Raw genomic sequence first — 117,500 nt, 5'->3', positions numbered from 1 at the left:
CTTCTGAAGTGACGCCACTGTCGCCCGAGTCGATGCTGCGGTCCGAAATGGACGGCGTTGAGAAGGTCGAGGAGGACTTGTAAGTGCTTAAGGGCGGTGATAGAGACGCCAGGGGTGCGTTTAGAGCTCATAGGAGGTCCACATCCATCCCTGGTGATCTGCGTCTTCAATGTTTTTTATGCAACTTTTTGTACATTTTAAGGTTTCGTACAGTTCGTATAGGAAAAGTAAGCACCTATGCTTAGAATACGTACGTAACTGTGCGTATGAGCAAAGGCATTTACGGTATAAAGTTCGTATGGCAAGTGTATGTACATACGCAAAAGCTCGCACGCAAAAGCTTATAAGCAAATATTTGCATGGTGTAAAGTACGTATGAAAAATATTCGTATTGATGAAAGTTATGAGAACAAAAGCCCGCAAGGAAAAGGGCCCTTTGTATGGAGGACGTACGGGAATATTCGTAGGCAATTGTAGGTCGGCAAAGATTATTAACGGATCAAGTTTATGTCCCGAAAATGTGCACTCAAAAGTCCGTAGCCGTTTTTTATACAAGAACAAGTTTGGCAGGACTCCTTTGGGTAGCGTAAAGGGCAGATCAATCACAGAGTACCGAACCACACACCATCAGATCTCATGCTTCGCTGAAAGCTGACTTCGCTGAAAGCTGATTTTGCAGAATGATATAGGGCATGCGTGACAGTGTGTAATTTCCAGTTTTATGCGGCGTACAATTGGAAAGTGATAGCCTGGGGCAATATTCCACCGAGCTCGGGGCAAACAACATTTCGAATCAAAGCGGGTGCATCAAAGTGGGCGTAGTGGTCGTATCTTTTTATCTGAACTCCGGTCTGTCGTCGACGTCATCAGGATCAGGGATGAAAAGGAAACATAGCAAACACCGCGGGTGATCTGCGGTGGACACGTTTTCTTTTACCTTCCGTCCCGCCCATCGAGAGTCATTCCGCACTATTTCCATTTATTCGGGCTCACGTGCTGCCGTAGAGGGAGTTTGAGTTCACGTTGTGAAGAGTTAGGCGAGTTATAATATTTTACGTGACCGATGCAAGGGACTCTGCTCACCGCCATCCCCAACCCCCATCTCCCCTCCCCGGTCGACGGGATGTGGTGGTCCCCCCAGTGACAATTTATCCGACGCCAGGCACCAAGGATGGGGAATCTGCATTCCAACTTCTAATGGTCATCTGGATGCGATCTGCTGCGCATGCGTGATTCGCTAAACGAACTTAACTGTGACGAGCATCTGCGTACGAACATTCGTGGACGATATTTTGCCATACGAACTTCAGCGCGCACGAACATTTTCGCTAACATTTTCGTTTCGTTTTCACACAATTTCGTTCGCTATGATTTTCTCCGGCCAAAGATTTAGCATCCAAATTATACGATTCAGGAAGGTCTTATATTACAATTTTGGTGGCCCCTGGGTCTTATCCTAACTATCCTGACGAACTTTATGCATGCCAACTTTATCCTTCGACCAATGATCGACAAGCCTTTCGTTGCGTACTTCTAACCGCAACTCACATTCCATGCTCACAGCATGACAGCTTCGGATTGCGTTGATTGACCATCTTTGAGGATTTATGCTGCTCCATAATAAAATACTCCTGAACAAAAGATAGTAATGATTGTGAAAATGTGCCTCCTTGGTGGCTTAGTTTCCCTTTTCAAATAATTTCCAAGCATTGGCCTCCTTATTTCCACACGTATGGTTATTTTCCTTTGCGAATTAGAGCAAGCTTTGTCTGTGAATGACACTTTAAAGCTTTGCCCATCTCAGACAGGCCCCAAGCATCACGTGACCCGCACCCTCCGTTTCAGTTTCTGCATCGGATGTGTGTACGACCACATGTGCCGTGCGAGTTAGATCCGGAGAGAGGTAGCTGCAGCACATTTGGTAAACGCACTGGTGAAGAGCGTGACGTCGTTGGCACTAACAGCACTGCCGTTTCGTCCGTTCGATAAGTAACATCTGCGATTTCTTCCCACCACGGGTATGCTGTTCTCGGTCGGTGTTGTGATTTCGCGCACAGTCACGGGCTAGTGAGCTTAATGATTTCCAGTAAAGCGAAGAAAGTCGATGCGTCTGCCGATATAAATACCGTGTAAAGGCCTGTAAGATGGTGCTCGTCTACAAAGAAATACACGACACATGTTCATGTTTATTTGAGTGTGTTCTGCAAGCACGGCACAGTGCTAGGTACCAGTTGATATGAAGTATCCAGACTACAGTTAGCCGACTCCCATTTATAGTCCCATCGCACCATTAATATTAAGGTGTGAAATATGCTAATTTTACTTACAATTTTCATCTCTACGTTCTCAGCGAAGTGTAACGACAAAGATAAGCAGATTCTGGTTAGCACGCTGTACGCCGCGGACAACCAGTGCACGTGTCCTTTATTACCTTCGTAAATACGGCTACATCTGGTTCAACATGCACAACAACAGCCACAGCGCATGGGGTTAAAGTCGCGCATCACATGACAAAGCTACAGTTTATTGACAAAATGTAGTCTCCCAAACATCACGTGACAAAGCTAGACATTCATTGACAAAAGCTGGCCTCCCCAGCATGATGTGACAAAGCAGCAATTCATTGGCAAAAGCCAGGTTCCCCAGCATGACGTGATGGAGCTACAGCTCATTGACAAAAGCCAGCCTCCCCCAGGAAAGCCTCTTTCACTCCGTGTTCTTTCGTGCCCCTTTGGTGGGTGATGTCTTTGGTCTCTTTACTGTCTAACGTACGTCCACTGTGCTGCACATCGACACAAATGCGACCCAACCTCGTACAGCACCTTTCAACATCATCATCCCCTTTGCCTACCCCAGCACGTCACCACCGGTCAGTGTCTGAATCACGTCCCTCCTCAAGACTCACGACTCTGGAGGTCCGCTCTGACGATGCCGCATCACCCGCATCAGCTGCTCACTCGCGCAGTCCCTGCCGACGACACCGCCCGAGCGACATGGAAGCCCTTCCCACCGCACGGCGGTGTCGCCGGCACGCTCCGACAGCCCCGGTGCTGCGGCGTCACCACCACGGCGGTGTCGCCGGCACGCCCCAACAGCCCCGGTGCTGTGCCGTCACCACCACGGCGGTGTCGCCGGCACGCCCCGACAGCCCCGGTGCTGTGCCGTCACCACCACGGCGGTGTCGCCGGCACGCCCCGACAGCCCCGGTGCTGCGCCGTCACCGCCACGCGTTTCCTTGAGGACGTTCAACTGACTAACCCCAGGCCAGGACAACGCCCCTCGTCGGCGGGGAGCGGCCTGAGGCGGCCGGCGGGGGCCTAAGACGCCGCACCTCCCCCCCCCCCGTGTCGGCGGGGCTTAAGACGCTGCACCTCCCCACCCCCTGCCCGTGTCGCCGGGGTCTAAGACGGTGCACCTCCCCGCCCCCTGCCCGTGTCGCCGGGGCCTAAGACGCTGCACCCCTCCCCCCTGCCCGTGTCGCCGGGGCCTAAGACGCTGCACCCCCTTCCCCCCCTCCCCACCCCCTGCCCGCGTCGCCGGGGCCTAAGACGCTGCACTTCCCCGCACCCTGCCCGTGTCGCCGGGGCCTAAGACGCTGCACCTCCCCACCCCCTCTCTGCGTCGGCGCTTAGCCCAGCATCGAGATCACCTCGAACAGCTTGGCGACGCTGCCGCCCAAGCTGATGACCTTCTTGGCGGCATCGACGATGTCGCCGGTGTCCACGGTGCCGGTCAGGTCGATGTCAGCTGTCTCCCGGCTGACACAGTTCTCGTGCGACACCTGCGCGAGCTGCTCCGACCGCATCCCCAGATTTGGTAGGCGGCCCTTTACCTGGCGGTCACACGGCAGCGGCGTGAGGGGTGTAACGGACTCACCCGGCCCGGCAGACCCACTCGTCCCCCGCCGGCTGACACAGACGGGCGTCAAGGGTGTGATGACCTCATGGTCAGACCGGTTTCCTAGGTGCAGGCGATGGGCTAAAGGCTTCGTGCGTTGCAGTCACGTTGCCTGCTGCCTGGCTGGATAGTGAACATCAAAGTGAACAGGAGTAGCGAACATCGGTGCAACTCTGGGCTCATATGACGCGCAGACAAGACTTGGGAAACGGTGATGGAGACGAAAATCGCATCAACGCCATCTCCTCTCTCACGAAATGCATTGATCGCTTTGCCTTATGGTAACGACATGTATGATGCCCGTTGCGAATGTCCATAGACATGTATATATATATATATATATATATATATATATATATATATATATATATACCTGCACGGGGGAGTGCCAGACCAACATGTGCGCAAAACCCACCACCAAAAACTTTTACGCTCTGAACTGACTGAAAACACACTGATTCTAAAACCATTTCCGAACAAACGCCGTCTACAAGTTCTTGAAGTCATCCTCATCAGAGAATGAATGCCTGACTTAAACAAACAACTTAAGTCATGCATTACTTCGGACGTGTTCAGTCACCCAATGGCAGCGGGGTGATTCGATGTCTTTTCCTTTTCCATGTTGTTAAGCTGGCTGGAAAAGTAGTATACGCCTTTTGAATGTGCTTTGTAATTCAACTAGATATTCGAGTGTATAATATTTTGCCTGATGGTCCAACAATGATTATGCCTTGTCGAGTACGCCTCGTATTTTGCCATATTCAAATGTTTTCCGTCCGACCACCTCACATTGCTTTGAGAATGGAGAATGAGTGTCCTTGAAACGTTAGCTTGTTTACGCTTATATCTATGGCCAGGTTATATTATATATAGGCGAGCTGATTTATGACTCACCGAAAACGACGAAAGATTTAATTCGAGCAATGGAACAAACGCACAAGAAACTGATGACATGTACATTTGCCCTTCCGTAAAACAAAACTTCCCTTAACGAAAGCATACTACCTACGTGCACGAATATATATATATATATATATATATATATATATATATATCGGTAAAGTGAACAACAAAGGCGCCTGTGGATTTCACTGATGTTAATACGAGCGGCAACGTCTTGAAATGAATGCCTTTTTAATGGTGTTAGGTATCGATTTCTAAGACCAAAAAAAACATTCAAGATCCTTGTTTGTAACTTTTCTAACATTTCCCTGCATCTCAAAAGCAGTGCAGCAGCAAACTGCTGGATCACGAATTGCTCAAATAGGTAGAAGCCTCTTGCCAAAGCAGCCGTATTGACAGAAACGAACGGGGTTCGGACAAAAAGTCACTAAACCCCTAGTCCTAACCGGCATTGGCATAAACAACGAACTGCTGCACCCCCCTCACCCTCTCCTAAACGCGTTTCTCCCACCCAGCGCCTGGCCATGCGCCCCTGAGCGTGGACCGACAGTGGCGCTGTCGGCTCCGGCTGGCAAGTGGCGGACATAGCCCGCACCCCCGCACCTGCCGCACCGGCGGAGCGGAGCACGACCACAGCGGCGGCGCCGTCACACCAAGGGCGCGTCACGGGCTGCCGGCCGACCTCCCACCAAGGACGGCTTATTAACGTCGGCGTTATTGCAACGGCTGGGTGCGTGAGACACCAGCAGTGGGCCCGAACAGGTGTGCTCCGAGTCCGGGCGGACTCCGAGTGGATTCCGGACTTCTAACTTCTGGAGCAGGGTGATACTTGCCGAAAATAATTTGGATTCTACTAGTAATTCGGAACTTTTAAGGCCGTATTCTCCAGTGTAATGTAATGCTGAAATGATTGGCTCGGACTCAAGACACTAGCGGTCGTATTCAGACTACGACTTTTGGATTCGCATTTAATAAGAGCCCTAGATGCACTGAATACAAAGATAAGTGTCAAGGCAGCTCTGGAAGGTGTATGGAAAGTCGGGTAGGGTAAACTACAAAAAGGCGGATCCAGCCCAGCCCAGCACCGCGACAGCAGAGACGTGGTTCCCCCGGCGAAAGGGTTATGGTCATAGGCTGAACTTGAGACAGCATGAAAACTGCACCAGATAGGTGTACCTGAGCGATTGTAAATTTGGCCGTCAACGGGTCAAATCAGGTCATAGTGGTCAAACTTACCACTTTGTAGATTTATTTTCCCCCGATAAACACCTTCTGTTATTTCAATAACTAAGCATGGTACCACGATGCGGAAGGCGCTGTTAAATAGGTTTTGGAAAGCGTATCAAATGGGCACTAGTGAGCATCGATGCATATTAATTATGACAAAGCATGTCAGGTGAAAGGAAGGAAGGCTGTTGGTGCATTGGTATGTACGACTACATCAAAAACTGAACAGGACACATCGATGTGGAAGGCAGTTTTTGAAATGCCTTCCATAGCTGTAAAATTTGTGTCATTGGCCAGATAGAATGACATTAAAATGCAAAATGCGTGGAGAAATGTCGATGTTTGACCCAGCTTGACCTTGAACGACTTGGCAATGGTAAAGCCACCAGAACGTTGCTACTGCACATCGTTGATACAGACAAGGAAAACAGTCTAGGAAATATATTTGATGTGCATATTCTGCAACAACTAAGCCATGTTTTTAATTTGAAGCAAAATATCAGCGACACGAACTCGAAGACCGGTGGTAGGCTATGACCCCAGGGATTAAAAGCTTACAGCTTTCACAACGCGTGTAGAAAGGATGTAGCCAAGCTTCTCGAAATGTCAGTGCCGTGCCGTTTGTTCGGACGTTGTTCCGGAAAACTCGGGGGCCCTCGAGTCCTCTGCCGTTGAGCGAATGTTGAACACGCCGAGAACTAGGCCCCGGACGGCCCCGACTCGGCACCGGGAGATGCCGACGAGCTAGCAGGAATGCACGCCTGCTATGACGCTTGAGCTTCGTTCCGACAGTTCTGCTGCAGCCATCCGGTGCATTTATTCAATGGTTTGCTTACTAGATAGCACAGGACGTTGATCCGTATGTCCTTGGAGTGCATGCAACAATTGGTTTATGGTGTGAGTGACTCACTCAAGACTAACCGAAGTTCAGTTGCTGGGGTTATCTCTGGAAGAACAATTAAAATAGTTTTCTCACAAAACACTGCGGATAATGGGAACCCACTTCTGTTCAACATGCAGTTAAATGGAAAACAGCTGCCGCGTGTGTAGTCATCAGTCATCAGACGCCACGTGACACGTGCGGGAACGTCCGCAGACGAGCGTGATCCGGCTCCACAAACCGGAGCCACTCTTCTCCGGACCGAGAACACAACGTCTACAGACGAGCCCGATCCAATACCACAGCGTCTGCAGATGAGCCTAATCGGATTCCACAAAACGGATTCACTCTTCTCCGAACCGAGAATGCAACGTCTATAAACGAGCCTGATCCGATTCCACAACGTCTACAGACGAGCCTGACCCGACTCCACAAACCGGAGTCACTCTTCTCCGGGCCGAGAACACAACGTTTACAGACGAGCCTGACCCGACTCCACAAACCGGAGTCACTCTTCTCCGGGCCGAGAACACAACGTTTACAGACGAGCCTGACCCGACTCCACAAACCGGAGTCACTCTTCTCCGGACCGAGAACACAACGTCTACAGGCGAGCCTAATCGGACTCCACGAACTGGAGTCACTCTTCTCCGAACCGAGAACACAACAGCTGGCAGCCTGCATACCAACCACTAGTGATGCAGTAACCTGTCGAAATTGCCACGCGCAGCGCCAGTAATTTAGACGGGAATTAAGCCAAGTGACAGACTTGACGTCATCATCGTACCCATCTAGGCTAAACTCTTGCCACAGGCCCATGTGATATTTACTTTACCATTAAATGCCAAACAACCAAATACTCGCATTAGGCCTGTATTCAAGACTCGAGTGACCTTTCGATTTCAGATGACCCCGCTACGAACCCGAGACATGCCCTTCACATGGACACCCCACTCTCACAGCGCGCGCACGTGTTAACGCCTGGCCCCACTGACCTGGTCGAGCACCGCGCTCGAGATGGGCGTGCCGCCCTTGGAGAGCACGTAGATGGTGCGTCGGCTGCCCAGAGGGCCCAACTGCATGCAGTGTAGCACCACCAGGTAGGACTCGTAGTCCGTGTCCAATATCACGAATCGGCCGGAGATTTTGCCTGCGTGATCACAGTGCAGAACACGGTCAATCACAGCGCGGAACAAGGTCAGCCACAGTGTGGGGCACGGCCAGTCACCGCGCGCCATTGACAGTGTTCCACGGACACGGTCAGCCACGGCGAGGAGCGAAGGGGACTTGAGGTCACCATGGCCCAGATAACCGAAGAACTGCGTCAGACGTGTCCGGTAAGTGGCATGGATATTCAGATGCGAGGAACGCCGGGCCTTTGCGGGCGGAAATAATCGGAACGCTGTTTTTGCAGTGAAGCACGCAGGAAATTGCTTCATCTCTTCCTTACTCATGTGACATAATTTGGCAGCCGTTGGCCTTTCACCTTGCAGTGCATTCTGCACATTTGTGCTTTAGGTTACATGGGGTTGCCATACAAACATATCAAATTGTGATAGCACTCTGCTACGCCGTTGTGGCCTCAAACAAAGATCAAAGTGGCTTTTTCTGTTGATCTGTTCTCCATTTTTGTTGGGCAGGCTTATAAACTGCAAATTCTTCCCAGCCTAGAAAAATTGGACACAATACAAAAAAGAAAAAAATATAGATGTAAATAAAACAGACCAAATATTGCGGAAAGACGAACCAGCCAATTTAATTTAGCAGTTATGAACTGGATACGTCATGGACACGAACTGGCAATGCTAAGTTGTGGACTCCGTCGACACCATCGAGATCGGCTGGAAAGAAGTGGCACCATTGATACAGGACATGGAAGCCACGGTGTCCTCATACGCTCTTGTAGGAAAGATACGACTGCATTGAGCGAACAGGCGTTGCATGTAATGATGTGTTCCTGAACAACACAAAATTGAAATGAGCACGAAAAATGGTGTTCGCTCCAGCATGCGTATCGCACAAGGCGCGATGATGATCTCTTCTTAACGTCAGTTCATCTCAGTTTTGGACAGGACTAATTATATCATAAACGTAATGAATTGCACGCATGAGAACATACCTTTTGGTCGCCCACACAATGACAAACACGTATAAACCTGATAGGGGGGGGGGGGGGGGGGTGGAGGCGGGTGTACAAGCTGCAAGAGCCCGAATGTGCGCGACTCTGATGAAGCCAAGCCCTATTTCCCACCAGGACTGAATGCACACTGCATAGCGTCGGCGCGCATACCAACATGGCTGGGAGCAGCTCCAGTGAACCTGCGCAGTGTCGGTTGGCGCAGAAGCGGCAGAATGTTGCGGGCCGGGGTGAACGCCGGCGACATCGGCGCCATGACACACCGGATGCAGTCGCCGTGGGAACACAGAGCTGTTCATGGACCGGCAGTTCCGCGTCCCGCGGCAGCCGACGACCCCACCCGTCCGCCGCTCGGAGCCATGCCAAACACCAATCAGAGCGCGTTGCAAACACGCGGGTTTTTCGGCCTGCTGCTTCGTGGGATGCGAAAGACCTCAGGTGCCGCTCGCTACGGAGTCAGCTACAATTACCTGTTGTTGACAGCTACAGTGAACAAAAGGTAACAGTCAGGATCAGCCAGGGCTCTGCCAGTGACTGCCACGTGGCCGTCGTTTCAAGGCTCCTGTGTCAAGCCGGGGCCCTGAGTCGGTGGTTTTTTGGACTGGGTGGTGCACTAAATACGCGGCAGATGGCTCGCGTGGCACAGTCCGTGGCGCCTTCGCTGGATAGCGTAGCGAGTACGCCAGGCCTTAAGCGCCACTCACTCGTCGAGTAGGAGGCCTTGTAGAACCCTGGCGTTCCGGTGCGTGTCAGAGTGCCCACGGACCCGTACTTGATCTCCACCCCCGCCTTCTCGGAGGCGGACAACTCCTTGAACTCGTACACCTTGAACGCGTCGCCCTCCTCCTTGAACTCAAACTCCATGCAAGAGCTGGTGGTCTTGACCGCCCACTCGACCTTCCACATCCCCAGCACCTGGGGCACATGACGAGGCACCGAGGTCAGGTAGGGTGACAAACGCGCTTTCGGTGATGCAGAGCTCGGTGCTCGATCGGGCGGGCTATGGAGCTGGAGGGGATAACACAACGCCGGCAAGTCAGGCATACCAGCATGTTCAGCGTTGACCGTGAGTTCAGACAATAGGTCATCGGGGAAAGTTAATGTGATGACTGCAACAGTCATCAGATATAACTTTTATTGCGTTACTGCTATAGCACCGCAGCTGTGGCAGTTACATCCATCTCTACCTTATACGCGATGCCTTCACCATAATGTTGATTTATTTGCCAAAGGCACGCTACCAGAATTATGTTTCGGCGCGCTTGAACACGAACAGTCATTGCTTTGTAATGTCTAAACGCTAAACATTGCATGGGCTTTGTTTGAAGCCACAATGGATGCTAAGGGCCATGCTTGCCTTTCTTCGCACACTTGGTAGTATGAAGGTTTGACGACTGAGGATTAGATTATCAACCGCTGCTTCGAAGAGGCGCTGTCGTCGTTCCGCCGGTTACACTGGCCATTTGGTGTAAGATGAAGGCTATGCATACATATATATATATATATATATATATATATATATATATATATATATATATATATATATATATATATTGTGTGTGTGTGTGTGTGTGTGTGTGTGCGTGTGTGTGTGTGTGTGTGTGTGTGTGTGTGTGTGTGTGTGTGTATGTGTGTGTGTGTGTGTGTGTGTGTGTGTGTGTGTGTGTGTGTGTGTGTGTGCGTGTGTGTGTGTGTGTGTGTGTGTGTGTGTGTGTGTGTGTGTGTGTGTGTGTGTGTGTGTGTGTGTGTGTGTGTGTGTGTGTGTGTGTGTGTGTGTGTGTGTGTGTGTGTGTGTGTGTGTGTGTGTGTGTGTGTGTGTGTGTGTGTGTGTGTGTGTGTGTGTGTGTGTGTGTGTGTGTGTGTGTGTTGTGTGTGTGTATTCAAACAGCAATACATTGTAATTTACCGTCTAGAGGCGCTTGTTACAATGAGTTTAGCAGGTTCGCCATGCCTGCAATACTTGGTCAAATAGCCTTGTTTATGAATAGCCTTGTATAAATAGTTTGGCTCAAGTAGCCTTGGCTAAAAAACAATCCAATCGGTGGCAAATGTGACTGCATATTCAGGCAGCGTTTGATGGTAATCGGCCCTTCAGAGCACCAACCGCTGAATGACACAATATGCGGGTGGCGGGCGCCTCCTCCTGACGAACCTCATGGTTCGTCAGGACGAACCATGGAAACGCGACACATTAAGGCACACAAACGCCGACGACAGTCACGACGGTCCGCGGAGGCGTGACCTGCTACCATGGTCGTGACTCGCTATTTCGTGCGATTATTAAAGGAACTCGTGACCCTTCACTGTGGCTATCGCCGAATCAAGCTCATGACCGGCAAGTGTCATGTACTCACGTCATGGCCATTAGCAAATTCAAAGCAAAACCCGGTGATTTACAAGCCAATTTGCTATCATGTGTACGTTACAAGCCAGGCCTACACATGGTGTGCGCACCACACTTCACATGCCCTTTTGTCTCTGCATATATATATATATATATATATATATATATATATATATATATATACATGATACAGGACGTTTATGAATCCATGTAACGAGGCAGCAATAACTCCAAGCGCACCGTGCGAGGACGGATCTGCATAGGACCCGCCACACACATGCGGGACTCACCCGTGACTGATCGAAGCTCTCCACCGGTGTGGGGTTCGGGCACCTCTTCATGGCGTACAGATGGCCGGCCGCCAGTGGGCCGAGAGCTGAGGCCCACAGTATGACAGCGAGCAGGGCCATGTCTGCCGGCCGGGCGCGTCACTCGGTCAGACAGTCCGCACCACAGGGCTGAGGCCCACAGTATGACAGCGAGCAGGGCCATGTCTGCCGGCCGGGCGCGTCACACGGTCAAACAGTCCGCACCACAAGGCTGAGGCCCACCGTATGACAGCGAGCAGGGCCATGTCTGCAGGCCGGGCGCGTCGCTCGGTCAAACAGTCCGCACCGCAGGGCTGAGGCCCACCATATGAAAGCGGGCAGGGCCATGTCTGCCGGCCGGGCGCGTCACTCGGTCAGACAGTCCGCACCACAGGGCAGAGCGCCCACCGTATGAAAGCGACCAGAGCCATGTCTGCCGGCCGGGCGCGTCACTCGGTCAGACAGTCCGCACCACAGGGCTGAGGCCCACAGTATGACAGCGAGCAGAGCCATGTCTGCCGGCCCGACGCGTCACTCGGTCCGACAGTCCGCTCCGCAGGGCTGAGGCGCACAGTATGACAGCGAGCAGGGCCATGTCTGCCGGCCGGGCGCGTCACACGGTCAGACAGTCCGCACCACAGGGCAGAGCGCCCACCGTATGAAAGCGACCAGGGCCATGTCTGCCGGCCGGGCGCGTCACTCGGTCAGACAGTCCGCACCACAGGGCTGAGGCCCACAGTATGACAGCGAGCAGAGCCATGTCTGCCGGCCCGACGCGTCACTCGGTCCGACAGTCCGCTCCGCAGGGCTGAGGCGCACAGTATGACAGCGAGCAGGGCCATGTCTGCCGGCCGCGCGGGTCACTCGGTCAGACAGTCCGCACCGCAGGGCGGGGTCTTCAGAATACTCAAACTGTGGCACAAAAAGTATTTTGAATCACACTTAGGTTCACACCTCAGTATACTTGAAAAGACGTGCCGAGGGAGTGAATAATCTAAAGGGCTCTCGCTGCCGAGCGATCAGCCGAGCTTTCACATTAGATTTATCGAGAGCGACTATACACTGACTCAATTCAAAAAGCGGAGGAAATAAGCACATCAAACGTTCAGGTGCGATTACTCGAAACAGAAGGCCACTGCTAGTCATAACTAACGCGTCGACCTGCGTGCTGCGGGGAATCGAGCGGCGACGTCCATGTAATCCAGGAAACATCTCACGCCCCCCCCCCCCCCCCCCCCCCACCCTCTCCCCGATGCTGGAGGGAAGGGAATTTAACGGTTAAATGCACACACTAAGCAGTCGTGCCTTACGTGCGCTTTGGGAGTGGGAGTGAATCTTGCATACACCTATGTATGTACTAATGTAGTCGATTGAACTTGTTCAGTACTGGAGAGCCTGCGGGCAGCTTGATTTGTATCTTTGCCGCACACCACCACCGGTCGGATGCCAAAGTTACACAAATTTTCGGGTTTACCCGCTCTCTTCCTCCAGCAATAACGAGAGTACCTCTCACGTGCATGTGCGGGGGCATACTCGAAAACATTCAGCCACCGGTCCTGCATCGGGCGACGATCGTAAACTAGGCAAGACTGGTAGCTTACTGGAGAGAGGCACTGCAGGTCACGCCCGCTGATGAGGATCGACGCCCTGCCGGTGGGAGGGGCTACCCATGGGGAACCCGTTGCAATCGCGACCCGTCACAGCTAAACACGAGGACACCTCTTCCGACGCACCGCCCACTAAACCCTGTCAGGACTCAAGTGCGCCCGCCCCTTAAAAACACAAGGCGCATAGCGCAAAAGTTTGTCTACAAGATGGGCACCGTTCCCTAAAAACACATGCACAGTATCAACTGTCGAAATCAGGGCAGCCCTCGGAGCACACCCAGCAAGTACAGCGTCGGTTCCGACGAATCCAGCGGACTCCGAACAGCAGAGAGACGACGCGGTGGCGGCGAACGCCACGGGATCAAGCCAGCCCATTTGTTTGAACCAGCCCGTGCCAGGGCGCGACGCGTGTGAATAGTGACAACACAATGAGCGCGGAACGAGGGGAATGGAGACACATTCAGCACGCCTCGCTGCCGGTGGAGCACGCTGAATGCGTATGCGGCCTCGGCGCCGTAAGCTGCGGGTCAGGTAATGCCCGGGTGAAAGCGTCATGTCAACGTTTTGAAATATCTTTTTAAATGCAGGCTTATCTACAACACGAACAGGAAGTGTGGGCCAAGTGCCAAGCGAATATTTTGCATTAACACAACGATCCACGGTAAGCGCTCGCGCCCGCCGCCGCCGAGCCTCTCCAGATGGCAGCATGCACGCCCGTGCATTACAACCCGTTTTCAGGCGCACACACCGCTCCCCGAGCTCCTCAGCAGCTGCCGACAGTCTCTGGCAAACATAACCAAACCCACCGGCCGAGAGCCCTGGCCGGGCTGCACCTTACCGTCTGCGCTGGTGACCTGGGGTCGGCGTGCGTGCCCTCGCGGCGGAGCGTATCGGCAGAGGTGCGGAGCGCGTCGGCCTGCGGCGGCGGAGCGCGCGGCAGCAGTGGTGGCGCCAGCGGCAGCAGTGGTGGGGCCAGAGGCCGCGCCGCCTCTCATCCGTGCGGCCCGTATCCGTGGAACCGGACTAGGCGCGGCACCGGTGACTCACTGCCGCCGTGCCGCGCCAGCGACAGATAGACGCGTATGCGCAGCCGTGCGCGCGGCGGCACTGCTCGCCGCTCCGCGATGACGTCACAGAGGAGCCGGTTACCGGGAGTGTTCACTGCTGACTGAGGCTACAGATCGGAGCCTCACAGGGTACAGAGGCCGCCGATCAGGTCACCACCGAAGGCCACGGTCATCTGGTCGCGCCCTAGGTTCCCTGGTAGTTCGTGCTAGACGGCCGGCAATTAGGTGGGATACATAATGGACGTAACAGTTGTAAAGTTTGAAGGTAGGGGACCGCAGTAAATTGCTCCTAAAGGGTATAGATGTTTGAAATAGACTAACTAGTTTGATAATGATGACGCTTTCACATTAGCAAGGAGTAGGAACTGTTCCGATGAATCCAGCATCCGTAGTAACTTAGAGGCATTTGCTTAGTGCAGAAGAAAGCAATTTTCACTCCGTCTCTGAAATATTTAGAACAATCCAACCAGTAATCAATTAATAGACCAGGTTCCTCCCACCCAAAAGAATTGTGTTTGCAATGCCCTCGGGGTCGCTAATGATGTCACAGGAGTCAGGAGTCAAGTGATCTCGAGGCACTCACGATCGCGTATTCCATACAAGCTGTCTGAGTGCTCCCAAACGATGTTTACGCTCTTGTGACTGATGGCTGCGCCACGCAAACGGAATTGTTAAAGTTAATTGGCCTCAGGTCGCCGCAGACCTACACTGGCTCGTAGGGAAGCAGCTTCTACCACAGACTTACGCTGGCTCGTGGGGAAGCAACCACTACCGCAGACTTACGCTGGCTCGTAGGAAAGCAGCTAGTTCCGCAGACTTACGCTGGCTCGTAGGGAAGCGGCCACTACCGCAAACTTACGCTGGCTCGTAGGGAAGCGGCCACTACCGCAAACTTACGCTGGCTCGTGGGGAAGCAGCTACTACCGCAGACATACGCCGGCTCGTAGGGGAACAGCTACTACCGCAGACTTACGCTGGCTCGTAGGGAAGCAGCTAGTACCGCAGACTTACGCTGGCTCGTAAGAAAGCAGCTACTACCGCAGACTTACGCTGGCTCGTAGGGAAGTGGCCACTAGTTTTATTACACCAGCAGGGATTGCCAACAATTCTAACAAATCTTGTCCGGTCTAAGCCGTCGAATAGCTTGTTGACACAAAAGGGGGCGGAAACCTCATGCTCTCCAAATAAACCAGTTGGAACGTGGAACAAAAGATGAGAGTGCCCGGAGCGATGATAATTCGTACAATTCCTGGGGCGTTGTGTCTGGCCGAATAACTAGATGCGACAGCGACTGAGGTTTGGGGCAGGAGATGAATTAGTCCACTTACCTCATCCTAAACTCGGAAGCGAATCGGAAAGATAGCCGTGCTTTACATGTCGTAGCGAAGTCGGCGTGTGGTGTAATTGGAAATACGTGTCAGCTGCCCCAGCCCAGCCCACCAGTGGAGTGGCACTTGCAGCTCGTGAGGGTTGGACACATGTGGTGCCACGGCATGCAGCTACTCCACAACGTGTGTGCTAAAACACGCTTGGCGACAGTGGCTGACAATGAAAATGATTGAGAATCACGCTTATAGATTGGATGATTCCCTGCCAAGATTACTGTCAGCGCTGGTACATGTGGCCTGTAGTCAAGTGACTCGCTTCCTCTCCACTCGGCTGCGAGAGCCTGACACTCAGGTGACTTGTGGCCTGTAGTCGAGTGACTCGCTTCCTCTTCACTCGGCTGCGAGAGCCTGACACTCAGGTGACTTGTGGCCTGTAGTCGAGTGACCCGCTTCCTCTCCACTCGGCTGCGAGAGCCTGACACTCAGGTGACTTGTGGCATCCTGGCGTTTTTGCACCCGGCCAAGTGTTGCTTCCAGCCCCTGCTTAGTTTACTCTTATATGGACATTTGGAGGCCACGGCCCCATGAAACTCCACATAAGCCTTGTTACAAGTTAGTGGAAACAAAGCATTTCAGCAAAATAACCCATGCATCCCATCCCACTCCGCCACTCGTTGCTCAACAGCGTATTTTCACATGGCGTTTGTCCCTAGCTGCTCACAAGGTGCGCCAAGAAGCCACAAATGACGAAGCGTGACGTAAATGCCTAAAACTGGCTCGTAATAGACCTTCCTTCGGGTGTAAAAACTCATCAGGGACAGCAAAAAAAGGAATGTGGTGCCTCGCGCCGGTACCGTGCTGGAATGTGGTATCTCGCGCTGGTACCGTACTGGAATGTGATACCTCGCGCCGGTACCGTACTGCCCACGCAACAAACTTCGGTGGGCAGATGTCCGTTGATGACCGCGTTGACGACCGCACAAACTAAGGGACTAAGTTGTTTGGGTAGAAAAGGGTCATTTCTTAAACAAATTAGGATTACCTTTGAGGTGGATAAAAATCTTAATTAGAGAATACCGTTGTGAATGGGACATGTTTGTGTTCACACTTTCGTGCGCTAAAGTTAGACATTTGAAGGCTCTTTGTCGGTTTACCGCCTCTTGTGATAGTTAAAAGTTAAGTAAATTCAGCATTGTGGGCGGACTAGACGTTTGGAGTCAAGCAGACCGCTCTGAGATGAGTTCGGAAATTTTTGTACAATCTGATGGTGCACGTCGCAAAGTAACGCACATCGCACACAAATACTAATAGTGTCACATCGGGTACCTATGAAGACAAGTGGAAGGCCCTTAACCAGGGCCTATCAAGAAGATAGGACAATCAAGAAGGGCCTGGTCGAGAAGATAAAGAACAATTAAGAAAACTCTGGTCGGGGAGATCGAGGACAATCAAGAGACCCTGGTTCGAATCCCAGCAATTTCAAGGAGAGGATTTGGGTTGCGACGTATACATGGCTGATGGCTGCGACGTATACATGGCTGATGGATGCGACGTATACATGGAGAGTGATGCGGAGCTTGACTGGAATGAAACGGAATGAGAAACAGTGAGTGTGTGCTAACACACCAGACGGCGACGAAAGTCCCCAGTATTCCATTAGTGAAAAATAAGCCCTTTTCACAACGTTATGAGACGAGGAACTGATAGGGTCCCAATCTGAAAAGCACGAAAACAGCGATAAACGGGAGCGAGACCCAATGTGTCGTCAGGTCTATTAAAAAAGCCTTTGAACATTACTCCGGAACCGATGCAAAAGTTACACTCGTTGTTTCAAACAGTGGCGCAACTACATTACTGAATGTCAATCCACAAAAGGTCTGCGGGCCAGACCAGGTCATGGTCCGCCCCTCAGCCGGCCCGGGACGTCCCGGAGGTGATAGCGCTTGATGACTAGGCTCCAGTGAAGTCATGTGTTGCCGATACGGGCCTGCCTCTGCGGTGGCTGACGTCCGGCAGAGCACCGGTGTTTTGCAGCGGCGCGCCGTTACAAAACTTTTGCCGCCGCGGCAGCAGAAGTTAAGCAACAGAGGGCGCGGCTCTGCGCCTCGTGATACACTCCAAACACTGCGGTTGTCGTTTTGTTTTAATCTCAAAAGTGTCCATTGCGGTCTATTATTCGATTTGGAGAAAACGACAGCGCTTATTTTCAGACGCGATTATTTCCAGTAAGATATATCTAACCAGACATTTATCAGGCCCAATAATCAGACATCTTTGAACTAAAAAATGACATTTGTTTCGATGCTTATAAAGTGCTTACGAAACGGCGCTGTCCGACATTGTGGCGAGCAATGTTCGTTCAATCCATGGCCAATATGGTGGTCAAGTCGGACTTCACCGGGAAAGAGACGAAGCTTTACTATTTGGAAGATGAAAATTATTGGGCCGAAATATCTGAAAAGGGTTTAGTCCTAGAACACATCGCTACGAGCAAAATATGTTTATTTTCTTACCTGTGCCATTCTTTCCGCATCGATTTTTTCCATAAGTACGTTTCTCCTTATGATGCCCTTGAAGAGCTTCCCTCAACGCTGGCGGTGATTTTACGCTGGTGTTGCTGAACAGAGCTGAAATGCCTAAAAAGTCATCGTATATCGGTGTAAAACCCATGGAATGCTGTCAGGTATATCAAAATAGCCGGGAAATTTTACTCCGCAAACATTCTTGTTTACTATCCACGTAGTAATTAGTCATTTCATGTCTTTCCGGCATATGGTTTTGTGCCATGAGACCCAGACTCACAAATGTAAAATGACGGAAAGGTACATCATGACTAAAAAATACCACTTCCGCCACGAAATTCAACCGCCGTTGTGATCGGCTCGACAATCGCTGGGATTCACTTCTGTTTGTTTATCCTGGTTTTCGTGCATTTTAGACTTGGTACCAAATTCAGCTCCTGTCTAATAACGCTAGCCCCTATAAAGGGCTACGGGATACTACGCGGTATACAGGGGACGTGATGCTCAGTGATGTGCTCAGGTAACCGTGCTAACAGGTCAAGGATTTTTCATTGCTCCCTCAGCCCGATATTTCTTCATTCTGCCCGAATGCGTTTGGGCGGGGGGAGGGGAGGATGCATCAGAGAGGCAGTGGAGGGGTTCAAGTCAGTATTTCGGGAAGGGGATAAAAGTGTATAAAGTGACGCCTCTTTACCTATACCAAAGTAAATTTCGTCAGTGAATGTGTGTGGGACGATGCTGCCATTTCAAATTATGGAAATATTTTAGTGAAATTTGCATGCGCTGATGGCAACCTATCGCCGATGTATCGTAGCGATTTATTCAATGGCATTATCTTACTTACAAAGGTGCCCTAACGTCGGTGTAATTTTCAAGGATGGAGTGCTTGTCTCCATCGAGCTGTTGCACTCGCATCGGTTGAATTGTATAACACCAAACCCCTATTCATCCAGCTATCGAAACGAATCTTGAGTAGTTCGAACCAACTAGGTGCTCCCCGGACCATAACAAAGCGTGGTGTTTGCTACGCAGGCATTAATAATGCAGTTCGAGCAATTTCGACCCTTATGTACACCAGCCTTCCCGTATGTGTTATTTACCGTTTCCTGCATGAATATAAAGACCGGAAAAGGTTTCCTCCCGCCAAGTAACGCCATCGCGTAGATCATAGCATCCATCTGACCTCATTCGCCACCACAGACAGCAATACTCGCCCACCGCCTCCGAATGCCGCTGTCACTCAGAACGCGTGCAGCTGCATGGACATGACTCAGACCGTCATGAGGCCGTGGAGCCGGGACGGTGACCCGAGCCGCTTCACTCGCCGGGTCCCCTTCACAACTCGCCGACGCGACGCCGCCACACCCGGCGTGCGCTGTCGTGTATGACGCGGGCCCGGCGGCCGGAATTGCGTGCTCTGCTGTCACCACGCGAGCGTATTTTTATCGGCGGGCGCGGCGCCGAACCGGAGCTGACTCAGTCCGGAAGCAGGCCGCCATCGCCGCGGCTGCCCGCTGACTTCACTCCCACCAATTGACGGGCCGTGTCCCGGGCCGGCCCGCCCGTAATCGGTGGACGGCCGCGGTCCGCTGGTGGCGCGTGGCCCGCCGCCGCACTGGCTGGTTCTGAGTATTGGACAGCCTGACCGCCCTGGCGGCTGGAAGCTGGTGGTGATGTGGTTGCAGATGAGTCAGAAGATATTTTTGGCCACATGCATCATCACAGTTGTCTACAGCAGGCGTCAAACAATTCGTCACGCCGTTTTCCTATAACCGCCGCAGTTTTAGTTCGACCTTATTCAATTTGTAAGTTACCACGGCTGCTTGATGGCTGCTGGTCGTCATGTATAGACGTTAGCAGTTCTGAGAGCAGAGAAGCTGCAGACGTTCCGACCACAGCCTCCTTCAGCGCTGTATTGAGAGCGCTTCAGCAGCTCTGTGTTCACGGCTCTGCCGCAGAGCCGAAACGTCCAGCGATTTCCTGCTCCTACGTCATACCAACTCTTCTTACCCCCTTCAGCTTCCCACCACTCATAACAACTCTTCATCTACATACCACTCGCAACTCTTCAGCCACCCACCAATCACAACTCTCCAGCTACCCAGCACTCATAACAACCGAGGACACCCACAGCGAGTGTATCTCGGAATGTTAAATGAAAAAAACTGAAATAGAGCGGTCGGCTTGGGTAATGTGCAACACGGGGTGCGATAGTGGGCTTAGGGTCTGGGTATTTGTACACGTGTGAGCTATCCTGTTTTGCATGCTGCGATATGCCGTATGCGTCGTGACTAGGTCGGTTCCAAAATATGGAAAAGCTATGTGCATGCCCAAGATGTATGCGCGGCGTCAGTGATGTGACGCAGCGACATTCTTAAGTGCTTTATTATTGCATCCAAACTGTGAGCGCATTTAGTGTATTCTTTGCCAGTACTTTGCAATATTTACCCGCAGTTAAAATGGAAAACCAGCGATTCTACTTTTGTTACACCATGGGGATAGGAATACTGATTGCATGCGATTTTTTGTTTTTCTTAGCGCGTCTAAATCCGTTTTCGATCACATCGACTGAACAAGGCTGAAGAAGGGGTAAATATTATCCGGAAGTCTCCCGTTGAATTAAAGCAGGCTGGTTGGAATGTTCTTTCTATATTTTGGACGTCCCAGCTCAGTAATATTTTCAAACGTATCACGAGCACATTTGCACGACCGGTTCGCACTCAGCTCATTACTAGTCTGCTGATCCTTCACTTCGTAGAACCGGAACGCAATACTGTACGGTCAGTAAGGGACTCTAAGTAAGGTAGTCAGCATAGGCCACTTCGCGAAGGCCTCTGTAGAGAACTTCTGAGTAGAGAATTTCACCGCCCCAGTACCATGGCGGGCTTCTGCGGGGCTAGCAGCCGCGGGCAGCGGGCTCCGCCACCACCGCACAGCGCAGGAGGAGCTAACGGGACCCTTCGATATGGCTCAGTCGCTGGCCGGCGAAGTGACGGCGCCGCAGGGATCCCACGACGCCATGACACGCGTGTCAATCTATCCCAGTGTATTCATCATGTCTAGCTGGCAGTCTGCAGCCACACATGCACCATGCGCGGACCAGCCATGCGGAGCGCGATGTTAAATCTACCGAGCGAGTCTTTGTCGACCCCGCGCGCCACACTAAAATGCCCGGTCAACGCAGACCACGGGCGTCGAAGAGGCACCAACTCCGACCGGCCATTCCACCCGTGGACGACGCTCGACCTAACCGTAGTTACTCCAAAATCGCTCTCACTCCGCGCGGGGCACACAACTGAGCACGACGGCTTCATTCAGAGGGAAAATGCCATTCAGCGCGGAAGAACGCGGGAGCCCATCATTCGTCACAACCAAATCCGTTCTTCAGTGGATAAAACTCGACGCGAAGGACGCGGTGCGGGGATTGGTGTTTCTACCGTCTATCTCGCCGAGCGCCGACAGTCTTCCCCGCGCGAGAGCACACACCATGCGCCCAATAAGCCTCTAAAATGGCACGCCGACACAGCCTCTCCATTCTAGCGCAGCAGACTCACGCACAACAGACCGCCCCTCATCCCGGCACATCCACGACAGGGTTGGTGCGTCTCCCCTCCCCCCCCCCCGCCGTCCGAACAGCCTACAGGCACACAGCCCCGGATGGTAGGCCCACGCGGTCGCCCTACCCCTCCCGAGCGGACTCAAAGGCCGCGCCACACCTGACGCTCCGCCCGGAGCGACGGGTGCGACGCCGTGTCCTCGCCCCTCAGCACGGGCAGCACCACCCACACCGCACCTGACGCCCCGCCCGGAGCGACGGGTGCGACGCCGTGTCCTCGCCCCTCAGCACGGGCAGCACCACCCACACCGCACCTGACGCCCCGCCCGGAGCGACGGGCGCGGCGCCGTGTCCCCACCCCTCAGCACTGGCAGCACCACCCATACCTGGCCGCTAAAATCAAATGTCAAATCAACCGATGCGCCCAGGTTACGTTACCATTGCACTCATGTGGGTATCGGCACAACATCTCACGACGCGAAGGGTGTTCAATCTACGGTTTGCGGCGGATTACATGCGCGAGACGACTAACTACTCACAGATTAGTAAAACGATCGCTAATGACAGGGCGAACAGGCCCGTGTTATCGTACGATTACGGCGCCAGGCACAGCAGGACAATTAACTTTCACCAAAACGGGACACAATTGCTCACAACACCCAAACCACACGTTGCTCCAAGTTCCTCAAGTTAATGGTGAGCATTCGAGTGCCGCAGTACCACTACGCGAACCCCACGCTTTCGGAGCTTCATGTCCGCTACTCTCCGATCCTTGCGTCGCAGTTTTCCAACAGGCCGCCGCGACGCCACCTTTGGCGGCCGCCACAGACGGACAGCGCCGCCTAGCGGGCCAGCTGTGTGATGAGCGCCGAGCACATCTCGAAAAACTCCATGGTGTAGTGGCGGGCGCCCGTGGCTGGGGCGGCAGCGTCCGCCGAGCTCTGCCGGACACCAGGCCCAATCGTCACTCCATGCCATCGAGAAGAGCGTGCGGTCCTAGCGAACAGCCCCATCGGTGACCGCTGAGATACGAGCGAAGTAGTTGACGCGCGGTAGCTGGAAACAGCGAGCGGAAGGACGGCCCCGCTCGGAGAGTTCCTAGCTCAGGGTCACCCCCCGCCGCCCGCCGCGGCGGGGCGGCAGCTCGAGCCGCGTCCGGCCGCCTCACCTGCTGCGAGAGACGGCCGTCGCGCGTGCCGGCCGGCGCCGAGACCGGCCGCGGGCCCGTCTCCTCCGCACCCGACGAGCTCGACGACGAGTAGCTGGCGACGCCTGGGGACGCGCGGCGGACGTCAGCGACGGCGGCTGGGCAGCCACGCCCCGGCCCGGCGCAGTCGTCCTGCGCCGAGGCCCCAGACCCAGTCCCGCTCCCACAGGCTCGCGGGTCCCAGACTTCAGACAGGCTATGACAATGGGTGATATCAATCGAGTGGTCAAATATGAGTGCGACTCACTGGCTGGCCAGGTTGCCATCCGCGGGCCATTTGTGAAATTGTCCGAGCATTAACTGATGCTCTGTCTATACATACACCATACAAATAAGTATCCGGTGGGGACCAGATGAGTCTATATACTGCGAATCCCGACACAGGAATACCTGAATCATCAACATTTGCGGCAAAATAAGGCTTACGTTCTGGACTACTCAAGGCTTTTGCCGCACTGCACACCGCCTTCCGACCACCAATGCCGCCTTCCATCCGCGTTTGCGGCCCTGAAGACCAGCGCGGCCGCAGCGCCAGCCCCGGTCAGGTCACCAGACCGGAGACACGGGTCGGGGCCGAGCCGGCGGCACTCACTGGAGGCTGACGAGGCTCCTCCGGAGGCGGACGAGGCTCCCGCGGAGGCCGGCTGACCGGTGAGGAGGCCGGCTGCAGGCTGGGCCGCCGGCTCTGCGCACAGGACCCGGTCAGACACGGCCGCCGCAGGCCGCACACTCACTCGGCTCGGCGCAAACACGGCCGCCTTCAGGCGCCAGTCAACGGACGGCGGGAAACACAGGACAGCCTACCCCATGGGGGACTCCAACACCCGTGTGACGCACAAACGAAACTTCAAAAGCTGCAGTGCTATGAATGATGCCACCGTAAAATACAGCGTCCTCCATGTTGTGCTAACTGATCGCGTACCCGTCAATATGTAAGTCCGCTTTTAGCCCTAGCGTTTTCAGCTCACATTTGGCGCCTGCACGACCTTCAATACTACACAATAATATCCCGACGAACTTTACTCGAACGATCTTAAGCGAGTTACTCAACCCATGGGTTGTCCCAAGATACGGTTTCCCGGTGCGTATTCGTGCATCTTACCCCTGTAACAAGTCAGCACGAACACAAGTCCAACAATACTCGAGGCGCGGGTAGAGCAGAGGTGGTAAAGCAACTTAACCGCCCATTGCAAAATGTTGCTGAAACCGAGCACAGGAAACTACAAGGCATACATAAATATGACAGAGAACACCTGCATGGTTTCGAGGTGACGAGGAACGCATGCCTGGCTATCGATGCTTGCCATACCCCAGGCTTCGGCATGCACTCGCACACCCTAAAGGACCCCAAGTGCATGCGTCAGTGCCATTGAACGAGATGCTGGAGCGTGATAATAGCGACCACACCTGAGATTCGGTGCGCACATAATTTTGCGATTCGCATGTACCAATACAACAGCCTTTCGTGCCGCTACAACTGTTCAGCACATGAAAATGTCAACCCAGCCACAACCAAACAAAGCAAGACCGAAACGTCGAGCGCAGTCTGAGAGCGGTGGCGTCGGACAGAAACGCGACCCCCAGCGTGAGCAGCAGCCGTGCGACTCAGCGGTCGGCCCTGCCGCCGCCCGCAGCCAGCAGCCAGCAGCCAGCAGCCAGCAGCCAGGCGCCGGCTCCTGGCGGCGGCGGGCGCCACTCACGTTCGCTCTCGTCCAGCCCGTTCACCGGCGGCCAGATCTCCACGGACGGGATGGCGGCGCCGGCGGCGGCTACCGGGTCAGAGGTCAGGGTCAGCCGGACGCCGGCGGGGCAGCGCCCGGCGGCGGCGCGTGCGGCTGCGCTCACGGGTTAGGGCGGCCCGAGCCAAGCCGCGCCGGAAGACGACGCGACCAAAGCCAGAGCCGGGCCCGGGGAGGGCCGGGCACGGTGGCCGGCTCGCCGGTACATGCGACCGGTGGCGCACCGAACCAGCAGGCGGGCATGCGGGCTACACGACGTGGGATGCCGGTTGAAACGGTGGTGAATCTCACGACAGTTAGTCTACGCGTACAGTACGGAAAACCACGACCCCAGTCGCCAACGACCGCCGCTGGGCCGAGCAGCGCGGCGGCGAACTGAGGACGCCACCGCACCGGGGGCGTCCGGGGTGAGCTCTGGCCGGCAGCGGTGACGCCCGAGAGGAGTGAGGGTGGGCTCGAGTGACAGGGCGAGAGGGTGGGACTGACAGAGGCGCACCTCCGGTCCGACAGCGCGACAACGGTCGCGGCGACCACGGCGGCACGCGGGGCTCTCGACGAAAGAAAGGGCGGACTAGGCCCGGTTGGCCGGATTGGGGCTGCTCACGGGGCGCGACAGGGCAGAACAGGGCAGGACAGGCATAGAGACAAGGACAAGGACATGGACATGGACATGGACATGGACAGGGACGTGGGCACTGACATGGACAATGACACGGACACGGACAGGGACAGGGACAGGGACAGGGACACGGACAGGGGCAGGGACAGGGACAGGGACAGGGACAGGGACAGGGACAGGGACAGGGATACGACAGGACAGGACACGGGACAGGGCAGTGGCGGCCGACTGCGTGTGTGTGTGTGACCGCTGGCAGCAGACAGCCGTGCGACGGTCGCAGCACACGGCACCGGACGGACAGTGCGGTAGCGGTTAACGGCGCGGACGCTTCGACGATACGGTTAACTGCGATCCCACGCCGACAGCGGGCCGCGCCCGGCGGGGGCGGCCGACGGCGCGCCGGCGGCCACTCACCGCTGGCGGCCGGCGGCGCAGAGTCGTCGCTGGGGATCGACTTGAAGTCGAGCAGGTAGCTGCGCCCGTCCACCTGGTACAGCTGCAGCGCCATCTTCACGTAGCGACCCGTCACCGGGTTCAGGTGCTTCACGCGAACTGAGAAGTTGTTGATGGTCTTCCATGTCTGTGAACGCACGGGGCACACGCGCGTTCAGAAACGCGAGCGAGACGGGGCGGCGTGGTCGCGCACGATGAGACTGCGTACTGGCTGCCTTTAGTTATGCAGAGGCTGACTACACAGAAAATTGAAAAAAAATGACTACACAAAAAAAAAGAAAACTGGGCATTCGCTTCAAATCGATAACAATGCTACGATGACGGCCACGTATTATGAACATTTTGGTTCCTATAAGACAAATTGCGCATCGGCCTACAAAGAATTCTGCCCATGCAATCAATGGGTTCCAAAACCAAACTTTAAAAAACCAGTGGGCGGTGCAGTTCATAAAGCACCCACGCCGCCACCCGTGGGTGTTCTGCAGACCTCCTCAACAGCCCGGCGCTGGAGCGTGCCACTCGGCGAAAGCCAATCGCCACATTCAATCGAACGCATTCAGCTCTCAGGCTCCCCGCTGACCAATAGCAACACAAGAAGAGCGCTGACATCGGCATTTCTGTGGACACGCTCCTCAGAACAAGGGGGGCCGCTGCGTTCGTCTCGATATCACGGATAACCGCAGCGATAGACGGCCGCCGGACGCACCTCCTTCGGCCTGGAGTCGCGTGCTGCCTGCAAGCTCAAACTCCAACAGCCGACGTTCACTACACACACACACACACACAGGCGTACTCCCGCCCTCCCCCCCCCCCCTTCCGCGCTGCCGAGGCGCGCCGGCCGCGCCGACCCGACTCGATGACTTACGTAGTCGAGCGACTGCATGGCGCGGTACACCTCGTGCATGATGTCGAGCGGCCTGCTCTGGGACCGGATGCCGAGGTGCCATTTGGCCCGCTTGAGCGGCGCGCTGACCGGCCGACCGCCCTCCCCCGGCCCTGCCGCCGGCGGCTCGGCCCGCAACGCTGCCCGGCCCACAGACGCCAGGTCAGCTCGGGTCAGGTCAGGTCAGGGCGAATCCGATCCGCGGCAATCGGCGTACACTCGTGTCAGGCGTATCGTACAGGGTTCGAATGAGATGTGACAGCACGTACTAATCAAGCCTTGATGACATCACAGAGCACAGCATAAATTGGCCAGACATCTATTAGCTGTGCCATCCCCCTATTGAAACACTGCCGTCGGACAAACAGCCCCGCTCTAGGCACCGCACGCCGACGAACAGCGGAAATGCCTTTCATTTCCGGTGCCAGCGGCGGCAGTATCGGCCCAGCCCGACCCCAGCCCAGGGCGCCGTGCGGCGCGGCCAGCCGGCCGACCTCTCGGCGGGCGGGCGACGGGCGGCGGCGCGCGCCGGCCGGCCGGCCTCTCGGCGCCGGCGGGCGACGGGCGGCGGCGCGCGCCGGCTCGGCGAATACTCACGCGGTATTCGCTCCGGGTGGGGCCGTCCGGCCGGCTCGGCGGACGGCAGCGGGTTACCTGCCGACGGGGCGGCCGGGCGGCGGGTCAGCGCACCGGCGGCGCACCGGCCCGCCGGGACGGCCGGGCGGTGGGTCAGCGCACCGGCGGCGCACCGGCCCGCCGGGACGGCCGGGCGGTGGGTCAGCGCACCGGCGGCGCACCGGCCCGCCGCACGGCGTCGCTCCGGGCCTGACCGAGCACTCGGCCGCCCGCGCCCGTCTCCGGGCAATGCCGACAGCTGGCGTCAACACGGACGCGATGCGCCAATCTCGTGGACCCGATGGTGAGACGACAGCGGACCCCATGCCCCACAGCACACAAGCCAAACACACGAAAGCCAGAACTCAGCACGAGACAACCACCGCCGCGAACAAGCGCGCCATCACCTCCGTCCTCGCCGCGGCGGCTCCCGTGAGAAGCGCGCCGGGCCCCAGCGTGACCGCCTGAGCCGAGTCCGCCTCCGCCGGCACCACCCCCACGTACCGAGCGGGCCGACCTTCACGGGCGCCGTGAGCGGCGGGGAGTTCGGGCCGTAAAAGTCGCGCATCTCGAACTTCTCCGGCTCGCCCGCCAGTCGTTTGTTGTCGATGAGCAGGTGGTAGGCGATTGCCAGCTGGTCCTGCGGGTCCTCCGACAGCAGCGCCGCGTGCACCTCGTCGGGCGACACGTTGAATTTCTGCCGCGAGCGACACGCGCAGCTGGTGAGCGGCGTTCCCAGCGGGGAGGGGGCGGGGGCGGGGGCGGGCCACTGAACACGGGGCCATGGCGGCGCACGACCACCACCGCCAACCGGAGCTCAGGTGCGGCGCTAATGTGGGGCACGCCGCAATTAACTTGAAAATGTGAACACAATCCGAAAGACCACATCCCCACTACCCGACAGTCTTGAGCTCGGAGGGCTAGCCGTTCAGGGGATCTGCGATTTGCAGGCCGGAACCTGTGGTTCAAGGGTGGGGCTGTTCAGGGGAGCCTGAAGTCTGTGGCAGCATGGGAGTCTGTGGTTTGCGGGAGCAGTTCTGGGTAATCTGGGATCGGGGCAGATATGAACCGGAGAAGCCTGCGATCCGTAAAAAATGGGGTCAGAGAAGGCCCGGGATCCATGGGAGTCCAGGGTCTGGGAAGCATGGAATCTGCAGAAGTGGGAGGCTGGGGCCGGCGGCAGCTCAGCGTCCAAGAGCCCAGAAGCTGCGGGCGCCGTTGGCCAGACTTACCGTGCATATGTCGGCCACCACATCCTGATCAATGATGGACGAGTCCTGCTCCGAGGGCTCCGGGAACAAATAGGCGGCGAGGTCCTGCTGGAACCACTCGTGGTTCCTGCCGGGCACGGCCACACAGCGTCAGATCGGAGTCACGAGCTCATGGTTCCGTGAGGTGACGCCTTGGCGTGGTACGCACGAGCAGGCTCATACCCTGCTCACTTTGGCGTGGTACGCACGGGCAGGCTCATACCCTGCTCACTTTGGCGTGGTACACACGAGCAGGCTCATACCCTGCTCACTTTGGCGTGGCACGCACGAGCAGGCTCATACCCTGCTCACTTTGGCGTGGTACACACGGGCAGGCTCACACCCTGCTCACTTTGGCGTGGTACGCACGAGCAGGCTCATACCCTGCTCACTTCTGAGTCGAGACGCACATCCGAGGTCAGCGGTACTGCGCCCGACCAGCGCGCCTCACTCTCGCGGTACGCTCTGACCGCCCGGAGCCGGGCCACCGCGCACGCTCACCTCACGTCCTCGATGGTGGCTCGGCACATGGGCTGCACCTGCAGCATGTGGCAGAGCAGCGAGACCACAGACTTGTTCAGGTAGTCCGGGATTGGGAACACGCCCTCTGGAGCACAGAGACGACCGAGCGTCGCGTCATCGGCCGCCACGCCCACCGGCACTACCGCGCCTGGCCCCGGCCCGTCCGGCTCGGCTCGGCCCGGCCCGGCTCGGCTCGGCTCGGCTCGGCTCGGCCCGGCCCGGCCCGGCCGGCGGCAATCTGGGGCTGGCGACCGCCGCGTCGGCCTTACTGGAGCTGATGAGCTACACCCAGCCAACGGCGGGTGCAGCTCGTAAAGGTCACACAAAACGGACTGCACCCAGCCAACGGCGGTGGCACGAGTGAAGGATGCCTGTGAGTCCTATCGCGCACAGGCGCGTGCGGATAGCTTATGGTTGTACGAAGATCCAATTTGCGATAAACTCTTCACGTCCCCTACACGAATGCCAGCCAGCACCGACACCAACGGAGGAGCTGCCTCACTCCTGGTGCGCGCCGCGCCGCTCCGCACCTCAGCACGCGCCGCGCCGCGTCGCCAGCCTCACTTTTGATCTTGGTGAAGAGGGTGGGTACGTGGTCGTCGTCGAAGGGCAGCGTGCCGCATAGCAGTGCGTACAAGATGACGCCACACGACCAGACGTCCACCTCTGGCCCAGCGTACATGCTGCCCGAGATCACCTCGGGCGCCGCGTAGTTGGGAGATCCGCAAGACGTGGACAGGAAGTCGCCATCCTTCATCATGTTTGAGAGGCCTGCGGGAGCACGCGTAGGCGGTGAGCGGGGAGGAGGGGGAAGGGGGGGGGGGGGCGAAAGAGCCGTGGCACCTGGCAGACGAGCAAAATATTTCTCAGAAATGGCAGGAGTTCGCGGAAAACAGCACAAATAAACTAGAATCGAATGAGAACTGCAAACGATGCGTAACGTGACGCCTGAGAACACACTGACGATTTCAGCGCCGACAAACATCCGGCCAGCGCCGCCACGCAGCTGCTGGAGGACAGCGCTCCACGGCCCACTGACCGAAGTCGGCGATCTTGACGTTGCGGTTGGAGTCGAGCAGCAGGTTCTCCGGCTTGAGGTCGCGGTGGACGACCATGTGACGATGGCAGTAGTCCACGCCCGAGATGATCTGCTGGAAGAAGCGTCGGGCCTCCTGCTCCTTCAGCTGCGGAGTAGGCGAGACGTCATGTTCCACAGACACGGAACGAGACGAGGCGTCACGTACCGCAGACACGGAACTGGGGTATGTTGTGAGCGAGACGGGCCGCACCGGACGCAGCGCAGGTCAGAGGCCGTGCTGCACAACGGCCGAGTTCTGTTTTGGTATTCAAAACCGATGGCGGCTTTTGCGCCGCCCGGCAGCTCCGATGCAGCCAGCTTGTCAACGGCATTGTGCTGCTGGTACAGCACAGTGGCACGTGTTTCCAGCTCTCCGCAGCGACACAACACAGCTCTCTTGACGACCGCCGAGCACGCGTTACCTTGCCGTGTTTGATGATGTACTCGAACAGTTCTCCGCCCGACACAAACTCCATCACCATGAAGATGTCGGTGGGGGTGCTGATGACTTGGTACCTGCGGCGGACGAGCAGCCACGGTCACCCCACACCGCCCGGGGCGTTTGGCCGCGTGTGACCGCCTGGCAGGTAAAACCACCCCTCGGTATCGGAGGATTTATCACAACATCGGAAAAATTGAAACGGCAACTGACAGCACGGGTCAATCTCACAGAGACGTCGGAACGTTGAGGTCCACCACACTATTGATGTCGTCAAGGTCACGAAAAATGACCCCCAGTTAAACCTATTTTTGATTAACTACCTGGCTTTCTACAGTCAATTATTAACCAAACCAAACGGCGTGTTTGAGCGCTTCAGGCTCAAACCATACCAACAAAGATTGACGGTAAAGGTCAGAAAAGGTCAAGGCCGACGGTCAGGTCATGACAAGAGTGAGGGTCAGGTCCGGTAAAGCACAGATCACCTCAGACTTAAATCTTCCGCCCCTCAAAGTCACGTTATGCAGATAGTAGTTGATGCGGAAATTCGTCAGTTATGACTTATTTCTCAAACGTGGACATACTACGTTGGTTTAACACCAGTAAGTTGACCTTACATGACCTGTAATGACGGTTGGACGTAGTCACGTGTGGCGTGACTGGTTTTGCCAAAGTCAGACCAACCGACGAATTACATGAAAGCAATAGATCCTGCACGACACTGATGCTGCACGACACTCAAGCGCACACGGTCGCAGTGCAAGAGGATAGCTGACATAATAACAATGTAATACGATACGCCACGAACATGGCTCGGAATACAACGATAACGCGAGCCGGGCAGCGTCCACCAAAAAAGACGCATGTAGAATGCAGATGAAATGCAATGGACCATTTAAGGAACAGCTCGGGCATGAGGTTTTGGTTCATCAAGTGTCTTCTACACAGTGAACTCACAGTTTGATGATATGGGGGTGTCGGAAGAGCTTAAGATTTTGGATTTCACGCTTAATTTTTCCAGCAACATCCAGATTCTTGATTTTCTCCCGGTTAAGAATCTTCACAGCCACCCGATTCTGCGTCTTCTGATGAACAGCAACTGAAAACCACCAGATGCACGATACAGAGCTAGAATGCTCGCAAAACATTTTGATGTCGAGAGAACGCAAAATGGAGAATCTTAGTTCCCAGAACAGCCACTCCATGGGCATAACAACCAAAGCCTGTCAAAAGCAGCCGCTGAAGGAGAGCGACGTGAAAACATACAAAAACAGCATTTAGACGCATGTGCAAACATGACAATAAACACATTTGATGTCAATCAACAACGCAAAAACCAAAACGTTAAGATACACGCAACGATATCAACAAATACTGGTTGCTGGTACGCACACTGGTGCGCACGAGGACGGCAGGCTTACATTTGACCTTGCCAAAGGTACCCTTGCCAATGGTATCGCCCAGGATGTAGTTTCCGATCTTGACCTGGGCCCCACCGCCGGGCGTCACGTTACCGCTGATGTCTGGCGCCTCCGCCATGGCTCACTGCTCGCACCTGAGAACGGCGGACACGGCTCCAGAGCTGAATCTGGCACACGGCATGCCTGCGATCGCACCAATCTCACTACTCAGCGTGTGGCACGGTTCCCTCGCTGTAGGCCGGTGTGGACCTTGCAACAGCGCAGTGTCGGAATAGGGTCCTGGATCACTAACGAGACCTTTCCACAGCACGAACGCCTGTAACCACGCCGCCCAATGTTTTACAAGCATGACGGAACCCTGAGGCGACCGTTGGGCGAGATGCGTGACCCTGCACGTGCCGTCAGGGAGTTGCCTCGCATAGCCCGCGACACTGGCCGGGAGTCACGGACGGACCCGGCCTGTCTGACCGGTCGGTCCGGCCCGGTCGGTCGCTCCTCACTCCCAGCCACGAGGCCAGCGAGCGGCCATTACCTGGCCAATAACATACTAACATCTAACTGAAACCCGGAAACTCCGCACTTTGTCACTCGTGTCTTTTAAGCGTGAACTGCGCAATGATTCTGCTGCGGCTTGATGAATATGTATGTGTGTATGCTTGTGCATCTCATGTGTGTTTTGTGTGTGTGCGCCTTTGCTGAATCCCTGCGCGATTGCTGTTACAGTGCTCTTTTTAACATGTGTCACCTCTTTACTTTATCGAGTCGACACTAGGACTGGCCATTTTATGCTGGAGCGCTTCAAACATCAGTGCAGATGCACATACATACAAGAGCTAAAAGATGAGCTGCTTTCGCCCCAGCAGCCGTGCTGCGGCCGCTGGCTGTCCACCCCAACCACAACAGCCGCGCCGCGGCGCCGTGCTGCGGCCGCTGGCTGTCCACCCCAACCACAACAGCCGCGCCGCGGCGCCGTGCTGCGGCCGCCGGCTGTCCACCCCAACCACGACAATCGCGCCGCGGTGCCGTGCTGCGGTCGCCGGCTGTCCACCCCAACCATCAACCGTCAGCTACTAAAATCAATGCATGTTAGCAAAGCTTGAAATGGCCTGTACCCACCGATGGTGAGCTCCCCCGAGCCCACGCTTCGCGAGCCGATGAAATATACATGTGTGCTGGAGCAAAATGCTCGACCAAGCTAATCAGATAAAGGAATTGCGGTCTAAGGCAAAACATTGCAAGGAAGGGTGTACTCATGTTCACCTGGTTTAGAGGCCTGAAAGTCCCATCATCAAAGATTGCATGAACTCTATCATCCTGACCAGCCCTGCCCTCCAGAAAAAAGCTCGGGAATGGCAGTATATAATGGACAATAAGCTGTGGACATTGTCAACCAATAATTAATGGAACTGAATGTAACTTTTGCCAAAACATCATGACCCTGCCACCCCTTCCTCCAATACACTCTTGCTCATGCCACCCTACTCTGGTGCATATGACGACCCATGCATGCAGGATGTCTTGTCACTGATAAGTTGCAGTCCCAGCATTGTTCCCAAATGATTGTGCGGCCCAAGCATTGCACCTTTCTGGTTTGTACGCAGACCATGACCTGACAGGAGTAGGTCACAGACTGCAGATGGACTCCAGCAGACCAGACTGAAAACCTCAGATCTGAGTCAGAGTGGGTGAAACTTTGATTTTGTTTTCAAGAGACAATTGGTGGTGGCATTGTTGATGCTGACAGTTGATGATGATCACTAAAGATCATGGATACCTGCATCCCAAGATGGACCCTAGAAGCAGCAATAGCTTTCAGTGATAGAATCTAGTCTTCAAGGCTCAAATCTGGCAAACATATCCAATGGCACCTAGGATGAGACTCAGAAATGACACTGCAAACATGGCTGCAATAAGAAGAACAGTCCACAACTGGTAACCCAGAGCACATATGTGACTACAACTGTGGCACAGCCTAGCCAAGGTGTCTTCGAAACATGACAAACATGACAGACAATTGATTGCTTTAGTAATGGTTTTTACCAATTCTTCAATACAGTCATATCTAATCTATTCTTAGCTAACCCTTGCAAAAGGAAGCAACCATACCAAGTCTTAAGACTGTTCCCTCTCCTGCAGCCAATGTTGCCAACCAAGGCAGGTAATTTGAACCTGTCAGTTAAGAGAAGGAATGATATGTGAGATTTTGTTTTTACTAGTTCTGACCTCTTAATGCCTAATAAAAACAGCCAAATATAACAAAATAGAGGCATTAACCACCACCCTGGTGCAAGATATTTCCACCTTCACCCCATGAGGAGGCCCCCAACATCTTGATAACTAGGCAATCTAGAAATGCAAGGAAGAAATCATGATAAATTCCTCATATAAAACACTCTTTTGTAGATAAACATAGCTGAAAAATAACTCAACTATGCTGCTTACATACACAGCAATGATGCAGGAGACCAACACCAGTGTGTGTAGACCTTAGACCAGGTTAAACCATGCTGGGCTCTCAATGGACTTTTTACTATTTTCTTCTTCTAGTTTTGCCTGTGATGACCTTTACAGCACCACCATTTGTTGCACATTCAGTTCCTGTGCACCACACTCTGAGCAATCAGCTCTAGGAATCACAAATTGGGTTTGTTGCCAGAATGATAAAATAACAATGTATTTTGCCAGCAAGACCTGAAACTTCAGCACCATGCTCTAGACTAGGTCATGAAAAATTTAGCATGGCTAGGGTTATGAAAAACTAATGGTGAGAGAAGGGCCTCAAGTCCCTTTAAAAGACTTCAAGGTTTAGTATACCAACACTGCTAGAAGACTATTTTTGTGGATGGTCATCATACATGCTATTGAATACTGCTAGGCATTGGCCCACATTTCATCTGCTGTGTGCAATGAATCAGCACTGCACAAGTGCTCATAGAGCACTTGTGAGGCAAGACCATGAGAGCTGATATTTCCATGTCAGCAGGCACTAGGCTAGTTGGTACTTTGAGGTACTTTATGTGCGATTTCAGTCTTGCAGTATTTTTGAAGATGCATCTGCCTGCTTGATTCTAACATAGGGTTTATGGTGGAAAGGATTATTAGGAACATGAAAAGAGTGACCCTACAAAACCCTGCTTCACAAACTATGCCAGATGTTAACTAAATCTTAATTGGGCAGAGATATGCAAAACTTCCAATTTTGGGCAGCTATCAGAATGATGGGTCAGGAATTGATAAATTGAACTATTGAGTGATTCATAATATATGTGACATACAAAACAAAGAAAGATCACAGAAGATCATAAAATCTCATGGCAGACCATGATTTTGGAGCAGATTACAAAGTCTCTCAATTTGAGAAATATTATTTTCTTTATGCAATGTATTTCTTCCCCATTGAGGGCCGGCCTATATCTGCCCAAAGCATGCTGTTAGCATTGTTCTCATGGTTAGTGACCTAGACAAAACACAGTTATCTTCAGGCAATTTGTTGCAGTTTACCTTGTGGCTGTGTATCATTGAAAAGGCTATAATGTCAAAGCCTTATTACGATACCATGAAGCCCTAATTATTACCTACACTGCTTAAAACAATACCCTTTAAGGAAATGTTCCACATTTGAAGATATTAAAGAAGCATCAGATATGGTAGACAAGTTCACTAGAAGCTATTGGCCTGCTTCTAAGTGGAAAGACTGATCAAGACAACATTATTCCTTTATTTTGTAAATATGCCTCCCCCTGCATCATTGATTATGTTATCACACCTTGTACTACATTGATCACAAGCCAATCAACAGCTGTAATGTGTGGAGATTGTACTCACAAAATACCAAATATGAATAACTAAAGATTCTTTTGTCTTGAGCTTTATCTCTACATAGCCATTACAATGGGTAGAGTTTAATGGCATTACTACAGCATCATGGATGTCTGGGTCAACTTGAAATAATTTGCAAAAAATAGTTGGTGCATTTTGTTGGGCCTTCAGCTGAGAAACCAGGGGAGTCTAGGTCTTGTGAACTGTTTTAATGTACCTTTACCATGCCTTTGTGATGGCCTGATTGTGAACTGCACCAAGGGGCTTTTTTTAATATTCAAAACCACATACAAATATGGTACACTTCATTTAAGCCATTATTGGAGGATGGGCAGAATCGGAAAAAACACGAGTTTCAGCACTACAAAGGTATTTAATGACATATCATTGCGTTACAAGACACCGCATAGGAAAGACATCACACAAATGCGAATGTCTGGGAAAAATATCAACAAGCATGCAAGACACGCGTCCCAAAAGTTCGCAGAAATGAGGTTATTTACAGGTTACACCAGATAGTAAATTGTATCCTATTCTGATGTAACACAGCTCACCTCTATTAAATATTCCGCACACCCCCACCTCCAGGCGAAAATGTTCCAAAACAGCACCCAACACACCTCAACCCAAGCGACAATAAAACACTGAAACGCGCAGTACCACCCACTTGCCCGACAACAACTCTGGACATCTCCGTAGTGGTCGGATGACCTCGGGAAAGCACGCAAAGGAAATTGCTAATATGAACGTAAGACACCGGAATGTTTTGCTGGAAAAAAAATTATGTCAATGATATTTTAATCGAAAATGAGCGTGTTCAATAGAATTCAAGGTTATCTTCAAAGATAAATGATAAGCCAAGTTTGACCTCTAAATTCGCCACTCGGGCTTCAGGACAATTGCAGCGCGCTACATACATTCATGTGAAACGTCGACTGCGCGAAGGGTGATGTGTGTTGAAGCATGTTGGTTGTGTGCCTGCGCGTGAGTCAACGTTCGACAAAGATCAGCAGGGGCCGCGTACTGTGTTTGTGGCCACCAATTGGAAAATTGCAGACTCAGGTAGGCATCAACGTTAGCACTGACAGGAATAGATTTCCCGTGTTCGGTAGATGGATTAGCGCTAAATTGGTAAGTAGCCTGCGATAAGTAACGACGGTACCTTTAAGATCTGCAGCCTGCAGGCGAGATGGTCTAGACAGCTTGGACCAAGAAGATACTGTACGTGCAGGGGCATAGGAACTGCAGGGGTGGGGAAGGAGCTAAGTTTCCAAATTTCTGTTGTTTTAGGTGCGATGGGTGTTGACTGGAGAATGCAATACAAGGTTTTGGGTTTTGACAAAAATGATGTTACATTGAACATGCTAGGCCTAGCAGTGAAATCAGTTTCAGAGCATGTATGTACGGTGTAAATAAAAGAGCTTGGACCTCTGCACACTGCCAGCATCAATTGCAGAGCATGAGAGCCAGTTTGTTCGCCCCCCCCTCACCATAAAACTTCTAGCAGCACTGGCTGCACCAAGCCACTTACCTGAACCCTGGCTGTGTGTGCCTCAACTATGATGTGAGCAGCTCTTTGCTGTCCATGTGTGCCTTATCTGGCAGTTATATAACATCTTTATAGTGACTTTATAGTCTTTATTTGGAGGCAGCCTGTCACCACATGCTATGTATGCGCAAAATTCAATTGTATTTCTTGCGGGCTTATTGTAAGGTTTTTGATTAGCCTGCATTTAAGATGCAGGTACTGGTCTAAGTGTGCTAGCACATCCGTTGTTTTGCCATAATTACCAACACAAAAACATCTAAAAATATTGAATAGATTTCAGATATGGGTAATATCTCTAGTTGCATTACAGTGGTGTTTAGTAGCAGTGATTATGTCTGATATAGTGACATCGGCAATGCCTGGCAACTTCCTGGCAGTGACAAATTTTATGGCAGTGGTAATGCCTGATGTAGTGTTAATTTGCCATGTATTAGGTATCAGTTTATTTCACTGTACAAACTCTGCTAGCCTCTGAACATTGATTATTTGATATTTGTCACTGATGTGGTTCCAGTATAGGCAAATAGTTTGCATCATATTAATGTTACTAAGTTTCATGTTTGCAAAGTCATAGGAGCACATCAAATTCTGCTAAAGTGGCAGTTGGGAGGCAGTAAAGAGGGCATTAGTCGGGTTATGATGCAGTTATGGGGGCAATAAGGAGGGGGTTAGGAGGTAATTGGGAGGATTTGAGATATGGCAGCTGGGAGGGAACCTCTTATTGTTGTATCTATGGCTGCTGACTCAGGTTGTCAGAGTAAATTCTGGATGATGTGTGTTTGTTGGATAAACTGCTCACAAGGTTAGCAATGTTAACAATTATCTTTGCAAACCTCATGATCAGCATTTTTGCCAGCACTAAATGGATCATATTCTGGTAGAATCAATCACTGCTTATATTGGTGACATGACCTAACTGCTTGTTTCTGACATCTGTTGCCACCATTCCAGAGTGAGCGTGCTGATAAATAAGCTCCAGCTGCTCCCCTCGGCCAGAGTCTGCACGAGCCCTGCCATCGGCCGAGCCATGCTGTCGCGCCTGTGCCGGCCGCTGGCCGGCGGCCGGCTGCGGCCGTGGAGCCGGCCCTTCTCTGCCCAGCTGCCGGCCGTCGACTCGCTGGTGCACGGCTTCCGCGTGGAGCGCGTGCAGGAGGTGCCAGAGCTGAGCGCCACGGCCGCGTGCCTGCGCCACGAGGCGAGCGGCGCGCAGTACCTGCACGTGGCGCGCGACGACGCCAACAACGTGTTTAGCGTGGGCTTCCAGACGACGCCGACGGACTCGAGCGGCGTGGCGCACATCCTGGAGCACACGACGCTCTGCGGCAGCCACCGTTTTCCCGGCGCGCGACCCCTTCTTCAAGATGCTCAACCGCTCCCTGGCCACGTTCATGAACGCGTTCACGGCCAGCGACTGGACCATGTACCCGTTCAGCACGTGCAACGAGGCCGATTACATGAACCTGCTGGCTATCTACCTGGACGCCGTGTTCAGCCCTCGTCTGGAGCGGCTGGACTTCCTGCAGGAGGGCTGGCGGCTCGAGCACGAAAACCCCGAAGACCCGGCCACGCCCATCGTCTTCAAGGGCGTCGTGTACAACGAAATGAAGGGCGCGCTGTCTGACCAGCACCGCGTGTTCGCCGAGCGGCTGCAGAACGCGCTGCTGCCGTCGCACACGTACCAGCACTGCTCGGGCGGCGACCCGCTGCGCATCCCCGACCTGACCTGGGAGCAGCTGCGCCAGTTCCACGCCACGCACTACCACCCGCGCAACTGCCGCCTCTTCTCGTACGGCGACCTGCCGCTGGCGCCGCGTCTGCGCTTTATCGACGAGCAGTACCTGCAGCGCGCGCCAGCGGCGGCCGCGTGCGACACGCGCGTGCCGCTGGAGCGGCGCTGGAGCGAGCCGCGCCGCGTGCACGTGGCGTGCCGCCACGACCCGATGGCGCCGAGCCCCGAGCGCCAGGCGAGCGTGGCCGTCGGCTTCCTGGTGGGCGACGTGACGGACCGCTACGAGTCGCTGCTGATGCTGATTCTGTCCGAGCTGCTGGTGGGCGGCCCGTCGGCGCCCTTCTACCGCTCGCTGATCGAGTCGGGTCTCGGCGCCGACTTCACGCCGTACGTCACCGGCTTCGACAACTCGTGCCGCGAGACGGCCTTCACCGTGGGCCTGCAGGGCGTGGCCGACGCCGACGCCGACAAGGTGGTGGAGGCTATCGAGCGCACACTGCACGAAACCGCCGAGACCGGCTTCGAGCAGGAGCGCATCGACGCCATCCTGCACCGGATCGAGCTCAGCCGCAAGCACCAGAGCCAGAACTTCGGCCTGGGCCTGGTGATGCAGGCCGTGGCGCCCTGGTACCACGGCGCCGACCCGGCCGACACGCTGCGCCTGGACGACCTGCTGGCGCGGCTGCGCGCCGAGCTGGCCGCCGAGCCGCGCCTGCTGCAGCAGCGGCTGGCGCGGCTGCTGCGAGACAACCCGCACCGCGTGGTGGCCGTCATGACGCCGGAGGCGGGCCACGAGGCGGCCCTGCAGCGGCAGGAGGCCGAACTGCTGGAGCGGAAGGTGGCCGCGCTCACCGACGACGACCGCCGCCAGGTGCTCGAGGACGGCCGGCGTCTGTTGCAGAAGCAAGCGGACGGTGACGACGCGACCAGTCTGCCGATTCTGGACGTGCGTCAGATCGCGGACGCGACCGAGTGGCCGGCGCTGCGGCGCGAGAGCGTGTCCGGCGTGCCCGTCCAGCTGTCTGAGCAGCCGACCAACGGCGTCACCTACTTCCGCTGCGTGATCGACACGTCCACCGTGCCGCCGTACTTCCGACCGCTGCTGCCGCTCTTCAGTCAGCTGCTGACGCGCATGGGCACGCAGCGGCTTGACTACCGGCAGCAGGACCAGCAGGAGCAGCTGTGGACGGGCGGCCTGTCCGCCGCCGTCGCCGTCAGTGACGACCCGGTCGAGCCCGGCCGCTACGAGGAGGGCCTGGTGCTGCGCTCCTACTGCCTGCAGCAGAACGCCGGCCGCATGTTCGCGCTCTGGCAGGACATCTTCGCCGGCGTCGCGTTCGACAACGCCGAGCGGCTGCGCAGCCTGCTGCAGATGAGCGCCGCCGAACTCGCCAACAGCGTGCCGGCCGCCGGCCACCAGTACGCCATGGGCGTGGCATCGGCCGACCTGAGCGCGGCGGCGCGTCTCCGCCAGCTGTACTCGGGCCTCGACCAGGTGCGCTTTACCAAGAAGCTGGTGGAGGACGGCGAACTCGACATGCTCGTCACCAAGATGAAGATGCTGGCCGACATGCTGCTGATGAAGGAGGGCATGCGCTGCGCACTCAATGCCACCGCCGCCGGCCTGCCTCCGGCGCTCGCCGGCCTCGACGAGCTGCTCTCGGGCGTGGTCGGCGCCGGCCGCGAGGAGATTGGCGTGCGGCCGGACTTTGCGCCGTCCGGCGGCCAGACGTACGTGCAGCTGCCGCTGCCGGTGCACTACGCGGCGCGCTCGCTGCCCACCGTGCCGTACGCGCACCCCGACTACGCGGCGCTGCGCGTGCTGGCGCGCCTCCTCTCGCTCGGCCACCTGCACCGCGAGATCCGCGAGAAGGGCGGCGCGTACGGCGGCGGCGCGATCGCCTCGCCCGGCGGCCTGTGGTCGTTCTACAGCTACCGCGACCCCAACTCTCTGCGCACGCTCGACACGTTCGCCGCGGCGGCGGACGTGGCGCGCGACCACCCGTTCAGCGCCGAGGATGTGGACGGCGCCAAGCTGGGTGTGTTCCAGGCGGTGGACGCGCCCGTGGTGCCGGCCGACCGCGGCATGCGCACCTTCCTCAGCCGCATCTCGGACGAGCAGTTCGACGAGCACCGGCGCCGCGTCAAGGCCGTCACGCGCGACGATTTGCGCCGCGTGGGCGAGCTCTACCTGCGGCGGCCGGCCGTCACCGGCACCTGCATCATCGGCAAGCCGTGCGACGGCCTCGACGGCAGCTGGAAGGTGGTGCAGAGCTAGCGGCCGGCCGGGGCGGCGGGCGTGCGTGTGTGAGGCTGTGTCTGACGGTGGTGTTTCGTTAGTAGTGTTTGCGGCTGTCGCGCCGCCAGTGTTAATGAGCCCGTGTCTCCGGCGCATCACTTCAGCCATAGGCGTGGTCTGTCGCAGGATGTGTGGTGTAGTACGGGCTCTGTTGCCGCCGCTGGCCAACTGGCTGGAGCCCAGGGCCGCTTGTTCCACTGTGCATTAGTCATCGGCTGACCTCTGCTGCAACGCCGGTCACATCATGCAGAAGTCATGCGCAATGTGCATCTGCCGTGGTTTTATGACAGGTATATGTAGACCAAAGTAAAACATATACATCCGACGGTTCCGCTGTCTTTTATTTTCTTTTTAACGAAAGAATGACGTGTGTGCGGCATCCGTTTCCGTTGCACAGCATCAGTATTTGGTATACCCGTGCAGGACCGTTCGTTCGTCTCGATGGCGTAGCTGGCACACTTGGGATCGACGGAGTAAGGCTTCATTCTTGACTGCCGCGGTTCTTACCACGAGTGGCACCTGAGCTAGGACGTGCGCCGACGACTCGTCCAACAATTACTAGAGCAATTACCAACTAACGAAGCGTGAAATGGTCGTCCTCCGTAATAGCTTGTAGCATGTAGATGTGCGTCTTACGTGGAGGAGTGCACACGCGCGTGCTGCCGCACTTTCCTATGGATGACTGTGTGTGGCGACTTTACTTCTGGTCGCATCACAAGGCCTGGCTAACGTCCCTTGAATTGCCTTCTTTCGTGAGGCTCTAGCGCAGCGATTACTTGCGTTAGTAAAGTGATTTTCGCGGTATGTTCTTTGAAAAGTTGTTAGAGCAGTCGGGACCCACTCGACTCTACAATTCTGGTGAAAACTGGAGGGCTTTTCTTAGTTGGTTCATGCATTGCGAAGCCTTTCAGGCGTGAATAATCTTCCCAGCGCAATTTTCGACTCTGTGAGGCAGTGATGTGCGTAATTCCGGTTTTAATGCCTAAGCCGTCGTCCACAAAAAGCGCTGGCTTTGCGCAGGCTGCTATTAGTGGCGATGATTTGGGCTGACTGATACGTAAGCTTCGCTCTCCACACATCCAATGCAACAGCAGATTCCTCGCAGCCGTCAGGAAAACTTCTATTCAAGGCTTGGTTGGGACCAGGTAAGTAGGAGCAAGGCTGGAACAATTCAAAGGTCTTTAAGGTGTAAGCTTGTCTGGGGCTGGAATCGGCAGGCCCCACGCACCAGGATGGTCGAATGATGCCATCACACCATCATCAGATTGACTGTGGGATGTGATTAACAATCAAAACGAACATGATCAACAAACGGGGAGATCGCGCCGAATGACACGCACGAGACGCACATCCAGACGCCACGCACTGAAGCCTGTCAGGGAACGTCCCCAATATGATGTAGCCCAAGCAAAATGTACAGCGAAAGGTCAACATTTCGTGCCGAAAGGGTGATCCTTCGCGGCCTGCAACGAGAATGAGGATCCTGTGTTGTTAGAATGGAGATGCTGTCTACATTTTTGAGCGGATGGCCCGCCCACCATGTCATAACTATTGTACATGTGGCTAGGACCAGGGCACACGTCATTCAGGCGAAGGATAACCATGTTTTCGTGGCTGGCATACGTGTACAAGCCTCGCGAATTGTCTTTACCAATGAACAATGAAATACACATTAAAGCGTTCGGTTTGCTTTACGTCCTGGGCTTTGTTCTTTTCTTCGGTTTTATTTCAGAAATACAACTCAGTATTTTTTCCAGTCATAGGCATCCCCTCGTTCTGCGGGCTGTCGTAATGTCACAGTACGCATCACTTGCCCTCAACCAAAGCATGTGGTTCATGAAAATCCGTGTATCGCTGCCATGCTATAACGCTTTCGCCGTGTTTTATGGTCGATTTCGTGCTTCTCGCGTCTTTTATCTAAAGCGATCATGTACCATCAGGTTATCCACGAAGACGCGCGAGGCGTTTTACTTCCTTGCGGTTGGGCATGCATTGCACGTACATTTTTATGCGTGTGTAATGCCATCAATTTGACTTCATTCGGAGCTTGGTGTCCCCCATGACAGTTTTAGAGTAAACCAAACTTGATTGAACTGTTCGTCCATCACCACACAAGGTAAAGGGGGATACTCGAGCAGGAAGCACGCTCCGCGCACCGAGACGCATCGGCCGCCGTTATAACGGATTCTGAAACGATACCCGCGCTCTGGTAGTCCATTTCCCGTGCGGAAAAAAACACCATTTCACCCAAAATCTGTCATGGCTTACTTCCAACCATTTACTCAACACTCTAATTTCTGCCCGGACGTGAGTCGCGGCAAACACTATTTTCCCGGACGTCACGTCCGGCAAACAGGGCGCACAAACAGCGCAGCAGCACACAACCGCGGCCAAAGCGGACGAAAACACGGCGAACGTCTGGCGGCTTTATTGGGCCAAAGCTCTCGCAGGTGCGCTGAGACGCGTCCGCGGAGTGCGGCCACACGGACACCGATCGGACCAGTAGGAACAGCGCCGAGAGACGACACGCGCGCCGCCCGACCGGACACGAGACGGACCCCCGAAGCCAGCCCGGCGCGACCCGACGCGGCCCGGCGGCCGGCGACGGCCGACGGCGGCCGGGGCGCCGCCGGGCGCGGCTGAGGTAAAACCAAGGCACTGCCACAGCGCCGGGCCGGCTGTGACGTCAGAGGGGTGTCATCAAGGCACGGCGGCCGGTGGGTGGCGTCGGCCGGGCTCGCGGTCCGACCTCGCGCTGTCGACGGGGGCGGGACGCGCCGTCCGACGGCGGACGCGCTCCCGCGCCAGCCATGCTCCCGGAGAGAAGAGCCGTCTCGGCGTGCGCCGACAGGCATTACAACTATTTTAGTACGACTGGTTAACGGCGGCCTCCTCGAGACCGGGCGAGTGCCCATTAGTCCTTAGAAACCCTGACAAACAACAAGGCATTTACACGCGCGCCGCTGCGTGCGCTCGGTCCGTTCGTGCCTCGCGCCGCCGAACACAGAGCCAGTCAGGACGGCGCGCGCCACTCGCCCGCGCTCTTTTGATTCGAGTTGTCACGACACTAAACGACGCTATGAACACGGAAGTACAGAAAGCACTGCGCCGCGCCGTCGGCCGACGCGAGATGACCCGGTGCGACAGTCAACCAACACAACATACCGGCGCCCGGCGCACCGCCCACCGCTCCGACGCCCAGCGCTGATAAGATTGCACTGCTGCGCGTCGCCGCACACTCGCGCGCGCCGCGTCTACGCTACAACCCGGCTCCAGGGCCAGAGCCATCCAAGGATGGAAAGACGAAGTTCGGCGCGCTCGCCTCGGCCCCAGCTATGACAAAATACTTGTATCTGGAAGTATTTCGAGGCGGCGGGACGCCGCGGGAAGCCGCCGCGTCGGCACCGTCGCCTCCCGCGGCCGCCGCGCCGGTCGCGCCGCGCGCCCGCCTGATATACGCGGCGCGGGCCGGCGAGGTTCCGGCCGCGGCCGCCGGGGCGGCGCCACCGTCGGGCCGGCCTCAAGCCTTGCCGTCCGGGTCGCACCAGGCCTCGGCCGCCCAGTCCGGCAGCTGTGTCTCGTACTCCCAGCCTGGGCCCTACGGCACGTGAGGCGGCGTCAGCACACTGCGCAGCGGTAGGACAGGCTGCGCCGACACACTGCACACTGACCGACAGCACACAGGCAGCGGTAGGACAAGTTGCGCCGATACACTGCACACCGACAGACAGCACACACGCAGAGACATGGCCGAGGATGGACGAGCTAACGTCTCGTAACGTGATGGATTAGTGGAGCAGCTTCAAATCCGGCACGTCCTGGTGGCCATCACTCTCTCAAACCCGTATAAGCTAAACCACGGCGAAACCCCGAAACATAATTTACACGCACACGTGGGACGAACAAGTGCAAACAACCAATACCAATCGTCGACACTGACATGGCAACGCGCCGAAACTCGGCAACACACCTTGGCAACGCACCGTAACTCGGTAACACACCTTGGCAACGCACCGTAACTCGGTAGCACACCCTGCCCCCGCTCGCTCCCTCGTCTGCGGTGCACTCACCGAATACTTCAGCGCGTGCAGGTACATGACCAGATCGCTGGGCTTGGGGTCTCTGTACTTGACCTTGCACTCGTAGCAGTGCGGGTCAACGGTCATCAGGTCGCGCCGGAAGGCGTGGCTCGAGGTCGCGCTGTCGGTCTGGACGCTCGCCTCGCCTGTCTCCCGACCGCTCCCCGACGCAGCACCGCCTGCCACACACCACGGCGGCCGTGGCCATCATGACAGCATGAGGCACGACACTAATACTGACAGCGCTGACGGGGGTGCCAGTGGCGGTGACGGTAATGATTTGGGGCTTCGAGGGCATCGACTGCGAGCGATACACGAGCACAGCACAGCACGAGCACAGCATGAGCACAGCATGAACACAGCACAGCACAGCACAGCACAGCATAGCACAGCACCCGACAGCGCCCGGGGTCCGAGTTACAGCTCCGGTTGTTACTACAGAACATCACATAGAACATCAAACACCGCAAGTCCACAGGACTGGCCCCAATCACCCCGAGCGGAGCGGAGCTCTGTCTCAGGACTGACCCAGTACACCCGAGCGGAGCGGAGCTCTGTCTCAGGACTGACACAGTACACCCGAACGGAGCGGAGTTCTATGTCAGTACTGACACAGTACAACCGGACTGACACAGTACACCCGAACAGAGCGGAGTTCTGTCTCAGGCTAAGTACACCCGAACAGAGCGGAGTTCTGTCTCAGGCTGACTAAGTACACAGAACAAGCAGTGGAGTTCTGGCGGAGTTCTGTCTCAGGCTGACTAAGTACACCCAAGCGGAGTGGAGTTCTGTCTCAGGCTGACTAAGTACACCCGAACAGAGCGGAGTTCTGTCTCAGGCTGACTAAGTACACCCGAACAGAGCGGAGTTCTGTCTCAGGCTGACTAAGTACACCCGAACAGAGCGGAGTTCTGTCTCAGGCTGACTAAGTACACCCGAACAGAGCGGAGTTCTGTCTCAGGCTGACTAAGTACACCCCAAGCGGAGTGGAGTTCTGTCTCAGGACTAAGTACACCCCAAGCGGAGTGGAGTTCTGTTCAGGCTGACTAAGTACACCCGAACAGAGCGGAGTTCTGTCTCAGGCTGACTAAGTATACCCGAACAGAGCGGAGTTCTGTCTCAGGCTGACTAAGTACACCGAACAGAGCGGAGTTCTGTCCCAGGCTGACTAAGTACACCCGAACAGAGCGGAGTTCTGTCTCAGGCTGACTAAGTACACCCGAACAGAGCGGAGTTCTGTCTCAGGCTGACTAAGTACACCCCAAGCGGAGTGGAGTTCTGCATCCACAATCAGCCCTCCACTCTACTCTTTCAAACAGGAGCCACTCGCTCCTCGTCACGCTCCGCGCTCCAGTCCGAGCGAGGCAGCGTCGCGGCGTGAGCCGTCGTCCGGAGAGGACAAACACATTGGCTCGGCTCCGAGACAGACTCAGATCTGACGGCTCGCGCAGGGCGCGGGTCCGCCCGTCCCCAGCCAGGGCGCGCCGAAGCCGGCGGGCGCCTGCCACTGATGGGCTGTGGGCCGTCGCACGGCCATGTGGGGATACCAAATAACGTCCGAGAAACATGTCGGACAATCCATTTCAGACTTGGCCAGGAACTGCATGGCAATGCTGCCCTCGGACATAAACTGGTGAGATTTTCAGCACCGGGTGACGTATTCCAGCGCTTACAGTGGCCGACATAGACCATTAAACGTCGCGTATTCTTTGTTTCACATCATGAAGACAATTTAAGAGTCCTGAAGGGGTAACATAATGGGGCGTAGTCCCATTACTGATGTCATTTTCAGGTCCTTTCTTTTACAAAAATCATTTCCAAATGCGGGACAGGCAGTCGGCGCAAAGACGTGGTAGGGATGGCCGGTCAGAAACTGACACCTCAAGTGTCTACGCGATCTGTACCCTCCAACTTCATCAATGTTATCCGTCAATGAAAGGTGAAAAGGGTACGACTACGGAAGAGAAATGCATTCACGGTCTCAACAAGGCTCTCACCGTGAAAGGCTGGCATTCCTTGCACACGACTCGTTTGGCACTGTGCATGCATGCCTGGTGCCGCGCGCCGCCGTAAAGACCGATGATGTCACCGAAATCTCCAATTAGCCAACAGAGCGGCAGAGGCTTATGCTAGCTAAGCGTGCGATATGCATCATTTACTTAACATAACACCACACATTGAACAGAACATTCATGTGCAGCACGACAGCGAGGAACTAGTCTGAGAATTCGTTCACCCCTGCCCTGCCCTCTCCGCCGTCGTGCTGGCGCCCGCGGCCGACCGGTGGTCCGGACCAGCGGCCGGACGGCGGCACGGACCGGCGGCCGGACGGCGGCACGGACCGGCGGCCCGGACCAGCGGCCCGGACGGCAGCACGGACCGGCGGCCGGACGGCGGCCCGGACGGCGCACGGACCGGCGGCCGGACGGCGGCACGGACCGGCGGCCCGGACGGCGGCACGGACCGGCGGCCGGACGGCAGCACGGACCGGCGGCCGGACGGCGGCGGACCGGGCCGGACCGGCGGCCGGATGGCGGCCCGGACCGGCGGCGCGGACCCCGTGCTCTGCGGGCTCTGACCTGGCTGGGCCTCAGCTCCGACGGTGACGTTCGGCGCGGACCCGTCCGAGGGCCGGGGCTGGCGGGCAGCGGCGAGCCGGCCGGGCAGCGCCCGGCGCCGGCCGGCACCTCCGCCGCCGGCTGGCTGTCCACTGGGGGCGGCGCCAGAGGTCAGCGGCGGCGGTGGCGGAGAGCGGCGAGCGACCGGCACACACGTCACTAAGCCGACACACGAGAGGAGGGAGAGGAGCGGGCCCCTCACGAGTTTCGCTTCATCCACTGACCAGACACGGTGCCCGAAGGCACGAGCACGACCCCCACGGCGCGGGTCGTCGTTCCGCGGAGTCGGACGCCCGTCTCGCGCCCTGTCGACACTCACCGGCCTCCTTGGCCTTGAACATGCTCAGCTCGACATCGCCGTCCATGCCGAGCCAGTTCTCGGCATTGTGGATGGCGATGAGGTCCTGGATCAGCTGTTCGTCTGTCTTCAGAATGGTGCCGCCCTTGCCCTTCTGCGGCCCGAACACCGTGTGGTTGTATAGCGGGTCGTTGATGATTGGGTACCCTGTGGGAGCGGACGTCACCTGTCAGCCGCTGACGCCCGCGCTCGGGAGGACTCGGGACCGCAGAGCGGTCGAGGGACGGCGGCAGCAGCACTCAACACGCCAGGGGCGGAGGAGCTCAGCAGCGGCTGCCACCTGCAGCCGCGCCTGCCGCGGATCGGTGAACACCATCAGATCGATGGCTGGCGCATCACAAGAGGCTGGACTTTGGGGTGACCGGCCGTCAGCTCAGGCAACAAGCTGGCCGGCGGGTGACGGTGACAGGGCGATGGTTAGACGCTCTGGGTCAGGGAAGACGCACTGGACGATGTTTTGAACCGGGCAGCGGGTCGGGCAAGCCTCCTCGTCGTTTTATTGACTACAAATGCACAGTAAATGAATTGAAAATGACATCAAAGTGCATTGCACTTATTGGAGGCCCTGTTACCCGGTGAAAATAGCGCAAGAAATGCACAGCCGCCATTCTGGAACGCCACATTAACGCTCGTCAGCAAATGACTTTGTCGGGTAGAACACCGGCCGCCTTCTCGGCATCGCAACACGCATCTTAGCGCGCTGATGATTGCGATGCGGGGAGACCAGAAATGCTTGGAACTAAGAGGTCACCTTGATACCATCGCCCACGGAAATGTTTGTGCTCTGAAACAATGTGTTTAACAGCGAGGACGAAGATAGGGTGGAATAATGCATACTAAGCGTTGTTGCTACAAGACCGGGGTCTATCACAAACGTTGCCTGTCAGAATTTGCCTGACACCTGACAAAAATGGACAGTAAGGAGGACAATGTTTTGCATTCTTCTGGCTGGGACCACAGATACAGACAATGGAGTCCGATCTCTCTACTCCAAATCGACGGAAACTCAAGTCGGAAAGGGCCACTTGCTGCACGGACAGCAGCATGAATGCTTCATTAAACTGATAGTGTAGGAAAGGACGCGTAGTTATCAGCTGTTCGATTACAGTTTTTTCAACGTGGAAGGCTTACGATGAATCTAGTGGTTTCTGGACGTCATGTCAAATGTTAGGGTAAGTTGCGCCGTTTTCACTGTTCAGCCCTTCACTAACCACACCTTACAAAACTACGCCGCAGGTGACGTGGAAGGAATGACCGCTGACGGGAAGCTGGACCAGTACCAGCCAAGGACTCAGTGTGTGAATTGCTGAACACTCTTCCTGTTTCCAAGTATTCCGAGTTTTCAGCGCTCGTCTGGCCTTGGCGTGATAAAAGCACGAACGAAGTCCACTCAGCGGCATACATGCGATTCCTTCCGTGAGCTAGCACTGCCTGCTTCGACATGGCCCCAACAAAGCACAGTAAATCTTAACTTGCGCCACTTAACTCACGTCTAAGCACGCAGCGAAGTCGTCCAAGGGTCATAACCTCACTCTGATGCCTTGCATGCGGCTCCAGCGCCCGCGCTGGCGCCGGCGGCGTCGCCCAGCACGTGCGCCGCCCAACTCACCCAAATACTGCAGATGCACACGAATCTGGTGCATGCGGCCGGTGTGCGGCCTGCAGACGACCACCGAGGAGCGGCCGTTGAAGTTGAGTCGGCTGAACTCGGTGAGGCATTCCTTGCCTTTGGGGGAGACCTTGCAGACCCCGATCTTGTAGCTGACCACCTCGATCGGCTCCTTGCAGGACAGCGGCTCACTGCGACGGAGCGGCGCAGCGTGAGGGCGCGGCGGACGGTCTGGCCGGGTGCTCTGTGCGGCGCGGCTCGCGGGTCTGGGCGGGGTAAGGCTCGCTGCGACGGAGCGGTGCAGCGTGAGGGCGCGGCGGACAGTCTGGCCGGGCTCGCGGGTCTGGGCGGGGTAAGGCTCGCTGCGACGGATCGGTGCAGCGTGAGGGCGCGGCGGACAGTCTGGCCGGGCTCGCGGGTCTGGGCGGGGTAAGGCTCACTGCGACGGAGCGGTGCAGCGTGGGGGCGCGGCGGACAATCTGGCCAGGTGCTCTGTGCGGCGCGGCTCGCGGGTCTGGGCGGGGTAACCGCGGGTCCGACGGTTGCTTTGAGCCGTGTCATAGCAAGCGAGAGTTGGGCTTTTCCCCAGTTACCCGCAGTACCACCGCCTCCTGTCGAAGAAAGTATCGAAGACACAACACCGAGTCTCTGCTCCTCCCTGGACACTCGCATCTCTGCCGACCGACGCACCACGTGAGCCCTGGAGACGCCGGCGGCTCTTTCAGCCCCATCACGTGGCCGGCGGGGAGCGGACGCTGCGTGCCGACTGTGGCTCCCCGCCGCGCGGCGAGCGAGACGCGCCGGGCCGGAGCGGCGCCGCGGACCGAGCCCGCGCGTTCGCCGAAGTTCGGCGCTGCACGCAGTTCCCTCAGATCGCGGCGGCCTCTTCCCGGCACCGACGCTGACCGCCCCGGTGGGTCAGTGCAGGAGCCAGTGGAGAGCCGGCACATCAGACGCAAGGGCCTCGGGTCCGACCACCCGAGCACAGGCCAGTACCTCAGACGGCGGCTCCCAAAGGCTCGCCCATCGGAGCGGGCCTTTTAGACGCAGGACCCCACAGCGCGCCCTCCACGTCAGAGAACTGACCTTTGGACCATGAAGCCTTGGGGTGCAGTCGCCGGAGCTAGGAGCTGACCCCTCAGCACCACGGCCTCGGGGTCCACCCATCAGGTCAGGGGACCCACCTCTCAGGCGCCGGGCCTGGGGGCCCACACACATGACTTAAGGGCCGACCGCTTAGACCCCGAGCCCCAGATCAGCCGGGCGAAGCAGCCCGAGTCCCAGATCAGCCCGACGGAACAGCCCGGGCCCCAGATCGGCCCGACGGGACACCCCGAGCCCCAGATCAACCCGGCGGAGCAGCCCAAGCCCCAGATCAGCCCGACGGAGCAGCCCGAGCCCCAGACATAGCCTGTCGGAGCAGCCCAAGCCCCAGATCAGCCCGACGGGCAGCCCGAGCCCCAGATCAGCCCGACGGAGCACCCCGAGCCCCAGATCAGCCCGTCGGAGCAGCCCGAGTCCCACATCAGCCCGTCGGAGCAGCCCGAGCCCCAGATCAGCCCGACGGAGCAGCCCGAGCCCCAGATCAGCCCGACGGAGCAGCCCGGGCCCCAGATCATCCCGACGGAGCAGCCCGAGCCCCAGACCAACCCGGGACCTCCCGGACACGCCACTCCCGGCGCCCCACCTAGGCTTTCCTCTCGGTCGAAGGACCGCAGCCAAAGCCCTGCCCCTCCCCCGCGAGGGTCTGCCGGTCACGGCAGAAGAGACCACAGGATCAAGAGAAGAGCACCTCACTGCACGAGAGGGGCCAATGAGAACGGCTCGTATCGCTGACCACTCCGTCTACGGCGCACCAAAGTTCGCTTCAGAACACATTTCTCAGCAACCCAGCCCAGCCCAGCCCAGCCCAGTGCCAGTCTGGCAGTTGCTCAACGGTGGTCCAAGCGGCGCTCTGTGGTGACCACGCGGTGGAGCGGAGTGGCCGCCATGGAGGCTGCCGCTTCCCGAACCCGGCGGAGAGTCGGGCGCACGGGGTAGCAGACGGCGGAGAAGATAGCGCACCGGCTGGGCACCGGCGCGCGCACGGCACCAAGCGGCGGGATGGTTCGCGCTGATAGCCCGGCCGACGTGATGTGACCAGCAGACAGGGACAGCACAGACCAAGCAAGGATGTACACCAGCCCGCGCCAGCGGGCGGAGCGTGCAGCTACGGCTTCGGCGTACTCGAGAAACTGGATACTAAAGCTCCCGTGCGCCTAATGATAGTGATTGAAGTTACTGCGTCCGGAAAATCTCGCAATGATACACGAGAACCTGCAGAGGTTGATCCCAGCTTTTTCCCGACCGCTAGGCGTATAATGAGGACGGCCGCAGTGTCATACTATACGGACCACCTTCGTGATGCACAATCCAGGATGTCGCCGTCCAGTGACGACAAAAACGGCAATCGACAACGCACCGGCGGATCAAGTCCTGGGGTTTTCACCGGAGAACCTATTGATCCGCAAACTGCGCAATGAACACTGTTTCTGGCGTAGTGCGTCCAGGAGCGCGGCACATCCTCTGACCCTGCACAATCGCGCCGAAACGCTGGTCTCCGTCACACACCGTAAAGGGCGTGGCAGGTAACAGCATATCGACGTTCAAAACACGCCTTCTCCCAGACGTAGTACCTCGCGCACTGCAGGATGACACGGACGCGCCTCGTTCGCCACGGCCGCGGCGCGATTGCCGCGCGCCCGGCGGCGGCGCGACCGGGGCGCTCGGCGCCGCGCCGCGGGCGTCGTCTAATCACCGCCCGGGCGCGGCGCCGGCCGGCCGGCGACACCCGTGCCAGTCGGCGGCGGCACGTTAGGTCAATACGGTCCGGCCGGCGCCGCGCCAGCACCGGGCTGAGTACCTGCGGCCGCTCCGCCCGACCAGAGCCGGTCGATCGTCAGAAAAACAGCCCACGAGACGCGCCGGACCGAATCAGCGCCTGCATATTTGACCGACTCGATTAGCGGTTCGGCGGCGAGCGGCGGTCCACTCGCCGCCCGCATGAGGCGCTTCATGTTTCATCACAGCGCTGATCTTATCAGGCACCCAGGAACCGCTGATTTTCGGCGCAGTGCGCACACCAGTGGGCGCCAGCACCAACGGCTCCATTACTCTTCCGATGCTAAGGCATGACAAGTCTGGGCGCAGGAGCGTCGAGAGCCGCTATTGCGCCTCGCGTTCGCGCCAGACCGCTGGGGGCTGGAGGAACCGGCCGGACCGTACGTCCAGCGGAAGGCGCAGCTGTATATGGTGCCGCTGCACTGGTAGGCCTGGATGGAGGCGCTAAGAGCCGCACAACCAGACGGCGTGGCAGCTGAAGACGGCTGCAGACAACAGTCCACTGGATGAAGGTGTGCTGTGATGGCATGGCCGGCAATTGACGCCTAGCCTGCGCTGCTGGCGGCCATGGAACTGCAGGACAGCTACCGGACAGCTGAAAGCGACACCAGGTGCCTGGACGGGACGCTTGGTGTCCGGACGGGACGCCTGGTGTCTGGAAGGACATGTAGTGTCTGGTGTCAGGACGGGACACCTGGTGCCTGGACGGGACACCTGGTGTCAAGGCGGACACCTAGGGTCTGGACGGACACCCAGTGGCTGGTGTCAGGACGGGGCACCTAGTGCCTGGACAGGGACACGTGTGTCAGAACGGGACTTCTGGTGTCTGGACGGACACCCCGTGTCTGGCATCAGGACCGGGCACCTGGCGCCTGGACAGACACCGAGTGCCTGGTGTCAGGTCGGGACGCCTGATGTTGGCGCATGTCGGCGATTCAGTCGCTTGATAGTGCGGCGGTAGGCGGCACCGGCTGCCATGAGCCAGTGCCGTTGGCTCTGCGCATGCCTGAGGACGGCACCGAGCCTCGCGTTAAGAGCAGGCTGCACCCAGCTGTGGCGGGGGTGTGGGCGGCACCAACACGCCACAGCTGGTGTCTAGCGAGCAGTTGGCAACTACGGCTGACTGTCGCAAGGTGTGTAGTGGTAGTTCCAGGAATAGGAGCCCATGGCTGGTGGGATAGCTCGTTCAGCCGTGCGTTGCGTCAGGCTTGACGGCGTTGCTCCACTCCATCCCGACATCACAAGGACTTTGTTTGTCAAAAGATGCTACAGCGGGATTCACCCAAGTTTCCCAACCCATCTCACCGTGCAACAACATCATACATCGCTGCGTTCGCGCCGCCGTTTTCGATCAGTCTGATTGGTTTTTCCCCCCGTTGGCTCTAGAAATTGCCTTCCCTCTCCCGGAATGATGCACTTTAAAACTGCGCAGAATCCCGACAGGCATTCAAAGGATTTGGCCGTTGACAGAGACTGCGGCGGCGGCGTGGCTCCTTTCAGCTGCTCCGGTGCAGCGGCGGCGTCCCGTAGACGTCAGCACTCCCTGAGCCACCTTCAGAACCAGTTGCAGACCAACTCTGGGAGTTGAACGGACATCGCCGATTTGTTCCGCCGCAGCGCCGTGGTGCCTCAAACCTAGCAGCGGCGCTTCTCGCGTGCACGAACGCCGCCACAGTATTTTGGTGTGTGCGCTGGCAGGTGATTCCCGCTTAATGTATAACTATCTGTAAACAGGTGTGTCGGGCTAGTTCCATCAAGCGATGAGTAATCACCGTCGATGATTTACGGTGACGGAATATTGGGGATCATGTGACAACAGTTAAGTGAGTTGCGGAATTTCATGGTATGATTAACTGAAATCACAAAACGACCGCAAAATATAAAACAAAAAACGGGGTTTACTCGGAGGGGGGTCAAGGTCGCCTGCTGACCCACTCCAACCTTGAACGAGTTGCGCAAGCCCGATGGCGGTTCATATAACGAAATAAGTTCAAATGGGTTTTAAAAATATTCCTGCTCCCCCCGCCCTCACCATCATTTGTGACTTCCTTCGTGCAGAAAAGCATACCTGATAGCTCATGTCATTATTTCAGGTCAGTTTTCCCCCATGCGCGGTTTCGCCTTCCTTCCGGGCGAGGGATTTACCGCGCTCAACATCGAGGGCGACACATCTACTGTTTGATCATCAGCACCCCCACATTCATCAACATAGCTTAAACAACCCGAGTTCCTGCACCTGTTCGGCGGCCGAATAGTCGCAGCCCACTCCTGTCCATTCGAGGGCTCGGGGCCAACACAAGCGCACTGGCCGCCGGACCTGCGTGTCCGCGCGGCCCGGCCGCGCCTGTTTTGATTGGCTCGCCGGTCGCGTGACGTCACACAATGCGCAGCACCGCCGTGCTTGGCTTGGCGAGAGGGCTCGGCTGGCGGGCAGAGGCGAGAATGATAATGGACGTTTCCGCACTCGCGCGGGCCCGCGCTGAGCCGGGCTTTGTTTCGCCGAGGCGTGTGTGCTCATGCGTGCCGCTCCTCGACAGCAGTCAGGCGAGAGACGACCTGGCGCGGCCCGGCTGCAAGGGCGGTGCGCACCTAGGCCCGGCCGGGCTGTACGGAGTTCAGTGCCGAGACCGGCTGCCCTCCCCTCGTCTCAGCAGGAACGAGGGAAGGGCAGCCGGGAGAGAAGGTGCACTCGGGTGTGCGGGAGAAGAAAAGGAACTGGGAGGATTCAATGTACTTCCCGGTCACAAAAGGATCGGACCTGCACGGCGTCAATCTTGACTAGAGGATGGAAAACGGTCCTCCAGGATCCGCGGAGTGCGACGAAACGCGCTGGGATTACACAAACGTCCCAAGCAAATGAGGCGTTACGTCAACCGAGGCTTACACGGAAAAGCAACCACAGCAAAGTCTGCGACAAAGGTACGGGAGGGAATGCGTCAAGTCGGGCCGAGACGAACACCCAGTCCGATTCAAGATCGTGCACGGCCTGCATGCGAAAACAAAACCGCGCCCCTACACGAGATTGGCTTCGTGGCGCGAAGCAATTAAAGCCTTAAGCTAGACGAATCCAGAGGCGATCAGACTGAGCACGTACCAATGAGCTCTGACGAACTCAAAGCCGCTCAGCATAAAATCACCGAGCACTAATCGCTCAAACTTATCGAATGAATTACAAAGTTGCTCAATAGCCTGGGACACTTCGACGTAAGCCTCCACCTGCCGCCGGCGGCAGAATCGCTCAGCGGCGGCTCTCCGCGGGCGCACACGTACGATCGCCGGTCGTGTCAGCCAGCAGTGACCTCGCCGCGTCCGCTAGGGCGAGCGCTCCGCTGGCGCCAGCTGAGACTCCGGCGAGCGGCGCCGGGGCGCCAGCTGAGACTCCGGCGAGCGGCACCGGGGCGCCAGCTGAGACTCCGGAGCGGCGCCGAGGCGCCAGCTGAGACTCCGGCGAGCGGCGCCGAGGCGCCAGCTGAGACTCCGGAGCGGCGCCGAGGCGCCAGCTGAGACTCCGGCGAGCGGCACCGGGGCGCCAGCTGAGACTCCGGAGCGGCGCCGAGGCGCCAGCTGAGACTCTGGCGAGCGGCGCCGGGGCGCCAGCTGAGGGCACCAGCGGCGCCGCTGCGGCCTCGTTAACGGCCCCGGCAGCGCCCCTCGAGCGGCGGCGCGTGCCGGCGCCGGTGCCCTCGGCGGCGCCCACCGGACGCCGACGGGTCCTCGAGCCGACCAACAATGCGGCGGCGGGCGGGGGCGATCGCGATCGGGCACGCGCCTCGCCCCGGCCCGCCGGCCGCGCCGGTGATGCGATCGAGCAGGTCCCGCTGTCGGGCCGCGGAGACGGCCGCGCTGGCCGTGCCTTATCCGCCCGGCGCCGGCCGGCCGGGCGGCGGCGAGCGTCCGGCGGGGCGGCTCTCCAGCGCGCATCAACTACACAATAACGGCGCACTCGGCGTGCGCAGGCTGGCTGCCGGGGCGAAATGTCGGCGTTGACGAACGGAGTCGCAAAACGAAGCTTGCTAGCGGTGCCAGTGGACAACATGCGCTCGTCAGCTTACGACCAGCGACGGGGTCTGTGTGGCATAGGACGAGCGAGGCGGAGCAGAGGATAGATAGCTGTAAACTGACATCTTGATAATGTTGGGTGAGCTAATGGTAATGGAATGAGACCAAACACAATGGTACATATAATATCGTGATCATGTTGCGTGAGCTAATGGTAATGAAATGAGACCAAGCACAATGGTACATATAATGTGGGCTCAGCTAATGGCACCGGACATATTCGGCAACTAATACCAGCTGGGTTTGGTCCGTTGGGAAGCCCACCTTTCATGAGGATTAAACAGGCGGTGGGGCTCACTACTGCAGCATAACGGCGCTGATTCACTAATAGCGCCGGACTGAAATTGGCTGGCTGAGCCAGGCCGGGGCCGACAATTCAGACGATCACGTCGATGAGCTGGCAGTTACATACGGCTTGGCAATTGTCATTAACGCATTGTTTAGATAATTATCTGCTGGGTGGGTATTGGTGACAGTGAACAAGACAATATGAGTGTGTATCTCGCATGGTCCCGTCTCCCTCAGTTTAGGCTTCAGCGACTTACATTCAAAATCAGTTCTTGAAGGCCGTTTCCTGGCCAATTACCAACGCTCCTATTGGTCGGGCAGTTTTGATGGCTGTTGTTAAGTTGCAGCTGTTAAATGTACCCCAACTGAGCGGCTCGTATCGCATCTTTGCCCTTTCTGGTTTCCCGCACCTGACATTCTTCCCTACAGCATTCTACAACAGCAGATCCATGATTCGCGCCGGACAGTGCGTGTCTGTCTGCACGTCGATCACACTTCTCTGACGCCCTTGCCCGCTTTTTCCATCGTCAGAACGGAACGGATTTGTCCCGTGCCGCTATGACGCCGGGACGTAGAAATCTCGACCCGGTCTCGGCCCTGCACTCATCAGTCTTCCTGCGTCTTAATAACTGTAGCTCGACATGTGAAGCGAACGGGGAGGTAAAACCGTGGTGATTTTGTGACGATGCAGGAAAAATCTACCTTGGCTCGTACGCAAATGCGCAACAGCCCACGCGGCAAACCTTTGTACAAAACTAAGTATTATGTTGCTGAAAGCATCGTGAACGTGCGATTGGGGAATGCGAAGATATCAGCTTCCAGGAGGTACGAAGGCCGAACCAGACCTGGACGCCCAAGCTGGGGATTTTTACGATAATTTAAAAGCAGTCTTGCTCTGCCTGCGCCCTCGCACGTGACCACCACACTATCCGATTGGGGCATGCAGTATCATTAATCTACGAGTGGCCATACTGTGACCCAGCAGGGCCCCACGCCGGCCCCTGCTGGATCTGTCCGAGGTGGCCGCACCGACGCCACGGCTGGACCCTGACTGAGGCCGCCCGGAGCGGTCCCGATCCACGGCCACGCCGACCGAATCAGTCGACCCCCTCCCCCCTCACCACCCCCCTCCCCCTCACCGCTCCCTCGGCCGCAAGCACCGGGAGCTGGAGCTGTTCTGTCAGGGAGCTGAGCAGGCTCAGAGGCGGAGCTGGCGCTGAGCTCGTCGCTGCTACGCCCGCGGTGCCCCAGCCCTGCCACTGCTGGGAAATGCGCAGCGTACGCGTATCTCGCGGCGCTGGCGAGGACAGCCCGCCGGCCGCCCGTCAGGGCCACTGTCTTCGTGACGGAGCAAAACTGACCCAATGTAACAAGCGAGATCACGACCGCGATGCATGATGCAAATACAGCACGCCGGACCTGCGTGTCGCTTGCAGCGGCAACATATTGGCGCACAACCAGGGTGGGCCGGCGCCGCTCAGAGTCGCCTCCCGTCTCCAAAATGGGCTTCGCGGTGTCCATCAGCAGCTCGCCTGAGATCGTCGCTCATCGCCGGCTAACGGAATCCACGGATCTTCGCTCGACTCGACCGCGTGCGCACGACGGGTCACTGACCTGGGGAACTCGCCCTCGACGCGGCACACGTACTCCTTGGTGACCTGACGGGTGCGGATCTGCTGCTCCATGTCGCGCGCCTTGGCCGGGGTGCGGCCGAACATCAGCAGACCTGCCAGGTCAGAGGTCAGGTCAACAAAGTTCGCACGTGTCAGGCAGACAAAATCCTCGACCAGACCACTGACGCAAAACAAATCCCTACAACTTCAAGTCAGGTCAAGGTCATATAAGCTGTTAAGTACATTTGCGAGGAGCATATTCACAAAGATAAGACGGTAGTAATAGCCTTATTCCTATGAGAAAACCTGGGAGAATGGAGATATAGATGCGTTGATATTTTGGCAACATGATTTTATTGAAACAAATAGCAGAAGTGAATTCATCTACATTATCTATATCTCCATTGTCCTGATTTTTCTCCGAAGAATAAGGCTATTACCACTGTCATATCAGACCGAGATCAGTTAACTTAAACAGCGGTCATCCGTCCGAGTACACATACCGGGGCAGGATGCGCCATAATGACGTTAACCTGTGCCCCGAACAGCCGAAGCCCGGCCACACCGTTCATTAACGCAAAGACTCTCGGACCGCTGCTGCCTTAGCTCGACAATAGCAGACCTCAGCACTCCCATGCCAATGATCCATTCCGGCGTCATAATGACCGCCAACTAAGCCCGGCGGCGGAAACGGGAGGGGGGGGGGGGCAATACAATATCCTCCCCCAAGTTGAGCGCCACACTCTGAATGCATAGCTTCATTACCACCCAACGAGCCGTAGCATCGGGCTTTAATGGGACTACCACAACGCCGCCGTCCAGCCGCCCAACGCGCGCGCGATCAGGTCGATCCCAGCCTGATGGTATCAGGCGCACCGGTCCGGATGGTATCAGCGGGACCGATCCGGATGATATCAGCGGGACCGGTCCTGATGGTATCAGCGGGACCGATCCGGATGGTATCAGCGGGACCGATCCGGATGGTATCAGCGGGACCGATCCGGATGGTATCAGCGGGACCGATCCCAGCGGCATCAATCGCACCGGTCCGGCTCCGGCTTCCGTCTGACGGCGGTCACACCTCTGGTGCATGGCATCCGGTGTAGCACCCGATGCCACGCGGCCGGGCAGGGTGGGCGCACGCTTTCACGACCAGCACGGTACGCGCCTGATGGAATGATCTTCAAGCGCAATCTACAAGTACCTGCACAGCACGTCGCGCCACAGCACGGAGGTGCGACGGACTCCGCAGGGGTTGCTTTACCTGGCTTGTTCTTCAAATACAGAGGTATCGATTTCCGGTGGCATGCCAATGGTTTCGCGCTGCGATGGTCACGCAATAGCAGGTCACTATGCATGATCATTTTTGTGGGCCATTCGCAGAGGCCACTGACCGAGGTGTACGATGCTTCTTTTATAGTCCGCTTCTTGAATTTTCGCTCGCAAGCTATGATTGTATACGAATTGGGATAGAAACGGTCACATTCCTGAAGCGGTATTTGGGCGTGGTCACAGTCATTGGCTTAATAGACTATCCGGCATAAACCCATGCCAATGCTTCAAAGGATTCAGACTGTCTCTTTGTGTAACACTCTCAAAGACGTTCGTGGAACACCAAGGCAGATGCCATTTCAATGGATAAATGACATCGACTGCTGAGGTTGACCAAAAGATGCCAACATCAGCGGCCATCCGCCCCAACAATCCAAACCTGAACGCTGCTCCATCATGGCAGCTTGTCGCGTATGTTAACATCACTTCCAGTTCCTTTGAGAATTCCCATTATTCTCAACCTCAGACTTGGTCATATAGAAAGGTGCGAACTCATGCGGACCGTGGAAACCTAGCAGAACCATTCCCGCTTGCTTGGCATTAACCGGCGTAGCGTGATCAAAGCCCTTGGGTCGCAAACTGTCAACAAGACGCCAGACTTCATTAGTCAGCAGACTCCAGCCGCTTTAGGTCTGGGTCCGCCGCCAGCCCCGCCTGCCGTCCCCCCGGCGTCAGAATCACACCCTCCTAGGGGACCAGCTCACGGACCTGGCACGTCCATCACAACACCCCGGTGAGCCCCTGGACACCCGTTACACCCTCCGAGCGCCCTGCGCCGTCCGGCCACACGTGACGTCACCACGCCCTCGCCGTCTGGGGACGGCGCGACGCCGGCGGCGGCGGCAATCGCTCTGACCGGGCCGCCCTGACCGGAGCGCGCCGGCCGGGCCTCCGGCGTCCGTCTGTCACCTGGCGCCGCGCGCCACGCATGCGGCGCAAACAGATCAATAGCGCCGCGCCTGCCGGACGTGCGGCGGCGAGCGGTGCAGGCTCGAGCCGGATCACCCCCGCTCTCCTCTCGCCGCGGCCCGGCTCTCCGCCAGACGACCTGTGCTTCACACGAGACCGCCACTCACGTGGAGGAGCACGCCCGGCCGACGAGCGCGCCTCGCTCGGACGCGCTCATCCCCGCGCCGAGCGCGAGGTGACGACACCCGGAGCTCGCCACGCCACTCCATCTCAGACCGATGTTGCCAGACGCTGTTGCCATCTCATGACCGTGAAGGCATCTCAGACCGATATCGCCAGACGCTATTGCCATCTCATTACCATGAAGCCATCTCAGACCGATGTTGCCAGACGATATTGCCATCTCACTACCATGAAGCCATCTCAGACCGCTATTGCCAGACGATATTGCCATCTCATGACCATGAAGGCATCTCAGACCGATATCGCCAGACGCTATTGCCATCTCATTACCATGGCGGCAACTCAGACCGATATTGCCAGACGCTATTACCATCTCATGACCGTGAATCCATCTCAGACCGATATTGCCGACGCTATTGCCATCTCATGACCATGAAGCCATCTCAGACCGCCACTGCCAGATGGGCTGCGTTGCTGCTACCCAGCCGGCGATTACAGTCGTGGCTAGACGCTGGCTCGACACGGGGAAGCACATTAACGCCGCCGGCTCCAGCGACCAAAAAACACCGTAGAGCGACTGTAGCGCGCCGAGCGGCCCCACTACCATCAGCTCCGCCGCCGCCATGACCCAATGACGCCCTGATTTAGCCTATTCACGGCGGAAATCCGCCGGCGATCGGCGCGTGCGGACAGTCGCCATGACGATCCCGCGCCGCCAGGCAGCAGACCGCTAACAAGGCTGGCGGCCGTGGCGCGTCCTGAGCGTGACGGCGGGGCGCGTACGGCTGCGAGCCGGCACCGACGGAGGTCTCCCGCCGTTCGCAGGCACCTCCGTCGGCTTCATGGGCGTGCTGCCCTCGTGAGAGGGTGCCAGCGGGGGTTCTCCCCATGCGGCGCAGCGCTGCTGTACTCCACAGTCCGCCTGCCAGCTCTGCGGTCCGCCTGCCAGCTCCACAGTCCGCCCGCCAGTTCCGCAGTCCACCTGCCAGGTTCGCAGTCAACCTGCCAGGTCCGCAGTCAACCTGCCAAGTCTGCAGTCAACCTGCCGGGTCCGCAGTCCACCTCCCAGGTCCACAGTCAACCTGCCAGGTCTGTAGTTCGCCTGCCAACTCCGCAGTCCGCCTGCCGCCGCAACTGCCGTCCCCGTGAAGCCTCGACGCGCTTGGCGTCTTCTGAGGCTCGGTCGCCGGGGAAGCGCGTGAGGCAAGGCCGGGTCAGTCGTGGATGGCGTGAGTGACCGGACCAGCAGCCGGCGGCGTCAGCCACTACCGGGTGAACCTAAGATGGCGTGAAGGACCGGGCCAGCATCGGACGGCGTGAGCCACTACCGGGCGAACCTCGGATGGCGTGAATGACCAGGCCAGCGGCGGACGGCGCGAGGCACTACCGGGCGAGCCTCAGATGGCGTGAATGACCAGGCCAGCAGCGGACGGCGTGAGGCACTACCGGGCCAGCATCGGAAGGCGTGAATGACCAAGCCAGCAGCGGACGGCGTGAGGCACTACCGGGCCAGCATCGGAAGGCGTGAATGACCAGGCCAGCAGCGGACGGCGTGAGGCACTACCGGGCGAGCATCGGATGGCGTGAGGGACCAGGCCAGCAACGGACGGCGTGAGGCACTACCGGGCGAGCATCGGATGGCGTGAGGGACCAGGCCAGCAGCAAATGGCGTGAGGGACCAGACCAGCAGCGGACGGCGTGAAGAACCAGGCGAGCAGCGCATGGCGTAAGCTCTGAGCAGCCTGGCGGCGCCCATCGGTCCTATTCCAGATGTACCTGCGATGAACCCATGGGTCCACATGTGTAGTGAAGTTCACGAGGGACGAGACTTAACGACAACTCGCCACCGCTTAGAAGCAGTAACAGACCAAAACACTCCGTAATGGTTCAGCAGCGAGCATTACGGCGTGACGAAAACCAGTTCATATCGGAAATATTTTGTTTTTTAACTGGAAGCTAAACTGAAAACTTAGCTGAAAACTGGAAACTGGAAAAAAGAGAAAGAATATGTTGCAAACCGGCTGTTTGATCCACTCAGTCATCTAACCACGGATGACTCTCAAACGGACATGAATATGGCATCACAACATGCCATCGCCTGGCCAAGCGCTTTGATGGGCTGATTGCCCGTGACATTCTGTCGCAATACACAACAAAATGACACGACCCGTTAGGAGATTTCGTAAAACATGACATATTCATTTGAGCAACAGTTGAGGACCTAGTTCTCAGGAGGGTTTCTTGACAATTTCCCACGCCAAATAGCGATGACCGAAAGCAAACCACCACTTGAATCTGACCCTAAAACTGATAGCACCATTGGGTACAATGAAAACACACTAGAAGAGCTGTCTAGCATTACCAATCGATGCCAATCCCCACCGAGTAAACCTGACATAGGAGCTAGTTGCACAGCCTTGCCTCAGGTCGAGACATCAGCACAATGGCCGTCTTCCAGTGTCCTGCTAACAGCCTATTTTTGCAATCGCCGGCATTGGCGGGCATCCGGGAGGCAGCCTGCTCCTGCTGTGCGCTCGGAGCTGTTTAGTCCAGCGCGCGGCCCCTTAGTCAGGAGCGCACGCGGCCGCCCATTAGCTTCACTACGCGGCTGCGGCCACCAGCGATACGCCGCGTTGCATCCCGCGACAGTCGATAGCTCTGCCCGGTATGACGAGGGATTGAAGAGCTATACCGCTCTCAAGGTCTCAACATTGCGGGGTTCATCGAACAGCACCGCGCACCGGGTGCAGTGACCGCACCGGTTCAGAGCGGCAGCCGGTCGCGACGAGTCAAAACAGCGCCGGCGGCGGGTCAAGGGTACCGTGCGCAATCAATATCACGCCGCACCGACAGCGGGGTCACGCCCGAGCCTGCCGCGACGTCACCGGGGAACGGCGGCGCCCGTGACTCCAGGGAGCCGTCGGCAAAACACGGCCGTCGCCGCGGCGCCGCTCGCAAAAACGCGCCCCGACGGCGGCCCCGAATCCCATCGTGCTGGACCACCCGCCGAGTGGTCCGGACCCGAGTGGTGCCGGACCACCCGCCGAGTGGTCCGGACCCGAGTGGTGCCGAGTGGTCCGGACCCGAGTGGCGCCGAGTGGTCCGGACCAGAGTGGTGTCGAGTGGTCCGGACCCGAGTGGTGTCGAGTGGTCCGGACCCGAGTGGTGCCGAGTGGTCGGGACCCGAGTGGTGCCGGACCACCCGCCGAGTGGGGCCGACACCAGGTGCGGCGCGAGGCACAGTAGGCTGGGAGGACCCGGCGATGAGGCCGGGCAAGCCGCGACAGAGCCGTGGAGTGTGTGTGGCGACGGGGTGGACAGACGGAGAAGCGCCCACAGCAAGGTACCGTGTCCAGTAGACAGACGAACGACGCGTAAAAATACCTTTTTTCCTCAAGGTCTCCTTGAAAACAGCATACAATGACATTTATCTCTTCGGAATTTCGCAGAGTGGCATGTGGGGGGTGCCAGCTTTGTCTCATTTCCAAACAGATTTACAGAGCCGCGCCACTGACGAGGTTAGAGAAAACAGCTCAGTCAGAGTGTGCCAACTGTTGGAGCTGTTCTGAAAACATCAGCCAAAATACACAGGTACTTCGGACAGCCCAAGTGCCCGTGTAAGCCACACACACATAAACTAAAAGCAGCATAGGTATCGGCCGGTTCCAGAGATTTGCCACATGACACGCAAAATATGGTGATTTTAAAGTGGTTCGAAGCATGTTGCCAGACAATTTACCCTCAAAGAATTTCCCATGATCGTCTACGATCGATCATGATGTCTACATCATCATGATCAGACATGATGACAGACAGACATCATGACAGATGACAGACAGACATCATGATACGATCATGATGTCTGCAGCAAGGTCTTGCTGTAGACAGAAAATTCAGCCACGATGACCGCAGACGCATTCAACTGCATTTTTCCTGCATGGTATTGAAGGACGTGCTATACTTGTTATTCATTACACGCCACCGTCCAGCGTACTTTGCGCAGGCAGCTGCCGTGTCCTCTTCTCATCACATCATATCCTGATAAGATGCCAGAGCCCTGACACACATATTGAAATTGGATGTTCCAGCATACTATGAATGACAAATGGGGTGTGACTTGCCGTCGACGGAAAGAATTGCTGACCGCAACTTTCTTTTTTTGTAAAATGAAGAAACGAAATCACCATCATCTAACTCGGTGATTAAGTTAGTCATGCCGCTGCTACGCATACTCAAGCCAAAAAGACGCGGGCTATGTTTTCGCTACTTTGGGCGTACGTTTTTGAAAAAGAAAGTTTGCCAAAAAGCTTCGTTGGGGGTACGCTTTCGAAAAAGTTTGCCAAAGGAGTTTACCTTGCGTGCAGCGCCTCGCAGATGCTCGTCGAGCCGCTGTCGGATGCTGCGCTTCGCATCTCAAACTACACCGCAATCAGTGCCAGACGATGGCGTGCCATTCAGCACTCTGAGACTGCGAAGGCTGGCCCAACACAGAGTCGTCGGGGTCCATCTCCATCAGTAACAGGCACCGGAAACTGAACGTCCAAACCATGCCGTCGAGGCCATTAATCTGAGCCCTGATTGGTGGAGCCGCCTGGTGACCGACCAGTCAACGGGCGGTGATCCGGCTCGTGTCCATCTAGAAATAGGGCTCGCTTTCGATCTCCTCTATCTCTCCCTCCCACCTGAAATGGTCTACGGCGAAACATTCGCTTCTTCATCTTCATCCTTATCTCCGGCTGGAAGTGCCTTTGTCCCGTCCGCGCGTCGATACTTTCCGGGAGCAGTGGCGTGGCCAGGATTTTGCCCAGGAGGGGGCCGAATCCGGCGGCAGGGGCTCTTCCAGCCAACGGGTCCCTTTTTGTCGCTGGAGGTGTACAGTTTCTTTTTTATTTGGAATAGCATTTTAGGCTCGGGATCCTATTCTGATGTCCCTTGGGCCGTGTCTTTTTATGCTTTAGGTGCCTGAAAAGGCCAAGAAGTATTAAAGACTCGGGCCCAAAGGAGAGAGGGAGTTGCTGTCACCTCCAGTCAAGGATGTGGTCTCGTGTTCAATTGGGGAAGAAGGGGCGCTCCGGCTCCAATCTTTGGGAAGTGAGCAAAATCCGGGAAGCAGCCCGATCGCTGGCGTATTTTTGTGGGAAAGTTCAGTCATTTTTCCCTGTACGGCCGCCCCCACCCCACTCATTTTGGTGCATTTTGCGAAACCACGCCCCTGCCTCCAGGGGCCAAAGCTCCCCTTGGCTACGGCACTGTCCAGGGCCGTACTATTATCTTGAATAATTGCATACCATTATCATAATCATGATAAAGGCCATGCCTTTATCATAAATATATTACATCCTACATGGAGAAGACCTTCAGGCAACCGAGTACGTAAAACTGAGCAGACTAAGCATGTGGATATTCATAAACCTCTTTCTCAACTTCGTATGAAAATGAGCACAGTTTATCGATATCAATGCAACTAAAAAGGAATTCTAACGAGTCCCGAAATGCGTTTTCTTTAACGATTGACCACTCGTATCTTTATTTACTTGCACGACATTCGTCAAGTTTTCCGCTAGTGTTCAAATGACCGTTCAAACGCGATCCGAACATTTCCAGCGACAGCAACGGCCCGATCCTAGCATGAAGCCGATCCTGACTCTCCAGGCCTCGGGTCCTCTCCAGGCCCACGCCGACGTTCGCCCACACCGCCGCCGCGAAGTCGCATTTCCTTCTTCCGTCCATTGATTGGAAGAGAATACCGCCGCTGCAACTCCCAGCCCACCCGCGCGGCACGCATCGCTCCGAAAAGAAGACAGAAGACGCCATTGCCTGGGGCGGGTTCCGCATGCCGCCGGGGCAGAAAAGTATTGTACTGCACGGCCAGCATTCGTGTCGCCTGTCCGGGAACTGAACCCGATGAATGGGAGCGGTGCGTCAAGCCAGGCATCCCGCAAAGGCCTCTGTTTTCTCGCCTGAATTCGTTACGTAGAAATGAAGAAAAGCGGCGCGTACTCAGCGGCGAGCGCGTGTTCTCTGTGCAGTGAAATCCAGCCGTGGTAGCTGATATATGAAACGGTTCACGCGGTCCAAATAGCGTCTGGAGGCAGTCCAGTGGGGGCAGTCACGAGGGTGTACCGCTATTTCTCGAATTAACATTGCACTCCCCCCGTGCGCTTCGGCTTGAATCGAAGGGAGAATGAAATATTTGTTGTACTTTTCAGTCATAGTTATACCAAACGTATCCTATTTGGTCCATAACGCAAGCTTTTTTCGAAATTCTTCCGAGTAACCCAGAATTTGCACTTAAAATAACCCCACCGGCGGAAGAAATGCCGTTGAATTAAGCGCTCGCCACTATGTAATAGTAGAACTAAGTAGCAACAGTAAGTAGCACTAGTAAGTAATGCTAGTACCAATAGAACTAATATCTTTTATTCGCTTTACTTTGTCGAATGCAGGTCTCATGTGACGTTCGCAACACACAGACTGATCAAAAGGTGTATGCAAAGAACGCTGTGAGAGCTCGAAACACACCTTTTGCAGAAAAGAACGCGCCCAAAAATGAGACTATGCTTATGCAAATTCAACGAACCGCCATACAATGAGTTTGATTCTTGCCCTAAGGCGAGTAGCAAGGCAGTGACTCTTCTCGAAGCGCACTTCGGCTTTGGGGAACATTGTCTACTTGAATGCTCAGTTCGTCGCAAGTGTGTGTTAAAAACGCAGGTAGCAGCCACATACTACGTGGTCCAGAACCTCACGTGTTGAAACCTTCACCAATGCAGCCTTTACTCAATGACTTATCATGTCCGTTTGCCAATCATAAGCATTCAATTCTATTGTCGCCATTCATACCCATAAATGAAGGAATGCATTATGACTGACACGATTTATATGCACTAATGTCTAGATCGTTAGTATGTTGACCTAATAACAAGTGTGTTTCTATCTTGAGCATACAAATTTTAATCAGGGCCGACGTGTCCCGCTTGCATATCCGCAGAGGCTACGACGAACATCTGACTTGAATGTCTTGTGTGCCACAAGATCGCTAATTCCAGGAACGAAATCTGGGGCTACAATGATTAAAAATAAGCGTACTGTTCTGCCGACACGTTCACCGCATCATAAAGAACAGAAAATTATCAAAATGCAATTACTTATTATATCAGCCGAACCAAAAGCAATAACCAAAGCCCATTTGCTTATTACATTGGCAGCCCCACAAGCAATAAGGAAGGTTCGTTTGCTCATTACATCAGCAACATCAAAGGCAATAATCAAGGTCCATTGGCATATTTTTTCAGCAGCACCAAAACCAATAATCGAATTTAACTTCTTAAATATATAATTAGCACCAAAAACATCCATTTACTCACTATATCTTCCGCGCTGCAGTGCCATCGGCGCCACTTAGGCCCTCCCAGTGGTATTATTGACATAAATGGTCACGAAGTGTCACCAGAGGGTTTTTGGAGATGTGCTCGAAAGTTGGCAGACCCTTTTTAAAATTTGCCTTTTTAGTAAACCGGCGATGCCCCAGGCCATCAAAGTGAGATGGCATTCAATCATGTGGGGAAGGGGGGGGGGGGGGGGCAGCGTGACTTTCGCCTCTACTGGGCACGTCTGTAGGCATCCAGGATCAAGATGCACTCGTACCACACTCATAAGACGTAGCATGGGTCACAATCAACACCCATCCTCGAAAATCAAAACCCGCCACGGCAACAGACTGACACAACAGGAATGTCAACAGGCATTTTACTTGGACTTCGTGAAGGTCAAAGGAGGTCTAAGAGCACTCCGTACACCGATCTTGAGGTGGCTTTGTTTGACCTTAGTTGACCAAGAGGTTATGACGTAAGTATCTCTAAATTTGACAGAAGTGAATGCACACACGGGCTTACATGAATTGTAAATTTGATGTCACCTGCTCTTTTATTTTTCCGATCTCGGCAGGGGGGGGGGGGGTCAACGTCGCACTCAATCGTCCACCTACACATTCAGACCAATGATGACTGAATTCGGTGAAACTAAGACGTTAGTCGTAGACAAGCTCATACCACGAAAATAGAAAAGCTTGGCTACATCCCGACTTCATAAAGCTAGCTGCACGCAAGTGATACTGTGTTCATGAGTCTAAGCTGCGCCCCCCCTATCGCCTCTGGTGCCCCTCTTCTCTCACCGCTGGTAAGGCGATCCAGCCGGTGGATGGTGCGCAGGTTCTTCAGTCCGTGCTCCTTGGCCAGGATGAAGACGACCGTGTTGTGTCTGTAGCGGCCGCACGGGTGCACCTGACCGGGGCAGACGAGCGACACCGGTCACACACGGCGGCACGCGCGCCGTCCCTGGTGCAGGGCACGGCCCACCGGCACCGGCGGCACGTGGAACCACGCGCGTCGCCGCTGGTGCCGGGCGCGGCCCACCGGCACCGGTGGCACGTGGAACCACGCGCACCGTCCTTAGTGCAGGGCACGGCCCACCGGCACCGATGACACGTGGAACCACGCGCGTCGCCGCTGGTGCCGGGACATGGGACCACACGCCCCACCGGCGGCACCCGAGGGCCGACACGACACCGGCCAGAGCTTCGGCGAGCGGGCTGCGGCTGCTCGGCACAAGGCACTCACACGCGCTGCAATCGGCTCAGCCAGTTACGACATACACATTCTGCGCAGGTGGGTGCAGGCAGCACGAATGGTGAAGAGTGCGCATCGCGCACTGCAGCGAACCGGGCGCACAGCACAGACGAGCGTCGCATCACACCCCATCACACTTCCAGGTCAACGAGGTCAAGTTGCATGCTCCCTGCATAGCCGGGGGTCGCACACAAGCCTATCGTGAGCACAGACCGAAGCGGTGGACCCCAGACGCGACCCCGCCATCGGCAGACCTGCGGAGCTCCCGGACGGCTGCGGGCTCGACCACAGGCACTGGGACCGAGCAGGGCGTCGGGTCCCAGCCCGGGGCCGCGGGGCTCAGCCGGCCGTCGCGGGCCGACCGAGACCGACTCGAGCCGCGCCGGGCGACGTCGCAAGATTAACAAGGCGCCCGGGGAAATCCACTCGGGAAGGGGCTGGCTCGCTCCCCGGGCATCCGCGCGCCGAAGTTTTTGTTTGCTGCAGTTGACGAGCACAAAACGCTCCCAGCGCATTCTCGTTATTTGGACCGCTGTAGTGTTTTGTTTACCGGTTTTGATAAGTGGGTGAAGCTTACAGTAATTGCTTTTCCAGCATTGCTTTTTTACTGCCGCTTTGCAACGATGTATTCACAAAATACTGGTCTATTATAACGGACGCATTGTGACAAAAGCACCCAGGTTCTTCAAAGAACGAATATGCCACAAACTTGTAGGCCCCGAGGAGCAGCCATTTCTTATCGCGAATCCCTAGGGCGGGCCTGTAGATCAGCCGAGCCCACTGACTGAAGTCGACCCAGCCCACCGTCTCCGGCCGCGCAGGTCAGCTGCGCTGACTCCCAGACGCCCAAGCTCCCAGACTCCTAGACGCCCGGACTCCCCAACCCCCAAAGCTCCGGACTTCCAGACCCTCAGACTCCAAGACTCCTAGACTCCCAGACGCCCCGATCGTCTGCTCGCCACCCGCGCGCGGCCAGCCATTTCGCCGAAGGCGCCGCCGCCGGCCAAATACGTACTTGGCGATCATTTCACGCCTTGGCCATCACTTGAGTCGGGGTTTATGGTATTTTTCGCGCCGCGCGGCGTCTGCGGCGGGCCGCGGCCGCCCACCGGTATTCCAACCGACCGCCAACGGAATGCGTAAGGCCGCCGGCGGCCGGCGCCGAGCGAGCGGCGGGCTCGTCCACGCGGCGGGACAGTCCCAGGCGGGCGTGAGCTCGCACAGGACAGTCCCAGGCGGGCGTGAGCTCGCACAGGACAGTCCCAGGCGGACGTGAACTCGCACGGGACAGTCCCAGGCGGGCGTGAGCTCGCACGGGACAGTCCCAGGCGGGAGCGAGCTCGCACAGGACAGTCCCAGGCGGGCATGAGCTCGCACGGGACAGTCCCAGGCGGGCGTGAGCTCCCACAGGACAGTCCCAGGCGGGCGTGAGCTCGCACGGGAGGGTCCCAGGCGGGCGTGAGCTCGCACGGGACGGTCCCAGGCGGACGGGACATCCCACAGGACAGTCCCAGGCGGGCGCGAGCTCGCAAGGAGCAGTCCCAGGCGGGCGCGAGCTCGCAAGGAACAGTCCCAGGCGGGTGCGAGCTCACACGGGACAGTCCCAGGCGGGCGCGAGCTCGCACGGGACAGTCCCAGGCGGGCGTGAGCTCGCACGGGACAGTCCCAGGCGTCATTTGTCACTGGACACGGTATTTAGCTTCGGATGTATGTGTGTCGAAACGTAGTTCTTTACAAAGCAAGCCTCCGCACACATCACGTATTGTAGTTCTGGTTTGGGAAGCACACACAAAAACGCCACGCCTTTGACTTCAGACGTGTTTTGACGAATATACCCGGAGCAGGCCTGGAAGCAGCGAGTTTTTCTTTTCGCTGCCAAATATGCGCGTAGACCATGTTAGTTCAAAAATGAAAGCGTCCGTTTAATTTCATTGATCATTAAAAGGACACTGTTCATATGGCAACAGCGACTTAACACCTCAGACAACGTACAGTTGGGCGGCACTGATAGAACTTCTGTAAATACGCAAGAAACATGTTTAAAGCATACATGCGGCCAGGCTTCAACCAAAGCATCCAGTCCTTTATATTTTGATTTTCTCGCCAATTATCACCGTTACTTTGCAACATGGAACAAATTCCAAAATCTTTCGGCTCCTTGCTGCCTCTTTCCTTCAACTTTACTTCGAAAAGTCGGGACCAAAGCCGCGAAACATCCCTCCACAAAACCTACAGCCTCGCACACGATTAAGCTCAGAAGATGGGTCGGCGAAGCAGGACGCACACCCGAAGCTAACCCCGTACACATGCAAGTGTTATTGAAACTCAGCTCAGCCGCAAAGCCCTGCACTTTTTTCCAATGCCCCCTTCCATTAACTGATAACCAATTTCAGATTATCACTGACGCGCCTTTCGTGTTCTGAACCAATGTACAGATCGGCTGAATTAGACACGGATGTTAGCAGCAGCCTGTCACACCAGTACAACTGCGCCCAATTTCACGATTGGTTGCATTTGGAACGAGAATCAAATCACGCAAAGTGCGTCCCGGGACCCATGCAGCTAAGCTGAACGCTACCACAGATGACAAACGATGTCACAAGTCCACACACAGCACGCGACAGCACAGCGCTGTGCCCGAAATGTCCAGGAGCTGAAAACGTTCGTTTCCCTCGATATACTGCGGTTAACGACAACGTCCACATGCCACAGCAAGGCTACCCGGCAAACACTTCCGCGCGGTGGGTACAGCAAACGTGACAAGATAACAAGCCCCTATCTACAAGAACCCGACTACGGCCGCGGAATATCCGCAGCACTACTGGCATGCGGTTTACTCGGCAGTACCCACGTCTTACCTTCCGCTGGCGGCCAGGCATCAACGCACACGACAGCGAGCAAGCCCACGCCGAGGAGCCAGACCTCCCTCACCGTGTCGCGCCGAGGCGGCGGCGGCCGTGGTGGGAGACGGGCCGAGCCCCTCCCTCTCTCCTCTCCATCCATTACCTGCCCATATTCCGCGGCAGAGGACCGGACGAGGGCGCTGACGAGCCCGCCCACGGCTCCCTGGGGTGCTGTGCGGCCGCGGAAGGACGCTGTGCTCGGGGCGGCGCCACAAACCAACGGCGAGCGTACCTACAGCTCGTGTCGAGACGGACCCGCGCAGAGCTCGACTCACCAGGTGTCGAGACGAACTCACGAAGAGCTCGACTCAGCGGGTATCGAGACGAACTCCCGAAGAGCTCGACTCACCGGGTGCCGAGACGAATCACGAAGAGATCGGCTAGCCAGGTGTCGAGACAAACTCACGAAGAGCTCGACTCACCGGGTGTCGAGACAAACTCACGAAGAGCTCGACTCACCGGGCGTCGAGACGAACTCACGAAGAGCTCGACTCGCCGGGTGTCGAGACGAATCACGAAGAGATCGGCTAGCCGGGTGTCGAGACAAACTCACGAAGAGCTCGACTCACCACGTTTCGAGACAGACCCGCACAGAGCTCGACCCATCGGGTGTCGAGACGAGCTCACGAAGAGCTCGACTCACCGGGTGTCCAGACGAACTCCCGAAGAGCTCGACTCAGCGGGTGTCGAGACGAACTCCCGAAGAGCTCGACTCACCGGGTGCCGAGACGAATCACGAAGAGATCGGCTAGCCAGGTGTCGAGACAAACTCACGAAGAGATCGACTCACCGGGTGTCGAGACAAACTCACGAAGAGCTCGACTCACCGGGTGTCGAGACGAACTCAAGAACTCCGCTCAGCGAGTGCTGAGACAGACCCGTGACGAGTATGGTCCACTTCCTGGTCGACTCACAACCGCGGCGCTCACGCGCGCACGAACTGTGACACTCGACAGCACCCTCAAATGCACGCACGTACCCATGCGCGCGCGCAAGTTACGGCGCGCGTCTCCTTTCAGAGAGGCGTGCAAAGCGGCCAGCGCTGAACACGATCGGCCGACTGAGACCCGTCTTCTGGGACCGACCCGCTGCGACTGACTGGGACCCGCCTTCTGGGACCGACCCGCTGGGATCGACTGGGACCCGCCTTCTGTGACCGACCCGCTGGGATCGACTGGGACCCGCCTTCTGGGACCGACCCGCTGAGATCGACTGGGAACCGCCTTCTGGGAACCGACCCGCTGGGATGGGCTGGGACCCGCCTTCTGGGACCGACCCCCTGGGATCGACTGGGACCCGCCTTCTGGGAACGACCCGCTGGGATCGACTGGAACCGCCTTCGAGGTGAACCTCTTCATCCGTAAGCAACTCTTGGTTCGACAGATTACGCCTGCGATGCCTGACGTCTTTCAGGTGCGTTTGGAAATCTGTCGTTGGCATGCTTGAACAAACTGAACTAGGGGTGCGAAGAATGCGGCCAATTTCTAGCTGGCCAACGCGCCCTTTGATCGCTGATGACACCCTGAATCAGGAGTACAACTCAACCTGAATACCACACATTATTCGTTCGAGCCAAAAACCATCATTGTATTAATTATTATTTACGTCGAGCCAATGTATCGGCTGATATTCAACAGCGCTCGACATCTCACGTTCCTGAATGATTTCCCTGCTATTTTACGACGCCTGCCTAGTGCTAATGAAAAGAGGACTGGAGCGGCTACTTCGGCTCTTTGTGCGATCGTATCACGTCCCCCGAGACTGACCAAAGTCGGTGTGCTTGTTACACAGTCAGGGACAGGCACCGACACTGATTGGATTGCATCCAGCCTCTCCCCACAAAGGTCAAGCATGCCCTCCGACCCGAGACCGCCCCAAAATAGCCCGGAGCACATTGCGGAGCCAGGCGCGTCACTTGCCAATACCGCACACAACACAATGCATATCACGCGCCGGCCCGGAAGCGAGCGCCCTGTCGGGCGCGCGCGGCTGGCGCGGCGGCCACCGGGCCGGCCGGCTGCCAGCCGCGGTAGAGCGACCGGCAACAGGTGACCCTGCGGACAGCGCCGCGTCGACGTGCGGCAGCGGCGGGCCCTGCCGCTCTCGTGCTCGGCCTCTGTGGGTGTCTGTTACCGCGCTCCTGTGCGGGCGAACACTCCCGCCTGCGAACATCGGATCTCGCGCGCGGGCGGGCGAGCCCGGCATGCCGAGCCGCACGCCTTCGGGCGGCCACTCGCGCCTAGAGGCGGCCGGGCATCGTCGCCGTCGTCGTCGTCGTCGTCGTCGTCGTCGTCGTCGTTGTCGTCGTCGGCGGCGGCGGCGGCGGCCCGCTGCCAGCAGACGCTTCCCACCAGCTGAGCGGCGGCCGGCGCGCGCCGCCGGCGGCCGGGTTCGGCAGCGGAGCGAGAGCGCGGCGCACTGCCAGCACCGGCGGGGCCCGGGCCGGCGGCGGCGACAGGCGGGCGTGGGCGGAGCGCGCCGCCGCCGTCCGACCCAGCTCCTGCGACGCCGGAATGCGGCCGACCGCCAACGCAAACAACAGGCGGGACGACGTTAACGGAGCGCCTGTTCTCCCCCGCCGACGGGGTCAGGACTGTGCTCCGCTGGACACGGCCGGTGGATGGCGCTCCCCCCCCCCCCCCTGCGGTCTGAGGCCGACCAACGGCGTCAGCCGCTGCTCTGCTGGACAGGCGGCGATTGAGGCGGCGGGCGGTCCCTGGGTCCGTCTCCCCACCAACAAATAGGCTCAGGACCTAGCGAGAAGGAGTCTATGACTGCAACCGACCTTTCTCCACTGTGCAGGAAAGCGTTCCTTCCGAATAAGGTTCGCTAAATGAACAAACCTCCATGATGCGACCCTAGTGCGACTCCTCGTCGCCACGGGCTGGGGCGGGGGTGGGGGCAGGCTTCACATGAATGAAGCGCACACGATCATTGTCCGTGTGCCCATGTCCCGCAAGGTCCATATGCTCGGCCACTTTCCACGAGAGAGCGGCCGAACCGACAAGCAACACTGGGACCTCAGGTGTCGCGAGGCAAGACTGACGATATCTGTACAGCTGGGGTGGGCCTCTGAGCTCTGCGCCACCCCTGCCCCACGCAAACGGCTAGCCCGGATCGTTCAGCAGCCAGACAAGCGAGAGCAGGGCAAATCGACGGCCATCATTTATCTTGCCGGGCTGTTCCGGAAACCAGTTCAATCAGATGAGGACCGCATTCTCACACATGCATCAAACACTGGAAGATAAATGGACTGCGATGCACCAATGGTTCACACAGGAGCAAGGTGGTGCGGGCCTGACTCGAAACGGCGGCAGGGCGGCACGCCAGACGAGAGCGCAGCTTAGCAGAAAAGCGGACAGCCAAAATCTGATGCAATATAGCATGTCGTGGAGAAAGTTTATCGCAAAACAAGTCCACGATGGGACAAACAATCTGTATTTATGAGAGAACAAACTCGCTGCGATGTGAGTGGGACCGGGAAGCCGCCGACAAAACTCTCCGAAACTGCGGGTTGAAGCAGCGCGCCAGGACGGTGATATGAACCCTACCGTGCATCACACGACGGAGAATTCCTGTGCTTGAACTTGAACAGACTTGAACCGACTACAATCCGGACCCCGCACTGGTACTCGGCCTCGTCCGATTGTCTAAGCATGGGGAGGGCAATCACACTCAGTATTTGTTGAGCCTGTTGACTGGAGTAACTCAAGAGCCGGCTTCTCAGAAAGAAGCAAGACTTGCCCGGTGGTCGTGAGCGGGCGCTGGTCGCACCGACGTCCTCGAAGGGTCCCGTTGGCGGCTCCTCATGGCTGCACGCCTCTCCGTGGTCGCCGTGTACGTCCCCTGCCCAGCTTACCGACCGGTCTGTCGAAGAGGCGTCTCCTCGCATCGCGGCCGAGACGGACTGGGCGGGCGGGGCCTCACCGCCGGCCCGAGACTCGGGCCGGAGCCCGTGCCGCCGGCGTCGCGGCCGATCCGGCCGGGATCAGCCTCCTCCGTCCCAGACGAGGGATGACGTGCGGCGGGCGGGGCGGGGCGGGGCGGGGCGGGCCGGGCGGAAGCGGTGCGTTTCCGCTGGTGTCGGCGGTTCCGGCCGCCCGGGTCCGGTTCGGCGACAGGTCGGCGACGTCAGGCGTCCCGCTGTCGGGACCGCGCCGCTGCTACAGGGACGGCGGCGACGTCGCGCTGTCCGGCTCGGCGGCCATCGCCCGGCATCCAGCGGCTGGTGTGCGGCGCGCCGTTTAGTGCGGGCGGGGGGTGGGGCGGGTTACTGTTAGAGGTGAGGTACAGTGCTGGTCTCGGGCCTGTACTCACCGGCAGTGAACAGGGTTTATCCAGGACCACCAGCTCATCGGACAAGTGGATTATCTCCATAGGCCGGGAGAGCACGGGAGTCTCGTGTCTGCAACAACATCAGAGGGCTACTCGTCACGTGGCCCGGGTCACGTGACGCCCGCCAGGTGGCGCGCGGGTCGGGGAGGGCGGTCACACCAGCCCGGCGTCACACGTGCGCACTCTGAAGAAACAGAAAAGAGATGTCGACAGAAACAGACCGGACCTCCAGCGGCGGGAGTGGAGAGGGTTCTGCGGACGCGGCTCCACGGAGCCCCCATGCAGCGGTGGTGGCCGCGTCGCCACGAAGCCCCGTGCAAGCCCCATGCGCATGCGCACTTACCGTGGACCGTCGTGAACCGGCCGGCCCGCCCGAACGGCGGGGCGCGGCGCCCAGCGCCGCGCTCCGCCGCCTCCTCACCGCGCCCGCCGCGCATCTGAAAACGGATGGCGGTGCTCTCCGCCAGGCGGGCCGGCCCCGGCCACTCACCGGTATCGACGAGGGCTTGTCGACTACAACGATATCCTCGTCGATATGGACCAGGGGCACGGGGTCGGCCGTGATGGGCACCTCGTGTCTGCAACATGTGCAGCGGAGTCGTGAGTCCGCGGTCAGGGGCTGAGGCGCTGCCGGGCGCCACGCGCCGGCCGGGACAGGCAGGACGGGCCGACAGAGTACGGAGCACGCCGGGTTAGACGACCGGCGCCGCGCGGACGCGGCGCGCTACCGTAAAAATCGGCTACCGGGCCGGGGAAAAGGTCAGTGGCGACTGGACACGGGCGACGGGCGACGGCAGGGCGGTGTCGCATGCGCAGACGGACACGCTGCGACGGCAGACTCGACCCCCAGCACGCTGGACTGTGCCGGCACGGCGCGACACTATTCGAGACCCGAGTGAGGGTTCGTCAAAGGTCACGCCACTCGGCGGGGTGTCATTACCATAGACACACAACTCGAACCGTTGCGGTGTACAGATTGCGCGGCTCTACTGTTTGAACACGGGACGCCGTCTGCGGCGCCACAGAGCACGCTAACGAAAGTGCCGGCCCACGACAGCAGAAGTCGAGGCAGCTCTACGACGTAACAGCTCGCGTCAGCACAACTTGGTCCGGTCCGCTCCGGGACCCACCTGGGACTTTCCGCCGCTCCGGGGAGGGGGGGGGGGGGCAGCTGGCCACGTCCGACATGCCACCGGCGCACTGGATGGCTGATAGCGGCAAATTATTGGCGCCCGAACGAAATGGCCCTGATGTATGGTGATGGCGTATCGCGTTCGCCATTGGCTCGGCGCTGCCGGCACGACGAACGTCACCGCCGGCCCGGTGCAGGTCACTGCTTTGCTCTCGATTCACGCCTCTCCCCTCGCCCTCCCTCCTGGATGTATCGGCAAGGTGAGGGATGCTCCGCTCTCGATTCACGCCTCTCCCCTCGCCCTCCCTCCTGGATGTATCGGCAAGGTGAGGGATGCTTCGCTCTCTTTTCACACTTCTCCCCTCGCCCTCCCTCCTGGATGCATCGGCAAGGTGTGGGAATGACGGGACGACCGGTCGCCGCGGCAACGCGTAGCGGCAGCTCTTTTTAGTGTTGAGCCATAAATTGTTCAGGTTGGCATGTGAGCTTATTGGCCCAGTATCAACTATCGTTATCCTGGCTTATCAAATCGAGGCTTAAGCTCAACACCAAACATCGAGGTTTGGAAATCTCTTAGATCAGAACGCAATATTTTTGTTAACGTGCTAGCACTTTCAGGAGCATATTAGCAAAGGTATTAGAAACCTCGGGAAAAATGGGTAAAATTGACACAAGACGGAAATGTCTTAAACTCCTTTCTTGTCGGCATTATGAAGTGAGCTAACGACCACCAATATACTAGGAGTTACTGCAGTACGGTTTTCGGACTCCATTACACCGCCACAGTAATGCGATACAGTCCCGGAAAGTTGTTAAAGTTTCAGACGGAGAGATTGACCAGACTTCCGAGTTACTTGTCCCACAAGCCAACGCAAGCCAGACGCAGTTTCAGGGAGTGGTCCACGTTTGTATGGGGGTTTGAACTAACAAAGTCGTCTTGAAGATCATTCGGTTCAGTTTACAGCCCTGCCGTTCCTAAAGCCTAAACCCCTCTAGTTTTTCATCTACACGCCCGCGATGACATGCAGGCTATTTCGGGGAGACTACTTCAAGGTCGCCCTCACGTCCATGACGCCATTATAACGTCATTCAAGTCCCGTCATTCCTTTAGTCATGCGGCGATAAAGCCCCCCAAAATAGAATTGTCGAGTCGTTCATTTACGGCGTTCGTAAGCACGATATCTAGATATAACCGGTTGTCAACTGGCTCTCAATCAATGTTGTGCAAGGTACGATGCCGTACCCAAGCAAAAACATACTAATCAGTACATTTATCTTACAGAAAAATATGTGGTCTAGAGCAGTCTTGTCCACTTAAGTACCAACAGTATACTTAAGTGGACAAGAGTATACCAACAGTTATAAGCGAGCATGTTCAATCATATCTGGTGCTTGGTTCAATATCTTCAAATGTGGAGCATTTTCTTTAGGATTGAGTAACAAATACCAGCAGGCAAATAGCCATAGCCTGTCTCCATTGACCCATTTGGCTACCAGGCTGATCTGATCTAAAGGAAACAAAGTGCGTGTGGGTCCACTTAATAGCTGGCGACTCGCGGCAGTTGAGATAGTAATAGTAGAAGGAGGCTTGGATAACTTAAAGAAGGCTTGGTAACCTAAAAGTTAATTTAAATAAATAAACACATCTTTACGTAACTTATTATTCAAACGGCAGGACCAAACGCCGTCCGAGGCTGTTAACGATACATGTAGGTAAGTAAAATTGAAAGCCCGGAATAAATGGCTTCACCTGAAGTTTACGAAAAAACGTTTGGACAACTGATTGAAAGCTCGCTCTCCAGGACATCTGAAAGCCACGCCCAGTCTTTGGAACACCTGAACCCTCCCCTGGATTGCCGCGGCTGAAAGAACATGTAAGCGTCTTTTACCAGAGCTGGGTAAAGAACCAAAACATATAACCACCACCGAATAAACTGCACGAATATCTGGCCGTCCCTTGGCAAGGCATCGGCTCAAGGCAGCCGATGCCAAACATCCCAAGCATCAGCCAAAGGCGGATTTGATTCACGCAAACCAGTGGCCGGATCTATTTCCGGCGAGCCGGGCCGGTTTTACCGCGCCACAAACCGATGTTCGGTATAGTTTCGTCCCAATTTCCGGCTGTTCGGTCCACCACGCGGCGCCGCTCGCGCCACGAACGCCACGGAACCGCAGCTAACACCGACCCGCCCCGCCATTAATCCCATAAGAGGCCCGGCGCGCAATAAATCGCCGCCGGCCGTCCGCAGTAAAAACGCCCGGAGCACACGGGCGACGCCGCCGTCCACGCGGCGCGACCGCCACCCAACGGGGAAGGGGACCGGGGTGGGCCGGATGGGGATGGGGAGGGGGTCCAGCCTCCCAGTCACGTCAGGCGGGCGCCGGTGCGGAACAGAGCTAGGCCAGCCCGGCAGCGGGCTGGTGTGACATAGCCTAAGGCTCAGCTTTGGTGTTCCGCGAAACTGACGCTGGCGGTCGTGTGATGTGCGCGATGAGAGGTTTGTCGCGGCGACGACAATGCAGAGATCAGGACCAGGAGCGGTGGACAGGAGATAATTTAGATTCAAGCTATGATGAATGAGCGTATGATAGGCGGTTGAAAGGCGGATTAGGAAATAAAACAGCGAGTTAAATTCATTTGTGTGGTAAGAGGATAAAAAGAAGAGGAGAAACAAGACAAAGGCAGTGAATTTTCGTGAATGAAAACTTTGCTGTGAAGATAAAAGAAAACCGTCGGGTTGGAAGGATGGATACAGATGCAGAACGCACCGGTCACTCTGCGCCTCCAACAGCACTAAAACAAAGAAGGATGCCCGAACAGCGGAAAAGGGGCATGTTCGCCAAAGCAGTAACTGCGCAGGTCGGCACGACCGACGGCTCGGGGCGAGCCGCTAACAGTCACCCTCTGAATCGGCGCTCAATCGAATCTCCGATAGCGACGCGGTCGTGCCGGTCGGCGGAACGACGCGTGAGGACGGACGGACAGGCGGCGGCCGGCTGCCACTCACCTGTGCACCACATTGGCCAGCAGGTCGTTGTGCCGCAGCCGGTGGTCCACGTCCACCTTCTGGTAGTTGACGGTCAGCGTGCCCGCTCGGATGCAGCGCTCCTGGAACGGCCGGCAACGACATCACACTGCCGTCCAATACACAGCGCTCCTGGAACGGCAGGCAACGATATCCCACTGCCGTCTCATACGCAGCGCTCCTGGAACGGCAGGCAACGACATCACACTGCCGTCCAATACGCAGCGCTCCTGGAACGGCCGGCAACGACATCACACTGCCGTCCAATACACAGCGCTCCTGGAACGGCAGGCAACGATATCCCACTGCCGTCTCATACGCGCGCTCCTGGAACGGCAGGCAACGACATCACACTGCCGTCCAATACGCAGCGCTCCTGGAACGGCAGGCAATGACATCACAAACCCCGCCGTCTCATACACAGCGCTCCTGGCGCGGTCAGGAGACGGCGAAATCCTGCCTCCCTTGCGCCGACCGCTTGCATGCTACGCTCCTAAGAAGGCCGGACAGAGGTGTTCGGCTCAAGTCAGCAACGCACGTCAGTCATCAGTCACCAGTCATCAGTCCAAGAATTAATGGTCGTTCAGTTAGAACCCCGTTCGTTTCATCATCAATTGTATCGCCAGCATTAGCGTGCAGCCGCAGCAGTGAGCTATTCATTCTTAGACCGCGTTTCAACTTCAACATCATTGATGGCGTAGTAAATTTCATGCCGCTAATCAACCACTGGCTCGCGCCCAAGTGCATCAGAGTGCGGTATGTCGCTTGGCACTGGCTGCGAGGTCGAATGGATCCCTCCCAACGCTCGTTACGCTTCTCATTTGAAACGTAAGCACCGTGTCACGGCGATCAGGTAGACCGGCTTCAGCACCCATGGTTCGGCGCGGCGATCCCAGGTTGAACCCATGCTTTGGCTTGGTGAACCGCGACTCGGACACGCGGGCGCGTTGCGCTCTTTGTGTACTTTTGCCGTTCGTAAACATACGTGACAGGCGAAACCCCGGGAAACCATTCCGTTCTCAATGACGCCTTTCAGAAGGATTCCGCTTTTATCACCTCAGCGGGCCAGTTCCCTACGGGGAAAGTAATCAAAAATGGAAACTACCAGTGGGTAAAAGCGTAGCGCTCCAGGCCATCTACTCTGAAAGAAAATCCGCATCGTTGGCTGCACAGCGAATTTTCTATTGATGGGCTTAATTTAAGCTCCGTGGAGACTAGAAAAGCGTTCATTTCCTCCAGAATATCGACGCTAAATATACCCTGGAGGTTCAAAATGCACGGCGTTTCGCCGCAGTGTTCCCCACTGAATGCTCGAAAGGTAGGTAATGACATGCAAAAACAAAATCATTTGCTGTGAGAATAAACATTTCCAGCCGAAATATATCCACATATGACACATTGGACCACAGCGATTAAACCACTGCCAGCATGCTTATCAAAATTCCACCTGGATGGATTCAGTGTGCGACAAGAAGCAACGTTCAGAAACATCTACGACATACACAGGGGTGTCTCCAAATCCGAACAAAAACCGCAAAATATCGACGCAAAAGTGCACAACTCTTCGTCACACTTACTCGTTTACAGTCATTTGATGTCCTTGGCGTCCAAAAGGGCCGTGGCCCGTTTATCATACCACGAACCAGACCACCACACACACACCGCGGCGTATCAGCAGGTGCCTGGTACTGCGGTACAGTCCACCGTCCCGGCGGCTGCCCGAGCGGTACTGCGGTACAATCCACCGTCCCGGCGACTGCCCAAGCGGAACTGCGGTACAATCCACCGTCCCAGCGGCTGCCCGACCGGTACTGCGGTACAGTCCACCGTCCCGGCGGCTGCCCAACCGGTACTGCGGTACAACCTGCCGTCCCGGCGCCTACCCGAGCAGTACCGCGATACAATCCACCGTCCCGGCGGCTGCCCAACCGGTACTGCGGTACAACCTGCCGTCCCGGCGCCTACCCGAGCAGTACCGCGATACAATCCAGCGTCCCGGCGGCTGCCTGAGTGGTCCTAAGGTACAGTCTATCGTTCCGGCGACTGTCCTGGCGGCACTGCGGCGCAGCATACCGCGCCGGGCGCTCGCTTCGCGAGCATCCGGCGGCCCGGGAGAGCCGTGTCGCGCCCCCAGTGACCTCTACGTGGGGCGTCCGGCTTACAGGCCGGTCGCCGGCGGGAGAATTCAATTCCTGCCGCCCGGCCGCCGTATGATTCCAATCGCAGAATTGGCGTCAGATCAGTTGGCGGTGGGACGGATTCGACGAACGGCGACACGGCCGTGCCAGGCCGCCGGCGGCGGTGCGTCCGGCCAGAGCCCACGCCGGCCGCCGAGCGGCGTCCGCAGGCGGGCCGCGCCGCGCCACAGCGGCCGGGCCGACGACACGGCCGCCGGCGCCAACTGAAGCGGCCGTCGTGGCCAGCAGCCTGACAGGCTCGGCTGGTGTTGGCGTCCGCGATGTAGCAGCAGCAGTGTGTCATCAGTGTATACGGCGAAGTCCCCGTGGGGCTGGGATAGAGAGCCCCAAATCGTGCTACTGCACGCCTTAAAAATAGCAATATGATATCAGCAGGAAGGGCTTTGAGCGCCTAGTCTTTCGGTATTGTAATTTCACGGTTCTTATACCGACAGTTACCGACATTCAATATCTCTCTCGAGGTAATGGTTGAACGACGTTATCAAGCAAACACTGTCGATTTGTTCATGCTGGGGTCGTTTAGCCAGTACCTGCTGGCACGTAACAAGTCGATAGCCGCCAGCAATACAAGCTCGGACTCATAATACCAACATGGCAACCAAGTTACCACACAATAGACTAATTTCTTTTTCACTTTCTGTCGACACATCAGTATGGCAGGGGAAACCCACCGGCAACAACATCTAAATGCACGCATCTACCAAAGGCAAACGGTGCACAACGGACGCCAAGCTGCTGCATGCGGTGTGGTGGCCGGCACCGTGGATTGTGCACACCTGGCGCCCGCAACTTTGGATGACTCACAATATGCTGGCTAGTGCGGCGCAGTTTAGATCTCTACTGACCAAATATCCCACATTTCCGCTCACGCCTGTGTGAATCAACAGACTAAGACCTCATCTACACTCCATCCCCCATTTCCACCCGACATCTGAGACCGAATATCTTCCAGGGAGGTGATCGGGTCTCTGTGCGCCTACTAAACAGGGTCCCAGCCAGACATAGCAGATAGTAAGACAGGCGCAAAACGAAAGTAAACTAACCAGTGTGGTGCGTCTGATGACGAGTTTAGCGTGTGTAGTCACCACTGGAATGAAAGTAAGCTTATTATCCAGCTTGCTTCGCTACGAAATGAGCGAGTGTGCGATGAGGGCGCGGTGATCAAAACATGCCTCCGCAAAATAAATCTTCAAGGCTAAGTGAAGGTTATGTGCATAAACACGGCACCTGGCCAGCGCAACGACCCCGTATGCCCGCTTGACCCAGATTGTGAGTCTTACATAATGCCTATTTGCTGGACCACCAGCCCCCTGGAGTCCCCTAATTATTGCTGGACGCCAGCGCTCTTGCCCACATTAGCCCAAGCGATGCGCATGCGTGCACTCGACCTTGACCGTCCGTAGCCGCACGTATGGTGCCCGACACACCTGTACTCGCCACCCATTCACTTCCGTTTATTCAACGCCGCCTATCCTTTCCACGATGCACTGCACGGACTGGCGCGACAACGAGAGCTGCGGCGCATGCGTGGTATGCGCACACTAGTCCACCTGTTGCGGGGGTCCGTGCTTTTCCAAGTTCCCTTATACGGCGCGCACTGGCCGCTTATCCAACGCCAGGAGAGGACAGGGGGCGGGGGAAGGGCAGCGCGACCGATGGCGCCCAGCTCTCCGCTAAACAAACGCGCCTTAATCGCGCCGCCGCGGTGGACTGTTGGCGCGCAGTTCATAACAGCGGGCGGTCGGTGTGCTCAGCGGACAGGGCGACGCCGCCCCGTCACCTCATATTGCAGTTTACCGGCCGGCGCGCTGGAGAGGCCCGGTCAATATTGTCTGCGCGCTGATAGGTCCAATTGAGTGGCCGCGGCCGCACGGCGCCAATATGTGGCCGGTATGTCACAGCCGGCCGGCGCCGGGTGCGGCCGAACCGCCCGGGGCGCGCCTGGGTCACGCGAGAGGCATGGGTCAACCGACCCGACGCGGCAGCCGCGGGGTCCGCTCGTGCCGGGGGCTTCACAGCGAGACCCCGAACCCTGGTCGTAAATTAACGCAAATCAGGCGCTGGTCGACGCTGTGCACCCTATCATGGAAAAATAGCTTTGCTGGTGCCAGGGCCTATCCTCCACTGTTTCACATTGTGCAGTGTCGCAATCTCGCCTCTGCCACCGATACCCATGCTTATGTCGCCATGCACTTCAAGAATCTATAAGTTTGCCGCCTCGCACGTCTTCATTCCGCTCGTCCTGTAGTGAGCTTGGGGCCCTCAGAGGAGGCATCTGGTTAGGGACACGCGGGTGGCTGCTTGGGCAGAAACCCACCTCAGATTTTAATCTAGCTTCAGGATTTATTTTGCACTTGGAAAAAGATGCGTTCAACTCATTTCTGACGTGGAGATGGTTGTCAGACGGCATAAATGCAAGCTGAACCTCGCCAACTAACGTGGTTTCGCCAACTTCGGTGGTCGGTTTATGAAGCTGCCAACTTTGGGCAGTTTCATAACTGAGAGCTACAACTTCCACCGTGTTTAGTTTGTATGGCATGGCCGTCCGAGCCACGAACTAGTTTCTTAACTAGTTACTTTCGCCGACTCTGTCTATACACGAGAAGCCTGTAATCGTGCTGAAAATCTGAGAGAGACAAGTTGTACCTGTCGACGTCTCATCTTTTTTAATCATGCAATAAAAAAAAAAACAATATGTTGCTAGTTTTGCTTTATGAAACTCACCACTGCTGGCTGGCATGAACTGCCGGCACTGCGTCTCGCCAGTTAAGGCAAACGGCCTTGAAACACACCAGGCACCGCTTGCCATTCGCATTCGGGAGGGAAGCACATCTATCTGTCCCCCTTGAAATTTCGGGACGCCCCATCATATCGACAAGAAGCCCCGGATGACCGGGAGAAAATGCTACATCAAGTCAAAAGGGGCGCCCTTTGGACAGGCCGCGGACAATACCTGGCCGCATGAGACCATGGATGGCCAAAAGCAGGCCCTTTTAATTAGCGAGGCCTCACATGACTCGGAGGAGGCTACCTCAGGCACCTACGAGGCCTAGGGAAAGCAGCAAGACCCACCAGCCCATGAGGAGGCCCCGACTGGAAAGACCAGAGGTCCCCACTAGATCAAGGGATGTTCGTCTCTATTGCATATAACTAAGAGACCCTTTTGAAAAACTGGACAAACTCCAAAGAATTCTTCTCGACAAGGTTAGGGAAAGGAAACCCCAGTTTGGTTTGCTCTCCTTGGAAAAGGTAGGTGGTGTAGCCCTTGATAATGAGAATTCCAAAAGACTTGAGTCCCAAATAACTGAGGAGCCAAAGCAGCGGAGCTCGAGAGTATCGGTTTCGTGTTCCAACGGATACTGCTCACTACAAAATCACTGATCCGGTCCAATCGCGATAACCAACGCAAGAAAAAACGATGCTCATAACAGCGCAGTCCCGTGATTTCACACAGTCTACAAATTAAATAATTTTAATTCGATTTCAAAGCGAAACATCAAACTACAAAGGTACGCTGACCGGGGTAACAGCAGCTCCGATGTAATCTAGAGGCGGGGTCACGACTTCTTTATGCTGACAGCCGCCGACTTGCAATGTACCAGGAGGTTCTGGCATACCCAGAGGTCGCCAGCTTGATAACGTCGTTTAACCAGCATCTCCTGGTACATGAAATGGCTGTTACTGTTCCCATAACAACTCCTCGCCCATCAAGCAGAAAAAAAACAGGAGCTCCAGGTCATTCCTGATTTATATCATACGTACCGCAACACAGGCTTTGTCCAAATTTAGCGGCTCGACGTAAAACTAATTCAAATTTAATTAGGTGTAGGATAGACCCATCAATTCCAAAGATGACCAATTACACAGGAAGAAGACACACAGCCAGGAGTTTTATCCCGCAACTGAAACATAAACCTGTCGATATCTTTAGACATCGCCTGACTTACATTAAAGATCAGCCCGATCCTACAGCCTTGGCAAATGAAGTTGGCGAGATAACATAGCCTCTTCATGGTTTTCGTGACATTTTTCTCTCCATTATAATGATAATAGATTTTAAAAGCACACGTCATGACCCAGCAAACAGGTAAAACTTCAAGTTGCATTACTTGTGTCCCAAAGGCGGCTTTTGCTTTGAAAATATACATTTTTAAAAAGAAAATATGCAAGCATTTCCTTTCTTGGCAAAAGTAAAAAAACGGTGATTTCCGAAATTAATGAGCAGTGATGTAAATGTTTCAAAGTTGAAGACATGTGGTCCCTTTAACTACGTAAACATAAATGATAAGCAATGAAATGATGTCATCAGCAAGCGAAATACTGGCTACAAAATATTGTCAAGGTACCTCCCCACGCGTTGCATATGGATGCTTCTAATTTACAGCGAATCGCTTACAAAAAAACAGGCTGCCGAGATCACCGGCTGCAATAAGGTGAACAAATTACAGCGAAAGACTCCCGAGCAAAACGTTCCGAAGAAAATATGCCAAACTGCACTGAATAAAGAACACGATGGATCGTTCAGACCAAATCAATGCTAGTACCTTCCCCATAAGGCACCTTTAGTAGTCCCTTGTCATAAGGTACCTTTAGCACCTTATGACACTAATCGCAAACAATCGTTGGGTACACAGTTAACGATAAGTTCGAGGACACTAGCATGTAGAGGATGGGATGCACGTATGTTTGTATTGCATTGACAACACTCTCCTACACGAAATGGCTGCCCTGAGTGTCGAGTCGATAAGATTAAGAGGAGAGACACGCTGAAAAGGACACTCGTGGCATTGATCACGCAGGAATACATCAAAGGCGCACGTACAGAACACCCCTCAGGTACACATACGCACGCACATATCGTCATCGCGTTCCAGGTAATAGTTCACACCTGAACGCCGCGGGTAGCACGGTGAGGAAAAGCTTTGTACAGTTGGAGCCATTGTATGTTGGAGTGTTTTCAGCGCCAATACAATACATGCATACATACATCCCATTCTTTACACGCTACAGTGTTCTCGAAATTATCGTTCGCTGCGCACATACCGATCATTGGCGATGACTGTTATTGGGGAAGGTACTGGCATTCATTTAGTCTGTTAGATCCTCGTGTTCTTCATTCCGTGCAGTAAAGTGTAGTTTCTTCAAAACTTTTTGCGCAGCAGCCTTTTGTGTTGAGAGCTGGTCGATGTGATTGCACTTTGCACCAGGTTATCTCGGATGTAGAGAGAGTGAGGGAGAGAAAGGGGAAAGAAAGAGAGAGAGGGGAGAGAAAGAAAGAAAGAGAAGAGATAGAGAGGGGGAGAGATAGAGAGCGAGAGAGAGAGGGAAGAGAGAGGAGAGAGAGAGAGAGAGAGAGAGAGAGAGAGAGAGAGAGAGAGAGAGAGAGAGAGAGAGAGAGAGAGAGAGAGAGAGAGAGAGAGAGAGAGAGAGAGAGAGAGAGAGAGAGAGAGGAGAGAGAGAGAGAGAGGAGAGAGAGAGAGAGAGAGAGAGAGAGAGAGAGAGAGAGAGAGAGAGAGAGAGAGAGAGAGAGAGAGAGAGAGAGAGAGAGAGAGAGAGAGAGAGAGAGAGAGAGAGAGAGAGAGAGAGAGAGAGAGAGAGAGAGAGAGAGAGAGAGAGAGAGAGAGAGAGAGAGAGAGAAGAGAGAGAGAGAGAGAGAGAGAGAGGAGAGAAGAGAGAGAGAGAGAAGAGAGAGAGAGAGAGAGAGAGAGGAGAGAGAGAGAGAGAGAGAGAGAGAGAGAGAGGAGAGAGAGAGAGAGAGAGAGAGAGAGAGAGAGAGAGAGAGAGAGAGAAGAGAGAGAGAGAGGAGAGAGAGAGAGAGAGAGAGAGAGAGAGAGAGAGAGAGAGAGAGAGAGAGAGAGAGAGAGAGAGAGAGAGAGAGAGAGAGAGAGAGGAGAGAGAGAGAGAGAGAGAGAGAGAGGAGAGAGAGAGAGAGAGAGGAGAGAGAGAGAGAGAGAGAGAGAGAGAGAGAGAGAGAGAGAGAGAGAGAGAGAAGTACAACGTAGACACTACAAGCGGGATTTGATTGCAATGGCGTGTCACTCCTCGTTGCCACATTCTTACACCACGAACGAATGCGCCCATCGCCAGCACCCCAGACAAGCTGCCACCTGCAGACTAGGCCAACGGCAGTGATCAGCACGCCGGCGATCCACCAGCGTCCTTCCATCCGTCCGGCATCCGGCGTTCGCCCGTCCCACGCGTGTCATCTCCTGGCACGCCGGCCGCGACCGACGCCGCGACAGCTGCGCCAATCACGGCGCGCCATCGGGTGACAGGCGACCGTGCCCCGTGCCGCACACCGTGAGCGGCGCCGGCCGGCCGCTCCCGGCGGGCCACTGTCGTGACCCAATCCACTTAGGCCGGCCGCGTCCGGGTGCGGCCGGCCCACACGGCCGCTAATGGAGGCGCGGCGTCCTGGACCGGGCGCTGGACGCACCGCCCGAGCCAGTGTCGCGCTGTCGCGACAAGATGACCCGCTATGTCGCGGTCTGGTGTGTGATGTTTGACGCTGGTGGCTCGCAGGGCAGCTGGTTGTGGTCTGCTGACAAGCGCTGTTCGCCGGCGGGCAGCTGCGGTCCCATTTCCAGGGCTGCCAGGCCACGATGCAGCTGGGCCGCGAGATCACTGCGCGTGACACAGCTGCGCTGATGTCTGGCACTGCCAGCCACCACACAGCTGATCACCTATTCATCACTGCTGGGCCACGCAGATGATCGTGTTCTTAGCCAAGATAAAGATGCTGCATGGCCTCAGGCCTTGGCTGTTACGAGACGCTGCTCGGGCATCGCTCCCAGGAAAGCTGCCCACGTTCAGTTCCGGGAACATCCAACCGACTAGAAGCTAGATCTAGATCTACACTTAGGATTGTAGACAATCTAGGACCACGGCTGAATCCCACACCAGTGACTCATTCACCCCCGACTTTTCTCGCAAGTTGTCCACAAGTCTCCCCATCAATCGTCGCGTTACCCAGGTCGTGAGTCAGCAAACCCGCCAACGCAACGCTCAAGCACGGACACCGCGCGCGAACCCTTCCAAACTTCGGACTGGAGCGTCCGACTGCGGCCTCACTGCCGACGAGCAGGCGAGCCGCGCCGGGTCGGCCTGCCTGCGGCGACGCCTCGCGCTCACGGCGAGAGCTGGGCCGGCCAGGCGGCCCCCGGTGATCACATCTGGGCGTCACAGAGCGGAGCCGCGTTACGGCCGCCGTGGGGCGCGCCTGGGTATTCCCGATAAGACCGAACGAGATCAGGCGGACCGGATAGGCCGCGGCACAGTTTATTTTACGACGCACTCTAATTTATGCCACTGCACCGCCGGATCAGCCAGTCCGAATGGAGACTTGGTCTAACGCTGCCGGTCTTCGCCGATGCCCGACTGGCGGCCGGCGCAGCGCGCCTCCGCCGAGGGGCGAGGTCAAAGGTCGCGGTCGGCCGCGGCGCGTCCGGTCACACCGGCGACGGGCGCAGCGGCTGGTTCGGCCACTCAAGACAGCAGGGCCGCCGGCAGCGCGCCGACCAAAGGGTGGCCAGCGGGCGCCCGACGTGCACGGACCCAGGCCAGATGCCTCGTCATGGAGCGCCACCCAGTGGCAAACCCTGTCTGCCTTCGACGCCATCGTTTCAAATCCACTTTGCAGCTCGCTGAGAGCCGGAAACTTTCATCCCTGCTGAGCGCCCGCTCAATGCTCACTTTGTCTGCATCATATGGCGGCCGCTGGAGAGGCCCTCGACGCGGCCTCAAGGTTCTAAATGATAGCCCACCTCATATATTATGTACAAAGCGGAGCATAGGGCTCAACGAGATGATGTCACGACTGCAATAGAGCCAAGACAAGCGAATTTCATCCTTATAAATTGCACATCCTGCGGCAGCTTTCGTAATTGGCGCCTCACAGCTGATCGGCGCGCCACCAAAGCTGACACACTTACCGCGAGGACACGCTGCATGCCACGTTTTACACTTCCAATGTTAATTACATAAAACGCATTTAACGAGCCCTTCAGTTAATAATATCTGTTCGAGTGGCAGGCATCGGAAAACTCGATGAAACGCAGGCAATGTCTGCTCTTAATCAGGCAATCGCTCGAGTTTCCCTCGTTGTCTTGTCCTTGGCCATTCTCTTGTTGCGGTAATATGGCAAGGTTGCCAAAACAGGATTTTATTACACGCTCGTCTTTAAAAAGCGCCGGCAGATGCACAAGTGCTTGATCCTCCAGGGATCCATCCACCCATTCGGAACAATGGACCAGTGCAGAGGCAATCACGACCCGCCCTGTGGCGTCGTCCATCCTTTCTGCTGCAAAAGGCGAGATCCCGTGAGAGAAGTGAGCAAAAGATCTCCCAACCTACACCAAACAACTCCGCCAAAAGACACCACTCCAAAATGGTTGAGGGGCCCCAAAGGATTCCGGGAAGTCCCCGAGCCTCAAAGGTTTTACACCTGCGCTGACATCAAGGCGGCGAGCAGCATCAAGCCCGCGTCCCCAAAGAGCTTCAGCACACCGCCAAAATGACCCTATTCAGCCAGAACTTGGAGGCAACACGGCCCGCTGAGCACGGCTGAGGGCCGCCACTGGGCTAGAGGCAGCCGAAGCCCGTCAATGCCAGATACTCACGTATTCCTCGGCGGGGTGGGCGCGGAACTCGCGGGCGAACACGTCCAGGATCTTCTCGCCCACCCAGCGGCCCTTCGTGAACGTGGTGAAGGTGAAGTAGTATGGGTACACCTTCCGCAGACCTGGGGGCAGCGGCAGCGGTCACGGTGCGCTCGCTCCCACCACAGGAGTGTCGTCGAGCCAGCCGACTGCTGCGGCGGCTACGGAGTCGAGACGGCTCCGAAAGTGAATTCGCTCCCGGGATTGGACACGTTTCGCCTTAAAAGTTAGGAGGGGTCGAGCGGAAACCTGCAAAGGTTGCGGACGCCCATCCCGAACTGGACCCACAACCAGCCCCGTCCATAAGGCTGCCTCGAGATGGATTTATGAAAACGGGCTAGTCTTAAGGCTTTGTGGGCTATCTCTGACGAAAAAAGACGCCGATCAGTTCATGTTCGCATGAAAACGCCGCACTCAACGACGATTAAAACACACGCTCGCTACGCAGCACGAAAAATGGCCTTCGGCACGGCTGACCGTTCTCAACTATCTTCGCATGGTTTTGGACTAACAATGTGCAACGAACAGGACCAAAGGAACATAATGGCACGGACGGCACCCCTCCGCCACAGGAGGGAGTACCGCGCCAGTCTCGCCGCACGCGCCGCGCCAGTCCGCGGACAGAGACGCCGCGCCAGTCTCGCCGCCAGCGCCGCGCCAGCTCAGCAACCGGGCCAGCAGCCTCATACAGCCAATAGAGGTACGGGCATGCTTGAAAGAGGGTCTGCTTTTGCATTGCCTGAGGTTTTAGTGTCGTCTGGGGCTTCATGTGGGATGCGGGACACACAATGGGCGCAAAAGCCCCCAGAACGGCGCCTAAGCATGCACGCAAGTCCACCTATGGGCGCAACTTCTTCTTCGACCCGACAGGTTCCACTTGGCTACACCTGGGCTGGCCGCGGCGTGTTTCGTTGGCTCGAGAGCTGCAACAAACCCCGCACCAGGCTAACCGGGAGGGAGTGGCACCCGTCGGCGTGGCCCACGCCGGCCGGGGGCGGGGGACGTCCTCAGCAGAGCGCGAAGGTCTGTCTTTTGTTAAGTGCTGTCAGCCACGGCGGTTCGGTGGCAAGGTCCGGAAAGAAACTGACCAAGGTCCTCGCTTGCACTCGCCATGGAGGTTCTTCAAGAGGGCCCAGGATAGGGCTCTCAAAGGTCCCGGGAAAACGCCGTCCTTGGCTCCGGCTTCAGAAGATTGGCCGTCACTTAAAGGCAACTTCCAGCGACGAATTAGTACAATCCGCAACACGCAAAACGTGTGGGTTACGTCATTAATCCACAAATTAGCACCGTGTCATTTCTGCTCTAAGTTGTCATAAACATGGGGCGGGTGGCGAACTGCTTTTATAGCAGTATGCCACCCCATAATAACGTCAAACTCATAACACACCACCACTCTCACACAATAACGTCAAAATACCACACGCAACGGACTGTAGGTTGGCCAGCCTGTTTGGCAGGCGCATCACTCGCATCAGCGCGGCGCCGGCCGACTGCAGCGCAATGTTCAGCGCGATCAAACGAGGCCGAGAGAGGCGGGCTGACTGCCGGGCCTGCATCAACAAACAGTCGCCCCGGCCGGCAGCCGACGGCCCGGGTAACAGGCACGCCAGCCGGCTCCTCCACAGGCGAAACGGACCGGGTCTGTGGCTCGGGTAACAGCCACGGCCAGCCGGCCGGCTCCCAAACAGAGCGAACGAGCCGGGTCTGTGGCCCGGGCCGGCAGCCGACGGCCGGGTAACAGCCACGCCAGCCGGCTCCCAAACAGGCGAACGAGCCGGGTCTTTGGTCCGGGCCGGCAGCCGACGCCCGGGTAACAGCCACGCCAGCCGGCTCCTACACAGGCGAACGGACCGGGGTCTGTGGTCGGAGCGCTGCGTCACGCGGCGCAGTCGCGGGCCGGAGGACGCGTCGCCGCCGCTCGTCACCCGCCCACGGCTGCCGCAGATTGGCGCTGGACAGTTCAGCGTCGCCGAGTTCGGCCCGGCGTGGGGACACCTTGGCGGAGCTGCCACTGAGAACCGGGCGAAGTTTTCAGCCAGGATGTCCCGGAAAACTTTCACAGCACGCCAGCCGTTCACAAGCGGACGCCGCGCTCGCCTTGGTCTCGCGTGAAAATGCAGGGTACAGCTGTAGAAAGCAGCTGGGCGGGGCGACGTCCTGGCACGGCTGCGAGATCCACACGAAACAGACCCTGTGAATATTCAAGCCAGGCGCTGTAAAAAGGACACCTTTGAAAGCCTCATACTCTCCCCCTGATCTGACCAGTCCCAGGCTGCGATGCGGGGCACATCCGTAACGTGTGCACCTGTAGGCGAGCCCGCGCTTTGCAGGGCATTTATGCGGCTGATTGAAGGACCTGTTCCTACAATATGAGCTCTTGTTTAATAACATGCGGCACAAATTAATTACAACAAACTAGAGCAAAGACTTTTATGCATCAAGTTCGATCAGCGGAGCATTCTGTGACGACAATTTGTGACTACAGACGGCTCAACCGACCTGGTCTGCACCGACTTCTACTGCTTCTAGAACAAAATCCCTTCTCCATTTCCAGCTTCACAGAACAAAACTTGAGTTGAGCAGGGGATTACGAGTGAAGCCTGAGATTCCATTAGCGATGTCTAATGGAAAGGCTGCACCTCAGGCTTACCTTTCATGTAAACCTACTTTTTCATGAGAGCCTGCCTCTTCGGCAGGATATTTAGTTACCTGTATTTGCGATGCACCTCTGCGAAACAAAAGGGGCCCGAGAAAAACCTGCATCCACATTCCACCTTTGGTTAGATTATCCGCTCGACTCTCCCGCGATCGTCCTCACCCTCTTCTTCTTCTCTCACCTGCACCCAACTCACACACCACACAAGCGCTTCCTTTTTTACTCGTATCCTATCCTACTGTCTGAAAAGTGATCAGAGAGAGAAGGGAAAAAAGAGAAAGATTGCTCGTGAGTTTTCATTAACCTGCACCATCTGAAGTAGTGGCATCGAGAGCAATTTCTTTGCATTACGTTTTTTATATTTTGCTACAAACTTTTACATTATTTTATTACTGGCGGTATGAAACAGATTCCATCTTTCAAGTCGCTTATCGAGTACCGCGACACATTTCACTAACACATTTGTTACAGACCCAGTAGCAGAGGTCGACCGTAGTTGTCGTCAGACCGGCATAAGGCAGACTTTGATCGGGGGTGACCCAGCAGGCGTCAGCCAGGCCCGGCGTACGCTTCGCTCAGACTTCGCAACGCTTCGCAAGTCCCTCTCTCTCGCAAGTCTCTCGAGACGCTTCGCAAGTCTCTAACTGAGGGGGGTGTTAACACGGCGGAGACACTGAAAACACGTCAACAAACGCATTTCACCCCGTATAAGGCTCACTTTCTTCTCAAAGTTGGGGGAGGGGGGGGGGGGGGGCTTGATCCCAAGTTGAGGGGAGAACTGGCGCCACCAGATGGATATGAAACTACACCTCTTGCCATCCATAGGTTGCGTGGCACGAGATATGAATATCGCTCCCAGCATGAGATGGCCGACACATGCCGAGCTCACGCGCTGCCTGACTTCAGCCCACCTGTGTCTCTTTAGTCTGACTTCAGCCCACCTGTGTCTCTTTAGTCTGACTTCAGCCCACCTGTGTCTCTTTAGTCTGACTTCAGCCCACCTGTGTCTCTTTAGTATGACTTCAGCCCACCTGTGTCCTCTTTAGTCTGACTTCAGCCCACCTGTGTCGCTTTAGTCTGACTTCAGCCCACCTGTGTCTCTTTAGTCTGACTTCAGCCCACCTGTGTCTCTTTAGTCTGACTTCAGCCCACCTGTGTCTCTTCAGTCTGACTTCAGCCCACCTGTGTCTCTTTAGTCTGACTTCAGCCCACCTGTGTCTCTTTAGTCTGACTCCAGCCCACCTGTGTCTCTTTAGTCTGACTTCAGCCCACCTGTGTCTCTTAGTCTGACTTCAGCCCACCTGTGTCTCTTCAGTCTGACTTCAGCCCACCTGTGTCTCTTTAGTCTGACTTCAGCCCACCTGTGTCTCTTCAGTCTGACTTCAGCCCACCTGTGTCTCTTTAGTCTGACTTCAGCCCACCTGTGTCTCTTTAGCCTGACTTCAGCCCACCTGTGTCTCTTTAGTCTGACTTCAGCCCACCTGTGTCTCTTTAGGCTGACACCACACACAGGTCGTTTGACTGGGTAATTCGCTAAAACATGAGACGACTATACGCCACCTGGATTAGTGGCGATTTATTCATTGCAGCCACCGTACAAATACTTTATGCAGTCCCAAATGGGCCGTAACTGGAGTTCGAGGATATCACCGCAAACCACAAATGGAGCACACTGGCTTGGTTCGGAGGCGGTGGTAGGCACTCCCGTTCGTTCATACTTCACTGCCACCACATGGATAGCTACGAATCCTTCCAAACGGGTAAATGTAAACCACTTTGGTGATTTGAGCAAACTTTAAACATGGCGGGCGTTTCAGTACTCTGCCGGAAGGCAGAGCACTCCAGCGCGAAGCACGTTACGATGGTGTTTTGCAATCGGTCAAATATCTTCCGAGTATGTCATCACTTCAGAAGAATTTCGTCAACGAATTATGTTGATTCAGACTGCTGTTGGACGAAAGTCTGCCTTGAAGCGAGAAAACCCCCAAGGCAACTGCTTTCTGTCCTGCAAACTCAACCAGCCAACCATGTACGCGCAGCGTTTACAACCACGTTTCGCACCAAATGACACCAGTCTCACCACCTTGCGGATGAAGGCACACCGCTCGTGAGTCCCCACCGGCCCGCGTCCCCATGATTCACGGGCTTAGTTCAAGCACCATCTGCGGCGAGTCGCGTCCTTTCGCCGCCGCGCCGGCTGGCTCACCAGGCGAACGGCGAACCCCGTGAACTCGCGCGTGGCGCCGGCTTCTCACCCCGACGCCAGCTTCCGACGGCGCTGTGACCGAGCCGCCCGATCAGCTCCCACTCACGAGGCTCCGTCGCACGGGGCTGCCGCGCGACCCTCGGCGTCCACCAGCGACCCTCGGCGTCCACCAGCCGGGCCGATCAGCTCCCACTCACGAGGCTCCGTCGCACGGGGCCGCCGCGCGACCCTCGGCTCCATGTCGGGAAAGGTGACCGATTCACTTGCAGTGAGGTGTCTGAGGAACGACCCACGGTGTTCGAGCACTTGAGAGGAGTGTAAGGATCGCTGTCGTACTTGCGCCAGCGATACTCAAACCCCAACTCGATGCAGAAGAACCACATCTGCCCCAGCAGCGCCAGCCGCAGCAGTCCGGAAACAAATCCAGCGTTCGTGAAACAGCTGTGGACGCGCTCACGAGCTCATCGGTACCTGGCATCGCTCAGCACGCCAACCGACCGCCAGCGCAGAGCGCCACCGGACCCGCCTCTGAACAGGCGGCCGGCGTCGCAGAACAAATTATCATGAGCGCCCGCAGCGACGGCCTCAGGACCGCCAGCGCCGCCAGCGCCGTGGGCGCCATCCCATCCATTGGCCCGGCACGCGCTGATGACGCACGCCGGCCGGCGATTTCGGAGGAACGTGAGGCCATTACCGGCGCTGGCGGGCTGGTCGGGCGCTAGCTGGGCGCGCTGCATCGGGGACTCCGATGCAGTCGCGGCCACGTTTAATGACACGATGAGCCAGCGGTTCGTAAGCTGTTGTTTGCCGCTCTGGTTTCAAGGCAATAGGGTGAATTAAAAAAACGCATTGGCAAACGCAATTCATGCCCACCGTCCGCGCCATGTACGCATGGCGAGGGGAAGATCCGACATAATTTTCAGGTGGAGATACCAGAAAGCCTTTCCGTGCTGGCACGGCGGAAAATGCATCCGACAAGAGTACTGAGAAAGTCAGAAGCTGTCAAAACCTAGGAGCGCACAATACAACGAAGAAAACACAGAGGGATCGCAGCGAAAACAGCGACAAGTGTGATTGCAACGGACCGCGAAACCAAGCAGTGACACAACATCGCAGCGCAGGAAAGAAAGGGGGCGTCAAAATTACAGGACCGTTACGGCGGGAAAAGAAATTGGGCCTTTTGGGCGGTTCGGCTGCGCAGTTATATAACGTCCATAACGCGCCGTTATATAACGTCCTAATCAAAGTTGATGACAAATTTCAAGGTGGGCTATTATGTTACGCGAACAATTGGAGTCGATGGACGCACTGTCACGTTATTGCTGTCATGCTGTCATGACACACGTGTCTTATACCGGAAGAGGTGTCATTTTTAAGCCGACAGGCCCGCAATAAGCGGTTGAAAACAGCTCCAAAAGTGGTCCCTCTTACCCGTTACAACTGACAACGGCCCTCAGGAGATTCTACCGTCGTCATGACGACGGCAGCTATCATGTACCGCGGTCGCGACAACTGCAGATGTCGCGTACTCGAGCTATATACACTCTGGGGCTTTCACGGAAGGAAGAAGCGTAGGCTGTTACAAGGCGTTGACAGCGTAGTTTGGACTCGAAGATGACTTAAATATATCCTTATGATATTTTAGTAGTGCTGCAGTGCCACTACCCAGTGCTATTATCACATTAAATGGTCCTGAGTTTTCACCAGAGTATGCTTTTCAACTATGCCTCGAAGGAGGGACACCCTCTTTAGCACGAAAAGGAATTTCACATTTGGGACCTCCAAGTAGTTCACCCAATGCCTCTCTGAGACAGGCATCTCCGCCGTCACTGCTCCCCCGTGCGGCGAGAGTTCCCTCCGCGAGCTGCGGGAGGTCCCTACACGAGCCCCAGCCCGCGGCGCCACCGCCCGCGCCGCCTGCTGCCCCCACTTCTCGTCTCTCCGCACAGTCTGCGCCCCCCGCCCCAATGGGCCCCTCCCTGCCCATTAGCGCTCGGTAACATGACCGGTCAGCAGCGACCTCCGCCTCGCCGGAGATTCCCACCGATCCGGTCTTGCCGAGCGCACCACCGGCCGAGCAGGAGCCCGTGCCGGCGGTCGGCCCTAATTAGCGTCAGCGGCCGGCGCCGGCGGCGCGCAGACCTGCGTGCGCCAGCCCGCGCCGCCCCGCACGCAACACGTGCTCCGGCGCGCCGCGGCGGACGGGTGCGGCACGTACGGACGCGCCCGACACCAGACAGCGGGCGGAGTCTGTGCTCGGGGCGAGACGGGCACGTGCGGTGACTTGCATCCAGCTGACTGCGGGGTCACCCTGCCGCCTGCAGCTCGGTGGTAGGAATATGAAAACGGGAAGCGGGCCGGGCTGCGAACTGAATGCAATCAGCCTCGCTGTGGAGAAATCGGGGCGATTTAGCCGCGAGCAGTCGCTTTCAGGAAAGTACTCTGGCAACCGACCCGGAACGGGCACACGTGCATTTGCATGAGATCAGCACAGATGTAGTTCTACAGAACTGCAACAATATGAATTTATCTGAAATGTCAATGTCGGGAGCTGAACGAGGTCGAGAGGCAGCACAAAATGTCATATACATCTGACAATCGACGTCACGTGCCCGCATTAGACACCCGCCAGCACTGACGTCAGACATCCGCCAACAATGGCGTCAAATGTGCGAAACACGACGTCACTGCCGGCCACCGTAACTTCTCTAACATCCTCGTACCTCGCCTTCTTGCGCCGCCATCAGGGCAAACCAAGACGAGCGTGCCGGAAGAGTAGGGGGGGGGGGGGGGGGACAGCATCGAGGCCCAGCCTGCTGATATCAGACGTCGCACTCGCCACCCCCCCCCCCCCCCCCTTCCCCAGGCGCGCCACTAAACCGGCACCGGCAGACGACGTGAACGGCTATTAAGCGGCGAGCATGCATACAGATGGCGGCTGCCGTCAGGGCACGGCCGCCGCCAGCGGAGCGGGAGACGCTACGGCCGTCTCGTCACGCGCCGTTGAGGCGTATGGCAATAGAGCGCAAGGATCAACCGGGTAGGTGGTTCTTGGCGCCGTACCAGGGTTGTTCGTCGGGACGTGCTGTTGTTCAAAACGCGCAATTCCATGATCCTTGTTCAGCAAGGACGGCGCCAGCGGGGCGCATGACGGCAGCTCTTGAATTCTTCCCGCGATTTCAGCACATGCCCACCTGCGCCTCCTCCTCCAGCCAGCGTCCGTCCAGGTCGACTCCAGGGTGATGGGAATAGCCGCCTGGTCACGTTCGGACACGGAGTTCACGCTACGAGCAACCGGCTGTAGCTCACTACCAGATGAAAGACGGACAGAGAGACCAAGCCTGCGTCTCTGCGCACCCGAGCCGCTGCGAGCCGGCACACAGAGGCCTTCCAAACCTCGGCAGCCTCTGTGACGTCCACCGCAGAGTCTGTAAGCCGGACGTCATCGCGCCGGCAGCGTAACGGCGCTGCGCGAGCTCGTCTCAGGCCCTGGCCAAGGAGGTGTAGCGGCGAAATCACCGGCCAGCCGGCTCCTGTGGACGCTCTGGCGGGCCGCTCCGAGCCACAGAGCACAAACATCAAACGCACCCGCGCTTTTACGCAGATCAAACCCTTTGCAGAAGCCACGGGACGCCAGCGATTAGGTGACGGTTCGGAAAGCCGCAGCACCGCGCTCGGACGTCGCCCGTGCACCAGGCCTTTCAAGCGCCCAAGATAGCGACTTAACACACTTCATGTCATATTAAGACCAATTCCAGGAGAAACACACGACACATCCTTTCAGCTTGGAACAAAACAACCGAAATATCGCCAGACACCGAGCTGCAGCTTTCTGCTCCTGCGGAATGTCCGGGACGAGGTGTTCGCACAGATAGAACAATTATTCAGGCCATTGTCCCCGGCAATGCTGCTATTGTTTACGCAAGTGGTACAAGTGTAAATAATAACACCATCTATGAGAACAAGAGCTGAATAATTATTACTGCCGCAGCCTTCTTCCTTGCCATCGCAGTCATTCAGACGCCTCGTGATGTCATACAAAAAAATGTCAACTGCAAACCAAGTATCAAATCAATGTCAACCAGCTTACCTGGTTGAGACGACATCACTCAATCCCGTCTGACTACGAAGCGGCAAACAGTAAGTACATGAAGCAATGAACGCGCGATGCTTTGCATACCTCACGTACGCCCTTAGCACGGGCGACCTAACCAAGGCCTAGCCAGCAGCCAGTTCAAGAGCGCCCTACTATTGCGCCAATTCCCCTCTCCAGTCCGTGCCCCCTGTGTAAGGCAGGGGAGGAGGTCACATGCCCCCCCCCCCCCCCGGCCCGCGGCCTCGTTCGGCCACTGTGGCAGACCCTGCCGCCCAGATCGGGAGCCACCTCCCGTTGCCCACCCCCCTCCCCTCCCCTCCGAGGTCACGGTGGCGTTCGCAGGCAATAACACAGGCGCAATCTTTACGACTTGGCATCTATTCGCAGCCAAATGACAAAGAAGGATAATTTCGAGGATCGTAAAGCTGGCTTCCTTCCTAGTTCATCTAAGAAAATGTCAGTGTTAAGAAATGAACGGGCGATAGTGGTAATTGAGCAGCATCTACGGTCAGGTTCACACAAGAGAAGGTCCGTGTCATACATGAATTGGCAGAAATGGTGATAACAAAAATATAGAATTATACAACACGTATGTCATGCTGAATGGTAATGTGGTACAAACATGGTTGTATTAGCATGCGAAGAAAAAACGGCATTTGAGCTACAATTGCAACGTTGGAAGCTTCACCATTTGGCAAAAAAAGCAAACATACTAACGGTATATTCCTGACGCCAATCTCCACAAATGGCCTCGAAAACATGTAAGTCCAGCCACAATAAGCAACCGCCCTTCACGTTTACACTGAACCGATATTCCAAGTGATAACTTGCGCATCAGAAGACCCGATATGGACGACCTAAAACAAACCAAACTTGTGTGGAAAAAAGACCTCAAAAAAGGATGGTGTGCCGTTCTGTATGTGCAGAAGACCGATTTTCCAAGCCTATTTAGAGCTTTGACACTATTCAGCTTTATATCGACTAGCGGCCATTTCCACGTGCACATAATCGGTTCTTTAGTCATCCGCTCGGTGCCATTTTTTAAGCACCGGAAGCTCATCGCGCGCCGTCGCAGAGGTGCAGGCCGAGCCAATTTCGCTGCCGCCTAAATTGAACATGCATGGCTGAACAGATGAAGGCAGGCCGCCGTCAAGTGTGAGAATATTGTAAAAAGCAATCAGCTGGCCCGTCAAGCCAACACGGTCTCACTGCTGCCGACTAAATACAACAGCGCACAGAGACTCCAGGCGCCGGAGCACCGCGCGTGCATTCATGTCTGAGATAGCCATTCTGGGAGTCTAAATCTAAAGTTGCCCGCGGCATAGAAATGTCGGAAGTCGTTTCGACGAAGTTTCACCTTCCGAACGGCAAAAATCTGCACACGGTGCCATTTCCAAATGTCAGAAACTTGTGTGAAGCGTTCCTGGAGCGCACCCAGACATCTCGCGACTCAGCATCGGAGGAGCGGCATAACTTGGGCCCGCACTTACCGTTCTCGAACCAGTACGACGTCTCCGTGTATCTTTCGTCGGTGAAGCCCGGACGCTTGGCCTTCAGGGCCTTTGTCTCCAGCTTCGCCTGCAACAGGGCCAGTGCGGTTCAGCGCAAGGCGGCAAGCCCGCGTTCAAAGAACAGGGGATCTCCGTCACACTCGAAATAGCCGCTCTTTCAGCAGTAAGTGCGAAAATTAATGAAAAACGGCGAGCCATGCGACCTGTAAAGAAGCCTACTTTGTCAGTACCTGAGCATGCTGAACAAAGCGCCACGTTAACCTGGGAGACGAACAGCTTTGCGAGAAAATGACACTGCCTATTAACATACGCTAAGGTGCAACCAATCACATTTGTGCTAAGCGGATGACGCGCTGGTGCGCCTGCCAGCTGGCGTCTCCGAGGGCAGCCCAACTGGCCGGACCCGCCATCGCAACACCTGCCGGGACGGGCTGGCGGGCGGCCGGACGCCCCCCCCCCCCCCCGCAGAGGGGACGACTCTCGATCTCCACGGTCCATCCGAGTCGTCCGCGGGCACGATCGGTCCGAGTCGGCGGGCAATCGGCCCGATCCGGCGCACGTGGCTCTGTCGCCAGGCCGGACGCCCCCCGCGCGGCGGGGACGACTCCCGATCTCGCGGTCCATTCGAGTCGTCCGCGAGCGCGATCGGTCCGAGTCGGCAGGCAATCGGCCCGATCCGACGCGCATGGCTCCGTCTGCAGGAGCAGCCCCCTCTACACCGGCGGCAGCTCGCCCACGCCGGCTGGCTTATTCATCGGCGCCTCCTGCATAATTGCGCATTAATTCTCTCGTCTGATGATGGCCGAGTAGAGCTCCTTCTGTCCATACATAACAGAGAGGCACAGGCTGGCGTGACACGCATGGGGGCGTAACATCGGCCTGAATAAATCACCAGCCCGCCCCACGCGACTGGCAAAAATGGCCAGACTTGATGGCTTGTTTAAGCATTGAAGTGCCGGGTCAAATCCACCTCGAAACGGAGCATGTCGTAAAATGTCAAGTAGCAGGGGCAGAAAAGAGCATTTCAACCGGCAAAAGCAGCGAGCACCGGACAGCCATGTTCATACCATTGCAAGATGATGGATAAGCGTAGATTTTGTTAAGCTGCTCAAAAAACGCGCCTTACCTTTGCAGAAAACGCAGGGTGTGGTTTGGCAGCACCGGTGCGGATGGTTTGGCAGCACCGGTGCGGAGCTCTGTCGTCATTGGTGTTTGGCGCCACACCCCATTGCCAAGGCTATTAAGCGTCACTTGCCTCTCACTCTGGTAGAAAGACCACGGAAAAACGAACCACGGACCTCTGGTTTCCCCAACGCGTCGCATAACCATTACCCCATCTGCACACTAGGTCCAGAATAGATTAGAGGCGAATCGAATTATCCGTAAATGCATCAATGGGCCTCTCAAATGCCGAAAATAAGCGTCAAATGTACTTCATGCGGCGTTTAGTAGGATAGGTAGTCAATGGCTGCAAATGGGGAGGGGGGGGGGGGGGGGAAATATCCCTCAACAAACGACCCCAACTGCAATCAATGTCGGGTTGGACCGAAAAAGGTGATTGTGTTATTGAACACAGTGGTTCTGTGACGGAACGAAGCTGCGCCACTCGCCACACACTTTTCACGGTACGTTAAAAAGCACTGGTCTTTGCGATGGTATGAAATATTCAGCCTGCCGAGGTTACTGATGTGACAGCGAGCATGCGCCAAATGCCAACCGAGCAAAACAGTCACAGCACAGCACATCCGAGCGATCACATACGCAATCGCGGCCAAATGGCGGCGCAGCCTGCAGCCCAGAATGTCAGCACACAGAATGTCAGCGGCGAATGTCAGCATACAGAATGTCGGCGGCGAATGTCAGCAGAAGAGCATCGTTAGCGGACCGCACCTCAGCTGACCGGCGGCCACCAGTGAATCGCAAGTTAATAAGCCGGTCATTACAGGCCGACGGCTGACCCAGAGCGGGCGGCTGACGCGGACGTGCCGCATCAGGTCGCTAACGTGTCAGCAGGCTGGGCGCGCACGGCCGTGTGCAGACCAACACGGACGTGCGCCGGCCCGCACGGCAGGCAAACACGGCAACAGCGGCCGACGGAACGGACACAGGCCGTCGTGGTGGGAGGGATTCTCTCCCCAGACTGGCCATCGCCACGGGTCCGGACGCTTGACGGTGACCTATAGGTCAGATGGAGCGTGTTGGGGTGTGGCTAACCGACACCTGCCTCGCCCGCTGCCACGCCCCCAGCGCCGGGTCAGGCCGCAGCCTGAGGCGTGGAGGGCGGTGGGGTAGTGCCCGGTCCGGCCACCACCGCGGCCGTAACCGCCGACGAGCCAGCTGTCGGCAGCGGCTCCGGGCCGACTCCTCCCGCCCGCCTCTGGTGCCGCCAGACGGCGCGGCATCGCCAGACCACGCCTGGCCTCCGCGAGCGGCGCTGCCACCCCCGCCGTCGAGCGGCGCAGACCAGCGGCCGGGCCGACCGGGGCGTCCAGCGCGCCGCCGGCCGAGCAGCTCACAGCCGTCAGCCGGACACTGGCCAGCGCGCGCCCGTGTCGGTCGCGACGCGCTCGGCGACGCGGCCTGACGGGCGGCCGTCCCAGAGGGACAGGGCGGGGTCGGACGCGGGTGGCGTGCCGCCGTACCAGGCACGCCCGCCCGCCGGACCGCTCGCGTGCGCCCGGGATGCGCAGCAGATTAAATAAGGCCCGGAATGTCCTACGGGACCTGGTCACGCGAGCAGGGCGCGCCCCGCCGCCTCTCCCCTCCCCCCTCCCCGCCCCAGCGGCGGTGCCCGGGGGCGTTTTCAAATTAACCGGCGCGTGATACAGGGGTCACGAGCGGAACCACGCCCCGTCTGACGGCACGGAGCGCGCGCAGGGCGTGGTCTGGCGAGACACGCCCCGAAGCGGGAGGCGGATGCTGCGGGACACGGCAGGCACCCGAGCATCACGCGGGCTGAAACAGTGACCGCGATGCCCGCAGAGAAAACATAACAGATGGCATGGGCGCGCAGGAGCCCTAAACACACTGCATATATATATATATATATATATATATATATATATATATATATACATGCACGAGAGGAATCATCCAAATATCCAAAGCATGGCCATGACAGGTGCAAAACTCACATCGATTTCGAACAAATCCGGATGGCATGCTTGCTATCGCGGGTAAAAATGGTCGCACCCCCGTATCCGTTCAACAATTGAGGCCCTGACATTCGGGCCCTTATCAGCTACAGGGTTGACATCCTCAGTCATCTGATAAGCATCCATGAAAAACGACTCGCTATTCACTGGACTGACCGTGGCACTGGTTGAAGAACCACACCAGACCGCCAATAATGGCCCACCAAACCAGCAGGCGACGACCAAGCTCTTAGCACAATCCGAAGTCCCAACAACAAAAACACGATGGCAGTTACCCGTCAGCGCCACATGACAGCTACCCGTCAGCGCCACATGACAGCTACCCGTCAGCGCCACATGACAGCTACCCGTCAGCGCCACATGACAATTACCCGTCAGTTGGGCATGAAAGATACCCGTTAGTTGTGCCAAACAACACTGGGTTCCGAAACTGTCTGTGTCCGCAGCCCTTAAGAAAACAACCGTAAGAAATGAGGGCGGTCTGTCACCATCACAAGCGTGGCACCATAGCATGACAAGGTGCCTCAGGGAGAAGCCATGATCTGAACATAGCAACATAATTCGTCCGTGGCGGAACTTTAAATAGGGTTAAACCTCTTCCACCTCAAAATTGATGGTGTTATTAAATTAGCGTTTCCGTGATTCTGAAGCTAAACGTGCTGGAGCAGGGTCGAATGAGCTATAAATATCACCCTGGCTCACAGTCAGCTCCATGATCAATGAAGTTCGAATTACGAAGACACACTGGCCAATGCACGGCTTTCACACCTATCCTTAGAAGGAAATGCAGCACCTTAGTTTGAGAATTGTATCGATTGCGAGAGCGTACATCTTCGTAAAAGTTGTTCTGTGTTGTGAGTAACGTCGACAGGGCTTCGTATTTGGAGCAAAAGCGTTGATTCTGCAGTGGCGCTTAAAGGATTTTTGCTGTAAGCCTGGGCTATAGCCTGAAACATTGACAGCATGACTGTGAATATCTGAATGTTAACTAACTTTGCTGAAACTGACCCTGAGTTACCACTAATGGCATAAGGTTGGCATTATTCAGGTGCTGCCAGCTGAATCAGTTTTTCACATTTTGGTTTGTTTAGAAATGCGATGTCTTGCGGGATCAGCATTCCACATCATAGGATGTGAGATGGGAACGAAAAGTGATGACTGGCATTCTTGATAGAACACTTGTTATTTTAAATCGGCACACAGCGTACGAAGTTTTTTCGATGACAATTTCTAAAGAAACCCAAAAGAGGGCCAAATCTGCGCGGTGCACGAGTTTTTTTACAGCTATAGTTCGATACGGGTACATATCAAAGTGTATGGCATCGTAAAAATGTTTGACCCTTACAACTGCAACAAACTGTTCGCTGAGTCTCCCAAATGCAAGCAAGTTTCTGTTAATGTTACTTACGTCATGACATGGAATTCGCACGTTTATGCGTTTGTTTACACGCCAAGTTTCTGTTCGGCAACTCTCCTCTTAGCAGGCATATTCAAAGTTGGGAAGCATTACTGCCGCGCCCGAAGCAGATTGTAGCAGCCGGTCCTGTACGACGGCGAGCGTGACCAGCCTGGCAGACGCACGCGGCAGGGCCCGGCTGGCTGCTTCGACATCCGGACCGTAACAGCTGGCAGACGCACGCGGCAAGGCCGGCTGGCTGCTTCGGCCCTCCGGACCGTAACTGCCGGTCGCTGACATAGGTTTGTGCGAATGTCGAGCCCCTGGTCGGGACGCGCTTGCACGACCCTTACCGTTTGAATAATGGCGCGCACCAAGCAGACCGGAACGCAAGCCTACCGGCGGCAAGGCGCCGCTCAAGCAGCTGGCCACTAAGGCGGCTCGCAAGAGCGCGCCGGCCACCGGCGGCCGTCAAGAAGCCCTCACCGCTACCGTCCGGGCACGGTGGCTCTTCGCGAGATCCGTCGCTACCAGAGGAGCACGGGAGCTGCTCATTCGCAAGCTGCCGTTCCAGCGGCTGGTGCGCGAGATTGCGCAGGACTTCAAGACGGACCTGCGCTTCCAGAGCAGCGCTGTCATGGCTCTGCAGGAGGCCAGCGGTGGGCTCCTCGGATAACCTGCAACGACCCCCTCGTCCCTGGTGTACTCCTTGGGTAACCACGCCTTGACCATGTCCACCGGTGCCTCGCGGCGATGGCACATCATGCGCCGTCAGGGAACACAGTGCGAGCACCGAGCCCAGGCTCTGGGCGCACTGACGGAAGGCGCGCGCCCCGCGGTGTGCTCTGTTGCGAGTTGGCGCCGCACACGCGGTGGAGCTGGCCGTGAGAGCAGGCGCCTGAATACGGACAGCTGGCCGCGAGAGCAGGCGCCTGTACAAGGACGTCGGCACATCACTGCTGTTGACTGCTCTTTGCTTGTCGCAGTATACGCTTGTCGCAGCTCTTGTTACAGTATATGCTTGTCGCAGTACCTCTTTGCATGTCGCAGTATATGCTTGTCGCAGTATTTGCTTGTCGCAGCTCCTGAATTATCTGATATGTTTATTTTCCTCCAGAGTTTGTCCTCCGCGCTGTAATAAACGTGCAAAGTTCTAGCCTTAACACAGGCCCAGTGCGAGGCCAGAACGAGGTCGCACTTCGTTGTGGCAGTGTTTTATTTGATAGCGTCACGGCGGAAGGCAAGAGTACACAAGTGACGACATTTTACTTGTTCTGTATATTTGGAGCTTGTCCGAATCCTATCTGTTACAGGAAGACAGGAAGAATACAGCGAGAAAAGCGGCTGTGGTAGGGCCAAACCATTTCAGCGAAGCGATTTCCGAAATATGGCGATCTGACTGCATGCGTCAGTAAATTTTGGGTACATCACATTGATCTGGGCATGCCTAGAAAAAGGGATGACAGAACTCGTGTGACAGCGAACTTTTTTCGCCCGCGCATTAGGATTATGTTATGCATGTATTTGTAGAAAAGCTGTACATACATGTTCTTCGAATGTTTCATGGGCATGTTCCGTCCAATGTCCAACATACCCGGCTGTTCATACCGATGGCTATGCAGCCAAGTTCACGTATAACATTCATGCAATTAGGTACGTACACCACTTCTGGCTGCTAGAACTCCCTTGGTAACGATTACGTCTGGCCTGGCAGTAATTAAGCCTACCCTGGCAGAGGCTGTGTCTCCCTCGATACCCGGTACTCCAGCGCCACACTTGTTTTCTTCTAGAATGACCGAATTACGAAGCGGCTCCGCCGTCCTGGGGTGACCTGCGACACGCCCCCCCCCCCCCCCAGACCACCGACCCAGAGCGAGCAGCGCAAACAGCTGATATTGCCAGCGGCGACAGGCCGTCCCCCGGGGAGGGAGCACGCCCCGCCGACGCCGGCCACGCCGCCATTAGATCGCACGCATTCCGGTCAGAACTGATGAACGGTCCCCCGCGGCAGGAATTCGGAATATGATGTGGTGCCAAAGGATGCCGTCCATCGCCGGGCGAGTGAGCGCAAATAAGCGGCGCAGCGCAACGCCGCCGCCGCTGGGTAGACCGGCGATGGGCTGTGGTTGCGCGATCGCTGGCGGGCCCATTAGAACTGCATCCCCCTTTCCAGCCGAGCCTGTCGGGACCAGGCTGCGAAGCTAGCCGATGGGGCGAAGTTAACATCGCCACCGCTCCTCGCCGCCACTTACTGCACGCGGTCGCGCATTAGTCAAATGAGACAGGGACGAACTCCTGAGCGGCCAGGCAAAATAACCTCGTAAATATTGATCTATAGGTCCGGCGGGAGGGCAACAGATGCACCGCTCCCAAAACAAAGCCGTCTGCATGCCAGCCAAGGTCGAGTCGGCTTACAGACACGTGGTCCGAGCAGTCAGGCGGTCACCTGTCTCGGGTGACGTGTGATGTGTCGGGTGACATGTGATGATCGGGTTTGCCGGACACGCCAGACGGAGAGACGGAGACTAACCCGCACGTTCATGTCCGGGCGGGCAGCAGCTGTTAACGGTAACAGAATGTGCGTGACTCTCAAATGGCAGTAATAAGTTTGCTGCAAGACGCGGTAAAAGATTCCCAGTGGCCAACACCGTCTTACGATCATCCACCTAAGCAGCAAACTGCTGGGGTCGTGAACGAGATGTTTGCACCAAACCGTTTAATCTCATTTGTCTTGAAATGACAGAGGATTTTCAAAACACTGCTATTTCAACTATGACAACTTGCAAATACCTGAAAATAGCCGACCTCATGGCTATGTTTTCGACCATCAAGCTATGTACAGAAATGCTCCGTGATAAACACACCACCAGACGGTAATTGACTTCCATGTCACTGCCAAAACTTTGTAGAATTTTGACAACTGAAAGACTGAAGTCCTGGCCTGGCTTAAGACGCGACAACAACAGGCAGAGCATGTCGCAACTTTCTACATGTATCATTCAAAAGAGTACCTTCGTAGATCCTTTAAATGCCGCGGTTTTCGGTGCCGGTTATCGCCTAGCGCTGCCGTTCTGTCGACTACATCACTGACGCCTTTGGGCGCTGTGGGAGCGACTGCATCACTGACGCCTGTGGACGCTGTGGGAGCGACTGCATCACTGACGCTCGTGGGCGCTGTGGGAGCGACTGCACCACAGACGCCTGTGGGCGCTGTGGGGGCGACTGCATCAATGACGCCTGTGGGAGCTGTGGGGGCGACGCCTGCCGACGCTGTGGGAGCGCCGTTGAGCGGCCAGGCTCAGTAAAGCCGTGCCTGCGGGCGCGGCAGCGCTTCCGTCCGCGGCCAGGGCCGTAAAGCGGTGTTGACGTCAGGTGCAGCGGTGCATTATTTACGGCGCGGCAGAGGTAACCGCCGCGGAAGTCTGGTGGCGACGGCGCTGCCTGGCAGCGGCGGTGCGCCACTCGGCGCGTGCTCCACAGCCGTCAACGGCCGCCCACATCGGCCTCGATACCCGCTCCGCCCGCCTGCTGCCTCTCCTTCGCTGATGCATCTGCCGGTAGCCGGCGAAATGAGCGTGCGCCGCAAAAACAGCGCTGTTGACTTTGAATCGCCGGCACGGCGGAGCAGCCTAAAAAACGCCAACTAACGGCAGCCAATTTGCTAAGTGTGCTGCAGCTCTGGCGTCGGCGCCGGCGTCGTTGTCCCGGCGGCCCCCGCGCGTCGTCCCGGCCAAGGACTGCCGGCAGTCGGCGCCACCGGGACGCTAGCCCGCACGTGCCGCGTCTCTGAACGCGGCCACGCCGCCACCCAACCGGCCCCGTGGCCGTGACGACGCCGTGCGCTGCCAGCGCAGAGGCGGCCGGCTCTGCCGATGACGACCTGCCGCGGCGACCACGACGACTAGCCCGGCGGCGCGTCAGCACCCGCCGCCGTGTAGCCGTCCCCTCCACACGGCCGCCGGCCCGGCGGCGCGTCAGCACCCGCCGCCGTGTACGCGTCCCCTCCGCACGGCTGCCGGCACGGCGGCGCGGGTGGCGTTGCGACTCGCCCGACAGGCGGCCGCCGGAACGCCACCGACGCCCAGCCGCCGTGATCTGTGTCGAAATCCTCGTGCGGCCACCATGTCGCCGCCCCACTCATCCCGGCTGAGCGAGTCCGATGCGCTCGGAATCCGCCATCATCGGAGCCATCGGCACCGACGGAGAGTCAGCGACGCTCGCGCCGGCGGGGAGACTACCTCGGCCGGCGGGCGCGCCGACGCGCGGCCGCAATCTGCGGACGGCGGCCCGTCTATAGAGCCGATAACTGGCCCGCATTACCCCCGGGAACGGCCCGCCGGAGCAATCGGCCACGCCGAACTGCGGGATCGATACTCAGCGACGGCAGAGTTTTCGGCGCGTATGCGACAGGATATGATGTCGGCGACTGGCAAGGGCCAGACCTAGTCCTCGACCAATAGGGCTTGGAAGCGTCTGCATCGCGTCTAAAGCAGGGGTTGGGTAAAAGTTGTAAGCTTGCAAGCCCAAAAGACGGCTCGCCAGCTGATCGCAATGTGTTACATTTGCTTCCAACCCTCTGCATTCGATGAGGCGCATGGCAAATGAGTGTAGACCACGTGCAATAGTCAGCAATAAGCGTCAGTGGGCATCGGGCAAGGCCTTCAATTGAATGCACTACGATTGCTCGATGGTCACATGAAGAAAGAACAGACAGCTGCTAGTTTGTACCTCTATACGGGGGCAATGCAAGGGTGTCCGTCAAAGCTAGACGGCGGATATTTTCTGCGCTGTCTAACGTTATTTTTCCACGTAGATTAAGGCATCTTTTACCTCCTTCTCAGAACACCCAGGGCGTTCTGATTCAATTGATTGGCTCAAAGCGTGAAACAATTACTCGTTCGGCTTCACCCAAAATTCCCGGGACCCTGGAGCATCGTGCGAAGATCTGCAGCGAAGCTGCATACAGCGTCGCTGCGCCTCGACGCGTCCAGAACGCAGCAGCAGCGGCAGCGGCAGCGTGCGGCGGCGGCAGCAGCAGCAGCGGCAGCGGCAGCGGCAGCGGCAGGCGGCGGGGCGGGCGGCGGCGGCGGCGGCGGCGGCACCTCAGCCCACGTGCTGAGTCCCTGAGCCGGCGGCTCACCTCCGTCGATGTCATCCGAGAAGCCGGGCCGACACCGCCCTCGAGCGCCGCCCCGGCGGCCGCTCGAGAGAACTTCCGTCACCGGTCAGAGGCCACCGTCGGCTAGTCTCAGCCGCGCTCCCGGCGGCCGCTCGAGAGAACTTCCGTCACCGGTCAGAGGCCACCGTCGGCTAGTCTCAGCGCCGCTCCCGGTGGCCGCTCGAGAGAACTTCCGTCACCGGTCAGAGTCGACCGTCGGCTAACCTCAGCCGCGCTCCCGGCGAGCCCCGGCCTCTCCAGACCGGCTTACGCCGTACCGGTGCGGCGCTGGGTTGCGAGAAAAGCCGCTCGGCAGAAATGGCCTGCGGCGCATTTCCGGGAGGAGGGGGCAGTGACCGTGGCCGCAGTGCCCGGGAGCGTGGGCGGAGTGAGGGAGAGATGGATGGCTGGGGGGGGGGGGGGCTGTGGGGAGGGGGATGGACGACAGTAGACGCGCTGATTAAATCTGCACGCCCACCGTCGACGGTTTGCAAAGTAATCGGCTGCAGCACTGCCGCGAGGCACCCGGCGGCTTTGAGCTTCACAAGGACGACCCATTTTCCGAAAGCCGAGTTTAATGTGTTTTTTTAAGTCTGAGAGAACTTAAGCCACCGCCCCAAGTCGACAATGTCAATTTTAGCGCTCAGGGGCACTGGGAGCTTGCCAAGCCCCGGGGCTTCTGCAGACAGCCTCTCCTTCTCGCTCTCCCTCTTCACTGTTGGTGATGAAGCGGGTGTGCGTCGACAGTCAGAGCTGGCAGAAGTGCACCGGCAGTCCTTGCTTCTTCTGCTATATCGCTGTGCGGCCTTCCTTCTAGCTTCCGTCCACTCGCCACCCAATACGCGGACCCGCCAGCACGAATTTCCAACAAACCGAGCACCCTTTCGACGTGCTGCCAGAGAAATCCATTCAGGCCGGTGTTGACAGCGGCCCGCTCCTTATAACACACAAGGTAAACAAACCGAACTCGACCAGATGCAATCCACTGACGGAACAGAATCAGGCTGGAAGGGACCCTGAGTTGAAAAATATACGACCAGACAGCATTGGTCAGGCGACTGCTTGAAGCATATGCTGAGGGCGGCCGGATGCCCATGACAGGTAAGCATACAACTGAAATCCGTGTGGAACAGCGCCAGCTATTCGCGTTTCGCTCAGAGTGCATCTGTGTGCGCTCAAACCGCAATGATCTGAGAGCCCGCACTCGCGACACCATGCGCTAGTTGCTGCGCGTTCCCCGGCGCCGTCGACTTGAGCCCGCGCGGGCGCCTCCGAGCCCTGCACAGCGGACCGCCGGCGCCAGCACCGCAGCCTGGAGCCGCGCGCGGGCCACGCGCGGACGGCGGCTGCCTCCCGCTGCGACGGTGGACCGCCGGCCGGCGGTGACACGGACGTGCGGCGGCCGCCTCCCGGGGCGTCCGCCGCTGCCGGCTCAATACGCGTGATTTACGGCCGGCTGTACCGCGTCTCCGGACGGCGAGCGGCCGGCGGGCGCCGAGCGCCGGTCCCGACGCCCCGGCCGGGCGTTACAGGCGGGAGGGGGGGGGGGGGGGGAGGTGCGGACCGGACGGCGGCGCCGGCCGGAGGTGCCGGTGGGCGACGAGCGGAGGCGGCAGAGCCCCGCGGCGACGTGGCAGCACCAGCAGAAGGGCCTCGCGGCGGCGTGACGCAGCCGGCGCGTGGGTGGGATTCTCCAGAAGCCCGGAGAATATCAAATGCATGGGCGATCGGCGCTCCGCGTCCCGTCTCAAGCCGGGTCGGCGACACACCTCCCCGGGCCTTATGCAGAGCGCGGCGCCATCTTCCGACCCGGACCCGGTCTGCCTGAGGTGGTGACGTCCGCTGCCGACACCCGCCACACCATTCCAGAGGTCGATCAGTCAATTCGCCGCCGGCATGTGGGCCGGTCGTCCCGCGGGCTTCGAGCGCGGCGACCTTTCGGGGTCGTCTCGGTGGTGGCGAAGAGTCAGCCCGACACTGAGCCACCCACAGCCCGCGCAGTAGCACGCGAAGCTCAATCTCCCCTAAAACGACGCTTCCAGGTGACCACGGTTTGGCATGCATCAGCATGCAGCGCCAGTTTCGCGGCGCTCGCCGTGCACCCATCGATGCCTGTCATTCCATGCGCCCGAGCCAGCCCGGCTGCTCCAAAAGTGCCCATCGCCGGGAATACCGTGATGGAGTGATATCTGTTTTGAAGCTGAGCGGTGAACGAGCGACTCGGAACAGCTGCGTCGACCAAAAACCGTCGTAACCGGCGCGGCGGTATCAAACCGTCGTAACTGGGCGGCGGTATCAAACCGTCGCAACCGGCGCGGCGGTATCAAACCGTCGTAACCGGCGCGGCGGTACCAAAACGTTGTACCCGGCGCAGCGGTACCAAAGCGCCGTAACCGGCGGGGAAGCACGCCGGCCGGCACATTTGATCAAGTGACGGAGGGCCACTGCGCAGGCAGCGGCACGGAATTAAATTCCCCTACAGAGCAGCGGCCGTAATTCGTCGACGACCGTTCGCGGCTGAAACGACGCCGCCGGGCGTCCGGCGGAGCCCACTCAGCCTGCTCCCGGAGGGAAAGACAACGGATCCATTAGCAAACGCATCCAGGCGGGGCACCGGCGCGGAAGATCTGGCCGGCTCCATTAAAAACGTGTCTCGGGCGCCTATCCTGATGAAATCTTGTACCGGCCGCGGCCGGCTCGGTCCGGAATGGCTCGCTGTCGTAATGTACGACGCGTCGGCACATTTCCCCCGTAGCGAGTCAAACGTCTCGCCGCCCCATCAGCGCCATATCGCCATCTCCCGCCGGCCGCCGGTCTGGAACGACGGGATGTCACCTCGCCCCCCCCCCCTCTCCCCCTCCCCCGGGCACTGACCCAGTAATCGCCCGCGCTACGACGAGATGGTAATAACACGGTAGAAGCCGCGCCCCGTTTTGGGTAATTAAGCGACGCGGAGCGGTGGCGGCCGCGGCCGCCCGGCAGATTGGTATGCGCGCCCGCCGCCGTTACGACAGATTAGTTCCGCTCATGGCCGCGCAGCGGACAGCAGCCAGCATCCGGAACACAGCAGACAACAGCGGTCAGGCCGCGGCGGGACAGCAGCCAGCAGTCGGGACACGGCAGACAGCGGCGGTCAGGCCGCGGTGGGCCAGCAGCCAGCAGCCGGAACACAGCAACAGCGGTCAGGCCGCGGCGGAACAGCAGCCAGCAGTCGGAACACGGCAGTCAGCGGTCAGGCCGCGGCGGGACATCAGCCAGCAGCCGGGACACACAGCAGACAGCAGCAGGCCGCGGCGGGACAGCAGCCAGCAACCGGGACACAGCAGACAGCGGTCAGGCTGCGGTGGGACATCAGACAGCAGTCAGAGTACAGCAGACAGTGGAAGGCCCGCGGTGCACAGCAGTCAGCAGCCGGGACACAGCAGACGGAGGACGGTCCGTGACGTAGAGCAGGCGCCGTGAGCTACTTAGGCCACAGCAGGTAATGAACAGCAAGCGAAAATGCGCCACACCAGACGGCGAAGAGCAGCCAGCGTGCCACGGGTCGCGCACAGGACACACACGGCAGACAGCAGACAGCGGAGGCCTACCGCAGCCAGACACCATGCAACACACCGCGGACCACGCCAGCATACATTACACAACAGCCAGCGGAGACCAGACAGCGCACGGCAGACAGCAGACAGCGGAGGCCCACCACAGTCAGACACCATGCAACACACCGCGGACGACAGCCAGCAGACATTACACAACAGCCAGCGGAGACCAGACACCGCACGGCAGACAGCAACAGCGGAGGCCCACCACAGTCAGACGCCATGCAACACACCGCGGACGACAGCCAGCAGACATTACACAACAGCCAGCGGAGACCAGACACCGCACGGCAGACAGCAGACAGCGGAGGCCCACACAGCCAGACACCATGCAACACACACACGCGGACGACAGCCAGCAGACATTACACAACAGCGCAGACCAGACAGCGCACGGTATCGAACGGACAGCGGACGGTGGACGGCAGACAGCTGGTGGCAGGCAGCTCACACGTGGCACTAGACAGCGAGCATTAGGATATTTGACAGCACTAGCCGTCAGCACATCCCACACCGCATTAGACGAGGTGGCTGTCGCCGCAGTGCGGACATGAACTCAATTTCGACAACCCCATTCGACATGCAAATAGGATCAGAAGCCTTTGTTCAGCCCGCTGCATCGGCACTCTCATGACGCGTTCGCGGGGCGCAAGACTGAATTTTCCTGGCAGGATCACGTTCGGACACATACGTATCCGACCACGTTTGTGCTAGGGTTGATTAATGAAATCAGATGACGCAGTCATTACGGCAGCAGTCAGTAAAACTGGCAACCATCCAGCGGAATTAGACACCCGCATGGTCTGTTTATCTGGGAAGATGCCGGCTACACCCAGCAGTGATCAAAAACAAGGTTATGACGTGAGCCAGGACGGGCAGATCGTGCGGTGTTTGATATGGTCTTTTAACACGATAAAGGTACACAAATATTGCCGCAATATTGCACAACCTCATTGCAATAGCAACGTAACCTTACATTTGTAACTGTTCAACCGCCGGTATTCATAGCCTCCAAATGCAACTCAGCTCGTACGGGTCTTAAGTCGGTTCACATGGATGGTCCACGGAAACCTTGCGTGCGCCTTCAAACCAGAACACAGGCAGCGGGCACAGCGTGGAACGGCGACCACAGCGCTGTGGCAATCTCCAGGAGCGATCTAATTGGGCGGCCTTCGCCTCCGTAAGCCGGCCTGAGCCAGATCGGATCAGCCCCGTCCCCTGAGAGGACTTATTGGCGGCAATCTGGGCCAGTGCAGCGCCAGCGCCGGCGCCCGGCGGCCGTCCAGCGGCGCCCGGCGGCCGTCCAGTGGCGCCGGCGGCCGTCCGGCGCTCGGCGGCCGTCCAGCGGCGCCGGCGGCCGTCCAGCGGCGCCCGGCGGCCGTCCAGCGGCGCCCGCCGTACCTCGAGGGCGGGCACACACGGGGCGCCGGGGGCTCGGGCGGAGAGAGAAGACGAGGCGGGCCAACGGCACCAAGTCACGAGCGCACACTCAGTCTGGTCGCGACTGACTAGATCTGACCGT

At 57.0% G+C, this 117,500-nt stretch overlaps 3 protein-coding genes, 1 long non-coding RNA gene and 2 pseudogenes across 6 annotated transcripts in view; 3 read left to right on the top strand and 3 right to left on the bottom strand.

The window, feature by feature from the left end:
- The window catches only part of LOC119093019 (uncharacterized), a 3,350-nt gene extending 1,163 nt beyond the window's left edge, over window positions 1-2,187 (top strand). Inside the window, exons 2-3 of the long non-coding RNA XR_005093582.1 lie at window positions 1-79; window positions 1,846-2,187. The exon at window positions 1-79 is cut by the window's left edge and continues 42 nt beyond it. This is a non-coding gene — a long non-coding RNA (uncharacterized LOC119093019). The remainder of the gene's footprint in view (window positions 80-1,845) is intronic.
- A 1,441-nt stretch (window positions 2,188-3,628) lies between these two features.
- LOC119093014 (apolipoprotein D) lies at window positions 3,629-14,229 on the bottom strand. Its single transcript, XM_037215905.1, has 5 exons — window positions 14,142-14,229; window positions 11,679-11,800; window positions 9,749-9,959; window positions 7,903-8,057; window positions 3,629-3,832 (listed from the first exon to the last, which is right to left on the bottom strand). Exons 2-5 carry the CDS (start codon window positions 11,796-11,798, stop codon window positions 3,629-3,631), a joined length of 690 nt encoding a protein of 229 aa, XP_037071800.1. The 5' UTR covers window positions 11,799-11,800; window positions 14,142-14,229.
- Window positions 14,230-21,251: 7,022 nt separating this feature from the next.
- LOC119093015 (5'-AMP-activated protein kinase catalytic subunit alpha-2) lies at window positions 21,252-36,511 on the bottom strand. 3 transcript variants are annotated; one of them, XM_037215906.1, is made up of 16 exons: window positions 36,376-36,511; window positions 32,003-32,136; window positions 31,539-31,680; window positions 30,565-30,658; window positions 30,104-30,248; window positions 29,629-29,835; window positions 29,044-29,149; window positions 28,525-28,630; window positions 27,797-27,989; window positions 27,275-27,331; window positions 26,660-26,817; window positions 25,756-25,921; window positions 24,684-24,752; window positions 23,576-23,668; window positions 22,945-23,048; window positions 21,252-22,717 (listed from the first exon to the last, which is right to left on the bottom strand). In XM_037215906.1, the coding sequence occupies exons 2-16, from the start codon at window positions 32,118-32,120 to the stop codon at window positions 22,619-22,621; spliced, it is 1,857 nt and encodes a 618-aa protein (XP_037071801.1). In that variant the 5' UTR covers window positions 32,121-32,136; window positions 36,376-36,511; the 3' UTR covers window positions 21,252-22,618. The 3 variants fall into 3 exon arrangements, with proteins under 3 accessions (XP_037071801.1, XP_037071803.1, XP_037071802.1); XM_037215908.1 differs by lacking the exon at window positions 24,684-24,752; XM_037215907.1 differs by lacking the exon at window positions 27,275-27,331.
- Window positions 36,512-36,815: 304 nt separating this feature from the next.
- Window positions 36,816-41,720, top strand: LOC119093016 (presequence protease, mitochondrial-like; annotated as a pseudogene).
- Window positions 41,721-44,864: 3,144 nt separating this feature from the next.
- LOC119093012 (RNA pseudouridylate synthase domain-containing protein 2) lies at window positions 44,865-103,443 on the bottom strand. Its single transcript, XM_037215904.1, has 13 exons — window positions 103,393-103,443; window positions 102,653-102,740; window positions 92,166-92,287; window positions 81,332-81,432; window positions 77,682-77,769; window positions 69,500-69,608; window positions 58,904-59,015; window positions 50,063-50,253; window positions 48,415-48,600; window positions 48,147-48,187; window positions 48,057-48,114; window positions 45,469-45,656; window positions 44,865-44,996 (listed from the first exon to the last, which is right to left on the bottom strand). Exons 1-13 carry the CDS (start codon window positions 103,441-103,443, stop codon window positions 44,919-44,921), a joined length of 1,413 nt encoding a protein of 470 aa, XP_037071799.1. The 3' UTR covers window positions 44,865-44,918.
- Window positions 103,444-107,587: 4,144 nt separating this feature from the next.
- Window positions 107,588-107,900, top strand: LOC119093017 (histone H3-like; annotated as a pseudogene).
- Window positions 107,901-117,500: the final 9,600 nt, after the last annotated feature.

The sequence above is a fragment of the Pollicipes pollicipes genome, unplaced genomic scaffold, assembly GCF_011947565.3.
Source record: "Pollicipes pollicipes isolate AB1234 unplaced genomic scaffold, Ppol_2.1 Scaffold_3812;HRSCAF=4468_pilon_pilon_pilon, whole genome shotgun sequence".
Taxonomy (NCBI): Eukaryota; Metazoa; Arthropoda; class Thecostraca; order Pollicipedomorpha; family Pollicipedidae; genus Pollicipes; species Pollicipes pollicipes.
This window is presented reverse-complemented; position numbering and strand designations above follow the sequence as displayed.

Bases quoted from the DNA above. Each gene is read 5' to 3' on its own strand.
- LOC119093014 (XM_037215905.1), bottom strand. From the start codon at position 11,798: ATGGCCCTGCTCGCTGTCATACTGTGGGCCTCAGCTCTCGGCCCACTG. The intron at 8,058-9,748 runs GTGAGTGGCGCT...GTGATCACGCAG, and splicing joins CAAGGCCTCCTACTCGACGA to GCAAAATCTCCGGCCGATTC. The intron at 3,833-7,902 runs GTCAGTGGGGCC...TGTGACCGCCAG, and splicing joins CGAGCGCGGTGCTCGACCAG to GTAAAGGGCCGCCTACCAAA.
- LOC119093015 (XM_037215906.1), bottom strand. From the start codon at position 32,120: ATGGCGGAGGCGCCAGACATCAGCGGTAACGTGACGCCCGGCGGTGGG. The intron at 28,631-29,043 runs GTGAGCGTGCGC...CGTGCCCGGCAG, and splicing joins GCCACCATCGAGGACGTGAG to GAACCACGAGTGGTTCCAGC. The intron at 24,753-25,755 runs GTGAGTGGCCGC...CTGACCCGGTAG, and splicing joins TGCGCCGCCGGCCGCCAGCG to CCGCCGCCGGCGCCGCCATC.
- LOC119093012 (XM_037215904.1), bottom strand. From the start codon at position 103,443: ATGCAGGAGGCGCCGATGAATAAGCCAGCCGGCGTGGGCGAGCTGCCG. The intron at 50,254-58,903 runs GTCAGTGACCCG...GCTCCGTCGCAG, and splicing joins GTCGAGGGCGAGTTCCCCAG to TGAGCCGCTGTCCTGCAAGG. The intron at 44,997-45,468 runs GTGAGTGCACCG...CACGTGCCGTAG, and splicing joins TGCACGCGCTGAAGTATTCG to GGCCCAGGCTGGGAGTACGA.